Below are 141352 nucleotides of genomic sequence, written 5' to 3' on the forward strand. Positions count from 1 at the left end.
GCTTCAACTCATACCTCATGGATTTGCCTGTACAGGGTTAACAAACCGCCATCCCCCTTCCTGCAGAATCAGGAAAATCTGAATTATGTGGGAGCAGATGGATGAGGATTTTTTACTTATTTCTTACTCCAGTTTCGTTCATGTGTCCCCCTTAGCTATCAAAAACAAGACACAACGCAAGCTACTTCAGCAGTTCAAAACAGAATGGTTATCCCCAGGGATCTTCCAAGCATGGATAACTACCAGTCCCACACTACTCATCATTCCCTTCCTCTCCCTCTCACAGCCGTGCGGTTTGCAGCTCACCAAATCCTCCCTATTTACCAAGGCAACAAGTCCAGGACCAACACCTTGTACAAAGCTGCCGGATATTTCAGGTTGGAAGGGACATCACAGACTGGCCTCCTGGTCAAGGCTGCTCAGCACCATGTACAGTGGAGTTTCAAGTATCTCCAAGGATGGTGATTCCTCAGCTTCTCTGGACTCCTGCCCAGGGCCTGCATCACTCTCATGGGGATATTTGGGGTGGGGAAAGTTGTTCAATTTTGCTGAAATTGAATACATTTCAAGAGTTTAATATTATTAAAATTAGATTTATTCATCTCAACAATAACTAGGCCATGGTTAGGAGTGACAGATTTTCTCTCTGCCACTGCTAGTTGCAAGTCATAAACAGCTTTCAAGAGCAGGAGCGGATGCCAAGAGAAAGACAAGTGGGTGGTACAGAAAGCTGGAAGAAAAGAAAATAGCTTCTCCTGGATAATTTGCCCCTGGATCTTAAACGCTTCTCAGTGGTCTCATATGAGTCAGGGAGCTGTCAAGTGAAGCTGTAGGCAATTTAGAAGACAGCATGGAGAGTGCTGGATATCTTACCTGAGGGCAGCCCCTGTTCTCTATCCAAAGATTAGAATACATGAGCATTCAATATCTGACCCTATAAAGTGACAGCAGCATAGTGAGGTGAGCCCCTTTACAGCTTGTTCCTTGAACAACGCAGATCAGCCAAATATTACAGATTTTTCAAGCCTGTTTGGGAAACAAATCCTTAAAAATTTGGGGTTGTTTAGTTTTGTTTTCAACAGTGAGCTTGGAACAATTGTTTGACATCACAAATGTCCAGAGCTCTTAGCAAAAGGGCCTTTTCTAATCAAGGAAATGATGCTGGGATATTCCATTTTTCTAAGATTTTCTTTCTAAAGCTTAATTCAATACTTAAAATCAAGAATATGGTTGACTTGCTATTGGAAGTTCCAGTTCTGGAAAGTGAAACTACCTGATAGGATCTATTTGAATGTTTTGATTTAAAAGTGGGAGTTAGAGAACGCACTGAGAATTTCCTGGAGCATGGGAAAGAGGCTTCTTTTAGCCTTTCTATAACCTGGTGGTGACTCTTATTGTTGGTTGGTTGGGTTTTTTTTCCCCACTTGATTTAAGATAACACCAGTTCTTGTCTTGCCTTTTTGTTTCCATGTTCTGTGCCTGCCCTGATCTCCTGGGGATGTCTAACCCTTCCTGAAATCGAAGGGGAAGCATGCCCCTGCCTCTGCAAACACCTCAGAGAGCTTGCCCTTGAGTATTGACTTGGGCTTATGATCCTGCAGTAAATCAGTGGGATGTTTCTGCTGGGCAGTGCATCCCACGTTGCACCTGCCTGAGCCTCTGCCCAGCAAAACCAAAGGGAATTCAGAGCTCAATGAAGGAGAAAATACACTGCATTCCCTGATTCGAGGAGTTTCTTCTCTCACAGTGTTTCTTCTGTGATCTGTTCTTGTGATACAGTTATCATTGTGCTTAAATCCAAAGGGAATCTGCAGATTTGCATCGCCTTATCTGAAAGCAGGGAGGTCAAAAGAACACAGATGGAACAAAACTCCTTCCGCATTTCTTTTCAACCTACCTCAGAGACGGTGAGAACCCTCAAGTGTTTCTCTTGGGTAGAATCAGCCCTTTCAGAACCAGATGGTATCAAGATGGATTGATGTGAAGGCTATTCAGTGTCCCCAGCTATTGGCATGATTGCAGCCTATCTCAAACACTCCCTGTGAAGGCCACATGCTGATCCCCTTCCTCATGCTGGGCAATCCCCTGCTCTCCAGCTAGTCATAATCATGCTGGAGAAAGCTGGATTCAAAGAGGGCAGTGCAGATGGCAGATCCTCATGCACAGCATGCAGGGGCAGGCTCAGGTCCAAAGACCTGGCAGAACTGGGCCAGCAGCCATTAGAAACCTGCAAACCCATATTGATGAGATAGGTAAGGACTCTATTGAAGTTCTCTTAAAACAAATGGAGACCATTCTGGGTTCTCTTTTGACCTGCCTTTCTAAAACCCTACTGTCCTGTGCTATTAGAAACAATGTCTGCAAGCAGTGAAATTCAATTGAAAACGTTTCAGGGGAAAAGATCAACAGTATGAACAACGCTTTGGTTTGCTGAAAATCACAGAATCCCAGACTGGTTTGGGTTGGAAGGGGCCTTAAAGCTCAACCAGTTCCAAGCCCTTGCCATGGGCAGGGACACCTTCCACTAGAGCAGGCTGCTCAAAGCCTTGTACAACCTGGCCTTCAGCTTTGCCACCCTGTGCAGGCAGCATGAAGGTGATAGTGCACCTCCTAGCAACTGCTTGCTTGGTCTGCATAATTGATAGCTGGCAAATCTAATGGTCTGAGAGGTAAACTGTCAGCAGCTTGACAGCCTTACCCAGGAGTGCTGCATGTCGTGCAGGCCAAGGGCATGAGCATATCCAAAAGAGGCACCTGGCACCCTGAAGCCCAAGGCACGAAAGTCACCGCGCAGTCAGCCCTGTCTGACGTTCATGTGCAGTTTGGGATGGCGGTATGTTATGTATACTGCAGGTGCAACGTTTGTCTTCCTGAGGGTGTTCGACTGCCACAGCTTCTGTGTGTGTGCATGAGGAACAGTCAGATTCAGCAGCTGGCACCTTTGGGATGGGGCCTTAGTCAGCTTAAATGAGTCATTCATCCAACCATTTATCTGAGCTTATTGTCCATGATGAATGTCCTGCCTTCCTTCTGTCCCATCTTAGGGGTCATGCTGGTGAGATACCAGCATCCCCTGATGTCACTTGGTAGGTGGCAGGATAGGGATGCCCAGCACCCTTTAGCGTCAGGAGACAAGAACACCTCCTGAGTCATGGGAGGAGCAATCCGTGCGTGTGTCCCATAATTGTCTGCCACTGGGTAGGTTAAAGGCAGACATTCTCCATGACTAACATGGGAAGAATGTGGCTCGTGTACCGGGTGGCAAGGGTGTGTGTGTGTGTGTGACATGGCAATCTGCGGTGTAGAATCATGGCTAATCAACTGCATGCTTCGAGACACCTGGGAGAAGGATTAAAACCTGATTTCGGGATGGGTAGTGGGGTTGGTTTTGAAGCAGGAGGTGCTGGGAGCCATTCCTGAAATGACAGCAGTCAGCAAATCCATCACAGGAAAAAGAGAAGCCCCACGGCATTCAGAGCAATGCTGGCATTGAAATTGCAGCCAGCCAATGGCTGTGTTGTTTTCATGTTGAGTCATGCTAACAAATACATCAGGTGGATAAGGAATGAGCATCCTGCAGAGCGTGGGGGCCTCGTGCTGCTGACAGAACACAAAAGCTCGTGCAGGACGGTGACAGCAATTCTGCGAGGTTTGGAAAAGCAGATGATACTTGGCTAGAACAAGGTCTGGAGCTGGGGATGTCAGCTCAGCCATACGTAAAGCAAAAAGAACACTGACATCTCATGTAATTTAAACCCTTATTTAGGCAGCAAATTCCTCACCCTGGGCTATGCAAGCTTGATTCCTTTCCAACAGTACCTGTGACTCCAGTTAGGCTGTTTATCAGCATATATACTACTCAGCATATAGGGCTAGGATCCAGGCTTAAAACAACAAGAGCTTCAGGGCTGTGGGTTTTGGTCTGGGGAACTGTTTGGTTTGTGCAACTCATACAACATCTGGCAGTAATTCATCAGTACTTTGGTATGGTGGCTCTAAGCATTATGTTCTTGACTACAACTGCATCACTGCATAGCTATCTTCCTAATCATGGTAGCATTCATGAGATCAGCTAGAAACAGCCTTTGGTCTCTTCCTAATGGGTCATCCTGCTGATTCTGCTTTATGTCATGGAGCATTTCCTGCTCCATCTGTGGCTCAGTTAGTCCTCAGTTTGCATGGATGCCATGGATTCCTGCTCACTAGGTCTCTACAAAAACTCATCTTGTCAGTTTTGGACCATTCTTTTGATCTGTGAAGACTCCTCTGATTTTGATCCCACCTGCTCAAGTCCTTGCAAGCTCAGTGCCACCCACAGCTCTGTAAGTATACTCCCTTCACCCTCTCTGTCATTACTGGGCTGTTTCTGTCCTATCCCTCTAGTCAGTTGCCCATCAAAGAGCAAAATGAGTTTGGTGAAGCCATGCTGGTGGGTTTGTTGAACACTCAGTTATCTTCCAAAACTTTAAATCCTTACTTATGCCAGGGTCTTTCCAGGGACCAAAGCTAAGCCTAATGGGTCCTTCATTTTGGGGTCTAAATAGCTCAGTGCTGCTCACCTCCAGGCGCTTAGGGACTTGCTTGTCCTCCACTGGTCCAGTATTGCTCAGATGCTCTGCTGCCCATTCCCCCAGACACTGCTGGCCTGAGCTCACCTGCCTCCTCCCAGCAGCCATCCTACAGGACCTGATTCTAGAGGAAGGCCTCTATTCTGTCCTGCTTTCCTACCTCCTTTGTGCTTTCATTTGAAAACACCTGGCTTTCAGGTGGAGAACCACATGAATCAGCTCCATTGACAGAGCAGGTCTGTCTGCTCATGTAACTGGGAAAAGAACCCTCTGGAATCATTCTGGGCATCCCATCCTAATGGGAATTGAACCAAAGCTTCCCAGAAGATGCTGTGATAACCAGGCAGCCAGGTGTCGCTTGCCAGGGAGGTTCCTCAGAGAGGCTCAAAGTCTGCTGGGAGTGGATGAGGCAATGAAACCATGCTAATTGTTGGTGCAGGGCTTGCAATGTGAGAGACAGACTTTCTCAAGGGACCAGTGCAAAGATGCTCATTTACGCAAGATGCTGTGTTCTGTGCGAGAGCTGAAACAGAGCCCTTACTGTTTCATAAACCAATGACCTGATCATTGGCACAGCTCTGGCTTTATACTGCAGCTCTGTTCTCTGCAGATCTCCTCTGAGAGTTTGGGGCTCAGGGAAAGCTTGACTCTGCAGTTGATTTCCTTCCTAACAAGTAGGAGTTTACACGTGAAGATGCAGAGATAGGAAACAAATGACTTAGCACAAATAAACAACACAGAGACCTGTCTGACCTCTCCTAACATCTGGGGAAATGAGGAGAACGTAGAGCCCAGGTTTTGTCTCCCTGAACAATTTCAGGTTCTGAAGCAAGACTGTTTATGTGAATGATAGGTAGAGGCTGAGCTCTTAGGTTTTATAGCAAAAACATACCCAAACCAAAACCCCCACATAGCAGAAGTTCTAAGAAATATATAAGTCTGGGCAGAATTGCATTGGCTGCTACAGTAACCGCAGAGCCACTCTGAGTTAAAAAGCTCTATGCATAAGTTAACTGATGATGAGGAGATTGGCCTTAATATTTACCACAATTTCTGGCACTAAAATCAACAAGTAATGCTGCTTTTGAAAGGCACATGTTTAGGAATGAGACTCCCTCCCTGGGAAGCCCATAGCTCACTATAAATTCGCAAGCTGACTTACTGGCATCTGAAATCCCTATCTGCCACGCAGAGGCATCACTTAAAGACACCTGAAGGGTAAGAGGTCTACGTGAGAGGCGATGTTAGAGGAGGTGGCTGTCCTGCTGTTGATAACCAAGGCACTGCGTGAAGCGCTGGACAATACGCTGCATGTCCCTTTCTGGCATGCTGGCTGATCTTCCCTCTCCTCTTGCTTGGCTCTTGAGGTGCTTAAAATCATTTGATGCCTAAAATCAACTTGATGCTTGCTTCTGGATGGAACCACAGAAACAGGGTGAGAGCTTAGCCACCCAGCTCACAAGTCACAGATTCTGACACTCCCCCTCCAAATTCACAAGGGAGCGATTTGTAGATATTTTTACCAAAGGCTTGCCAGAAGAGGCCTCAAAGAAAACACTAGTTGTGACACAGGTCCACTGTATCCCATGCTTCTTGTCTGGGAAGTTTAGGAGAAGTCACCACCGTGACCCTGCTTGGAGTAAAGGAAGGACTAGATTTCTTCCTTCCTTTCCATCCCTTTGCCTCCAGGGATATCTGAATACATATGGAAACTGGAAACCACTCCAGGCTCTACTGGAGAACATCTTCTCCAGCAAGAAGTTCCTCTCGTTTCTCTCCAGGATGAGCCGTCCCACCACGTGCTGACAAGACAGAATGGTGCACCAGTGGTTGGGATCTCCTGTGGGAGGGAGAGCTCTGGGTTTCAGACCTAACACCAACCCAAACGAAGCCCTGATCCAGGTAGAAGGATGAGTCACTTCTGCTCACCCTTCTGACTGTATTTGTCTGTAGGATGTGACACTCGTAACTTGGCAACCCAGCACCAGTGACATCACTTAATCTTCTTGCAACAAGTTTGGCAGCCATGTAAAATGCCTTGCAGGAGCAAGAGCTCACAGCATAGACACTGGCTTCCTAAGACAAAACTCATGTGACTGTGTGCTCTGCTGTTCCGCTCGTCATCCCCTCCGCAGGGATTTTATTAGCATGAGGGCTAAATTCAAGCACATTTGATGGAGGTTAACTGTCTCAAAAGTACAGAGTTCCTATGAGTGCCACAAAAACCGATGGCCAGACGGAGCAGAGACATCCAAGCTAGTGACCCCACTGAGAGACTAATGGATACTCAGCGTTATTACTGTACATCAGCAAGTCAACAGAGGAAAGAGCCACCAGAAATCAGACTTAAGTCCCACTGCTCATGAAATTGCTAAGTCCTACTTGTTATTGCTTGTCTTCATAAATACGTTGCCTGTCTTCTGCCTCTGGCATCTGTTGCAAGTGTTACTGAAGGCGTCCTCTCAGAAGGAAAACAATTATTTTAATAGCTCCTTTAAATAAAGATACAGGCACTCCAGTTAATGAGCTGCCTATCTGAGCCCTTGCCTGTTAAGGGCCCAGTGCAGCAGGTCTGAAAACGTAGTCCCAGGGAGCGTGACTGCTTCTCAGTGCCAAGCCCCCTGCTCCCTAACACCTTGTAAGTGAGAGCTGGAAAAGGCACTGCTGTCACATGGAGGGTTGGTAGGGATTGCAGTTGCTGCCTGAAGACTGAAGGCAAATTCTGTGGTATTCTCTTGAGCAACATCTCCTGGCTCCTTCTAGCCCTCATCATGAAACAGAGTGTATTTGTTCAGTCTGCAGTGTAGATGGTGTGTTTTGGAAAAAAAAAAGGTGAAAATAGATTAATCCATTTTTTAACAACCATCTGAAAATGCCGAGACGTTAAAGCCTTTAAAATATAGCTGCCTGTGGGCTGATTCTTTGCACAAATGAAGCCAAAAGGCATTGCTCAGCAGTATCTGCACCTGCTCCATCGTTAGGGGTTCAAGCAATTCCATATCATAGAAACATAGAAAAGTTTGGGTTGGAAGGGAACTTTAGATCACCCAGCTCCAACCCCTGCCACAAGCAGGGACCCCTTCCACTAGAGCAGCTTGCTCCAAGCCCCTGGGTCCAACCTGCCCTTGAACACTGCCAGGGATGGGGCAGCCACAGCTTCTCTGGGCACCCTGTGCCAGCGCCTCAGCACCCTCACAGGGAAGAGCTTCTTCCCTCCTTAAACATTACAGTTAAAGCCTTTAAGAGCTGCAGAACCTCCTTCCAGCAGAGAACAGTTTGGTTTTGTTCTTTCCTCTTTGAACAATTCCTGCAGGGAAGAGGACCTTGAGACCTCCAGAACTGGCAAGCAGATGACACGACCCTACCCCTGCATTGCTCACACGGCCACCTGCTTGTCCTGGTGCCACTCTGCTGTCCAGGAACCTGTTTCACTGCCTACTTGAGGGGACAGGGCGCAAGGTGTTCAGCCGGATTCCTGGCCACTTCCCACGTTAGGTACCGAGCTGCCTGCCAGCCAGTGAGCACCGGCAGACCTCCATCAATCACTTCTTGACCACGTTTAAATGCACTGAGCTTGGGATTGGCTCGAAGATAAGATCTAGTCCCTGCCTGGGTTTTGCAAGATGTGTTCTCTGTGGCCTACGCTGGCTGTCAATAATTTCACCATTGTTTTCTTAATCATTTACTGACTGCACCCCGTTTTTAGCTTCCTCGTGTTAACGCATTGCCTAACACTGGTGTCAAGCTGACTCTGTTTTTTCTCTCAAATAGAAACCAGTCCTGTACCTTTATTCCGTCTTTTGGGACTTTCTCAAAACACCCAGATGTGCCAAAAGTTGATTCAGAGCTCAGTCAGCTCCCTGTAACTGTCATTTAGGTAATGCTGGCAAAAAATAAGGGTACGGGGCTAAAGGAGTGGTAACTCCCTTTCTCCCCCCTGCAGCTCACATTACAGGTGAGGTGCACATTACAGTACCACAGGTCCTACTCTGGATTAGATGATGGGACATTCATTGCATCCCTCCAAGCTCCACTTCCTCAGCTGCACCAGTTATCTTGGTGCTGCAGACTGAAAAATAGAGAGCATTTGCTGACAATAGGAAGTGCTGGATGAGCAGGACATCTGTTATTTTCTTTCTGGAGATGCTCCTGCCTCCTCTCTGAAACTGAGATAACCCAGTGCTGCCTGCAACATAGATGATGCCTCAGATGGCTTTTGGTGCTTTTCAGCTTTGTAACTTCTTTAATGAGCCTGGACCAGTTTGAAAGAACCTGCTGTAAAAAGCAGAAGAGTATGTTCTCCATTGAGATAACAGCTTGTGGAGCTATTACCATAATAATATTGCCTTGCAAAGAGTAATTGTTTCAATGGTGAATTGTTTTCAGCTCTGTGCTGGTTTCATCCCAGCAGGATTAGGCCCAGCAGGGCTTTTGCTGCATTGGCTGCTGTTATCGCAGTGCACAAGCACTTTTCAGTAGACATGGAAGCTTTTAATCACCTAAGTGAGCACTTTCTCCACTCCAGCAGTCAGCAGAGAGCCAATGCCCTAATGCAGCCAGTCCCATTCCCGCAATGGTAATTTGCTAACTCTATTTCTCAGGCAAACAGGAGAGAAATGCATGATCCGCAGCAGAATAGCCAGTGCAAATGTTAAAGCAGCAGTGCCCTGGGCAGCCTGGAAACTCTCTGCACTCCCTTATGTGCATCACATCCTCCTTCCCCCAGAACCTGCACAAGTTCAACCTTTTCTTCTAGGTGAACCCAAATAACTTCCATTAACTTGCCATGCATAAGTTGCTATTACAAGCTGTTTAATTTCCATTAGAGGGCCAACAAACAGTCTTGGTATTGAAAATACACGTGCATCGTATTCTGGCCAGCATCAGGCAGCATCAGGGTGAGTAGCCAGCACTGCAGGCATACGTTGCTCTTTCCTTTGGTTTCTTTAGGTTTTCCTCCCCATCCTTTCAATTACACACCCCAATTATATTTTGGATTCATTGACATTGCAGTCACTCCTGTGTGGGCACAGCCAAGCTCCTTTCAAATGAGCTAATTTGGCTACAGATAGCACTGCAGGCAGCACAGCACGGGGCTCAGTGCAGCAGAAGCTGGGTAAATACTTCAGTGGCTTTACCTACACTGGCTGTGGTGGGCAGCTGCAGCTCTCAGGCTATCAGTGAACTATGGTCAAGCCAGCTGAGGCACACAGGTGATGCCCAACCAGGATTTCAGTGCAGAATGCTCTGTCTCGGGGAAAGGTGGGGCACGCAGTACACCGGGGACATGGGCTGAGACAGACCTAGTGTGCAGACCTAATATGTTCCTCCCTGAAGAGATGGAGTTGGGGGTGTTGGTTGATGAGAAGCTCGCCACGACCCATCAGTGTGTGCTTGAGCCCAGAAACCACCCTTGTCCTGGGCTGCGCCCTTACAGTGTGAGCAGCAGGTCAAGGGAGGGGATTCTTCCCCTCTGCTGCGCTCTGGGGAGACCCCCCCCTGCAGTCCTGATCGAGCTCTGGGGCAGCAGCAGAGGAGGGACATGGAGCTGTTGGAGTGAGTGCAGAGGAGGCCATAGGGATGCTGCGAGGGCTGGAGCAGCTCTGCTCTGGAGCCAGGCTGAGAGAGCTGGGCTGGGTCAGCCTGGAGAAGAGAAGGCTCCTGAAGGGGAGACCTGAGAGCAGCTCCAGTGCCTGAAGGGGCTGCAGGAAACCTGGAGAGGGGCTTGGGACAAGGGATGTAGGGACAGGCCAAGGGGAATGGCTTTAACCTGTCCGAGGGGAGACTGAGATGAGCTCTTAGGCAGAAGCTCTTCCCAGGCACTGGCACAGGGTGCCCAGAGAAGCTGTGGCTGCCCCATCCCTGGCAGTGTTCAAGGGCAGGTTGGACACAGGGGCTTGGAGCCAGCTGCTCCAGTGGAAGGGGTACCTGCCCGTGGCAGGGGCTGGAACTGGAGGAGCTTTAAGGTCCCTTCAACCCAAACCATTCCGTGATTCTGTGATCATCCACTTTGCAGAGCACTCACATGATTGCTTCAGGTGGGGGAAAAGGGAGCCCCGTTGTACGAGAGTACAGTGCCTGCCACAGCAAAAAAAAAAAAGAGCCACTGAAGGTGACTGATGAGGCTTTCATGCGGTTTGGAAACGCACTGGAGCCGTGCCAGCTGCGGAGAGGCGATCCCAAGGAACTCCAGGGACGGGAATGCCGCAGAGAGCACCTGGCTCCCGTCACCGGGAGGACGAAGGGACGCCTGCCCCGAGCGGGGCAGTGAGGCCACGGCGGGGCCCCTTGGTCCTTTCGGGGTTGCTGTGCCGTGAGGGATGGGATGAGATGGACCCCCCCCCCCCCCCCTTTCAGTCTCGGCCCCCGCTCCTTGCCGGGACGGAGCCAGCGCCGGGACCGGGCGGGGCGGTGGCTGTGACGCCCCGGGGCGGGAGTTGGTGGCGGCGCCCGGCCCCGCCTCGCCGTGCCGAGGGGCGGGAGCTCGGGCCGAGCTGCAACGGAGCGGTGCGGGGCAGCGGAGCGGGCGGTGTGCGCCGGGGGCTGCAGCGGCAGTGCCCGCCCGCGGGAGGAGGAGGAAGGGGGGGAAGAAGAAGAGGAAGGGCGCGGGGCTCGCCTGACCGAGTCCCTTCGTGCCTGCCCGCAGCCGCCGCGGTCCGCCCGTCGCCGGCCTCCCGCGGGGGCCCATGAGTGCCGGGCGGGCTGCACCCCGCGCCCGCCGGTCGGTGAGATGGGGGGGAGCCTGGGCTGCCACCGCGCCATCCCCCGCGACCCGGCCGACCTGTGCCACAGCCGCAAGTTCAGCGCGGCGTGCAACTTCAGCAACATCCTGGTGAACCAGGAGCGGCTCAACATCAACACGGCCACCGAGGAGGAGCTCATGACCCTGCCCGGCGTCACCCGCGTGGTGGCCCAGAACATCGTGGAGTACCGGGAGTACATCGGCGGCTTCAAGAAAGTGGAGGACCTGGCGCTGGTGAGCGGGGTCGGGGCTGCCAAGCTGGAGCAGGTGAAGTTTGAGATCTGCGTGAGCAGCAAGGGCAGCTCTGTGCAGCACTCGCCCAGCTCCCTGCGCAAGGACCTGCCTGCTGAGCATCACCTCTCCGCCACCAAGATCAACATCAACACGGCCACCCCGGCGCAGCTCATGAGCATCCGCGGCATCACCGAGAAGATTGCCAACAGCATCGTGGACTACCGCAAAGAGCACGGCCCCTTCAAAAGCATCGAGGACCTGGTGAGGATGGACTGCATCAATTCCTCCTTCCTGGACAAAATCAGGCATCAGATTTTTGCGGAGCGTTCCCGGCCCCCTTCGACGAACACCAATGGTGGCCTCAACTTCACCGCCAAGCCTCACCCCAGCCCCACCTCTCTGAGCCTCCAGAGCGAGGACTTGGACTTCCCTCCTGGGGGTCCGACCCAGATCATATCCACTCGCCCCTCTGTGGAGATGTTTGGGGGGGTGAGGGACGGCAGACCCGTCCTGAGGGTGGCTACCTGGAACCTGCAAAGTTGCTCCGTCGAGAAAGCCAACAACCCAGGAGTGCGGGAGGTGGTGTGCATGACGCTGCTGGAGAACAGGTAAGAGGCAGCACCCGACCTGTAGGTGCAGGATTAGAGGTTAATCCCTTTGGGGTTTGGGCACTTTAGAATCCTGTTGTCATCCTAGTGGGACTGCTCCTTCCCAGGATTGCCAAACGTTTCCCGTTTCTTGCATCGAACCCTGGTTGAGTCTAATGCTGGAATGACCCTTCATAAAGCCTTTACACTCCTTGAAAGGTGGTGGTGCACCTCCTGAGGAGGTTGGTGTGTACACGCATTTGTGTGGGGAAGACTGAGCTGTTACGGTCAGCCACATTGGGCCTGTTAATGGGATTGTTTCTCCGTTAAGAGCCGTTTGAACAAGTAGTAGAGGACTGTGTTTCCTGCCAGAAGCTGGGGAGGAACAGCAGAGGAAGGGCTGCGTTGTGTGTACCCTGTTTCGTATGGTGTTTCCCCGAGCATCTTACTGCTGCCGTGGGAGGCGGGCTGCAGCGCTACATCCGCCTCTGCCGGAGCTGCCAAGCTGAGACCTGCCGGTGCCTTTTCTCCAGAATGTCTCGTCTGGGAGGTGACCTCCTTAACGTCAGCATTAGGGCTGTAGTCCGTTCCTCCTCAAATCAAAAAGGGCTTTGGAGCACTGTCAGGACGGTCTGGGCTGTGTAACAAGCGTGGAATGCCATGGCTCATCCCGCAAGGGTGACACGGCTTATTAATGTGTGGTCATGGGGCATCTGCTGAGCTGCAGGGACCACTCATCCCTGGGATGTGAGACACGGGGTTGTGCTGGCCCTGTGCCTGATTTAATTGAGCTGGGGGGCACGGGGCGAGGTCTGTTTGTGGTGTGTTGAGTGGGATGGTACTGCTGGTGTTAGTGGCTGAGAGCTGTAATTTATGTCTTTATTTACTTGCTTTGGTAAGGTAATGGGGCAGCAGTGCTGGGGGTGTCTCTCTTGCTAAACTTTCTGCTTGAAACACAAATGTAAGGATGCAATAAGGGTTTTGAAACAACTCCTGCCCTTTCCTTTCCGTGTGTGAAATCTGTCCCAGCTGATCGGCATTTAGTATTGGGAAACTGAACTTTTCTCTCTGGCTGTTGTTCAAGCTTCCAGCTGGAAGTGAATGGGAGCAGGGGAGTCTTGGGCTTCTGCAAAAGGGATATTGTGGGGAGGGGAAGTGCTGTTGAGCTCTGGTAGTGCTGAGGGCTCTGTCTTTTTCTAGTCATATGCTGAATGGCTCTTGTTGGTGTGGTTGCAGGGGTCAGGCATGTGAGAAAGACAGTGATGGTATGTATACATATGCATGTAAATATATATATAGTGGGTTTTTTAAGGACCTCATCCAGTAAGGTGCTGTCACTTTGGCATCTTAGCTCTGCTCTTAAATGCATGGTACTTTGTTTCCATCCAGCTTAGCAAACATGTACTTGGTTGCATGGGGTGGTGTGAAAGATCTCTCTTTCACATCACCTTAGAGTTTTAAAGGAGCCTGGTACGAGCACGGGGTTTTGTTCTGTTTTAGTACATGTAGATGTGCCGTCCATCACCCAGGGAGAATGTGATGCAATTGTTGTCTGTACTTAATCCTGTTTGTGACAACTTGAGGCGCTGGAGCGATCTGCATCCACATTGTGCTCGCCCGCAGAACCTTGCTGGGAAAATAGATGTGGGAACAGCAAAAAATCAACACAGTGCAGGAAAAAAGTGTAAGTTGGGGAAAGTCCTACTCGGCACCCTGGGGAGGAATTTCCTCTTGCTTGTGCTGGCATTGCTGAGGTCAGTGGAGCTTTGCAGCTGTAAAACAGCCTCAGCTGAGGTCAGAACCTGCCTTGGTTCTGTGTGTGAAACCCATGGTCTCCCCCCAGCTATGGCCGTGTACCATGGGAACTGATGAAATGCCTTGCAAACTAATCTTTGCCCAGGTAAATGACCTTCAGTCGATAATCAGCTGGAGACGTTAACCTTTTGTTTCCGCAAGCCAGAACACGCTGCTGCACCGGGCTCCCCCCCCCCCCCGCTTCTGCCTGGCCAGACTCGTGTGGTGTGATTTGAAGGCGCATTGTGTGGTCAGTGGATGTCCCACGTGGGGTTGCTGAAGTCTCCATCTAGGACCCAAGCTGTTTCCAGGTGGTTCTAAAGGGTATTTGGTCCAGCAGAAAGCAGGCGCTCTCATGAGCTATGCTGATGGGCACCTGCTTGCTGATGCACTTGGTGCGCAGATGCCTTCATGTACACAAGCATGCTCCTGCATTCAGGTCTTTATAGTCTGGGGTGGTCACAAGAGCTGGACTAGTACCTTGTTGCAGTACTATTATTGGAGGACTTTCCTCACCTTGTGAAGTCTGGGAATAAAGCACAGCAAGAGAAGACTCCATTGAAACCGCATAAAGAGCAGAAAAGAATCTTAACTGGCGATCTCGGGGACGTTGTGCTGGTTGAAAGGCTGGTTTGGGTGTGCTTTGTTGTCTGGTGGGTTTTTTCTCATGACCAGTTTACAGCAAATACCTTTGAGACCCCTTGAGCTTGTTCTTTCAGGAATTGACAATGGGCAAGATTACTGCCTATTCACACATGAAATCAGAAGATGAAAGTCCTCCTGTCTTGCAGCCCTGCATAGCCTCTGCACTGAGGGACCAGTTGTGCAGGAAGCAAAGAGGGCCGTGCCTTCTTTCAAAACAAAAATCAAGAAGATGTGATCGTATAATCTGCTGAAGTGGGGAAGGAAAAATTCAACCCAAAACATTCACTCTTGAGCCCAGAAGTGCTACACTGCTGAAGAGCAGCAAAGGGGACATGTACCAAATCAGCAGCATGGCCACTACTGCTCAGCTAGTTTGAAACTCATCGCTGCAGTACAGAAATAATAAATCACAGCAAGGTCCTCACCCTCTTTCTCATATTACAAGCTTCTATGTTTATCACAGTGTCTGGAGTGGAGGTGTTTTCATTCGGAGGACTGGAGGGTAATTTTAGCAGAGATTAACATGATGAATGTGGAGGCGAGCGTGGTGTGTAATTGAAGTACCAAATGTGGGGTGAATTTGCCCAAACCTGCAATGTTTCTTGCAGGTGTGGCTTGGCAAATCTGGGAGTTGCTGACCGGGGATCAAAGCTGGTCTGGGTGTGCAGGTCACCCCTTCTGCTGACCTGCGTGCCCTCCCCGTTCTTGGTGGAGGGAGAGACCAACAGCTTCTCAGCAAAATAAGGGTCAGCGTAGCATGGTTGAAGGAGAGAGCAAGTTCAGGTTGAAGTGTTTTAATGGGGAGGAAAAGTAGCCCCAGTGGAGATGTTGCCTCTAGTCAAGGATCAATGGAGAGCGTGCTAAAGGTGCACCCTCTAGTTTGATTGCTTGCTAGCAGCCGAGGGCAGTGATCACTTGTGCACCTTTCCCAGCATGGTTTGCAGTGGGGCTTTTCCAGCTGTTTTTTTGTTGTGCCTTATAATACTGAGCAGTAACTTTGTGAAGACCTCTTAATAATAATTGCCTTGTTCTTGTAAGCACACTTGCAGTTGAGTAAATGACATCGATCGAGGGTCTGAAAGGCAGAATGTGTATTCTCTCAGTGCCTTTTGTAGGGATGGGAGACTGGATGAAATGATCTAGCAGCCTGTCCAGTTGTGTCTTGAAAAGTTCCAGTGTTGGGGGCTTTCCTGCATCCCTGGGAAGGTTGTTCCAGTGATTGACTGGGGTTTTGTTTTTCTCCTTGGCTTAGTTTCTTGCTTGGACAGCAAGCCTCCATGCCAGCCCTTTAGGAGCATGCCAGCGCCTCTTCCTCCTCTAGCTTTGTAACTGGTTAGCTGTTTTCACTTTGGTTACATAGGAGTTTGCAGGTAAGAAGTTAACCTCAGCTAACTCAGATACCCAAACTGGTGCTCCTGTAGGGAAGGGGATGTAAACCTCAGCCCAGAATAGCCTCCTGGGAGGCAGTGGGTGGGCAGGCAGTCCCTGGGGAACCCTCACTGTGCCCCATGGTCGGAAGCTCTTTCTCCTTGTCCTACCTACCGCAGGTAGGTGTCCCAGGGGAGCGGTCACCCTAAGCACATCCTCTCAACACCTAAACCCAAAGCACACTCCTGAACCACGCTCTTTCTATTCAGACATGAGGAAAAAGCCGTCTTGTCCCTGCATTAGATGCCAAAGGGAAGAGAACCACTTTCCCCTTGCTCCCTTACATTAAATAATGGGTTGGTGGGGTTGTTTTTCTCTTCAGTCTCTTAGTCAGGACCGAGAGGTGGGGTCATTCCATGGAACAATTATATACTAATGGGGCTTGATGCTTTGTTTGAGAAGGTGTGTTGTGTGGTACCCTGCCTGCTGGCTTGTAGCTGCGCTTCCTCCCCAAAACCAGACATCGTAATAGTGTATCCTAGTAGTAGTAGTGATGGTTGTACTTGTAACCTTCAGAGGCTCAGCACCAGCTTGTACTTGTTATTTCAGCTCTGTCACTGCAGCTCTGGGTGGCCTGGCAAAGCCCTGAGGTGTGTCTGGTTTATGTCTCTTTCTTTAGACAGCCGCTTAGTTTTTCTCCATTGAGTTAGTACTAGGCTGGAGCCTTGCCAAGAATAATTCCCCTGCAAGAAAAGATCAGGAAAGAGGGCCTGGCTGGAGTAACCTGACCGTGCTAATAAGTCTTAAATGGCAAAAGAACAAATACACCCTTTTCTCCTGATGTAATAGGGAGGAAATCCTGCAACTTCAGGGAAAACTTGAGAAAAAAGGAATTGGTAGATGGTATCTTCTATGTGCTCTCCACAGAGGGGTTTTTATGAGCAATAGAGATACAGATGTATGAGAAGCCACTGTTAATTTGTACTTTCTGATACCTGTAAGGGCAAAAATAACGGGGTGATGAAGAGCTGTTGTGTTTGCGGGTTTTGGTGTTGGCTTTTGTGATTGTTTTTTTCTGTGCGCTTGTTTTTTTGGCTGCACCTATATGAGGATAACAATATTTTCCTTGCTGTAGACTAGTGGGAAACTGAAGCTGCCTTCTGCATGCCATCTGGGAGGGGCAAGCAGCAAGATATTCTGAGGTCAGACCCAGAGTTACACCGTTTTCCAGTGAAATGAAACTCCACTTATTTAGTCCTGTTCAGGATTTGGCACGTTCCTTTGTCTCTGTTGAACCACATGAAGGCTGCGGAGCTCAGTGCTGAAATGCATGGCCATGTCCTGTGGGGGCAAGGGCTCCTCTGAGGTACTGCTCCCACCTTGGGTAGGGATCCCAGCCCCATTTAGGACTGCTGCTGAGGGATGTCAAGGATTTAAATTCAGTGAGTTAAATTCCATTTCCAAACTTCTCCTTTCTATGGATGTAGCACTGAGACTTTCTACATGGGCATCGCCTGCTCCTCCGGTAGGAAAGAGGTGGGTCCCTTGCTTAACTCTTTTGCAGAAGGGATCAAAAGCAGTGGGTGGACTTGCAGCAAGATCATGAAGGCTGTACCCCATCCCCGTGTCCAGCCTGCCGGAGGAGGAGTCTGGAGCCGTGCATTGCACAGGAGCTCACAGGGACGGATGCACTGAGCTGCCTGGTCCTGCTTGGTCTCCGTCGATCACTCTGGAGCTGGTGGGTTCGCTGCAGCTCCCACAGCTCGGACATGGCACAGGGATGTAGGACAGGCTTTTCTCTTTTAAAAGGCCATCTGGGCATCTTGTTGACTTTGAACAGCTGCCTTGTTGTCCTCCTCGAACATCTGAGAGGCTGTATCCAGCAAGCCATTTCTATCTGCTTTAAAGTTGAGAATGTGGCTGGAAAAATGCTGTAGTTAAAGGCCAGTTTATCCACATAAAATAAACCTTATTTTAAAGCTATACTTGTATCCTGCCACTGTTACTTGTGCCATAAAGCCTGACTAAAATGGAACACACCAGTGGGGAAAGCATTTGTTCCTGTATTATGTTTTTACTTGATGTATCTGGCAGCACTTAGTGGCTGCATAGTTTCAGTCCATGCCTGCTGGGTTATTCTGGACATTTATGATCATGTCACTGGATCCATGTTGCAGATGGCAGGTATTCTGGTAAACCAGGGCTGCGAGTTTACTTGATCCTGCAGGGTTTGCTGTATTGTGTGTGTCAGGGATTAAATGGGTTCATTGAGAAGAGAAGGCTTTAGGGAGACCTCAGAGCAGCTCCAGTGCCTCAAGGGGCTGCAGGAAGCCTGGAGAGGGGCTTTGGACAAGGGCCTGTAGGGACAGGCCAAGGGGAATGGCTTTAACCTGCCCAAGGGGAGACTGAGATGAGCTCTTAGGCAGAAGCTCTTCCCTGTGAGGGTGCTGAGCCGCTGGCACAGGGTGCCCAGAGAAGCTGTGGCTGCCCCATCCCTGGCAGTGCTCAAGGGCAGGTTGGACACAGGGGCTTGGAGCAAGCTGCTCCAGTGGAAGGGGTCCCTGCCCGTGGCAGGGGTTGGAGCTGGATGAGCTTTAAGGTCCCTTCCAACCCAAACTTATCCGTGGTTTATGGTAATAAATTGGAGGCTTAGTGAGTGATGCTACGCTGCCTGCTCCTGGATCCTGGGCACAGGCCACAGAACTATAACCTCATCCTGCTAGACTTCAAAAAGCTTGTGCCACATGGCTGCAGAAGGCAGAGCAGTGTTTATGCACAGAAACCTTTAATCTGGGATTCTGCGCTTTGAAGGCTCGTGGTACAGCTGCAGGGAGGCTGTGTTTCTAGCTTTGGCTTTAAAACGAGCACTAGGATGGTTTTTAAAGGCAAAAGATGCTGCTGCTGTTCTTACCAGGAGAACAGACCAAGGGGCTGTGAGCAGAGGAATTCAGTACTCCCAAGTGTTTGAGAAGGTGTGTGCAGAAGCTTGGTCAGTCCGTAACTAGAGGAGAGCAATGCCTCTGCAGGCAGGTGCTGGTCTGGCCCGCTGTGAACACAGCTCTGCAGCCGTGCTAAACAGAGGCATTAGGGAGAATCTGGTTTTGCAGATTGGGCTGGGCCCTTCTGGATGGAGTTGGGCTTCAGCATTTCCTCCAGCTGCGTCGTCAGGAGGGCCCTGCTGCTTCAGGCTGTCATTAGCAGTTCTCTGGGAGTCTTGCCCAAATAATGATTTCGAGGCTTGGCCAGATGAGCACAGAAAAGTTGATGGGACGCAAATTACAGTGTGCCTGTAACTTGTTGTGAAGTGGCTTTGTTCTGCATGGCGGTGCAGGTGTAAGCTGACAGATGGAGGCACCGTGTCCTGACTGAAATAATTACAGTAGGCTGCACTAATTTCTCAACACTATTGTATGGTGCGGTGATGGAGACAAGAACCGTGGGACATTATTAATAACAGTGCTTTAAAAATAGGAACCCTATTGCTGCTGCTTTTCCAGATTTTTTTATTTATTACTTGATTATATTCGGAGCTTTGCTTTGTTTGAATAATATCTGATTTATTGCCATAAAAGTGCAAAGGCTTTGCTAAGTGGAGGGTGAGACCTATTAATGACATCCTTTCCCGTGTTAGAAGTGTGGATGTGCTCTCCACAAGGCTTCAGTCTGGTCCCTCCCTTGTCTCTGGTTCATGACAAGTTCTGAAATGCCCTATAAGGTGCTGACAGTAGGGTGGGTATCATATCAACAGCAGATAAATAGCAAAGGGAATAAGTAGCACCATCGAGGAGGATCAGTGCTGCTGACCTCCTTTTCCATCCCTGCTTGGGGAGGGTGTGCATGCAGGAGCATCGCATCGGTGCCAAGCTCTTATTTTCAGTGCCTATGGTAAAATTATGAGAGGCCAGTGAGTAGGAGATGCTCTTACCCTACTCGTGCACAACACGTGTGCATGTTCCAGAAGCTGAAGTGTGCATAGAAATATAATTAGAATAATCCCTATGGAAAAGATACATTTGGGATTATACTGTCACGTATGCTAAGGATGGCCGGGAATGCTGTGTTTGCAGCGGAATGGATGCAGCCAGCTTGTGCAGAGCGGGTTGGAGCCCCTCTGCTATCTGAAAAGGAGCCACATGGCTATGCAGCCTGTCCCATCTCTGTGTCTGTCACAGAGCAGGGGGAGCACACAGTAATGTCATCCTGCCCTTTGTGGGGAGCATCCCACAGGGCAAAGCTGTTCCTATGGCTCGTGCCGTAGGCTTACAGTTGCAGAGGAGGAACTAGAAAATGTCCTTTTCCTTCTCCATGGCTATTTTCTGCCCTGGTTTTAGAGGCGTTTCAGGTAACGAGAATTCAGCCACAACAGCTGTCCGAGGCATTCAGAGCTGAACTGGGGTTTAATGGGTCACTGAACTGCTCAACAAGGCTTTTCCTGTGTGTTTTGATGGCAGCCTTCCTGCCCTAAATCCCTCGTCCTGCAAAAGCACCCTGCCCTTTGCTTAACAAGGGGGATGCAAAGCACAAACCTCTCCCGGCTACAGCATAAAGAGGCTGTCGCTGTCAGACTTGCCCTTCTGCCTTCAGCAAGCTGGAGGCTTGCTCCAGCCTTGCTCAGGGTCATTTCCAGTCAGTGCCCTCCCTCCCTCACCCAGGCTCGGCTGGTGTGAAGGTTAGCCAGCTCTCTCCCAGACTGGAAGCAGTGTGCTGCTGGGTGTGCACTGGATGTTAACTTAGAAACCTCGTGCCTGGCTTCTTTATTTGAGCAAGTAGGACTAAGGGTAGCTCCAGCTCAGTGCCCCTGAATTGCAGGGTGCTGTGGCAGAAGCAGCTCTCGTTTGGGATTGGAAAATGAGCTGTAGGATAGGCAGGTCCGTTGCTTTTCTGCCCGCAAGGTCAGTTCCATAGGTTTGCTGTCAAGCCTGCTTGTAGCATTTAAAATTACCACCTTGCTCCTCTCCTTTTGTCTTCCTAAGCAGATGGAAGCATGGAAAAGTATCCTTCGTGATGGGGATTCACAGTCTAAGTGGGGAAGGACCCCTATTGATTTAAACCAGTCTGCATTTTAAACAAGGCAGCAGCTTTCCTTAAGCTATCATAGACAGATGATGGGGTCCCACGTGCAGACCACCTTAGGGAGGTCATGGACTTGTTCCCCTCTCGTGGCGTGCGGGGCTGGTGGTGGTGAGGCACATACCAGCATCACAGTGCATGGGAGAGGAAGTATACTGTGTCTGCAGGAGATCCCCAGCATGTCTGAAACATCAGAGCCACTGCTGAATTAAGTGTTAAAATTGGTGCTATTGGCAGGAAACTGCTGCAGTGGTACCTGACTGCCGTTTGCAACCATTCTACTGGCCAGCCCAAGTGTACCCATGACTTTGTCAATGCAATTTTTGGCTATCTATCTGTCTGTATCTCCCTGCTAGTCCTTTGTACAGCTCCTTCCCTTATCTCTCTCTGTGTTTATGCTCCCCTTTCATAATCAATGGAGACGGCACTACCAGCACTGCTGCCTGCTGTCCTCTGTGCTGGCCGCCCACCCGGGCAGATGGCACTGAGCAATGAACGGCATGTGGCCTGGGCGAGGGCGAAGGGGTTGGTTTCCAGCATCCTCAGAGGGGTCTCTTGCTAAATATTACCCTTTGGTTACCAAAAACCCCACCGGGATTTCTTGTTTCAATTGTGTCTGAGTTCTCTGGTGTAAAAAGGGAGCCATGGCTTAAAGGACAGGATGAGGGTTCAGGGACTGAGCAGTCCTCCGTCAGCAGCTCCTGGGTTTAACAGGTATTTGCTCAGTTTCCATGCAGAGCTGTTGGCAGTGAGATCTGTGGATGTGTTGCCGGTAGCTGAAGGCTGTGCTGCACAAGCAAAAGCCACCCCTAGGCATGCGGTGTTTCCCGTTCCAGTTTTAAACTGGGACCATTTGGACTTGTCTGTGGTTGGACTTGCTTCTCCATCCGCTCAGTACAGCAGTGCTTTTGAGGAGCTGGGTGCAGCGATGAGGGTGACCCTCTCTATTGCCCAGCTGTGCACTCGGATTTGGCAGAAAGGAAGTGGAAGTAAGGAGCTGGGCAGATTCCTGTACATCGATTGTCCACAGGTTGAGAGGAAAATGCCTCATAAACCTGCCTCTGTCATTGACTTGACCTCTGAAGCTTGCTCTTGTGACTTGAACACGATCCCCTTCCTTGTCCTCTTTCTGCTCCTACTGAAACTAAACCCTTTCCACTGGCATCCCTTGGCTTTTAAACTGTCTTCCACACCTTCAGTTATTGCAAGTGCTTCTTGACTAAGCCTTTGCTTTCACACCATGAGCGTTGAACGGGATCATCTCCTACCTACAAGGCTGAGGACTTCAGTTCCCTTGGATCATCCGTGATACTTTCCCCCAGATCATTCTAACGCTCTCTTCTTGTTCCAAGGTGTGCTGCAGTATTTCCTTCTCCTCCACTGAAGCCTCTTGCCAGGCAGTTTGAAAACCAGTACCGTTTAAGATGGCTTGAGTTTCAGGCAAAACCTGCTTAAAACCTGCAGCCTTGCCTTTTGTCAGGGGAGTTACAAATCCTTGTAAATAGAGGAGGCTCCTGTACCATTGCTTTAGAGGAAAAAAGCGATTCTGGTTTTGATTTCTGCTGCTCAGAGGTCCTTAAAGCTCTGCAGGAAAACACCTTGTTAACTTCCCGGTGTGCTGGACGTGGGATTATCTTTGACTTGCTAGAGCAGTTGTTTAAAAGCAGTTTGTATGTATGTTAGGAGCTTGGCAGCACAAGTGCTCAACATTCTCGTTGCTATCTTCAGTTGAGCCTATCTGATTATGCTGCACGGTTGGATGCTGCACCCACAGTTTACGATTCCTCTTCCATATGCATCTTGTCTTCCTAAAGATAGTGTCTAGAGATGTCAGCTCTGTGGGGAGAGACTGATGAATTTATGTGAGAAGAATCTTTTGGTCTAGCAGCTCTTCAACACCGTGTGTCGTTCAGCATTTCTCTCAAAAATAGAAAGTACTCGAGGAATATCAGCCTTGTTACGGCGGCGGTGCTTGTCTTTAGGGTCTGGGAACAGCTTGATTTGCTAAACCCTGGTATTTGTAGGAGAAGAACCGAGTTGTCCATGCAAGACTTGCCGTGCCCCAGCTTTTCAAGTACTTTTTGGTACGTTTTGGGGGATTGTTTGGCGTCTACAGCCAGATCAGCACCTAGTGTGGGTCCTCTCGTAGTACATAAGGGTATTTTAGCTAGCAATGTAAGTATGATCATCTGAAAACTCCAGTTCTTCTGGAGCAGAGATTTGCCCGATGACCATACTGTCATTCCTGTCTCCATCCCTGGCAGTGCTCAAGGCCAGGTTGGACAGGGCTTGGAGCAACCTGCTCTAGTGGAAGGTGTCCCTGCCTGTGGCAGAGGATTGGAACTGCATCATCTTAAGTTCCCTTCCAGCCCAAACCACCCATAAACTGTGTGTTTATCTGCTGCAGGGCAATTTCATGCTATCAGGGAGGAAGGTCATACAGCAGCTTAAATCTACCATCCAGAGCACAGAGATTGTTGCTTCCATTTTTATTATTCCTAGTGCTTGATTCAAGTTTCAGGTCCCAGGTGTGCTCCTCAAACTGGGATGCTCCTGGAAATGCTGCCAAATCCAGAAGTTTGTTCCCATTGAGTTGGTGGTTAAATTTTGGACAGTTTGCTTATTCCTAGTTTCCACCTCCTGGGTGCTGCATCCAGTCACACACTTGTACACGTTTCCCTGGTTTTGCATCCTGTTTTCCATACTGACATTTTGGTTTATGGGTGCAATGAATGGCAAGCTTGATATTTTAGTACTGTATATTTAGTACTTGATATTTTAGTACTGCCTATAGGTATTAAATCGTTGGTTTGGTTATTTTTATAGATTGCTCCTCTGACACAACTTCAGGAGCAAGTCAAGCTAACAAAACCTGCGTGAGACACACCTCTTCCAATAATCTGAAATGCTCTCATGGAGCCATGATTACTTGATCCTTGGAATAACCCAGAAATGGTATGAGGTCAGTGCTGTGAAAGGGTTATAATTTCTGCTCCTTGGACTTCTTAGGCCTCTAAGTGCACAAGCGCTATTGAGAAGAATCACTGGAGCCCTCTGTGCTTTGTGTCCAATATAGAACCCAATAAAGTAGTCACTGGGGCTCAGCATGCAATGCTTTTGCTCTTGCTCCCTGGGGGTGCCCACATTGACACCAGTTTTGTGGGGCTGTCACCTTTTCAAGCTGCAGAAGACCAGTGGTAGAGCAGTGCAGTGGCTAGCAGGGCATCGGAGTGAAGCGATGGGGAATATCCTTGTGAGCATCCACATGAGCCTGTTTCATGCCCTGCACGTAGTTCATTAGGAGCTGCTTTATCGGCCTTGGAGCTTGTTACAGGCACATGAATCATGTCAAAGCTGTACGAGGCATAACTTTGCACCGGTGTGTGCAGCACATCAAAAGCCATCTCCTCCTGTCATCCCTTTCTAACATATGACTGCACTTCAGCTCTAACGTTTGGAGAGCTCTGGGTCTGGACAAGCAGGCTTCTCATTCCCACCGAAGACTGGCATTTCTAAGACTGTTTTGTGCTGAAGCTTCTGACCTAAATATGGTTAAGGAGCTGGACTACACAATCGGCATCCAGTGCCAGCAAGAAGAAAAAACATAAAAGCTAAGCTCGAGCCACCATTCCCAGCTTTGCCAGGGCCAGTCTGTGTGCAGGGCTCTGCAGTCCTCTTGCATCCTTATGCTTTAAAGGCCATTCTCAGGTCCAGACGTCCCCGAGCCTGGCACGCAGGGGTACTCTGTGACTGGGAAGCTTTCAAAACTCCTTCCTGCGTGTCATTGTGCCGTTGGAAGCTGGGATTGCTTCCAGCTCACTGAAGACACTCTGACATTGTTCCCTCCTAACCCCCTCCTCCCTGCAGAGCATGGTTATTCGGGAGGCTCGCATGTTCCTTTGTTGCCTTTCCATGGGGGAACACAAGCGGCGGTTCATGGGAATAAGGTAACCCCGAATTAGCGATGAGCCAAGGCGGGGGGCGGCTGTATGGGGTGATGGTGGTCCGAGTGCTCAGCTCTGTGGCTAGCTCTACGGCTGCTATGACTAGCTGGGTTGGCTTATGGTGGGGCTTCATTTATCTGCCTGGTGGCCTGCCATCAAGAAGCACAGATACTCAGCATGGTGGGGCTCTGGGGTTGCAGCAGGAGGAAATGCCTCCCTCTCGACCCTGCTTGCAGTCTCTCAGGGGTGCTTTGGTACTGGTTTGCAGTTTCTTTTTGTGTGCAGGTAGCCAGGGGAAATAAAAGCAGGTTAATGGGACAGGGAGGAGGGTGCTTTCTACTGAACCAGCCTTTTTTCTTTCCAAACCCAGGCACAAGGAGAGAGAGAGAACGAGGTAATGAATAGATGTATTCAAATGTCTTTACGAGGACATCTTTCAGTGCAGGGATTTGACCTTGGAGGTCTGGATTGCATCATTCATAAGGTGATAGCCTTGAGGTCAGCCTGCCTGACACATGAAGGTGCTGCTCCAGAAGACTTTGCACACCTCTCAAGGTGCTTGGAGGCCTGAAGAGAAAGAGCAAATAAAGGAAGAAAAGGCAATTTATTCCAGCTAAGCTGTTTCACCTCTTCCTGGGTGTAGCAGGTCAGGAGCCTGGTTGAATTGAGATCTTCTGATGCACCTGGCTGTGCTGCTGTTAGCTCTGCTGGTATTACTAGCAGTGGATGTTAGGATGCTGAAGGAGTTGGTCTGAGGAAGAGGAAGCTGGGGTAGAATGAAAGCTGTGGTCCAAGGTGTGCTGGAGGAGCTCATGCATAGTTTGATGGCTTGGTTTTTCTTCAGGGTGGCTCCTTCTAATTGTGAGAGCCTGTGTGCAGCTTTACCCATGAGCATTTGATCAATGGCACACAGATGGCACCAGCCATTGATCCATAAATTGGTGGTGGGTAGATGTAGGAGACCGCTCGCAGGTTCAGGCCCTAATGTTCAAGTCTTGCCTGTTCTGAACGTTCAAAAATGGTGAGGATAGTCTCTAAAAAATAGCAGGATTAATTCAGGGCTGCACTATCACACAGATGCAAACTGTTGTGGTCCATAACCTCACACCTTTTGCATTCATCCCACAGAGCTGTGCCCTGTGGATAAGGCTGCGTGCCCTGGAGAATGGAAAGCTCAGCTGGGAGGTGGGTAGGATGCTTCAGAGCAAGGTCACACGATGGTACCCATGGCCCACTGCTGTCTGCTAGGAGCTGTGGGGCATGTTCTGGTATGACTTGGAGGGCACGGCAGTTGGAGGAGCGTTGCTGCACGTCCTCCAGCTAACCCACATCCCTTTCACCTCTCACATCCTGTAAGCACGGTGGGTGTTTCCCTTCTTCAAAGAGCGTTTTAGAGCATTATTGTGTTTAGGGATGGGGGTGGGCGACAGAGGAAGGCAAAAGCTCAGCACCCTTGCTCTGTTGGAGTAGCAAATCAGGTGGTTTGCCTGCCACGTGAGAGCTTTCTTCAGCACAGAGCGGGGGGGTGCAATGTTTTGTGGCCATGTTGACTGATCCATAATGTTCCTCCTGGGGGGGGGGGGGGTAATCCCAGCGAAGTATTGGCTCACCTCGTGGTGTTACCAAACTTCCTTTGCATACTTTGTGCCTGCACACACGTGCATCACCCCTGCTTACTCGTCAGAAGAGGTTGTCTCCCCGCTGCTGGCTTCTTCCTATGTGTCAGTGCAACGTGCATTTGTTTGGGTGCTTTCTGGCTGAGCACAACTGCCACTGCTATTACTGTGCATGTACACGGATAATGGCTTCTTAGAGGGCTGGGAGAGAGCTGAGCTGTCATTTGTCTTTCATAAAGCAGCAACTGGTATCTGAAAACTGGGTTTCTTTGCATAGGCAGAAATGATGCCGTTGACTGCTAACGGCCTGCATGTGGTATGGGAAGAGAGGACCCTGCCATCCAGAGTCTGCCTTTGCAGAGAAGGGAGGAGCATCTCAGTTGAGGAGCTGCTGCAGGGATTGCTCAGCCTCGTTTTTCTGTCCATCCTGACTATTAAATAGTGCTCCAGCCCTGACAGTGAAGTTTTTGCCTGTGCTATTTGTGCTTTCCTCTGAAGAGGAGAAGGAAACTTTGAAATTCTCCTTTCTGCTCCTTTCTTATACCCTGCTTTTTGGGGAAAGCTGCCCTTAGCGTTTTCTTGTGTGGCTGTGTCATGAGGTGTTACGAATGCTGTCATCGCCTTCCTGTGCTCTCCTAGAAAGAGGAAGGCATGACTGCTGCCTCTTCTTGTTTGTAGCCTTTCCTCCCCATGTGTACTGCTTTCCTCATCCTCCGGTGTCCCTACACTGTCACGTGCACATGTGGCAGTGTCCCAAGAGGGGCCACCCCAACTTGCCCTCATTGCCTTGCTGAGTATCCTATGGGCTCAGTAATGGGCTGGCTGTGCCCTGCAGTGTCTGCCCAGTGACCTACCGTCCCCTTCCACTCCATTAGGACTCGCTTTTCCTTCCTTGAGCTCCTTCCCCTGAGGATCGTGCCGCTTCGCAGGGACCTTATTGAGAGCAAGATGCCAAATTGTAATCTTGAGCTCAGCTTTTTTCTTCAGGGAAGTGCTGGTGAATGCTGCTATACCCGCTTTGTTTTCATCATCTGTGACATGGCTCATCTCTTCCCGAGTGCTGCGTTGGGGGGGGGGGCATGATTTTCTTTATTATCTTAGATGTATATGCCATAGTAATTATTTGAATAACATTAGATTGCTTAAACTAGTGACAGATTGTTGAGCACCCAAAGGGCCATAGGCAGGTCTGTTGTAGGTGAAGGCTGCTGCCATGTTCTGGAAGCCACTGGGAGAGCAGTGAGCCTGATGGAAGGACAGGTCCCTTCTGAAATGCTGCTCCATGGGCTCCGTCAGAAGGTGTGGAGGCTTCCCTTCTGGCTGGGGCATCCTGGGCACCCGGACTGCGAACCAAAATCAGTCCCACTGGAGAAATTAATGTGGTGCCATGTCTGGAAGCTTCAGAACCCTTATGTGTGCTGCACAGCTCTGCTTGGCTGAGGTGGATGTCGCTGTTTCAGAAGGGAGAATGGGCTTGGAGGCAAAGGAGTTTGGTCATGGAGGAATAAGCAAGAAAAGATATGAAATCACCTTTTTGATGTGTGCAGGCTGTGAAGTTATGCTACATTTATGCCCTATTAGAAGTCCAATGAACTACATTAACCTTTCCTACACTGCTAGCACTTGCATAACGTCAGCAGCTTTTTTTCCCCTCTTAAGCTGTGTGGTGGGTGCTGCTTTCCCTTTTTCTCTATAAACCAAAAAAGGCATTCTGTTTTTGCCTCGCCAAGGGAGATAAGACAACTTCCTCTTATTAAATCCTGTGGCAATGCAATCCCAACCACACGGAGCTGACTTCAAGCACGCGGAGACATCTGCCTTTGGCAATTTTTGTCTTTATTGGTGAGACAGAGCCCGTGTTCCTCCTCTGCAGACGTGAATCCCAGTAACCCCTAAGCTGTCTGCCTGGATCCCTGCCTGCACAGGGTTACTTCCGTGCAGGGAGTTCATGCTGCATCCACTCACAGGCAAAAGCACCTTCAATCTTTGCCCTACCCACGCTGCGTAGCACAAATAAGGAGATGGCAAGAGCCACGTGTGGGACCAAATCTCCTTTTCGTGGCTCGCTGAAAGGCTTTACAAGGATATTTTTAGGGCTTTTTCTTTAATCCCCAGCAAACTCACAGCCTCTTAAAAACAAGGATTTGGGTGGTTACTCTTAAGTTCACCTCTGTCCTCTCTAAAGGAAAACCTTTGGTGCCAGCTGATGCGGCAGAATCGTGTTTATTGTCCCCTGTTAGACAGCTGGTGAAGCAGATGTGACAAACTCTCCTTGCTTTAGACCTTCAACTTTGCTGTAGAGCTTAGCAGATACTAGCAGGCTGGTTAAAGAAAATCTCTCTATGGCTGATTTTTGTTGGAACCGGATGATGTTAAGGTCCTTTCCAACCCTAACTGTTCTGTGATTTACAGCTCTACAATTTATGTAATGGTCATTTGTGTAACTTTCTATAGTAACTGGTGATGTACCTGTGTGCTGGCTGTCCCTTGGCAGTTTTCAGCCATCTGTGTTTAATGAGAGCTGTTTAATGACATGAATGTCCCTTCCCATCCTCCCAGCCTGGAGATTCCTCAGGTGCTCTGCATTTGGTTTGAATCTTTATTTGACTGTTGTGATTATTACTTCAAATAGCGTATGGCCTTTTAAGACCAAGCTGTAAGCTGCAGCGTTTTGGTGCTGGGGGACTTATTTGACAAGCTTTGAGGAAGAGACAGCCTGAAACTCCTGCTGCTTGATGGAGTCCTGCTGAGAAGAAAACCACGATGCTTCCCGTTTCTGTCCCGTGCTTCTGGACTACCACTGGCTGTATCCACTGAGTTTCTCCTGCCTCTACTGTCAGAATGAATCCTCCAGAAACCAGCGCTTGCAAACTGCAATCAAAATGATAGCTAGGAACTGTTGAAGGCCAGGCTGGATGTGGTTCTGGGCAACCTGACCTAGTTGAAGATGTCCCTGCTCATTGCAGGGGAGTTGCACTAGGTGAACTTTGAAGGTTCCTTCTAACCTGAACTATTCTGTGTTTCTATGATTCTGTTTGGACAAATCAGAAAAAGAAGAAAAAGATGGTGTGTGCTCCAAAAATGAGAGCGATGATCCAAATAGAAAAGAGTAAATGATGAAGTAATGAATAATGCCTGAATGCTTTCCTTAAATCTGAAGTAGGAGCCCTTGACACTATATAATTAGCACATATATAATGCTTTCATGCACTGCAAAATGTCTAAATGAGGCATTAAGGAGTGAGGTGGTCTAAGAGGTGACGGCTGGACTTGATAATCTTAAAGGTCTTTTCCAATCTGGTTGATTCTGATGAAGAGGAGAAGGCTGTGGCCCAGGACTGTAGTCATCACGGTCACCTCTGGCACCTGCTCAGCACTGCTGCCCTTCAGGGGAGATGGAGCTCTGCCATGTGGTCCTCCCAGGAGGGCAGATGTAGTCCCCATGGTTGTGGTGCCGGTAGTGCTGTTGTGTTTCAGTGTGATGCTGCTCTGCCTGCCTTGGTGCAATATTCCTTATCAAACCGGAGCTCTCCGAGGCTGGCACTACTTTGTTTGTTTTGGTGGTGGTTTCTTTATTGCTCTGACAAATGTTGGTTGTATTTGTCATAAGGAAGGGGGAAAGCCGTGACTGATGGCTGCATCGAAAGGAGCGCGGCCAGCAGGTCAAGGGAGGGGATCCTGCCCCTCTGCTGTGCAAGGGGGAGACCCCCCTGCAGCCCTGATCCAGCTCTGGGGCAGCAGCACAGGAGGGACGTGGAGCTGTTGGAGTGAGTGCAGAGGAGGCCATGGAGATGCTGCGAGGGCTGGAGCAGCTCTGCTCTGGAGCCAGGCTGAGAGAGCTGGGCTGGGGCAGCCTGGAGAAGAGAAGGCTCCTGAAGGGGAGACCTGAGAGCAGCTCCAGTGCCTGAAGGGGCTGCAGGAAACCTGGAGAGGGGCTTGGGCCAAGGGATGCAGGGACACGCCAAGGGGAATGGCTTTAACCGGCCAGAGGGGAAAAGAACAGTACCTGTTTTTGCTAGTGACACAAGCTGCTGTGTATGTACCCTTGTGACACTCTTGATTTGAAGCTTGTTATTCCACATAGACGTAGTCCACAGTTCATAACTTCCACTGATATTTTCCACGATCTTCATATTTCTCCTCTTTTATAGAAGAAATAAATGAGTTTTAAGGACGTTCCTTACTGATGAGGTTTGTTCTGATCTCAGTCACAAGCTACTAGAACAAAAAGACTGCTGTGATAAATGAATATAAAATAGCCCAATTGTGCTATTTTCTAAGCACATATTAGAAAAAGGGAAAAACCTTCGGCTGTGCTGTGTGCTTCAAGGGATTTTTTTAACGTAGCACATTAATACCCCTGTGCCCGAGAATGCCAGACTGGGTTAGGAGCCCAGAGAGGCTCAAATAAAGGATTAGTCACCCTCCTCCTCCCCTGTTCCAGAGGTGGGACTGACATGACTGTGGTTGCATGGTGGGTGAGATCTCCTCTGCAGTATCTTTTGGTCGAATGTTTCACAACAATGAGTACTCCTTCTTGGGGAGCAGCTTTAATCCTGACAGCAGCTCCCAGCCCAGGAAGCTTGGGAGCCACTGAATGAGGCGCTTACATGGAGCATGGTGGCATCCCGTTATGTGAGGTGAGAGCAGGGGGAGGAAAGCAGGGAGGCTGCTTGCTGCCTTGTCCTCTGAAGAATCCATCACAAGCTATTCTTGGGATGGGAGAAAGGAAACATTGCCTGACCCATGTGTCTAGCCAGATAAACCTACTCCTATGTCAACAAAGACTGTTGGGGTAGCATGTATTCACTACACAGGGTAATTACCCTTTATGATGGTTGTTATGCTGTATAACAGTCCGTAATTTGAGGGAGTGGCTGCAGTAGAAGTTGACAGCACTGCAGTCCGTAAGGTCCTGGGGAAACTTGGCTAGGTCAACAGAAGCTTTATGGGGTTCAAAAGGAAGTGCATAGCCTAGCACTGCGGGTAAAATAACCCCTTGCTTTAGTACAAGTGGGCAACTGGCTCGTTTGGAATCATCAGAGCAGGCGTTAGAGGAAGCTGCCTCACTCAGAAGTTAGTGCGGCACTGGAAGAGGTGATCTCGAGGCCATGGAGTCTGAAGTGTTTTGGAGGTTTTCAAGACTCAGCTGGGTGAAGCCACAGCTAGCATCATGGTAGACCTATGCTGAGGGGGTTGTTGCATCAGGTGGCCTCCTTTGAGCAACGTTTCCGTGCCTGTGGTTCTGCAGCATCCCTGCAGACACCCGGGGTTCGGTTTGGTTTGGTTGGTGGGGGTTCTTGTCTTCATCACGCAGTCTCCAGGAGTATTCTGGGATGCACTAGAACAAGTGAATGGTAACGGCCCGTGGAAACGGGCTGCAGTCTGCTCTGCTCTCTGTTTGTTGCGTATGTTCCTTTTGATCGGTCTGTCCCTTCTGCTTGGTGTGTCTGTGCTGGAAGGCTCGCAGCGCACTGAGCAGAGGCTGGTGTGAGGACAGCAGTGCGCTGGGATGGTGCCCACTCAGCCGGTTTTTCCGACTTTGAGAGCTGAGGAAGGGATTACCTTCTCTCCCAGATTAGAGTTGCAGCTATGTGATGCATCCCTGGAGGTTTAAATCAAAACCTCTCTCTGTTACTCTGATACTCAGAGCAAAGGCTGTATGAGGTTGTGTCTTTCGGCTAACCGGAGGCTTAAGCTTCATGTAGCCCCCGTCACACTTCAAAGATATTAATAAAGTAAAAAACAACTGGAGTGATAGAAAGACCATCTGGCCTGCTATTTGGGTTAACGTTCTATAAATGGCACTCCAAATGCCCCATAGGCTAAATTCCCTGTTCTAAAGCAGTATCATGTGGTGCTATAGATGAAGGATACCAGTCTTCCAGTGCCTAAGGAGGGCCTATGAGAAATCTGGAGAGGGGCTTGGGACAAGGGCGTGCAGGGACAGGCCAAGGGGAATGGCTTTAACCTGCCCGAGGGGAGACTGAGCTGAGCTCTTAGGCAGAAGCTCTTCCCTGTGAGGGTGCTGAGGCGCTGGCACAGGGTGCCCAGAGAAGCTGTGGCTGCCCCATCCCTGGCAGTGTTCAAGGGCAGGTTGGACACAGGGGCTTGGAGCAAGCTGCTCTAGTGGAAGGGGTCCCTGCCTGTGGCAGGGGTTGGAGCTGGAGGAGCTTTAAGGTCCCTTCAACCCAAACCAGGCTGGGATTTCATGACACTTCTGTAATTAGCTCTTGGAAAGGAGGCTTCTAACTTTTTACCCTTACATGACACATGTTTTTCTTATCTGATCTGTGCTCTCTGTGGGCTCTTGCAGATGTGACAATGGGCAGATTGTTATTTTCTAACTACAGCATTCTTTGTGTTTCTGGTGACCTGAGAATGCAGCATCAGCATAAACAAAATTCTTTATGGCTTGACATTAACTCCCCTTGTGAGCAGCTTTACCTGGTTGTTTTCAGTGCCGTTCCTGACACTTGGGTGTGTGCAAGACAGAGGAGTGCCATCTGCCCTGAAATATCAAACTCTTTTTTTTCAGCCTTTGCTCTCTCTGGCTCACTTCTTTCCCCAGTTTTCCATTTCTTTACATCACGTTTTGGAATGTGCAGTTGAGCTCAGTTTTAGGAGGATGGGTGCACGTTCGTGTCCCTTTGAAGCTTGGGTACCAAATAGTTCTGGGTTTTGTAATCTTCAAGTGTGCTAGCCAAGAGCCGGTTTTGAGGAGGTCTCATCTCCTGCTCCTTTCCTTCTCCACACGGTACAGATGTACAAAGAGAACGGCCCAGTTGTTGGCAGCGGGTCCTGACACTGTTTGTAAGACAACGTAAGCTGCTCATGAAAGAGCCATACAGTGCCCTTGACCAAAGCACTGCGCTTCATTTCTGCACTGCTCCTTTCCCCTCATCACAGTGCCTCTCCTCAGGGATTTCATTGATGGCTCTCTGAGCACCTCTTGTCTATGTTCTCCTATTTTAATCCCAGGTGTTCGGCCTCTCCCCCCCGTTAGAACCATTCTGCTTTGGCATGAAGTCTTCTGCAGAAGGTGCTGATATGAAACACACAATTGCTGTTGGCGCTCTGCCAGCCTCTTCAAAGTAGGAGCCAGCTTTTGAGGTTAAATCTCATTGTTAAGAGCGTACTATAAAAGGCTTTGAAATTCTGTGTACAGATGCAGCCAGGAAGCTGCAGTACTCGTTGTGAGCTGCCAGGCTGGTTCTGCCACCAAACCGTAGCGTTGCTCTTGGGCCTGTATTTAACAAAATGAGCTGGCTTCACTGTAAGGCTTTTAACTGGGCAAACCCATTCCTCTGAGAGGAGGATGTGCATGTAGGACAGGGTAATATTGCATTCAGTTTCTGGGAGTGAATAAGGGGATATGAGGGCATTTCACGTAAGAGCTTGATGGCATAGGGTTCACATACTGGACAGAGAAGGGGGACCAAACTGTTTCACATCACGTTTTATTGCTTTCCAAGTTCAAATCTGTTTTGCATGGACACAGAGGTAAATTCTCCAAGTAGAGTCCCCATGAATCGCTTTGCCTCCCAAGGTCCTATAACTTTGGGGTAGCTGCGTTCTTCATGGCAGAACGATAGCGTGGTGGTGCAGCCTTTCCCAACATGCCCATCTGACCTAAGGAAGGACTGCTCAGTTTTTCCACTGCTGCAGTAGGGCTGGGTAGGATTGGAGGAGATGCTGTTTCTGGAACTAAGAAGCTCCACTCCAGCAGGGAATGATTCAGAAAATCTGGAAAAAGAGCCAAATACCAGAGACCACTGGCACTGTACCGCAATGCCTGTGTTTGGAAGCTCTGTCACCTTTTGGGTTTTAGGAGCTTCTACAGTTTCTGGTTTCCGCCTCGGTCTCCTCCCTCGTTGGACAGATTTGAATAATGCAGTGCCAGTTAAATAACTTGCCCATGTCCAGTTTTAATGAGTCAGAAGAAATCAATGTTGCTGCAGACACAGCACTCTCTGTGGGCCTCCCTCTCCCTGCAGAGTTACAAGGAAACAGGCGTCCTCTGAAGAGTTAAAAAATGAATAAAAACTAATCCAAAGGCTGTGAATGTTACACAGAGCATTTCCCCTCATTTCAGAGCCACTGGACACAAGGTGAGCTGGTCCGAAGGGAGATGTTACGAGTAAGGAAGAAATATAGTAAAAAATGCAATATGGAAGAAGGAAAATAGATTTTGCCATGTTATAAATTAAACTAAAAGCCAGCTGCCCCCCTTTTTTAACACAGGCAACTGGTTTTGGTTTGCTGTGTGTCGGGAGTGAGCTGAAACAACTTGTGTGTTTTTTGTGAGTAAATGTAACTGTCATCAGACTGTTCCCCCTGCACTTGCAGCAGTATTCCATTCTGCTGCCTGAATTATTGTGTAGTGAAGTGTTTGGCACCGGAGTAACCAGTGGAGGAGTAAGTGGAAGTAGTGACAGAGAAGCCTCCTGGATTGTCACCCTGAGGTCTGAATGATGGTGGAAGTTAATCTGCATTTTGCCACTGCCTGTACCTAGTCCCCATTAGTAGATATATGCAGGCAAGATTGCTGCTTTCAATGTAATTTAATGGAGGTATTTGATTTGCTGCTGCTTTATTCATTAGCTACTGCTCTGTAATCATAGAATCATAGAATAGTTAGGGTTGGAAGGGACCTTAAGATCATCCTGTTCCAACCCCCCTGCCATGGGCAGGGGCACCTCACACTAAACCATGTCACCCAAGGCTCTGTCCAACCTGGCCTTGAACACGGTCGGGGATGGAGCATTCACAACCTCCCTGGGCAACCCATTCCAGTGCCTCACCACCCTCACAGGAAAGAATTTCCTCCTTAGATCCAATCTAAACTTCCCCTGTTTAAGTTTGAACCCGTTACCCCTTGTCCTGTCACTACAGTCCCTCATGAAGAGTCCCTCCCCAGCATCCCTATAGCCCCCCTTCAGATACTGGAAGGCTGCTATGAGGTCTCCACGCAGCTTCTCTTCTCCAGGCTGAACAGCCCCAACTTTCTCAGCCTGTCTCCATAGAGGAGGTGCTCCAGTCCCTGATCATCCTCGTGGCCTCCTCTGGACTTGTTGCAACAGTTCCATGTCCTTTTTATGTTGAGGACACCAGAACTGCACACAGTACTGCAAGTGAGGTCTCACAAGAGCAGAGCAGAGGGGCAGGATCACCTCCTTCGACCTGCTGGTCACGCTCCTTTGGATGCAGCCCAGGACATTGTTGGCTTTCTGGGCTAATCGTTACGTTACTGGCAGCCTCAGTCCTTCTGTGGTTTCATCTCATGAGTTTGGGAATTTGGGGGTTATTTTCAACTGCCCCGTCTATTTTAAACCCTTCTAAAACCAAAAAAAAATCAACAAATAATGCCTTGGAACAGACTGATCCTTTGAGCCATTTCCCTAATTAACCTTTGCCCCTCAGGAATCGGCTTTGGTTCTGTTCAATCAAGTGCAATGTATCCCAGTCCTTAATAACCAACATCTCCTCTGAGGACCTTGGAAATGTTCCATGACTTCTCTAACTGCTGCCCCTCTTAGCATTGCACCAGCGTGCAGGGACAGCGCTGGAGAAGAATAGGTAGGACTAACAAGAGGACAGCAAGAGAAAAGGCCATAGGAAGGTCTGTAATTTAGCAAAGTGTTTCTAAAAAGTGCATCTAGCTCAGGGCTTATGTTTTCAGTACTCTGCACCGCAGATGGAGATGGGTTAGCAGAACTTTATGAGCATAATGAATAAGACAGTTTATGCGTGCACTCACTGCATGCACCCAAAAGGATGCCTCTTTTGTGACTTCCTCTGATTTAGAAGTTTGAGGGGAATTTTTGGAAAGGGAGACTTTGTACAGGTGGAAACAAGCAGATGATGCCCTGCCTCCTTCCCCTTAGCTGAAAAAAGAATTAGGCTTTGAGACATGATCCTGTATGTGGAGGAGAAAGTAAATAGGATGCTTCCCTGCTGCTCTTAATCCTCTCTATGATGGACCCCCCCCAGAATTAGCATCAGTGCCCTGCTGAGCATCAGTGCCTCACCACTCAGGAGACACCTTTTCTGTGTAGATGGACAAGAAAAAGATGATGTTTCCTTAGCGTCACGGAGTGTCTGGGAGTTTTGAGCAGTTCCCCTCTTAATTTCACTGTGCATGACCTGCCTGTATGCACAGCAGCATGGATTTCATCCCTTTGGAAAGAGCTTGGAATGAGTGTTCCCAAGGAGGAGGTCAAGAAGGCTTCCAGGTCTCAAATATAACATGGGGACTCTCACGCTTTCTGTTGCCACTTGTGGGTTGGGTCATTTTGTGAGCATGTCTTCCTTCCTTCCAGAGTGCTAGGAAGAAGTTCTTGCAACCTCCCTTTTTGGTTTTGCACTGTGCATTGGGAACACACAGTGTCCAGGGTTTATGCATCATCGTTCCTTCCCTGCAGTGGTATACCTGTGCTGAAACCACAGCATCATGTGGACGTAAATCAGCCCCTCAATGCTAAGTTTATAGGTCCTGCAAAGTGATGGCTTTGCTGCAGGTGTAGGAAAGAGAACAGCAAGGAGAGAGCTGCGTGTTGGAGAGGAGTGAAAGAGCATCCCTGGACCCAGGGAACCGCTCAAATGGGAAAAGAAAGGAGTGAACTGTTTCAGTTGCCTCCTGCCTGTTAGGTTGGGTGATGCTGTTATCCCCCCCAAGCTCAGTAGTAACCATCAATAATGCATGTTTTCCCCCTTTTAGTTCCATTACAATTTCCTTTCTCCCCATGACAAATACTCCAGTCACTCACACAATGTAATAGTATCCACGGATGCAAACACTGGGGGAACAGTGTTTGTATACCAATTTGCTTGATGGATTTCAGCTTCTCTGCTCCTTCCATTTACTCCTGGTTCCCTTTCAGCTACAGTGCCTTGATCTGCTTTTGGGTTTCAAACCATTCTGCAGGCAAATCAATGATGACTAGACAGCAAAGAACACATCCGGACTGCAAAAATTAGCTCTAAATAGATTTACATATATGTATCTATGTATGTATCGTTTCTATCAAGATTATGTTCATCAAACTATATATAAAATTTATAATAGCTATTTAACATATAATATGAATATATAATGTCTTTAAATACACATGATATGATAATATAGATATAAATAAGGTAAATAGATATCTAATTTTTTCTCTAAAGGAAATCCATCTCCCTGTTTTTATTCTGCTTTCTAGTTACTGTAGATGTATTTTCTCCTGCGACTCTCCCAGATCATTTTATGGTGTCATTAGCTGGCAGCCAGTCCCAAAGCTGGGACTTTAGATGGCATGGTATTCCTACCCAGGCCCATCAGTTTACTTCATAAGCAATCTGATGTCTTCCAGCAGCTGTTAAGATGTGGCAGCAGACAGGGTTTTTCCCTTTCCTTTAAGGGGTGATTGAGAAGATGCAAATGCTTTTAGTGGAAAAGGAGAAACCGGTTTTATTTCCTTGCCAGACTTCGTAGGGGCTGATGGAGGAAGTTTATGGGGCTGAAAGTCATTAAACATGTTTTTATTCCTTCTTCTGTCTCCTTTTGGTTTTACTGGGGTTTGAGTAAACAGGGTCCGGGGGGAAGGACACCTTTTAAAGTGGGATATGCCAGCAGAAATGAGCTGTTTTTTCCCAGTCCATGCATTGATGAACGACTTTAAATGTTGCTCCTTCACTGTAAAGGCTGCACAAACCCTGCGACGGTCACTTCCCCATCCTTATTGTTAACTCACCAACCACCAAAGGAAGAACAGGGCTGGGATGTGAATGGTGAGGAAACAGAGCATGCTGTTTGGGAGGAGAGCTGGGGACTGAGGTCAGGGATGGGGAGAGCAGGCAGCTGATGGGGAGGGCTCCCTCCCAGGTACCAAGGGTGGTCAGCACGGCTCAGCTGCGTTTTGTTTTCCAGCTCTCATGTTTCATACCCATCTCTTAGAGCAGAACTGATTCAGGAGTGAGGCCAGTTTATGCAGATACACAAATACCATTTTAGAACTCAAATTCAATGACCCAGGGGGTTTTGTACTGTTCTTTTTGTTAACTAACCCAAACGTAAGTCTGTCATCAAGCACTTCTGTTGTGTGCATCCGTGCTCTTCTCTTTGGGTATGTAAGTCATCTGTAAAATGTTCACCATGGACCACAACATCGTTATGATATCTCATCTCAAGAGCAAAGGGAAAAGTTTATGGACTGAAAGGGAAGGAGGAGGGGAATGATTTAATGATGCTCAGAACAGCAGTTTGGGGTTGAGTGGTTTTTATACAGGCTATTTATGATCGTGTCTGTGAGCCGAGCTGGAGCATGATTCGGCACAGCTGTCTGCTGAATAAGGAGCCAGAAAGCTAAGAGAAGTCAAATGGCATTTCTTGATGTTGTTAACTTCAGTCAGGCTCGTGCGCTGACTCACAGAAAGCATGAGGGTTTTGGAAAAACCTCAGGCCCCAGGCAAAGATGTATGAGCTTGCAAAGCAAATTGAGGCCAGCCCTCAGTTCACATTGCTGCTGGGTGACAAACCTGGGCTGGAGATGATGTGCTGCACCGATCCATGGGAGACGGGCGGTGCTGGCTGCCCGAGGAGCTCTGCTCTTCGTGTGCCAGGATGTATAAGTGAAGTGGCAGCAAATGTGGCTGTTCTGGCGTGCCTGGAGGCTCCCTGTGCCCCAGCTCTCTGCAGGCTAAGGAGGCACAGAGAGCCAAGATGCAGGCAGTGGGCCTGCCAGCTTCCAGCTGGGATCTTGTGCGCTGCTTTTGCAGCCCCCCTGCATCCTGGTGCCTAGCAGCTTCTGTAGGATGCCATCATGATGCTTCAGTGCTTCACTGGTGCTGATCACTGAACTTATTGCTTCACATTTTCCTCACTTGTCATCCCCTTTTTCTCAGAATTCCCATTCTGCGCTGAATGGGAGCCTCAGCTCCTCTCTGGGGTCAGCTCAGCAGAGGCAGGTCACTGAAGTCTGGAGACCTTCTCCTTTAGTGCTGACAGCCAAGTGACCTATGTCCCCAATGGTTGCAATTCTAATGCTGTGCAGGGGTGGTCCAGAAGCTGGCTGTAATTCTGGTTCTCCTCTACCCCTATGCTGGGGCACCCTTCAAAGGGGTTTTGGAGGAAGCAGCTTCTCTTCCTCAAGTGCATTCTGCATGAATGGTTCTTGCATCTGACTTGCATGGTAGTTTGTGTCTATGCCATCTGGCTTGCTGCAGAGCCACAGCTGCATTGGATTGCAGGCAGAGGACCCTGAGTTGTTTCTTAGGAAGTCCCTGACATCCCCGTTTCAAGAGCAGATGGGGTTTTATGGGCAGTGTGAACTCGAGCTGGGAAGTGAAGCTCAATGCAAATCAAACTGTGGCTCACGGCGAATAGGAATGCACCAACCAGCAAGGGACCTATTGGCAAGTTTGTAGTGCAAAAGGCTGCTAAAAAGGCTCACATTATTCCTGGGTATGTGGGATTAGAGAGAGGAACCCAAGGCTATGTGTTTTTAAGTAAGAAGACCTTGAGGGAAGGATTGCGATGCTGCCCCAAGGAACAGAAATGTGCTTTAGCTATAGGCATTTGCTTAGCACTGTGACTAGTCTTCTGGAAACCAAAAGGAATTCCCTCAGAGGAGAATGCTGTGGGTCACCCCTGGCCAAGGAAGGAGGGAGTCGTGTTTCCTTGACAGCACATCACGGTTGTGTATTTGTACAGCTGGAGGAGAGTCCCTCACCCTGAGCCCTGCATGTTTTCAGGTCTTTTGAGTGTGCCGGAGGTGCCAGGTTATTAAATGCAATAGCTTTGGTTAAATAGATCATGCAAGTAATGGAGGCGGGGAGTATTTTTAACAGAGCTTCAGATACAGCAAGGCCATCTTTATCGAGCTGGTGTAGTTACTTGCGTTGCAGGTTTCTCAACACTATGCTTTAAGGCTGGTGCAGTGGAGCAGGTGCTCCAGGATCCAAAAGGTTTCTTCAGGAAATAAGGTTTTTCTATGACTTCATTCACGAGGTACTGTTTGCATGGCACAGATGAAGAAGAAAGAAATGACACCGGGGCACATAAACAGGGTACTGAAGTGTGCTATCATAGACAGCAAGGTCTTGAGCTTCAGCACTGGCTTTTGGTGGCTCTCCTTGCATTTCTGCTTTAGTAGGGATCCTCCTTCCCTCTCAGTTACTGATTGTATTCCTGTGTGTTTGAAATGGTGGGTGAGCACACAAGCTGCAAGCAGCAGACGTAGTTGTGAGTTGCTTTCAGAGTTTGTAGGATTGCTGATGGAGTGCATAAATGAGTGGCCTGATGTCTTTGCAAAGCATAAAGCCCCCAAAGCAGCAGCCTTGAAAGAAGCTGCATTTCTAAGCCAACACTGCATAAAGTAGCAGATACTAACACTGATTGGAATTGCTGGAAGAAATAGCAGTAAATAACTAGCTGTCGAGCAGTTTTCCAGGTATTGGTCTGTAATGCAATGGGCAGAGAGCATCTGTGATGCTGCTTCAAGGAAAGAAGTATCTTGGAGCAGGGTCTATGAAAGCTGATATTTGCATTTACTGATTGCTTTTGACCCAGAAAAAATACTTGAAAGAGTGAAGCACTGGGCAGACACTGATCTCTGTGCACTGATAACTGTAGAGGGAAGGCTTTTTTTCACCAAGAGTTAAACCAGTGTTGTTGCAAATCACATAGCAGCACTGAATTCGGATTTGCTTCTGGCCTTGCATATGCAGTATCTCTGCAGGATGTAAACGTTTTCTGTGGGTTTTTCACCTCTAAACAAGAGTACAGCATCCCTGTAAACACAGCGAGATAAGGTAAGAAGATTCCTGCCCCCTGTTTTATTGCTTGCTTCTGTGTAACTTGGTATTCTTTGTTTTAAATAGAAACGTGCCGGTTGAAGGAGTTCTTGTGGGGCTTTACTAGTGTAAATGGGAAGGAGGGTAGGTTTGTGCTGTAAGAAGATGATCTCCAATGAGAACAGTACCTGCATTTGCAGCAGGCTCTCTCTTTCTTCTGCAGTGTCAGATAATCCACAATTAATGTCCTAGAAATAAATCAGTCAACTGGGAGAAGCAGCCTTGGTTGATAAATTCTGCCTTTTCATGACCAAGTGATCAAAAAGTTTCTGGTTTCAAAAGGAGAAAGACAAAAGCAGTTTGTATAACAAACCCCTTGCTGTATAGCTTGCAGGAGGGAATGGCAAAATGTGGGGTTTTTCGATGCACCTTCCAGTTCAGCTGAATGCTTGTGTGCAGCACAAATGGGAACAGAAAATCGTGTGCCCCCTGCTTGGGCTTTAATGGAATACCTTTCTCCTGATTATCCTGTTGTTTTCTGAACTATCTCCACCCTCTCTGTCTTAGTCATAATAGCCTCTACAGGCTGGAAATGTATGGAGCTATTTTATAATTCATTGGCTTTTTATGATGGTCTGAAGGCACCTGAAAACTAGAAGTACATTAAAGTAAAAGCACATTTGTGTTTAGGGCTTAGGCTGTGAATACCTGTAGTGGAAAGCATTGTAACAGGGTAGAAGGACACGATTAAAGCTCTGTTTTGCCAGCTGCTGTCACAGGATGGATTTACATGATTAATGTGTAAGATGTCAGTGGACGCTCAAGAATTATGCAGCATTGCTCTGAGGTTTTGAAAGAGGGATAAAACTTCTTGTAGTACGTGGCCAATTATATCCTTTGGCAGACTTGGTGGGTGGCATGTACTGCCCCGGGGAACTGAAGTTCCTCTCTCATTTCATTAACCATATAGTCAATCTAAAGCTTGAAGTAGGCACCGAAGCTGTGAAGAGCTAAAACTTAGGTGGGCTGAACATCAACTGTGTCATCTTAAAGTAGATGCCTGGCTCCATAGGTGGATGTGTTGCTGTTCCCTTCTACTCCCTGGCTAAGGTAACTGCTGTGAGTGCCCAGGGATGGGGAGGTGTGATGTGGCCTCACCAGTGCTGCGCAGAGGGGCAAGATCGCCTCCTTGAACCTGTTGTGGGACCCAGAGAAACCTGTTGGTACTGAAGAACAAAGCTGACTAAACCCAGTAGAAATGTTGAGAGTCTTCCCTTGTGTTTATCATTCAGAAGATCCTTAATTGTTCATTTAAGGCATTGAAAATGTAATGATTAATGCACTTCCTCTGTAAGGTGAATTCAGGCATGCTTTTAAGTTGGAAACCAGAAAATCTTGTTTGCTGCTTCTACAGGCTGCTTTGTGAAGTGGGAGGATAAAAAGAGAGCTTCAGTTCTGCTGTTACTTGTGTTTCTGTAATGCTTGCAATGGAGTGATTCATTCTTTTCTTTCTCTGTTTTTTGTTACAGTATCAAGCTTTTGGCTGTACAGGAGCTGGTTGATAGAGAAGCTCTGGAAAAGGTATTTTAAAACGTATCTAATTGTCCTAATACATTTAAACTCTTAAGCCCCTGTTTTAGCTGGGCTTCCAGCTTTAAGGAAAATCATGCGGCATAAAATAGGACGTCTACCGTCTACCTAGCTGTGTAGTATGTGAGGTCAGAGGGATGTTGTTTTAGCCAAGTTGATGGCGTGCTTTTGGTGTTTTCTGATCCTGCAGTGGGCTTGGGGTGAGCAGTGCCCCCAGCCTGCTCATATTAGCTTTCCTGAAATCAGTTCCTGCTAACAGCTAAGTAGATGATTTGAACCAACAAAGATGAATGCCTGAAGCAGAGTGAGTGGTTGAGGAGTCCCCTTTGAACATCCAGCTCAGAAGAATGGCAGGAGGTGCCTTGGCAAGAATATGGTTTAATTTAGTGATAAACAGATCAAAGCAGCCAACTATTCCACATTGGTCCTAGCAGCAACAGCTGAGTATATGGTGTTTATTATTAGCTTCAGCTCTCCCCCTGTCTGTCTTGTGCAGGGATAGGCCTGCCTTTAAGCCTAGCCTTCCAGGGAGCTGAGGGATGTGCCATCCATCACTGTCCCAGGGATGGTGAGGTTTGTAAACAGCCTATGCATGGCTGAGGAGGGGGAGACAGAGGGGAGGAACTGTGTGGAGCTGATGGCTTCCTGCCTCCAAGCGATGTGGTCCTGTTCAGGGGGTGCATCCCCCTGGTCCAGCGCCATTAGCTTAACCAAGGTGTCTCAGCAGCCTGAGATCCCACCTGCAGAGATACAGCAAAACCAGCAGCTGCAAAAGGCTGGAGGGTTTGTAAATGAAGCCCGGTGTTGCAAACCAGATCTTTTCCTTCTGCGTGAAGAACCTATGCGGTCTATGATTTTCCTGGCTTGGAGAGTAGGACTGCACTTCCAGAAGTGCTGGGACTGGTGGGTTCCCTTCACTTTCTGCACCTTCATCTAGCAGACCAAGCAACCAGCTGTGAGGCAGCATGGAAATGTAAGAGACTTGGTGGGGTTCAAAGAAAACCCCTGGACTCAGAGCCCTGCTGGGAAAACTGCTGCTTTTGTGGCAGGTAGTGAGCTGGCGCTGGCACAGGGAGCCTCTGTGAGTGACATGGCAAGGAAGGAAGGAAACCTTCTCCTGCCTTGTGCACATCCTGCCTGTGTGAAGGAGAAGGTCCTGCAGCACTGGGGTAAGGCTGCATCTGCTAGGAGCTCTAGAAATACTGCGTATGATGAAATGCAGCAGCCGTGGGTGCTTCAGCCTTGGCTGGGTTGGTGTTTCACAGAGACCCCATGTACAACCCTGTTAGTTCAAGAGGGGCATCTCTTCACTGGCTTTCGTGAGCTCTGATTTTGACCCAGAGGGGTGGATTTTGTTGAAAGGCAGTGACAGATGATGACCAGGCAGGTGATGCTGTAGGTCTTGCATGCAAAGGCATGCTTCTCAACCACTCGTTGTGCAAAACAGGTTAATATTCACACATTGTCACTGCTCACTGCTCACAGCAGTCCGTGTCTCTGGCACCTCACACTCTGTCCAATTCTCACCTCTCTGTGGGGCCCAGCGCCTCCTAACACATACTTGGGAAGGGTGAGTGCCCTTAGCCTAGTGGGAATGGCTGATTGAGGCATTGCCTGGGGCTCTGCAGGAAGGTCTTCCGAAAAGCTCAGCCTCAGGAAAGGGATCTTTCTAAACTGAGCTCTCTGAATATTTGATATCTGCTTTCATACAATGCCAGGCTTAAAGAATGTAAAAGGCCAGATTAGCCCTCTGGAAAATACCAGGGTGGCATTATGTAAGTTCAGATAAATTTGCTGTCTTTAGGTTTTAAATACAGGAGGGGGTTAGGGGAAGCAGACAAGAACAAAATCCCGTGTCCTGCCTGCTTGCAGAGTCAGGTTTTGAGGGCACACGCTGAGCTTTGCATTTGTAAATCATTATTTCCCTGCATTGTATTGCAGGGAAATAAACGGAATGTTATTAAATAGTAATATTTTAATATTAACTGCCGGATTGATTCTTCCTGGGGAAGAGGCGGAGCTCTGGGAGAGCTCCCCAGGAACTCTCACCCCAGGGTGTTTTCCAGTATTTTACTCGGTCTACGTGCTATTTCTAGGTTTGGGAAGTCCTTACTTGCAGATGAAGAATTCTCCTTGGCAAGTGTTGATTGCACCTGTTTTGGGAAGGGGAACAAACTAATTCTCCAGAGGAGCATGCTGTCTATATAGCTTAAAAAGAAATCTGTGCAAGCAACAGACTGCACCGCCTCACCAGACATTTCCCATTGTTGGCTGTTCTGATGGTTAACTCTCTAGTCCTTTTCCATAGGCAACAGGTATGCCAAAATGTTTGTTGGCATTGGTGCTTGATGCCAGTAGGATGTGCAGGAGGAGCCACCCAGTTAAGATGAATATAAAAATACTCTTTTCATTCTGTCAAGTGTTCCCCCTGCGCCTTTCAGGTGTTTCAGGGCTCTTGAACTCATTTCTCCTTCAGAAGTAGGTTATTGAACAATTTTAAGTAATCTGTGCAACAGCCTTATCTTTAGTAACCCCCTGACAGCTTTCTGTTTTGAGAAGGTTTTTTTGGGGTAAAAGCAACAGTAACCCATGATTTTCCTATTTGTGTGTTAATAAGCAGGTGCATCTGCTGTTACTGTTGATGAGGAAGGACTGTCCACTTGATTCCACCAACAGCAGTTTGGTCGCTTCTCATCTGGGAAGTGCAAATCGTGTAACCCTCATCTGTGGTTTGTGCAAGTGTGGAATTCAACTGCAAAGTGATGATTATTCTGCTTGAAGTTGAAAGTGATGGATCTAGACTGGCATGAGAGATACAATGGGTAGACTGAAGGGTGGTAGGAGCTGGGATGAGAATTGTGGTTTTGTTCAGGGTGATGTTCTTGAAGTAGGTGATGACTTGCAGCCTGAAAAAATAGGGTAAGTAAGATAGGCTTCACTATCAAGGTTTGTTTGTGCCAGTGGTGCCAAATTTGTGCACTGTACGCTATGTCCAAGAGGTCAGTGAAAAGCAAGTGAGAAGAACAAAGTAATTATCAGTAGGCTTACGTTGTCTGTATGGGGATTGTCACCCTCAGATTTGGAGTCACAAATAAAAAGGGGTTGAAAGTCTTTCACCTGGTGTTTGGAAGTAGAGTTCCTGTAGCTGCGAAGCACGGGGTACATCCCCTAGGCAGCAGCAGAGGTAGTGATTAACCTCTAGCTGTCTTAGTGCAGGAAGGGATCTCCCGTCTGTGGGCCAAACATTATGTGGTCACCCATTGGGCTTATGAACATGAAGAGCTGAAATGATAGAATGGGAGACCTCTGGTCAGCTTTCTCCTCCACATAGATTCCCCCCTCATTTGAAAAGGTATTTCTGTCTCTTCAAAGAGGATATCCTTGCCCTGTTGAATGAAATGGAAAACTTAGCGCTGTAAGCAAGCAGTTCCTATGATCTGTGCTCATTGCTTTACTTTTCCCACCTCCCTCAGCAGTACTAATGGCTGGAGTTGTCTCCTGTGATGTGGAATCTGTTTCCTGGGTTTTCTCACCCATAGGAAAGACAGATGTCTGTATTTGAGAGATGCGCACTAGAGGCAACCCCTTCCCATCAGGCAGAACTTTCATGTTATGCCTGAGGAATCAGTGAACCCCAACTGCAGTAGATACTGAGCAGGTGATATTGTTTTAGTACAAGAAAATCACTGCCTGTCACTGATCAGAAGCAGCTTCTGTCTGAGGGGAAATGCAGTGACTAATGTTGCCTACTTTTACAGGGTAAGACCCAGGAGATGAGGACAAAAGGGAATACTTGATCCTATCTAGTGGCATCGCTCTAATAGTGCCACTTCAGCTACAGTCAAAATCACGTCTGTGAAACGCTGAGCTGCCCTGTGCATGCTTTGCTGTAGCTGCCTTCTTTCCACACAGCACACAGAGAATTTTAACTCGGAATTTGCTTTTGTTTTCTTGATCTGTTTCCTCCAGATATTATCTGAACATAAAAAGTGTGACGTCAATCGAGGTTCCAGAATTTCCAGTATGAAATGCATCTGCTGCAGGTTTTTATTTATCTTTGGTCTGCTTTTGAGTAGGTCGAGCCAGATCAGTGTTTAATCGTGATTAAGCCCATTGTAATCTCTGTTCTGTCTAAAATCCCTCTCGGAGCAGAGCGGGATGTTTATTTGTGACAGGTTATCCCTTTTTGGTGTTTGGAAGAGGCTGTGCTCTCCATTTCAGGGGTAAGCATAGGCACGTCGCTTCTTGCTCGTGTGGGTATAAATATATTTGTGTGGATATAAATATGTTTGTGCGTGCACTTGCTAGGGCAGTTGGACGTGAGCTGTACCGTGCCTTGACATGGAGCAGCTGGTCACCGCAGGGCATTTGTCTGGCCCGTCACCATTTCCTTGGTGAAAGCACCAAGTGGCTGGTCACAAGTCAATGCTGCCCTTGCAGGCAAATGTTATTCCTTGTATATAAGCAGGCATTGGCATGGGAGCTACCATCAGTGTCTCCTGAAGGAAGAATAGGGAAGGGATAGGACAAGGGGTAACGGGTTAAAACTGAAACAGGGGAAGTTTAGATTGGATATAAGGAGGAAATTCTTTCCTGTTAGGGTGGTGAGGCACAGGGCCAGGTTGGACAGAGCCTTGGGTGACAGGGTTTAGTGTGAGCTGTCCCTGCCCATGGCAGGGGGGCTTGAACTAGATGGGCTTTAGGGTCCTTTCCAACCCTAACCATTCAATGAATCTAAGATGGCAGAGGACAAAGCGAGTTCATAGAACAGGACCAGTTTTGGATAGTCAGCAGTTTTGGGCAAGGGTGTTTTGTAGTTTGGTTGATTTTTAACTTTTTAGTGGATTAACACAGCTGTGAGAGTGTTTTAATTTCAGCCCAAATAATTTTTGGTAGCTTATATGGATTAAGTGATACATATGTTCTCTCTGGGGAACCAGAATCCATTGCATCTGTTAGAGCAGAGCCTTGGTCAGGGTTGGAGGACAGTCCCGTAGGCTCTGTGGAGAGTGTGCTAGTGAATGGAGGCAAAAACCATCTATTACTTATGCTAACCTATAAATAAAGAATGTGCTATTCGAGAAAGGAATCAGTGTCAGATTGGGCTCTTTAAATTTACATTTAGAGATGTGAAAAAGAGTATAAAAAGTGTATGAGGTGTTTTTATAAAAGGTGAAATAACATGTCCTAGTGCCAGAAACTGAGGAGATTCTCCTAATAATAAGCATCCACCCCCAGAAATGAATGGAATGGGATGTGAGACAGATTTAAGTGACTCTGCAGAAGGTGGCACAGTGTTCTGTATGGTGGCATAATCAATGCCTGAAGGAAGAATAAATATTTGAGGCTGGCAGTGGTTGTGAGTCATATTATATATTTTTCTCTTCCTTGTTTTTGTGTTCTTACCATGGGAAAGAATGTTTGCTCTGAGCAGAGATGAAAATCAGCTGGGGAAAACGGTAACAGAGGGAAAGAAACGAATGGAAGTAGAATGGCCAGTGAATAACTATTTCTGTTGGAAGTCTCTGTCAAGGTGGCCAAACTGTGGCCTTGTAGTAATGAGGGCTGTGCCTTTTCCTTGTGTCACGCCAGTTCTTAACATCCTGCTTTTATTCCTTCTCATCCTGCACATCGGGACAGTCCTTTAAGTCTTTACCACCAGGTATATGCCAGAAGGGCACAAGCTTTTAAGTAAAATACCCAACTCACTTGCTTACAGCTCTGGAAATAAGTGCATTTCTATCCTGGGAATGGAGAGAGACCCTGTTATGTTATGTGCTTAAGCAGCTTTCCTCGATTAGTAACAGCCAAAACTGTGGGTTCCCTGTTCCCTCTCTGTTCTTCTTTTGTATTAGTACGCTTTCTTTCACCTCCTCTTTCCTCCGAGCAAAGGCAATGTGCATGTAAGGAGACTGAGATCATGGCAAATCAATGTAGCTCCCTGGGTGGCTGGTTTTTTATTGTTTGGGGTATGTTTAATGGTGCACCAGAAACTATTTCTCAGCGCTTTCAGGTCTCACGTTTCGTAGGATGGTTTTCTGTTTGCTTTCCATATTAAAGGCTAGGCTCTGATAAACTGATTTTCCCTGTGTGTAGTTACTGGGTGAGGAAGGCTGTGCTCGCGGTGGTTTGGTTTTACACCCTGCCGCAGAAATCGATTCCTGAGTTTCAGGTTTCATGAGGAAGGAATCACCCCAGGGAATAAACAAAAATGAAGTGAAAAATCAGAGGGGTTCCCAGCAAGCCACTGATTGCAGCGGTTGCTGCATTGTCCTACTCATCTCAGTGATACCTTCCCTAAGCACGCACACGTATTCCCAGAGAGGGGTATTTCTGCTGGCAGAATTATAAATCCCGGCCTGGTGTGGGCTGGAATGGACCTTAAAGCTCCTCCAGCTCCAACCCCTGCCACGTGCAGGGACCCCTTCCACTGGAGCAGCTTGCTCCAAGCCCCTGTGTCCAACCTGCCCTTGAGCACTGCCAGGGATGGGGCAGCCACAGCTTCTCTGGGCACCCTGTGCCAGCGCCTCAGCACCCTCACAGGGAAGGACATTTTCTTTCCAACACAGGAGCAAGTAAATGGTTGAGTCCCAGGGTGGCTCTGGTTTCGGCGCAGCTAGCCGGTTGAGCAGACTGGTTTATGAATGTGACAAAAGCGTTTGAGCTCAACTGCTCGTTTCTCATAAAAGCAGCTTCATGAAAAAGATGGCCCCATAGTCATGAGGGCTGCTTCTTCTCCTTCTCTACAGCACACCAGGTCCCTTAGCGTGCCATTATTGCTGTTAATGATTGTACTGCTTACTTATGCAGAAGAAAACATCCTCTTGAAAAGGCTTCAAGAATACATTGCACAGACTGTGGTCATCCTCTTAAGCCTGAATTCCTGTATCATGTTTAAAAAAACCCTCAAGAGTAGGAAAAGAAGTAGTCAGGAAATGTCTTCTGCAGTATTATTCTGTCTCATGAAGTCCAGGAAAAAGCTCAGCCTGTGGCTAGAAACATGAGAAATTAAAACCCCACAAAACTTCCCCTATATGGAGGATAGCAAATACAGATGATCTCTTCCATAGGGAAAGGGCAGTACAGATTTCCACCAAGCATCTGTGAAGGCAGCTTCCCATTAAATGGCAAACTGGCTGAAAGATGTTACATATCCTGTTTAGACAATAGGTACTTGAGCATCCCGTAATTCCTCAGTAGTGGCTCCAGCACTTAAGTGCTGGAGAACGAGGAGGGTTATTGTGCTGCCTCTTCCAGTTGTTGTTCTGCTGCTTTGCACCAAAGGTTTCAATGTCTTCCTCTTGAAGATCTATAAAAAGACGTTGTTTATAGAAATAATCACTTTATTTAGGATGGAGGTGGGAGAACATGATCTGCATTGCTGTCCCGGGAACACCGTGATTGCAGGCAAGCAAAGAACTGGTTTTGTGGGCTACAATCTGGCTTTTTCTCATCATATATTCAAGGATCAAGTAATTTCCTCTTAGCTGTTACAAAGAATTAAGCAGTTGGGTGTCTGTGCTGAGCTGTAATTCATCTGGGAGGGCAGTGTAGGAACTCGCTGCTAAACTTTTCCAACATAAGTACTTAAAAAGGAAAGCAAATAACTTGGAAGCGCAGAATTACGCTCCTGCCACCCCCCAGCTGACCCTGTAAAGCCTGGCTTAGAGCCCCTCCTCTGAATTGCTTCAGCCAGGTTTGTGCATGTGTCCTGGGTTCAGCAGTAGCAGTCATTTTTCTCCTTCTTGGTAGCTGGTGCAGTGCTGTGTTTTGACTTTCAGCTTGGGAACAGAGCTGATAGCGATGTTTTGGTTTGGCCAAGGACTTTGTGAGCCTCATGCTCTGCCAGGGAGGAGGGGAAGCCGGGAGGAAGCAGAGACAGGACCTGACCCAAACTGACCAAAGAGGTATTCCATACCACAGCACGTCATGCCCAGGATGTAACTGGGAGTTAGCCGGAAGGGCTGGGGGACTGCAGGGTTGGAGGAGGTATCGGTCGGAGCTTGGTCGGGCTTGGGGGGCGAGTTATCGGTCAGTGGGTGGTGAGGTGTTGTATTCTGTTCCCTTGTTATTTCCTTTATCATTATTATCATTGGTGGCAGCAGTAGTGATTTGTGTTATACCTTAGTTACTAAACTGTTCTTATCTCAACCCGTGGGAGTTGCATTCTTTTCGATTCTCCTCTCCATCCCTCCGAGAGCAGGGGGAGGGCAAGAAAGGGGGGGGAAGTGAGCGAACGAATTACCTGACTGGGTTTAAACCACGACAGCATGAAAACAAATCATTACACACTTTTGATAACTGAGATAATGCTAAGCTTATCAGCAGAATTGTTTCCCGCATGTTCATGAAGTACAATGGGTGAGGAACACAGCAATGGCAGGAGAGAGGCATGTGCCTTGCTGGAGTCACATCCATGGGCTGGTTCGGAACACAGCCAAGCTCATGGAGGGGCTGATACCCGACGTGGGAAATGATGCCTTCAGTTTGAAAACCTTTCCAGTCCTGCCAAGCATCATTTGGCTGCTACATAACCCCAGGGGTGCCTGAATGGCAGAGACCCTGATGCTTTGCTTTCATGCTCTTAAGTGAGCAGTGGTGCCTCTCTGCAGAGCCAGAATTACCCCCATTTGATGCACGCAGAGTGGACTCGTACAATTTAGTTTCTAGTCTTTGTATAGTTGGGCTTGAAAAATGAGCCCTCCTCATCCGACCTCCTCTGAGCAGCTCAGTCCCGGAGGTTTCCTTTTTAAAGCATTGAGCTTAGAAGTGGTCTCTGCAGCAAAGCCATGAATTTGGGTCACTGTGTGGCTGCCAGGCAGCGGGGCTGCAGTATGGTAAATATTTGCTCTCCGGTCCATAACATGGTGCCTGGAGCAGTGATTTAGGAGCTGAGTGAGCACCTGATCCTCAGAGGAAGAAAACCCTGTGAGTCTGAATTACGGGGATGCTCTTTAAGGAGCAGAAGCAGCACATTTTCCAGGAAAAAATGGGCCCTGAAAAAAGCTGTAGGTGCCTGCAGATGCACCAGGACTTGAGACCCCGATGTCCATGCCTGTCCTCCCAGCAAATGAGCTTTGTATGTCCATAGCATGTAAAGGCACATAGAGGTGATGACAGTGCCTGTAGATCATAGAATCAGCTTGGCTGGAAAAGACCTTTAAGGTCACCAAGTCCAACCATTGTCCCAGCAGTGCCAAGGCCACCACTAACCCATGGCACTGAGGCTTCATCTCCACGCTGTGTGAACACTTGCAGGGACGGTGACTGCAGCCCTGCCCTGGGCAGCCTGTTCCAGTGCCTGAGTGCCCTTTGGGGAAGGAATTGTTCCTAATAGCCAGTCTAACCCTCCCCATAAAATATATATATATATATATATATATATGTATATTTAGTTCTTCAGCTCTAACTTCATTGTAGAATTATGTACAAGAGGGAGGAGTAGGAAACCTTTTCCAACATAAGTGTATAGTAATGGCTGAGACTGAACCCGATTCCCTGGAAGGGGGCTGTTCTTTGGAAACACTCGCAGTTATCTGTGTGTCCAACCCCCATCTGCCTGCGAAGGTTTATTTGCCTTTGTGTAATATCTATACTTGAAGAGCACAAGAAATAAATATCATGCAATCTTTATGAAGTCTTCCTAGAAGGGACTAGTTGAATGGGCATGTGAAAAATGTTGTATCTTAACATAGGGCCACCCACCCTGGTTTTCCCTTATGTTATTGATAGGGTTCCTCTGAATGGGGTTTGTGAGTGCATCCCCCACACTACCGGATGCATCTATTTCTTGTGGGGGGGGGTTTTGGCTACTTCTGCAAACAGGAAAGGGATATACACCTAAGGGAAAGGCAAACAAGTGTTGAAGGCCTGGGACAGCCCTGTCATCAGTGGGAAACGGGATCCAGTGCTGGGTTTCTGTTTCATGCTTTAGCCATAATAACGCTTCCTTCCCTGCTGTTACGTTTGGTTATAGAAGAATCCAGATGTAACCAAGGGCCTGATGCTCCTCCATGTCCCCTCACTGAGTTGTTCCTGCCTGTGGGAAGCGGATGCTCTGTTGGTCAGCTGTAGAAGCATGCTGGGCATCCCAGGGCCATGGTTTTCAGCTTATAGAATACCCAGTGATGAAGCAGAGAAAGCATATTTGTATTAAAAGATGGGTTAAAAAAGAGCAGTGCCAGATGGTCTTATGTCAATTTTGCTCTGCCTTCATCAGAAAGAAATTAATCATGTTTCAGGATGGGTGTTACATTGGCGGGCTTCTCCTCAAGCACCACTGCACAATATACAAGGTATATATCATAGAGCTTTTGTGTTTACCTTTTCCTAAAGCATCAAGTCCGGCACTAGGAGATGTTCTGGAGCTCAGAGAAGCCTTTAACTTGGTGTTTCCTATCCCTGCAGATCGGAAACACCTGCAGTCCATAAATTGTCCATCAAAAGTGACAGGAAAGTGAGCCCAGACTTACATTCCTCATGCTCAGGTACAGATTTTTACTTCAAGATACATCCAGGATCTGCAATTTGAAAAAGGTAGTGAATTCTGACCTCATAGGTTAACATTGCCTTGGTCGGGGTCTCCTTTTCAGCTATTTCCAGCTCTCACACTCAAACCCCAAGGCTCTTTCACCATGACGGTGTCAAATCTTTACTAATATGACGCCTGAACATAGCTGCAATGGTGAGGAATTGAAGGAAGTTCCATCTCCGCCTCCCGTATCCACTAAAGCTGCTCCCTCTAGTGTCAAAGGTAAAGGACCTGTGTAGATGTGACACCTGGAAGTGGAATATTCATTCTCTTGTGCTCTTTCTCCTTGGTTAAGAGGAACCAAAATCACCTTTGCCTTGATGAAGTGAGTTGCTGTTTACCTTTACGTTTGGCCTGAAAGCTGTTGTGGTAATTAACCAAAAGAGGCAGTTAGCTGCTTTGAGTGCACCGAGATGTACCGTGCATAACAGGCTCACCTCGACAGCTCTGCATCACTGTTCCTTCTCTTCTCACCCTCCTTACAGCCTCTGCTCTGACACCAGGTCTGCAATGAGAGCATCCTCCAAGGAGGAATCACTGGCTAATTAGAAATGTGCAATTGGTTAAGCCCCAAGACGCTGTTTTCCTGTGGCACATTTAGTTTCCCTCAAGGTTTAGGAGTAGCACACCCTCTTTCGAGCGAAAGATGCTCACCTCAAGGGAGATCGCTGCCTCAGAGTGGTCCTCAGTGCTGGTGGTGCAAGGAGGACCACTTGATGAGCAGAGGTGTTCCACACGGAACGGTGTCATCATCTGGAGAAGATGACCCTGCAGTGCCTGCTCCGGGCTGGCTGCACAAATAGCACCCTCAAAAGAAGCCAAAGATTAACCGGGGCATCCTGAACAAGAGGAGGGGAGATCAGCTTGTGGGCTGCTGCAGTGGGTCCTAGTGGGGAGCTACTGCACTGGAGGGGATTTAACTTAATGTACAAATCGGATGCTCTTGCTGGCAGTGCTTGGAGTGTCTTAGGGAGGCAGGTAGGTGTGTTAGGGGGGCAGGTAGGTGTGTTAGGGGGGCAGGTAAGTGTGTTAGGGGGGCAGGTAGGTGTGTTAGGGGGGCAGGGAGGTGTGTTAGGGGGGCAGGGAGGTGTGTTAGGGGGGCAGGTAGGTGTGTTAGGGGGGCAGGTAAGTGTGTTAGGGGGGCAGGTAGGTGTGTTAGGGGGGCAGGTAGGTGTGTTAGGGGGGCAGGTAGGTGTGTTAGGGGGGCAGGTAGGTGTGTTAGGGGGGCAGGGAGGTGTGTTAGGGGGGCAGGGAGGTGTGTTAGGGAGGCAGGGGGGTGTGTTAGGGGGGCAGGTAGGTGTGTTAGGGGGGCAGGGAGGTGTGTTAGGGGGGCAGGTAGGTGTGTTAGGGGGGCAGGGAGGTGTGTTAGGGGGGCAGGTAGGTGTGTTAGGGGGGCAGGGAGGTGTGTTAGGGGGGCAGGTAGGTGTGTTAGGGGGGCAGGTAGGTGTGTTAGGGGGGCAGGTAGGTGTGTTAGGGGGGCAGGGAGGTGTGTTAGGGGGGCAGGTAGGTGTGTTAGGGGGGCAGGGAGGTGTGTTAGGGGGGCAGGTAGGTGTGTTAGGGGGGCAGGTAGGTGTGTTAGGGGGGCAGGGAGGTGTGTTAGGGAGGCAGGGGGGTGTGTTAGGGAGGCAGGAAGGTGTGTTAGGGAGGCAGGTAGGTGTGTTAGGGGGGCAGGTAGGTGTGTTAGGGAGGCAGGGAGGTGTGTTAGGGGGGCAGGGAGGTGTGTTAGGGGGGCAGGTAGGTGTGTTAGGGGGGCAGGGAGGTGTGTTAGGGGGGCAGGGAGGTGTGTTAGGGGGGCAGGTAGGTGTGTTAGGGGGACAGGGAGGTGTGTTAGGGAGGCAGGGAGGTGTGTTAGGGGGGCAGGGAGGTGTGTTAGGGGGGCAGGGAGGTGTGTTAGGGGGGCAGGTAAGTGTGTTAGGGGGGCAGGTAGGTGTGTTAGGGGGGCAGGGAGGTGTGTTAGGGGGGCAGGTAGGTGTGTTAGGGGGGCAGGGAGGTGTGTTAGGGGGGCAGGGAGGTGTGTTAGGGGGGCAGGTAGGTGTGTTAGGGGGGCAGGTAAGTGTGTTAGGGGGGCAGGTAGGTGTGTTAGGGGGGCAGGAAGGTGTGTTAGGGAGGCAGGTAGGTGTGTTAGGGAGGCAGGGAGGTGTGTTAGGGAGGCAGGGGGGTGTGTTAGGGAGGCAGGAAGGTGTGTTAGGGAGGCAGGGGGGTGTGTTAGGGAGGCAGGGGGGTGTGTTAGGGGGGCAGGAAGGTGTGTTAGGGAGGCAGGGGGGTGTGTTAGGGAGGCAGGGGGGTGTGTTAGGGAGGCAGGGAGGTGTGTTAGGGAGGCAGGGAGGTGTGTTAGGGAGGCAGGGGGGTGTGTTAGGGAGGCAGGGAGGTGTGTTAGGGGGGCAGGTAGGTGTGTTAGGGAGGCAGGTAGGTGTGTTAGGGAGGCAGGGAGGTGTGTTAGGGGGGCAGGTAGGTGTGTTAGGGGGGCAGGTAGGTGTGTTAGGGGGGCAGGGAGGTGTGTTAGGGAGGCAGGAAGGTGTGTTAGGGAGGCAGGGAGGTGTGTTAGGGAGGCAGGGAGGTGTGTTAGGGGGGCAGGTAGGTGTGTTAGGGAGGCAGGAAGGTGTGTTAGGGAGGCAGGGAGGTGTGTTAGGGAGGCAGGGAGGTGTGTTAGGGAGGCAGGGAGGTGTGTTAGGGAGGCAGGGAGGTGTGTTAGGGGGGCAGGTAGGTGTGTTAGGGGGGCAGGTAGGTGTGTTAGGGAGGCAGGGAGGTGTGTTAGGGGGGCAGGGAGGTGTGTTAGGGGGGCAGGTAGGTGTGTTAGGGGGGCAGGTAGGTGTGTTAGGGGGGCAGGGAGGTGTGTTAGGGGGGCAGGGAGGTGTGTTAGGGGGGCAGGTAGGTGTGTTAGGGGGGCAGGTAAGTGTGTTAGGGGGGCAGGTAGGTGTGTTAGGGGGGCAGGGAGGTGTGTTAGGGGGGCAGGTAGGTGTGTTAGGGGGGCAGGTAAGTGTGTTAGGGGGGCAGGTAGGTGTGTTAGGGGGGCAGGGAGGTGTGTTAGGGGGGCAGGTAGGTGTGTTAGGGGGGCAGGGAGGTGTGTTAGGGGGGCAGGGAGGTGTGTTAGGGGGGCAGGTAGGTGTGTTAGGGGGGCAGGTAAGTGTGTTAGGGGGGCAGGTAGGTGTGTTAGGGGGGCAGGAAGGTGTGTTAGGGAGGCAGGTAGGTGTGTTAGGGAGGCAGGGAGGTGTGTTAGGGAGGCAGGGGGGTGTGTTAGGGAGGCAGGAAGGTGTGTTAGGGAGGCAGGGGGGTGTGTTAGGGAGGCAGGGGGGTGTGTTAGGGGGGCAGGAAGGTGTGTTAGGGAGGCAGGGGGGTGTGTTAGGGAGGCAGGGGGGTGTGTTAGGGAGGCAGGGAGGTGTGTTAGGGAGGCAGGGAGGTGTGTTAGGGAGGCAGGTAGGTGTGTTAGGGAGGCAGGGGGGTGTGTTAGGGAGGCAGGGGGGTGTGTTAGGGAGGCAGGAAGGTGTGTTAGGGAGGCAGGGGGGTGTGTTAGGGAGGCAGGGGGGTGTGTTAGGGGGGCAGGAAGGTGTGTTAGGGAGGCAGGGGGGTGTGTTAGGGAGGCAGGGGGGTGTGTTAGGGAGGCAGGGAGGTGTGTTAGGGAGGCAGGTAGGTGTGTTAGGGAGGCAGGGGGGTGTGTTAGGGAGGCAGGGAGGTGTGTTAGGGGGGCAGGTAGGTGTGTTAGGGAGGCAGGTAGGTGTGTTAGGGAGGCAGGGAGGTGTGTTAGGGAGGCAGGGAGGTGTGTTAGGGGGGCAGGTAGGTGTGTTAGGGGGGCAGGTAGGTGTGTTAGGGGGGCAGGGAGGTGTGTTAGGGAGGCAGGAAGGTGTGTTAGGGAGGCAGGGAGGTGTGTTAGGGAGGCAGGGAGGTGTGTTAGGGGGGCAGGTAGGTGTGTTAGGGAGGCAGGAAGGTGTGTTAGGGAGGCAGGGAGGTGTGTTAGGGAGGCAGGGAGGTGTGTTAGGGAGGCAGGGAGGTGTGTTAGGGGGGCAGGGAGGTGTGTTAGGGAGGCAGGAAGGTGTGTTAGGGAGGCAGGGAGGTGTGTTAGGGAGGCAGGGAGGTGTGTTAGGGGGGCAGGTAGGTGTGTTAGGGAGGCAGGAAGGTGTGTTAGGGAGGCAGGGAGGTGTGTTAGGGAGGCAGGGAGGTGTGTTAGGGAGGCAGGGAGGTGTGTTAGGGAGGCAGGGAGGTGTGTTAGGGGGGCAGGTAGGTGTGTTAGGGAGGCAGGGAGGTGTGTTAGGGAGGCAGGAAGGTGTGTTAGGGGGGCAGGGAGGTGTGTAGGGAGTGTGCAGCTCCCTTAGGGTATCCAGCCCAGAAGATGTTGCTCTCCCTGCTCCCAGATTAGTCCAAGGCTCTTTGTTTTCTGCTCCTCAGTCCCTCCTCACATGCATGTCTCCCCAGTTTCTTCCAACTGCCCCTCCATTCTTCCAGTGTAAGTCATTAGCTCATTCCTTACCCACCTCTGCTTCTGGAGGGGCTCAGAGCAACAGGCATTGGCTCTTTACCAGGGTGGACAAAGAGCAATTACGTCTTTGGATCCTCCGTCCTTAGGAAGAATGGCGTGTTGCTGATGAGCAAAGGCAACAGGACTTGTCCTGGTTCCTTGTTGGCACCTGGCACACCAAATGGGGGCAGTGGGCAAGTACATGGCACAAGGGGGTTGACTGCTCAAGAGCACAGCGTGGTCTTTGCTAGGGGCATGCCTGGAGCCTGGTGCTGCCGTGTTCCTGCTCCCTGGAAGCACTGCTTATCCCACACAACCCAGCACCCAGCTGCAAGGGCGACCCTGGCAGCATAGGTGTGATGCAGGGCATGCTTGTGACCAAACCCTGGTGCTGTTGGTATTATGGCGTGTGTGTGAGGTTTGACTCTGTATGTGTAGGGTTGAAAGAAGCAGGTGACTTAATCGTTAACAATTTGCAGCCAGAAAGGCTCTAGAAAAAGCCAAAACTGGAACTTTTTTCCTTAGGAGGATTTTTTTTGGGGAAAATAATGTTGTTCTGATTCTGATTTTGATTTTCCTTTCCCACCAGAAGAACTGCTCCTCGAAAGGGCTGGAGTTGCTCTAACTTAGCTGTTCAAAGGAGGAAAGGCATTTCTTTCCTTCCCAGTGTGGGCTAGGAGCTTGTCTGTGTGTTTTTGCTGCCTGGGGGAAAGCAGAATATTGCCTGACGCTGGGTTTGGTGGGCAGATGATCTGAGAAACGCCCTTCTCACTTCAGCAAACAGCCGTGACCTGAGCACGCGCTCTGTCACAGCTTCGACATCCACGTGCCCTCTGGAGAATGGGCACAGACCAAAGCAAGGTGCTGCAGGCCAAGGACAGGCTGGGGGCTTTTGTCTGAACAAACTGCATCATCTTCTTGGTCAGCTTTTTGTTTGAGCAAAGTTAAATCCAGGCCTTAAAAAAACAAATCACTGTGGAGGAAACAGAATGTTCAGACTGGTGACGGGTGCTGTAGGGTTTATTCAGCCCCGACGTATACCTTGTGCTGGTTGGACTTTGGAGGCAGCTGCAACCCAGGGATAAGTAAACTCTTTCCTTGAGTTACAGTTGAATTTCTAATGTCAGCTTTTCCTGCCTGATGGCATACAATGGGCAATGACACCGTATGTTCTTCACAAGGGTGATAGGACAAGAGGAAATGGCTTGAAGCTGAAACAGGTCAGATTTAGCTTGGATATTAGCAAGAACATGAGGGTGCTGAGGTGCTGGCACAGGGTGCCCAGAGAAGCTGTGGCTGCCCCATCCCTGGCAGTGCTCAAGGCCAGGTTGGACATAGGGGCTTGGAACAAGCTGCTCTAGTGGAAGGGGTCCCTGCCTGTGGCAGGGGTTGGAGCTGGATGGGCTTTAAGGTCCCTTCAACACAACGCATTCAATGTTAATGTGGCATCTTGAATGAGAAGCCCCAGCCAATCTCTGCATTTCAGAAGACTCTTTTAAAAGGTGTGCCAGGCATTTTTGCTCTGGGTGTGTGACCAAAATGACCTTCAGCCTTCTGAGGCAAGAAGGGGTTGCTGGGTTGCATGTACCTCAGAAGTCAACACTTACAGCTTTAGCCTCTGGGATGCTGCAATTGCAGACGAGGCAGTGGGTGAGAGAGCAGGGGTTTAATTTCAGTTTTGAATCAAAAGATGAAGATGAGAACACCTGTCCCACTGTTCTGCTGATGCCCACGTAGGAAACCCATCTGTGCAGTTTATCACCGTAGCTCTTTGAACTGTGTTTGGCTTTACCACTGCAAAGAGTCACTGTGGACAGGAGGTTACTGTTTGCCTTGAAAATCCTTCTCCGTTAAATAGGAGGGACATTCTGGATATTACTTCAGTCTTCAATCAAAAGGACCTGGGGGCTTTCCGTGGTGTCCACAGTTACAGCATCCCTGACCTGCTGGGCATTAGGACACAGCTCCCATAGCTCCAGCCACGTGTTTGGACACGCAAAGGTGTCCAAGTGCTGTGGCTGTGCGGCAGCATGCAGGAAACTGAGCGCTCCCGGGAGGTCAGCCGCATCTGTGTACGAGCTCATTCCTTCATGCTCAGGGAGTCTCAGCGCGCCATCCCTGCTGTAAAATACCCAAAATGCCGGCTATTGAGCTTGGCCAACACCCTTCCTCTCTTGTAGTGCTGGAGTGGAGCCAGCCACGCTACGGGGGCTTCCTGCCCCGGGGAGAGCTCGGCACCCATGCGTGAAGCCCCTTGAGGGTGGGATACGGTCCAGGCAGCATCTCCGGAGGTGGCACAGAGGAAACCTCTTTCCAGCCAAGCAAGCAGCTTTGGAGAGGAATGAGAAAGGGTCTGAGGGAAAACCGTTCCATTTGCACCACTTGCACTGAGCTGTTGTCATTGCTATTTATTTCCAAGTCATGCCCATGGGGGTGGGTCATCCTGCGCTGTGTCCCACAGCCTTCAGGGAGGGCCGGGAGCACAGCCTGTCCATGTCTTACCGTGCCTTGTTTTGCAGGTTTGTTTCCAAGCCCTACAAAGCTGATCTCTTTCATTTTTTCCCTTTTCCCTTTCCTCTCTCCAGTTTTGTGCGGAGCTGAACCAGCCGACGCTGCCAAACATCCGCAAGTGGAAGGGCCCTAGAGGATGTTGGAAGGGTGTTGTTTCCGAAAAGCCCTCAGGCCAGCTACACAAGGTACTTTAATCCCCAAGCCTGAACTTCACCTTTGCTCCTTTTTCCCCTCTAACCAAGGACATATTTTGGATGTTTAAGGCAAAACATTGTGCAAATCTGTTTTGGCAAGGTTTGCACCTCTTGTGTTTTAAGCTGGCTGTTCCTAGAGCTTTCGATTCACTGTGTGGAGGAATTGCTCTCCTCAGCCTGTGGCACACGTACAAGGAGGAAGGTGTGTGCTGGGGGGAGGTATGGTGGGTGAAAACGGTGCAGAAACAGAGAAGAAAGGCTACACATTTGGACAAGGAAAGAGTCCCTGGTTTTGCCCCTGGCAGTCTGCACTGTGCTTCTCCCTGCAGCACCTTCTGCTGTGGGAATATACCTATGTGCTGCAGTGAGGTACTCATTTATAAGGTGGAGATAGCTGCACCTGCTACCCGTGACAGTGTTCAAGGTATGGCTACACCGGGTGCACCACTAACAGTGCCCAAAAGCAGCCTTTCCCAGGGGAAAATCTCTCTCCCTTTAAGGGTGCTAATGAGTTTTCAGAGCAAGGTCCTCCTGTTGCTGCGGAATGGGTTCATTCTCATGATGCAGTTATTGCAGTGTGGATGTTGTTGGGGGTGGAAGCAGGCACCAAGACTTGTCACATAACTCAGCAGTGCATGGGGTTGTCTTCATCTGTTCTGAGCACTGAGCACTAAATACGTAGCCACAGTTGTATCCCAGAGTCACGCTGCTTTGAATTCACGTTTCCTTAGTTTGGCTTTTCCGAGTCGGGTTGTGCCACTGCTCGCTGTTTTCGGGCTGATGTTGGGGGGGGGGGGGGGGGGGGTGCAGTTCCTTTCATTGCCCTTCGGAGGAAAACCCAGAAATGGGGGGGGGAAATCCCAAACAAAACCCTATCCCAAACCCACCACCTGAGCAGTGCAAGTATTACCACTAGGAAGGCTTGGAGGGTCTGAATGTGTCCAAGGTTCACCACAACTCACACTTAATTCTGATGCAGAGTGCAGATTCCCTTCAACACATCCTTATTCGTGGCTGGAGTTTTCCTTTGGGATCTTGTTAGGCCCGGTTATTAAAGCACTGGATTTAAAATTGTGCACAGTTGTCAAAGCTGTTCCCTCTGCTCTTCCCTTTTTCCAAGAACTGTTAGTAATTGTCTCACGGTTTCCATGTGAAATCCAGAGCCTTTGGTCCGTTCTTTCTTGAGCTCTGTTTCCAAAGATACCAATGAAAGCTCTGACCATGGGCTGCGTGAGTAAACCCCATCACCTACCTTGTTTTACTGGTAGGGATGTAAGAACGAGCTACGTGAGAAGCCTGTGGCCAAGCTAAGAATAGAAATGTTCCCCACTGGCTCTTCCTTTTGGCTGCTCTAACAGAGATCCAGGCTGTGCTGGAGGTGGGGCTTGTTGCACTCAGAGACAGCCTCTTCTGCCCCTGGGGTCAGTGAGTGAGACCCTGGGGTTGGAACACTGCGTACGCGGGAGCAGTGCACTGAAGGAACAGTGCAACCCGAGTGCAAGGCTGGTACCGGGACACTTCATAGGGTTTGCTTCCACCTGCCTTCAGCCACGGACTGACTTTGACCACCGTGTTCATGTGAAATTGGGAGCCAGGAAACAGCAAAGAGCAATTGTCAGCAGCTTTATTCTCCCCCATCTTTTCCTATAGCAGTTTTCAGACCTTAGACTTGGGACTGGTGGAATGCAGAGCAGATAACACTTGGTTATTGCAGCTGAAAAGGAAAAGAGTCCTCTTTGTGCTGGATTTAACTGTGATTACCTGGGGGAAGTGGCTTTGAATGATACCGAGGAAGATGGTGTCTGGGTGATGGGAGGAGAGGCTGACAGACTTTGCTTTAGCTACTGCTGCTCTGTAACCAGGGTGGGATGCCAGCTTCACATCCTGAAGTCACCAAAACCAAAACCCCGTGCAGGATGGTAGAAAGAGCTGAAAGGGTTGGAGAGCTGGAAAAGAAAGAGAGCAGATTGAGAGAGCTGAGAGGTCTAGACCAGATCACACACCAAGAGACTGAAGGAGCCTGCATGCTTTCAGTTTGTGGGTGGCAGAAGCCTGTGAGATGGCACATGGCATGGGGAGAAGGAACAACTGCATGCAGCATCATCTTCCAAAGCCCCAGCAGCCACCCAGTGAGACCATGAGGTACTGAGCTCAGGCTTAGACAAACAGGTTGGTTTTGCCTTCTTACTGCTCGCTTTTTTCATTCTCTTTTCTGTTTGTAATTCCAGGGAGTTGAATATTCTGGCTTCCTCTGGGACACCACAGCTGGCATCGAACTGAAAGATGCCTCATCTCAGGAGAGTCCACAGACGAACGGCAATGGCAAGCACTCGTACCCTCACCCTTATCTCGCCCATTTCAAGGTAACTGCTGTTGTGTCAAGGGACCCTCGTTCAGCACTGGTTAAAACATTTGGGAAGGGTGGAAAGAGACACAGTGTTCTAAGGGATAAAAACCTGTGTGAGGCTCTAACTCATCACTTCAGCACTGTCTCATGGCTTGGTTATAGAACGGTGGAGTGGGGTAAGAGTAGGCAGGATGGAGATGGATGTAGATATCTAGATGTATAGATACGGAAGTACAGAAAGCACAGTGCTCCTGAGAGACTCAGGCTTATGTTGCTGGCATACTGCAGAGTTTCCATTTTAAAGCTGTTTCAGTAGGCTGAGCCCATCTAAAAGAACATCGTGCATTTGGGAGGTTGTTCCCGTACATCTGCTCTGGCTTTGAGCTGAAAAAGGGTACATTTAAGTTAAGTATTAGGCAGAAGCTCTTCCCTGAGAGGGTGCTGAGGCGCTGGCACAGGGTGCCCAGAGAAGCTGTGGCTGCCCCATCCCTGGCAGTGTTCAAGGCCAGGTTGGACACAGGGGCTTGGAGCAAGCTGCTCCAGTGGAAGAGGTCCCTGCCCATGGCAGGGGTTGGAGCTGAAGGAGCTTTAAGGTCCCTTCAGCCCAAGCAGTTTGTGATTCCATGATTCTATATGCTCGAGTGAACATCCAAGCAGAGAGAGCCCATCTCCACACAGGCTGTGATGGAGGGGTCCGCTTTGGGGAAGTTGACATTTCTGGTAAGGCTTTGAGAGAAGCATTAGTAAAATAATTCTTAGTAAATAAATTATTAATAATAATATTAATTAACAATGTTAATAGGTCAATATTAGGAGTAACTATTACTCATGCCAGGTCAGTCCCTGAAGGTAAGCAGAAGACTGCATGGAGCCAACAGCTCCTTTCAAGGTACATTAAGTTTCTTGGTCAGTCTCTGTGGCAGACCAGGGCTAATCACGAGTAGTAATTAGCCCATGTAATGACCACAGCATTATTTGTAGCTTATTAACAACTGGGTTTGCATCAACTCATTTCCATCAGCAGCTGGCTTCCTTCTGCAGCCGTGGGGGAGAGAAGCTGCTTGCCCGTGCTCATGCAAACCAGTTTCTGCAGAGCTGGGAGGGGGTCACGTTAGCGCAAGCAAAGCTGCAAACCGCGTCCCCCTCGTCCTCCTAGGGCCAAGACAAACCAAACCCCACCACACACACCGCCAAGCGAGTCCTCCTCGCCAAGAGCACTGCGAACAGGCGTGTGGCTCGGCTTTGTGACCTCTCGTGCCCTGTGTGCGCGGCACTGATTTCTCCTCCTCCCTCCCCAGGTTGGGATGAACGACCTGACCCTGGTTAACCTTCACCTGGCCTTGCCGGCGGGCGAGAACACCGGGAAGAGCCACGACAGCCACAAACTGGCGGCCTTTGCACAGACTCTGCAGGAGACACTGAAAGGTGAGGCTGGGCTCCCCCCATCAAAGGGGATTTCGGTCCATAAGGTGAAGCCTGCATGAGCACGAGCCTCACAGACACCCCTGGCAGTGTTCAGGGCCAGCAACATGCTCTGGGGTGAGGTGTCCCTGCTCATGGCAGGAGGTGGAACTGGATGAGCTTAAGGTCCCTTCCAACCCCAAACTGGGATGCTGTGATCCTCATCAGCCTCAGCGTTGTCTTTACCGGTACCTGTGCTTGAATGGCGCACAGTGTGGCAAATGTGCTTCTCTCTTCCTCGTTGTCCTAAAGTCTTTCCTCATTAACACTAAGAGCACAGGGGATTCTACTTTGATGCTTTGAGAGCATCTTTTCAAATGCAATTCCTTCTGATTTTATGCTAGTTTAAGAGCAGGTTCAGCCAAAAAAACCACAAAAGATCCCAGGGTTAAGACCCTATTTTAAGGGGGCCTTCTGGAAATGGCACACCTGATGTCAGAAGAAAGCTTAATGGCTCTTTTCCCCCAAAGAAATAGGTTCTATACATTCACTTCTTGGATAACTGGAAGCCTTTTGGAAATCTCAATGCTAATGTAAAAAAAGAGACCAAATCCTGCTTTGGTGCCTGCTTTTTTGGTCTGATGTGCAGTGTGATGTTGTTGATGGTAAATAATCAGCTGCTCTGGTTTTACAGCAGGATGGGGGACACCAGAGTTTAGAGCTGAACCTGAGCAACACTGGAGGCAGCTGCCTCCTTTTCTTTACCTCACTTCTGAGAATTTGCTTCTTCCTTGGAAGCTGGCAAACGGAATTCAGTTTCCTCCGAGGCAGAGCAGCACCTTTTGGGTTCTGCATGCTGCTGATCTTGTTGTAGGAACAGAAAAACCTAGCCCTTGGGTTACTGCTTGACAAAGGTGCAAGAGGGTTACCAGGTTCTGTGCATGACGGTTTCCAGCTTGGACCAGTTTAGCGAGGTTGGTCGCTTGGAAGCATGAACATCTGTCGTGTACAACACAAGAGGTGTTTGTCGTTTACGTGTGTGCTACTTTTGTTCCTTTTGAGCTGCACGAAGTCAGAGCTGGTTTTAGGTGCTACTGCTTTAAGTATTTGCCTACGTACCTTGAAATTGGAAAGGATGAAGGTAGACAAAGGGATCATTTGTGTAATCCCCAGAGGCTGACCTGAGGCACAGATAAATGTGTAGCTCTTCTGAAGTGAACCCGGTTGCATTTCCACTGTGTCTAAACTGAGGCTGTCAGCGTTAGGGCTTCCTTTTAGTTGATGTGCTCACTTCCCTGTGGTAGGACAGTACTTGTTCTTGCTTAGTCTTTCACAAATGAGACTCTGATTCCTCCAAACCCATGCAGTGCAGGTCTTGTTTCCTAAACAAATGGTAGTGCACACTTGTTACTTTGAAGTACTGAGTTACCCTGCCAAAATGAATGCCATGCTTCAGATTACCATCATCCTTCAGCTTCTTCCAAATCAACCCATAAAATATGGGTAATAAGAACTGATTTATCTGTGGGCACGGCAGTGAGTTTGCTAACAGATGCCTACTCTGTTCTCTTTCATTCTTACAAAGAGGCACAGGAGCCTCTTTGTACATTACTCCTGTAATGTAGAACACTAATGATCCCATATTTCTCCCATCAGACCAGAGAGTCCTGGCTCCTTTTTCCACCTAGTTCTTTCCCTTCATCAGTGCTGGAGAGATGTGGTGGCTGTTGGTTGCTCATAGCTAACTCTTTGCAGCATCAGTTTGTCTTCAGTGCGCATAGCACACAGATGCTATTCCCGATGTGCAGCTAGTGCTGGAAGCAAGGGACCAGGGTGTTCTCCCATCCAGCTTGGCCATATGTGATGTGTTACCCACACATCGGGCACTAGGGTTTCTTATAACCTTTGAGAGGCTGTAGGGAGCCCCTTAGAAGCCAATGTACAATCACATCTGGAAAAGTGTGCCACCGTGTCCCCCCACATGGATGCTCTGGGTCCTGGTGGGACAGCACAGCCTGTGGGAGGGGCCTTGGCAGCAAAGTAATACTTAATCCTGGTGTCATTTCCAGTATGATTTGTGGCTCGCAAAGGGCAGAGAAACCACGAATGGTTTCGCTCTCTGTTCGTTGCGTCTTAGCAGGCAGCAGCATGGTTTGAAGTGTTTGGGTTTGGAAGTCAGACGCTGTCGATCTCGCTGCTCTCATCCCTCACACACAGCGCGGAGCGGAGCGGAGCAGGTTTTGTTGTTGAACTTGCGCTCCCTCTCCTGGCTACTTGTACAGCAACAGCCCCAGGCGAGGAGGCTTGTCCCGGCGCCAGGAATGGCAGAGCAAGGCAGGAGCAAACAGGCGGTGAGGGAGCCTTTAGACAGCATTCCTGCCACGAGTTCAGTCAGATCAGCTTTGCTGCTCAGCGTTTGCATTTTCCCTCCTCCCATTTACCCACCCGCGCTCCCTCTCGTACCGAAGCAATGGATGTCCATTCCTCCCATTCACCCCTGGTTTTCCTGTTTCCCAGGAGAAAAAGACGTGATCATCCTGGGAGATTTTAACCAGGCCCCAGACACAAGCGACCACGACATACTGAGGAAGGAGAAGTTCCATCACCTGGTCCCTTCCAGCACCTTCACCAACATCAGCACAAAGAACCCACAGGGATCCAAGTCGCTGGATAACATCTGGATCAGCCGGAGCTTGAAGAAGCTTTTCACAGGTACAGCTGCTTCTTAGGGAGGTCGTGGAACCTTTAGCGAGTGACACGAGCCAGCGGGCAATACCTTTGTCTCTGTGGTTCTGTTCCATGCAGGCCATTGGGCTGTCGTGCGCGAAGGTCTCACAAACCCGTGGATCCCTGATAACTGGTCCTGGGGTGGGGTGGCCTCGGACCACTGCCCCGTGCTCGCTGAGTTCTACCTGGAAAAGGACTGGAGCAGGAAGGAGGTGACGCGGAACGGGAACGGGGTGACGGTGGAACGCAGCGACTCCCACGCGAAGCACGAACGATGACGTGAACTTGAGGGTGCCTTCTGCTCGCCGGGGAGCAGGCGGAGGCTGCCTCCCCTTCGCCTTCCTTCCCTCTCTCCTCCCCGTGCCTGGGGAGCTTCAGCACTTGATTTCAGTGGCCGTGGCCTTGAGCCCCTCCTGGACAGTTGTGGGGTGCCCCATGGCAGCGCTTTGTGGGGTCACAGAGGACATTTCCCATGCCTGGAGACTGGAATGAGGATTGTACAGGAAATAAAGTGTACTTTTAATACTGTGCAGGGTCTCTGCTGCAGCGCAGCCCAGCAGGGCTTCGTGGGGAGGTGAGGGGGGAAAACGTCTCTGTTCCTTGTCCTCTGGTCCTGCAGCTGGCATCAGGGAGGAGATGTAACCCTGGGTCTTAGCCCAGGAGCCGGTGTTCTGAGCAGGGCTCTGCACCGGGGACAAAGAGCTGGTACATCAGTGGGAGGGTCTATAGACAGGCTCACATTCATGTAGTCACTGCAGAGGCTGATGTGTGTGTTGTACCAACCTTTGCCCAGCGATTGGTTTAGGGGTGTTCAGTTTCTGCCTCTGGATCATCAGTCTCCTGAGCTTCATTGCTGTGTAAGTCCAGGCACCACAACAGGCAGCCTGAATACAGTGTATGGTCACTGTGCACATGGCAGGGATGGGGTCTGCTTCTAAGGAGCTTTGTTGCTGCGCATGCCCTGGGTGGGCAGGACTGCAGTCAGCAAGCTGCCGCGGGATGGAGCATCACGTTTGCCACCTTCATAAAAGTTTTCAGTAGCAGCAATCAATAAGCAGTGACTGAGAAGGGAAAAGCATAAGGAAAAACAATTCAGCACCTGCAAAAGAAATAGGTTGAGTGTGAGACGTGCTGAGCTGCCCACTAGCCCAGTGCCTTCCGCTCCTGGCTGCAGGTGGCCACACATGATGCTGCTGAGCAGAAAGGAAAGCTCTGGGGCACAGCTCACTGGACCACAAAGGGAAAACTACTGCTGGCAGCACTGCCATACCGAAGGAGATGGGATTGAGAGGCTTAGAGCAAACCAGTACCATATTCTTGCAGCGTTTCCTTGACTTTCTAACCTGCTGTCTCATTTCAGGTAGCAAGAGCTGAATAAACTCAGGTGCAAACACACACAGCTGCAGATTTCAAGCAGCTTTTCTGACTGTAACAGAACTAAGCCTGGATGAAGGTGGAATGGTCTGGGTGTGACTGAGACTGAGGGAGGCAGCATTGACATTTCAAGGGGTTAAGTGAATGACTCAGAGGTACCAGACCAAATTACTTGCTCAGCATTCCCTGTTGAAAATGGGAGGTGCAGGCGTTTGTCCCTGCTCATTGAGCCAGCCGGTGAGCTTAGCTCCAGCTTTCATTCTGGCTCCTTGCCTCTGCTTTGTCCTTTTCCCTTACATATGAATGTTTGAAGGCTGAAATGACTTCACAGCTCTAGAAACAAAACTCGTAAGGGCCAGGTCAGATTTAACCTGCTGCAGGTGTAAGCGCAGGGTGATGGTCTGCAAAGCAGCAGCACTCACTGCTGCGGGAGGAGCCTTTGCTGTGGCTGATGGGCTGCCCATTAGCATGGGCTGATGGGGGTGGAATGAGCAGAGCCACCTTCATAACCCATGTGGGAGCTGCAGGGAGGATTAAATGGGGCTGGTCTGTAGCCCAGAGCCAGCCCAGGCTGCTGGGAGAAATGGGGAGCTCTGGAAAGGTGATTGTTTGGTGCCTAAGAAGATGCCTTGGAGTAAGATGGATCCTTTGTGGCCAGAGGGAGGAGGACAGAGGAGTTTGGTACCTATATGGAGGTCTGCCTTGCGTGGAGCATCAGTACGAGGTATGTACCCGGTTACTTCATGTTGGGAATCAGTGTCTTGATAGTTTCACTGGGTTCAAAAAGCTCGCTTTGCCTTGTGTGTGTGACATCCTTGGAGGGTGATGAGGTGGTTGTGAGGACTCTGGAGTTCCCAAGAGCGTTGGTCATGTTACGGTGGTTCAGAAGCTGAAGTGGTGGGAGCAAACCTGAACAGCAATAGCTATTCCAAGGTGCTTACAGCAGCAGCTAGGCCAGCCCAGTGTTCAGTAGCTGCATTGCCCTGGCAGCACCAGGCAGGTGGCCCAGAAGCAGTGAATTGCTCCTGCAGGTTTTCAAGCTGAGTTGTGGCCTTTCTGAGCCTGCTGCAATGAAACCTTAAAGCAGTGCCCTGCTCACCGAGGCTGAGGGGGACACATCTGGGGCTGGGCCTCTCCTCTTGGCTCCCACAGTGCAGCCTGTTAAAGCATTCCCAGCCAGATTTACTCGTCTTCCCTCTCTGCTCCAACCTGTTTGCTTCAGGGCAAAGCCTCTGCTTTATCCTGTGGGCTTTTTAGGAGGATTTATTTGGCAAGGGTCCATTTGGTCTCCTGGCTTTGCAGTGTGGCAGCACCAAGCAGTGCTGCAGGCCAGCTGGAAGTAAAGGGGTTTTGATACAGGAGGAACCACGAGAGATGCTCAACACCTCTGAGGAGCAGACACAGCTAAATAACTGTGCTGGGACTGAGCTCCCAAGAACCAGGTCGTGGCAGCCGCAGGTTGAATGGATCTTGGTGTAGCAGTGGGGGAAGCTTGATCACACGTGGTAACCAGCACTCTAGAGCCCTTGTGGGAATTGGTGCTCAGCATCCCTAGCAAAGGGTCAGCCCAGGGGATTCCAAGGTTGTCCTAGACGTTTAAATGGCTTCTTTTCAGAATGAGTTAAGGTTTGGTTATAAAATGGGTTTCTTAAAGGAGGATGTGGGCCATGGGCAGGATCTGCTGTTCCCTGGAGGACTCACTCCAGGTTGGAAGGTCAAGCACTTCACAAGCTTTTCCTTGCCTGTAGGAAGCAAGACCAAGCCACGCAGGCAGTTCCCAGCCTTTGACTTCCCAGGTTCCATACTTCCATACACAAGTTCTAGATGGGAGAAGCTCTCAGGAGTTTAGGAACTTCTGTTCATTTAGTTCTCCCCCATGTGAGGAGCTGCACTGGCAGTGAAGCAGGGTTTCCATGGGAGACAGAGCCTGCAGCAGCTGATTTCAGATAGGGGGGTAAAAACAAAGACTTTGAAGAAAAAGCTCACGCTATAACCTAATGAGAAAAGGATCTGCTTGAACATGCATGTGTCCTTAGGTTATATATGGTCCTTTATACGTGTGGCCTCTCCTAAGAGGCACCTGATTGCAGAGTTGCAGTTTTACCTTTGTACCTGGAGGTAGAAAAGCTCCTGCCTCTAATCAGAGCAGCTGAAAGGACTTGCATACACACAGGTTAAGTGTGTGCTTAGGAAATACGTGGCTGGGTGACCTGTTGATGACTTATCCTTCTGGCCATCTCGTAACCCTGTGTGATGGGATGCTCCCAGCCTGAGGGGTGTCCAAAGATGTTCCTTCAGCAGCAATGTGAAAGCACAGGCCTTGCTGAAGAAGAAAACACGGCATGTGCACACACCTGAACTGCTCAACCTTCGTGTGCTGCAAGGAGCACCAGCACCTGCAGGACTCTCACCAGCTTTTAGGAAGCACCCTTCAAGGAAGCTCTTCCTCCTCCACACCATCCCCTCAGAGCTCCTTCATCCCTTGGCATGCTGCTAGTCAAGAGCAGTGGTTGCTTTATGTCCCCTTTCTCTTACTGCTTGAGGTTGCCAGCCTGCTTCCATGAAGATCACTCGCAGTATGTGCCTGGCTGGGCACCTCGGCACTCATGTATACACTCATCTGGGGGAACCTTTGCCTGATGCTTTCAGCTGTAGGACTCTTCATGGCCCTGGTCATTTGGTGGTCATGCTGCTCTTCCCCTTTGCTGTGAGGTTTCCTCACCTGCTTTAAAGGGACCTTTCCCCCTGTCCTCACGCACCCAGGTGCTCCCTTGGGTCAGGAAGGTGCTGGGGGGAAGCACTTGTGCTAGGTTTCCTTCCTGCCTTCTGCCCTATGCCTGGAGGGATGCGTGGAGGCACGTGTGGAGACCCAAAGGGTGGCAGTACTGGTCAGCTGATACGTACCTTGCTTTTCCCTGCCTGTCACCTCTGGGATGGAGAGAGTAGGATGTCTGCCTGTAGCACCATGCTTTGCTTTATGCTTAGAAATAAGCCTGTCCCAGCAGGCTGGGGATCCACTGTTGCTCCTTCCTGTCTGCAGGAGGAAAGCAGCGATGTAATGGGCAGGGCTGTAGGCTGGGAAGGTGTGAGCAGAGGTACACTTAACCGTGTCCTTCACTTCAGAACAGAAGGAAGGAGATCTCTTTTGCTCTTGGGACAGCCAAGAACCCATGAAGGAGCCTCAAAGAGTCATGGGGTGGTGGAGGAGATGTGTGAGAGACTGCAAACATGCAGGGGGATAGCAGGAGCATGCCAATGGACAGCCAGGAACTGTGCTGGGGCTCCCAGAAGTGATGCACATTTAGGACATAGCTGCAGCATGGAGGGCCCTAAGAAGAAGGGTAGAGAAATGTCTGAGCAAGGATGCTGGGAATAACATTATTATTATGGGATGTTCAAGTAGCCATAGATCCAGTGCTGTAAAAAGGGAGTAACGCGCTCACCCAACACACGGTAACACTTCAATACTCTCACCCCAGCCATTCTTTCATTTATCTTTATTTATAAGTTGTATAAAATGTATTTTAAAATTGGCCTGATGAAACAGGGAGGCTTTTCCAATGCTGACCAGGTTTCTGTACAGGAATAACGCCAAAGTAGGGAAACGTGGACGCACAGCAAAGCAACTGCACCAAGCTGCTAGGAGAGGCTGTCAGTGTGTCATTGATACCATCACAGTGTAGGGACATGAGCTCATGTGCACTGTTGTCCACGTGCTTTGTTACATAGCTTCAGTACCATGACTGAGTAACCAGCCCCTTCCCAGGGGAAGAAGAAACTTCAGGAGAACTTACAGAAGCTACACTGCAAAACCTGGAATGCTTTTACAAAGGGGGAAGGACAAATCTGATGCCAAAAGGAGCTGACGGCTACATCTGTTGCTATGGTATCACTTTGATACTGAGCAATTCCAGGCTCCAGCCTTGCACAAGGTAAATCTAACCCTAGAATAACAAAGAAAAGAAGTTTAATGGCACCTATGGCTTTGAAGGAATGTGATGCAGGTTTTTGAGTAGAGCAAAAAGGCCTGTCGTAGTCTTCAGGGCTACAGAGTGGCAAGAGAGTCAGCTGGCTGTTAGAGGGAGGACTGTAGGCATGGCCTGTGGCACAGAAGGGTGACTAGCACAGCCTCCTGGTTTGAAGGACACATGATGTACATAAACTTAGATTGTAATATATTACTACCAGGGAAGAGGGAAAAGCACCTTGCTTATGTAGAAGTCTCTGGAGGAAGGCAGGGATTGTTTCTGTAAGAAAGAGTTCCAAATGGTCCCTTTCACAAAGGACTGTCACTTTGGCACACCCCTGGGTCAGCATAGTCAGCCAGGTTCTTCCATGGGGTAGCTCAAATGATCTCCGCTCGATTTACTCTAAAGGCATCTTTTGACTGCACCCTTTGACTTGACCTCAGCCATGTGCAGCTTTCTTGCTGCTCCTGGCAAAGGAGCCAAAACCTGGAGCCCATGGGTGCATGCCTGCAGATGGTTCTATAGCACTGCAACCCCACGTCTGCTCAGCACAGCTCTGTAAAGGGAAGTCACCAGTGCTCCAGCTGCACAGCCTGGAGGGGGGAAGGAGAAAAGAAGGGCTTTTATTTCATATGGAGGCTGAAGTCTTCCAGCTCCTGAACAATACTGACAATACAAAATTAAGGCTACTGTGAGCAGTTCTTGGTCCCTGCCTTGAAAACAACCAAATTTAGTAAATTTATGCTTGTTGAGTGTGTTTTCTTTTCTGAAGCAGCCAGGCAGCTGCTGCAACAGCACCTGCAACGCTACCAGAGAGGCAGCTGCTTTTATGGGGTCATTCAAGAGCCTTCAGACCTCTTAGCCAACTGAGAGCTTCTACTCGTGTTTCCCTATGGATCAGCAAACACGTTCTCAAGGCTTTGCTGTCATGGCTGGTAATGACCTGAGTGTAAAATAAGGTTAAAGGCTTACTCCATCCTGTTTCATTAAAGAACAGGATAAATGGGAAGGGAGGGACTCTGTGCAGATGTGGTGGGGAGGAAACTTGCTTTCATCTCCTTGCCTTATACACTGCCAGGCCTGTTACCAGTGTGCCAAAGCTGAAGGGGAAGAAATGGCAGACACCTTGTCCAAGCTCCTGCCCAGTCTCTCCTACCACAGCTGCTTCCCAGGAGTTCAGAGGAGCCCTGGTAAAATGCTGTCTACTAAAACAAAGGCCTTTGCCAGAATGCTTATAGGTGCAAAACTCTATTTCCCTTGGTAATACCATACTACTTTGGAATCAGACAATGTAGTTTATGTAACAAGTCCTCCTGCATCATCTGAGCTATTTATCATGGGTCTGGCCATGCCTTACAGTAAGGTGCTTTCTCTTCTTGGTTCTGGATATAGCACCAGCAGTTAAAACAGAGGTAAGGTTGCTTCAGAGTAGTGCTGGAACACAGGAATAGGGCACTTGTGAGTCTTCCTTTCCCCCATTCACATCTTGGTTCTTCAAGGAGCCTGACAAGCTGAAGGTTGCTGTAATATGGAAGTACTGCTCAAAAAGCTGATGTCACCATCTGTAGCTCAGGTGACCCAGGTGGGTGTTGTCTGAGGTGCTGAATCTTGCCTGTGTTCCTGAATTTATGTAAAACACGTAAGACATGAAACCACAGTTCTGCCTGATCCTTCTCCCACAACACTGCCATGTTGAACATCCCAGACAGGCGGTGCTTGCCCTCAAAGGAGGGAGAATCATTCAGGAATTCAGCTTCTTGAAACATGTATTATACAGAGAAAGATGTGGAACAGTGTAAATCTTTGAGGTGATGAAGGGGAATAACTGCTACCTCCTTACAGTCATACGCATCCCTGGCAGTGTTCAAGGCCAGGCTGGACACAGGGGCTTGGAGCAAGCTGCTCCAGTGGAAGGTGTCCTTGCCCGTGGCAGGGGTTGGAGCTGGAGGAGCCTTAAGGTCCCTTCCAACCCAATCCAGTCTGGGATTAAACCAGCACAGGTTCTTCTTTTTAAATGCTAAGTCTCCCATTTAAAAACAAACAAATCTTTTCGAGCATTACAAAGCTTTGATCCTGTGGCACAAAGACCTGCTTCTGTGCACTGTCTTTTTAAACTCTTGTTTTCATTGCAATGGTGACCAAATCGTAAAGAGTTCTGCACTGAGGGTGGCAAAGCACTGGAACTGAGTTCTGATCTGCAGAAGTTATGTTGCTATGAACCATGAAAACTAGGACCAAAGACGGGGCAAATACAAGAGAACTAAGGGGGAATTTCTCCTTTTTCTCCTTTCCTCCACCTCTAAACCTGGGTGGGAAAAGGCAGTGTCAAGCACTATACCAAGCATATAAAACAGAGCAGAAGATTGGACAGATCACTGCAAAAGAATTTCTAAGCCAAATGTAAAAAAATGCACAAAAGCCTTAAAAAATGATCAGGATACAATCACAATGCAAGAGGAACATTAATGGGCTTTTCCCCAATTCCACATATTCTGGCTACCCTTCCCATGCCACCTCTCGTAACTCCGCTTTTACAAGCTCTTGGAAGTCCAGTTCTGCATCCTCACAGAGTATGTGAACGGTGGGCTAATGCTGTTAGTTTATGAGATCCTGGAGCTCCTCATCAGTCAGCTTATTGACTTGCATGATCTTTTCCAAGTGCTCCATGTACCGGGCATGGTCTTGCAGAAAGTGTGGTACCCTCATGTTCTCAATCACGGCTAATCCTTTCAGGCGGTCCACATCTTCATATGAGATCTGCAAGGAAGGACATGGTTTAACTTCACACTGTAGGCCTGTTGCTTCTCTGCTGTGACTCTAAATTCTCTCTTGTATGTGAGAAAATATTTTGGAGCAGGGGATTTAAAAGCTTGTGAGACTCTTTTGAAAACATGAGTGGGGTTGGAAGTAGATGAGCTCTAAGGTCCTTTCCAACCCAAACCACTCTGTGATTCTCTGAGTAACTGTGTGCATCAGTGGAAGATGCAAAAAAACCCATATCATTTTAGCAAATGCCACACTACCGGATTCTGCTTTTGACCCAATCGGTGAACACACTTGTAGCAACCTGGATGAGAATCATCTACAGCAGCTGCAGGAATTGAGAGGGAAACAATGGAGCACATATGAGTCTTTGAGTCTCTTCTCAAAGAGGTGGAAAGGTTGACAAGAGAAGGGCAGAAACACTGTGCCAAAGACTGAGGGACTAGAAAGGGAGTGAAGGGCAGCATGCTATAGGAAGCAGGGAGGCTCCCGCTTTAGGAAGGGCATGGTGGCAGCTGGCCTGAACTCTGAGTTTTCATTTTCACTAGCAAATGTGCTTATGCGAAGCTAAATTAAAAGGCACCTCTAGTAACTTACTATAGTATGGGCAACCCTTAAGCACGCCAGTTTGTGTTTTTTCCCATTTTATAGCAGGGCAAAGACTGGGTTTGCCACTTTACCACTGGAGACCAGAGCCTTCTGGGTGACACTCCCAAATGTTTTCCAGCTACTACAGGACATACTACTTTTTCCTAATGAAAGCTGAGATTTTTCTCCATAGTCTTATAATTCTACAAGCTAAGGCTTCAAGTCGAGCGCACAGTCGCTCAAGGTGCTGTGAGTGAAGGTCCAGGAAGGATGAACGCTTTAGCTGTGCAACAGCTACACAAGCTGCCCGCAAGCACAGGACTGGGCTCCTTGGGCAGCTACCCAGTGTGATGAAATCTATGTGGCTGCTGCTTTGTCTAAAGCTGTGTTCTGGGCACCCTGCAGACAGAAGCGGATGTACTGGCAAAACCCCCAAGCCTGGCTGTGCTTGCTAACTGGCACATCCTATTTCCTCACAGCAGGTTTGTGCGAGGTGGCTTCAGAGTGGAGCCTTCCAACCTTTTCACCCTGTGTTTTTTCTAAGGAGCTGAGCACTGTGCAGCCAGGGTTCCCTGGGAACAATCTGGCCTCTTAGCAGGTGATGGTTTCTAAAGATTAAAGTGAGCATGAATGATCTACAAATGTATAAGGGGCGTGGAAGGCCTCTCTGGAAAGATAGGATGGTGTAATCCAGAATACTGAGCCTGATTCATGGAGGTGGGCAGAGATAGCTGCATATCTCACTGATGATAACAGGAACAAAGTCTGCAAGGAGAGTGAATTTGCAGCTGAGTGCACACCTGTGCTTTCCTAGTTACAGGATACATCCTGATTAAAAAGCCAAACCTACACCCATGCCAAGGTTTCCACCAGTCACTGGGATACTGCTGTTCGAAGATGGTGGCACTACACCTGATTAGGAGTAGATACAGAAGAGCTGTATGAAGTCATATCATCTCTCGGTCTGGAGACACAGCAGTAAATGAGACTAAATACTGACCTTCCTTCCCGTCCCAACTTGAAATTCTACCTCTTTTCCTTCCAAAGGAAACAAAACGGGCACTTTCCACCTTTATGTTCAAGGTTTCTGTTACTGCTGCAAACAAGAAACAAGTATCTGACCTGAGGTATGGTTTGAATGGGATGTATTTCCAGGCCTTGCAATTGCTGAAAGAAGCTGACGTCCTGAGGACATCAAAACCATGTTTTTATCCTACTGCTCCTGCTAAAAAGTATATTTTCTCAGGCTTCAAGCTTTTTCCTTAGCCACTTTCGGGTATGCTGGACAGCTTGCATGTGTTCTGTTTCCACACACTGCTCTCTACTGCACTGTAAGTAATGTCAGAAGCATCAGGAAGGCATGGCTGCCTCCATCAGCCAGATCTTTAGCACTCGAATGAAAACAGAAGACACACAGACTTCAGCCTGGCTCTGTCTTAAATACATTCACTGAGCAAGCAGTGATTTGATTTTACTACTGTGTTAACTACCTGCTAAAGCACAGAAGCTATTTGTTGTCAGCGCTCTAGTTGACTGCTGTAGTTTCCTATTATGTTTATATCTTTATTGTATTTGCAATGAAAATATGCCCAAGGTAGTCATGCTGAGAAAGATGAGCTCGTTTGTTACGATACAACGCTGAGAATCTTCCAAAGGCAATGAAAATATTCCCAGTCAATGCTGGGCTTCCCTATATTTAAATCCCCTGCTCTTTCGTCTAACCTGGAAGACACGCCAGCCCTGCTTAACACTCCCTTTGGAACAACCTCATCCTCCCATTCCACCCTTAACAAACAAATAAATCACCCTTTAGAACAGTGATAAACTCGGAATAACCACAGCCTAGATATCAGTGCAAGTTCCGTATTTCTCTATGCCCGCAGAACTTGTTTTACTTGTATGGAGGTATTGAAGCAGGACCAGTAAGTGTCAGTAAGATGAATGCACTGCAGCATCTCTCCTATGAGGAAAGGCTGAGATAGCTGGGACTGGTCAGCCTGGAGAAGGCTCAGGCAGATTCTACCGGGACGTATGAACACCTGATGGGAGGGAATGACAAGGAATTTGGGCTCTTCTCAGCAGTGCCCACTGGCAGGGCAAGAGGAAATGGGTTAAAATGCACAGAATTCCATCTGAACACAAAACACTTTTTTATGGTGAGGGTGGTAAAACACTGACAGGCTGCCCAGAGAGGTTGTAGAGTCTCTATCAGCTGAGATATTCAAAGCCCAAGTGGACATGGTCCTGGGCAACCTTCCCTAGCTGACCCTGCTTAAGCACGGGGGTCAGACTAGCTCATCTTGAGAGGTCCCTGCAGACCTCTGTGGTTCTGCGATGCTGGGAGCAGGCATTGCTCTTACACAGATTTCCAGTTGGACTGCAAAAGATGAATGCAGCAAAAGCATTTAGAGTGGTCTTCTAGATCCCTCTTTAGATTTTAGAAGTTGTAAAGTCAAGCACTTATAAATTATCATACTGCTAGAATTAAATTGCTTGTAGACCTCTAATGTGAATGCCTTGCCATGCGGATTATAGTGGAATCTGTAATCGTATGACTAATGACTTAGCATGTTTTTTGAAGTGGCTTGACAATCCTGCAGACTCCCTGAAGAGAGAAAGGCATAAAGCAGTGCAGGAGCACTGCCTGCTAAGCTCAGGAGTTTAGCAGGCAGAAGCTGTGTGGAGTTAAGCAGTCTTAAAGCAAAAGGAAGTTGCACAGACTTATTTTATAGTGCAATTTTCTTTTCAGAGCTTCTTAACTTGGTTCAGTTACCTAAATAGCTCTGCTCACCAATATGGGTATTTCTGACACCAAAGGCAAAACATGTGGACCAAAACCCTCAATCATAATATGCCGCTTCCCTTTATCGCCCACTGGTAGCCAAGTAGGCAGAAATGTTGGAGTACCAGCTCTAAATGCAAGCGTAACAACACCAGTTTGAATCCTGGTTTATGTGAGTATGAGCCCTGCTTTATGAACTGCGGAAACTTAGCAATCCAGGGATTTGGTTCAGGAAGCGTGACAAAGTTTCTGCACTACTTAGTGTGATTTTGAGAGCAAACAAGCAATGGCAGTTAGAATGGCACAAAATCTGTCCTGTGAATGTAAAAATGACGTATTTTGGGAGAAGAATCAAAACCAACTGATTTTTAAAAATCATTGCAGGTGCCATCAGTGAGAGAAATTTTAAATGGAAAACTCCTTGTTGTGGATGGCGATATGTTAGCATCAAATGGTTCATTTTGCTTTCAATCAGGACCACCACCTTATCTAGCACTAGCTGCCCAAGGCAATCCATTGTACTGCAAGTCAAATACCAGCCTGTAAAGGGAGGAAAGTCTGAGAAATATGACCATAAACTCTTAAATCTGATAAGTGAGGAATGAGGAAAAGCTGGTACAAATTTGTTTGGACCTCAAGTATTTGTAACTTGCACTGTGTAATACAAGGTGCTGTACAGAACAGAGACTAAAGAAAAGCAGAGCACAATGACTCACAGCTCTTTAAAGGCAGCTGTGCTGAAATGATACAGCTGTACCCTGTGGTAAGAATGAGTCCACTCACCTTTCCAAGGGCTGTCAGAAGGTAGAAATCAATGGACTCCCTATATCGCAGGATTCGGAGGATGCCATCCAAGTATACCTGATCCTTATTGAAACAGCCTAAAAGGAAGCAGGAGACACAGTACTCTGTCAGGGTTTGTTCAAGGCATATTCCCAGGAGCCATCATGAGCAGAACAACTGTATTTTAAAAAAACTAGATGTTTATACCCCAGGCTTTGAAAACCTGCCCCAAAACAAAGTAAAGGATAAACCCACTAGCCAGAGCAAGAAATCAAACACAGAAGATGGTGCCTATGAATACCCATAGCACCATTACATCTCTCATAATAAACATGAAAGGAGGTCAAACTGTATGAACTCCTTCAGTGTTTTGCAGTTATATTCCCACTTCCAATAACAAAAACCATCCATTACTACATTCGGTCTGAAAGCCTCACGGAGGTGCATTTTCAACCTTGTTTTCAACAGCAGAAATCCTGCTCCCTTGTTTCAGGAAGTCCAGAATCCCATGGCTCTGTTTTGGCAAGGTTGTAGTGCGTGACATGAGGAAAACATCCCTGAGGTACAACAGTAGAGAAGACAAAGAGGGAACCCACCTGGTTGTGATGTGTCTGTCCACCCTCTCTTGGCTCGTACGCAGTAATCCCACCTAGTATTGGGGTCCTTGACAAATTTCCCCAAGTCCTGGAAAAGCTGACTGAAGGACATCTGGCTAGCCTGGTACACGGTGTAGTACAGCAGGGCAGCTCTCCAAAGGAGGGGGTCTTTGCGGAACAGGACGCTGTGGATGCTTGCTAGCCCCTCTTCTGTAGGGTTGATTGGTTTTAGCCCGTGTTTTCTACGTCCGTTCCAGTTGCACCAAGGCTGGCTGTTGTTGTTAAAACCCCGAAAGTAATGAGTTCCTGAAAAGAAAAGAATATGGGACTTACAACAGTAGCATCTAATGATTTTATATACAGACATATATATATATATATATATATATATATATATATATATATATATATATATATAAAAAATATGGAAGGAGATGCCCATTTCACGACTCTAAACTGGTAGGACCAGGCACTTGTCTACAACGGAGAATTCTGTCTGATGTAGACACATGGTGCAATTATTCACCTGCTGACTGCAAATGGGACTCCCACAAATACCAAAGGAAAACAAATGTCAGCAGGGACTTGAGTTCCCAAATCCATGGAAAGGCATTTTCAAAGGCATCTTACTTGCTGAATGCCTCTAGCATAGGCTAGGCATTGTAATGGACAGAAGGAAGGAGAATCAAAGTGAAGGGGCAGAAATGTGGCCTCTTGAAGGTGATTTAAAATCCTTGGAAGAGGCTATGTCCTCTATGTCCAGTGCAAGTTATGTGAGTCTTCAGTTGAAATTCAGGCACTAGCCAAGTTTATCCAGTTTTGATGTACTTAATTAGAACAAGTCACTGAAAACTTTATAGAAACCTTCCACAGGGTTGGGCCAAGCTTGTGTAATGCAAAATCAAGGCAATCTTACACCATTTTAGGGGGCACTGGGTAAATTCTTCACACCTAAAGCATGCCTACTTTTGCAAGCAGTGCAGCATAATGGAAGCAGATTTGTCCAGTGAAGTGGCTGGTGCTGAGGTTGAAGAGTCGCATCTTTTTGTTTCCCTTTGGTTTTTTTAACTCCAGACTAGCTCTAAATTGAACTCATGAGCAAAATGACCCCGAGCAGTGACAACACAGAAGGTATGCCCTGGAGCAGAGCCTCTCAGCTAGCATCATCTGGAAGATTACACTTTGCCTGCTCCAAGATTCCTTTGGCATGTGAACCTCAGTGCAGTAAGTGGGAAAGCTGGCACGCTCACTTCAAAAGCCCACTCCTGATCTAATCTAAAATGCAGACGTGCGTGAACCCTAGGAATCCTTTTAGTGCATGGTGCAGTGATAAATAGGCTTCTCCTTCCCTTGAACCTGCAGCATAGATTTTTAGATAGGAATGTTCCTTCTGTATATGTACAGTGCCTGGCCATCATTGCAAAAGGAGTCAGAAGGCATGCAAGTACTCCCCTTTGCATGGAGAACTGATATCATGCTCATACCAATTTCATGTCTCAGCATCCCTTCCAGCCAGTGCTCCCGCGCAGTGGAGATATTGATAGTGAGAGTGGGGCGGCCATTCACCACTGTCATTGAGGCTCGAGACAGCAGGTCCTCCGTGAGATGGACCACAATCTAAAGATGAGAGAGTTCAGGTAGCAAAGAGCTCTCTTCGCACTCCCAGTCCTGCTTTTTCCTTTGACCCTCCCATTACTGCATTACTCTTTGGTCCCTTGACCTTCACAGCTCTTCTTTGCTACCAGGAATCGAGTCTGAGAGACACTTCTGACTCCACTGAGCTATCTGTGCTGCTGACAAAACCTCAGGTCTCAGCATGTGCACTGAGATACGCACCCGATTTTTTGGAACTGTCTCTAAATATCTTGGTATTACTGAGTAATGAAAAATATTAGACAAGCACACATAATTAAACTAGGTGTCTATATACTTGACTCTCTTAGATCTTGTTAGTTGCAGTTCTAAAGCCATATAAATAAAAGGGGAAGCACTGTGTACTTGATTTCCTGCTACATGATGCAGAACTGAAATATTAAAAAACTGGTATTGGGGTTTTTTACACCAGGAAAACAAATACATATACCATACATGTATTTGGTATATATATTTGGTGTATATATAAATAGTGTGCATATATTTATATACCATTTAGTTCTTACTTTGTGATTACCAATGGAAAACTGGTAATCAAAACAAAAGCTGCCAGAGAAGGAAATTAATGCAAATTGATGTATTTTGTCATTTTTGAGTTTAAAAAGACTTTTTAAACAAATGAATGGGAAGAAGAAGGAAAACTCTTTGCTGAAGACTAAGCATCTTTCCCTCTTCATGTAATGCCTAAGGAAACAGTACAGCTCAGAGGAGTACACGGGAAAGTACCTATAAGAGAGAGAATTTTTTAATATCAGTTAACAAAAAAGGACCCAGGGATCAATGGTATTAACATTACACTTCGCTGTTTTCAAGCCCCGTCACTCGGCTTCAAGTTCAACAGCAAACAGTCAGTCCCATCAATCCTGTATTTAGGATGCAGGAAGGATTTAGATTTAACGCACAGGTACCACTTCAACACCTCTCCGACTTGAGAGAGTATTTTCAGAACGTTTTAGACCATGCTAAGGGTGATGTATTAACCCTGCTTTTGCAGAAAAAGTAAAGCATTTCCTGGAGATGGATGTGGGATGTCTGATGAGGATGTAGGGTCCTCCTTCCATGAAGACAATCCAAGACAAAATGAATGCAAAGGGAGATAAAAGCATAGCGAAGACCTAAAATGTGATTTTTTTTTTTCTGCTTGCTCTAAACTATAGTCTTATAACCTCAGTCTTAGAAACAGCTAAGTCTGGTAGCAGCGTCCAGTTGGAGTCTCCCCAAGAAGTGTCACGAGTTTAACAGTTCCTCCTAATAATATTATGTTTACGAATGAAACCTAGTTTCTAGGAAACTGATTGTTGTCTCTGGAGCTCCCGTTCCAGACTCCTGTTGCTCACTGCCAGTGATCTCATCCAAGTCTTGGTCTGTGTCAGCTGCTGCTTTCATTTGGAGTAATTCTCTCTTTATATATCCAGTTTCATCTGACTTTTCCAAGCAATTCTGCATAACTCAGTCAAACTGGACTTTTGACATTCTGAATGGTGGAAATCAGTGTTTTTTGCATAGGGCTCTAAAAATTAGGTGATTACAGTCAGGCACTCAAACCAACTGAACAAGCCAACCTCTTTCAGACATTTTTATTCACTTATGTCACTTTCCTTTGTGTTGCTTCTTATAAATCAGCCTCCTGGACTGCTGCTTATTTTTCTTGGCCTTTTCTTAACTCTTCCTTTTGGTGCAAACAGCTTGATACAAGAGAGCAGGTGGCAGAGCTGACGAATAAATGGAAATGTGCTGGTCTCCAAGGAGCTGAAAAAGGGGAAGGAAGGGTGTCGTTCTGGGGTACTCCCCAAAGAGGTGAATTTGAGAACAAGCACAGATGAATCAGGAAACAGGCTCAGAGATGGCTGAAGCGTTCACGAGGAATCTGCATCATTTCAATTGTTCAACAATCAGACTGGGCACAGCCATGAGAAAAACAGGATGTAAGGAATATTCTTTTCATTATGGAGGAAAGGCCTCCCAGATGGTCTCTGGGGCCCATCCATGTGTCATTTCTAAGAGCGACATATATGTTTCTTTCCTGATCCAATGGGTGACTTACCTCACCAAGACAGCCTTCTTTCACCATGTATTTCCTGACGTGATTCCAGATGCGACTTTTGGTCAGCAAGCTGCCTCCAGTGGCCTGCTCAAACTTCTCATAGCTGCCATACTTCTGCAGTGTCCGCTCCATAATGTTAATGGACTACAAAATACAAAAGCATACCAAATATGAATGCGGTAAGACCCCCATGTAGGACTGTGTAGTCTTTCTCTCCCTCTCTCTTTTTAATCTATACTGAGCCGCATCAAAAGGAGCGTGACCAGCAGGTAGAAGGAAGTGATCCTGCCCCTCTGCTCTGCTCTTGTGAGACCTCACCTGGAGCATTGTGTGCAGTTCTGGTGTCCTCAACATCAAAAGGACATGGAACTGTTGCAACAAGTCCAGAGGAGGCCACGAGGATGATCAGGGACTGGAGCACCTCCTCTATGGAGACAGGCTGAGAAAGTTGGGGCTGTTCAGCCTGGAGAAGAGAAGGCTGCGTGGAGACCTCAGAGCAGCTTCCAGTGTCTGAAGGAGGGTATAGGGATGCTGGGGAGGGACTCTTCATCAGGGGCTGTAGTGATAGGACAAGGGGTAATGGGTTCAAACTTAAACAGGGTTAGATACAAGAAGTTCTTTACTGTGAGAGTGGTGAGGTACTGGCACAGGCTGCCCAAAAAAGTGGTAAATGCCCCATCCCTGGCAGTGTTCAAGGCCAGGTTGGACGGGGCTTGGAGCAACCTGCTCTAGTAGAAGGTGTCCCTGCTAGGAGCTGGAACTGCATGAGCTTAACAGTCCCTTCCAACACAAACCAAGCTGAGATTCTATGATTTAAACCTTTAATTTAAATCACAGTATTTCTTTATAACCACCCAACATGAATGAGGCATGTTTAATTAGACAGGTAATGTGGTATCAATAGTCCTTCTGCTGCTGGAAGACCCTTGTGGGTGGAGAGCAGAGAATGATGCCTATGATGTGATCAGAACTCTGCTTATTGAAGATATTACTGGTAGGGTATGAAATGCTTGTGCCCAGTAATCTACTTCCCAACATGTCATTTCACACCTTTGAAAGAAGATGAGGAAAGCAACTTCTTGCCCAGCAAAAGCCCAGCTACAGGGAATGGCTTTTTCCACAGATATGATAGCAGAAGCTCCCAAGAATCTCATAGAGAAAAAAAATTATTACTGGCATTACCTTAAAAAATTAATGTTCTTGCTAAGAAAACACCAGTAATGATGAAGGTGGAAACTCTGCAGATGGAATCTTTTTGTTGTACACTTAACCCCATGCATGAAGCTGATACCAAGCTGCTTGCTTCCAGCTATGTAATTCTGACATTGTCAGATTTCTTGTCCATGAAAATAGGATTCATTTTGTATCCCTCACAGCTGCTAACAATGCTATTGTTTTTTTCAAGTTGAAACTAAGCAACCCTGAGTAATTGCTACTGAAAGCCATACATGCTAGCTAGGTGTAAAGTCCTGTGGCTCTTTGATGAGAGAAATATCATTTACCTGAATGCCAAAGAAATACTGCACGTAATGCTTAGTATTTCTTTGTCTGCCTCTAATACTTATTATTAATATTGAAGGGCCTCCTGGTCAGATCTGAATTTCTTTTTCAAGGATGAAGAAAGCAGCATAATTTACTCCCTTAGAACAGATTAAGGTGTGTTTGTGGGGGTTTAGCTTTAAGAAGGCTTTCATCTGGGGAGGTGAAGCAATTTGGAAGCGAAGGATCTACCATCTACTGTCTCACTGCTGTGACCTGGAGCTAGCGTGAATAAGGAATGGATGTTATGAAAAAAGGCACCACGGAGGAACACATTATCTTTTCGAGTTATCTTTATCAGATCAGACATCAGGATGTCTGAAGAGAGTTACTGTAAATAGAGGAAAGCTGGGCCACCACCTGAGCCACTGCAAATGGTTTGACAACACTGCAATGGTGACACAGGGCAGCACAGCTCCATGGTGGGGGTTAAGCAGCCCCATTTAGCATTGAAACAGGTAACTCCCAAGAGAATCAACAGGCACCTCACAGACCTCTGGCTCAATTGTTTGCAGAGAAAATAAATCCTCCTGCTTCTGAAGACAAGAGGCAATGGGACTGCAGCTGGGAAGGCTGCAGAGCCCTTCTGTGACTTCAAAACAAGCCACGTTTGTAAAGATGGATGTATTAAAAGTAGAAGACAGATACACTCTCATCTGTTGCAAACTGGGCAGCTCTGGCATCATTTTGCTGACCCACTGCTGCAGGTATTTGACAGAGATTGTGCTGATAGTTTTGCTGTTACTCCCATTAACTTATTGCTCAGAAATATGAGTAAAGACCAATATGCATCTGTTCTGGTGACCTATGAGGTAAATGGGATTTTGGTTCCCGTTAGGCCTTGTACAAATGTAATGTAGGTATAGCAGGGCCTAAAAGATTATAGTAAGAGATGAGAGGTCTTTCTATGGCAGTAAATATTTTTTTCTTGTGTCAAATCTTAACATCACTTGTTATTTACAAATGACCTCAGATAAATGAAGGAAGGTTAGTGTGCAAGCATGAAGTGAAGGAACACATAAATCCCTCATGCAAGTCCTAGTGTTTCTGGAGATTAATGACAATTGCTTCTAGCAAAATGTAGGATCGAGGGCTAGTTGTAAAGAACAAATCAGAGCAAAATCTAGCTCTTGTTTAACAGCTTGTCTATTTCCCCAAAGGGTTCCCTTTTAATTATATATGAATTTATTGCAAAATCATTTTTACCTTCTATAAACACTGGCTGTTTCATCAGTTCTGCAGTGTCTGTGAATACTGAGGCATTTTCCTGCCTTACACAAAATCACTGGGTAAGGAAGCTACCCCAAAATTCCTGCCCCCTGTTTATGCCTGAGCAATTCATGATAACAGTTCTTCAGTTTCCTTTGTGATGTGCCAGATCCTTCTATGACCCACTAGTTTGGTGTATCTGGTTTCCCTGAGCAAAACACACTGTGTGTGTGATAAGTCTGTGTTCAAATGTATGGCTGTACAGAATGGCATGCCCCTCAACAGTTTTCAGTAATGTACTTTAAAACCCAGTGGAACCTGTGGGTAGAAAGGTCTGGCTTTAAATTCTCTGGAAGTTATTCACTGGAGGAACTGAGGCAGGGATGGAGGTTATTTTCAATAGGCACCACGATTTGGTCCTTTCCTTTTTAAGGATGTTAAGGCAACTTTCAGAAAGTATCCAGCACTCAGGCTATGTCTTTCTACTAGTAAATCAAACAAGGTCACAATACTGGCTCAGGTGCTGCAAGGGGCCCATCCATTGAGCTGAATGGTTGGTAAGCCCCCAGGCACAGTGTTGCCTTAGGTGAAGCAGTACTTCTCTCTCAATCAATATTTGGCCATAGTGAAAGGATCATGTGGCTGTTGGGTTCCAGACATTACATTTTGATGCCCATCCTGCCCCTCAGCAAAGCAAACATCAAGTGCAGCTCCATTTCATATCGAACAGTGAATAAAATCTCTTCCAATAACGTGATGATAAAGCCCTTGTATGGAGAACAGGCAGGTGAGGCTCCCAGGCTGAAGGAAGCCAGTAAAGCTAGCACAAGATAAAAGGCTTGAAGAATAGCAAAGATATTTTACATACTTTCTGAAGAGAGCAGGACAAACCTAGAGAGCTGATCAAAGCCACGTATGGGTGGATGAGAGCAGAGCTGATGAAGGAGAGGACTGACAAAACCATCTGAGAGCAAAAGGGCAGTTTCTTCTCAACAAGAAAGCTCATAAAAATACGGGTGCTTGAGAACAGCTTGTAAACTTTATTAACCAGCTCTCTGTTTTCATGCTGTTTATAAAGACGTTACTATTATGAGATGCAGTGTTGCGTAGGTTTATTTGGTGATGTTATCTCAGAGGACTCCTACCTTGGATGCAGGTGTTTTCTAAAGCTATCTCATCACAACAAACAGTGAGAAAACAAGCACTGCAAATGTGCATTAAACTTCCTGCTTGGAGGTGTGTAACAGCAAACTCCCTGGAGCCAAGACCTATGTGGGCCAAGGGGGGCAGCATGAGTTTTGGAGTCAGAAGGCCCTCTTGAACTGTTCCTGAGCTGTTTAAGGCCTTTCTTAAAATGCTGTGAGACACCTGAATCAACAGCACAATATGAACAGCAGTTCTTCAGAGTTATGTTCCACTGAAGAGGCACAGACACAGCAGCCTCTCCCACCTTAACCCAGTGCACTGTTTGCAACCGCAGGAGGAAGGGTGAGATACTGAAGGATGCTTCCTTTCCCCTGTGTGCCATGCTGTGCCACCTTACATCCTGGCAGTACCTCCGAATAGATGGTACAAGTTTGAACCTATGCATATTGAGAAAGTCATTAAACTTAAGCTTCCTCATTGCTGAACATCCATTCTCTTGGTTAGGAAAGTACTAATAAGGGTGCTCACGACTATCACCTTCTCCTTTGACTGTTTCAAGCTAAGCAGAAGTCCCAGTAATTCCTTCCAAGTGGGCAAGTGCTCTGGAAGCCCTGAAACAAGAGGGAGAACCACCACACACAGGACACAGATATATGGGACAGGCCCTGTCCCTAGTGATGCTGGAAAAGGTCTGGGATATTTTTGGACCCCAAGCACTGAATACAACAGCAAGCCCTTCATGTTTCTGAGATGAAATGACTCAAAGTCGGTTGTTGCAAGAACTTGCTGGGAAAGGGGAAATCTTGCCTATTCCAACATCCAACTGTGAGCTTGTTTTCCAGCCTTTGGGGAGCAGAATACTGAAAGTGCCACAGTTCATAAGGCCAAACTGTGAATTCTTCAGCACTAGGTTAAAAAAATGGACAAAAAAGACTATGTGGCTGGGCAGATTACTGGTTAGGAGGAGTAATTCTTGTTCTTTTCACTATTGTCTAAAAGGTCTGGTTTAATCCCTCTTATAGCTACCAAAGAGTACCAAAAGAAGCAGCAGCCTCAAGACAAATTCCCTTGCCCAGCCCCTACGCTGTCAGCTCGTCCTATGTTCAGAAGCAGCTCTGCTACAAAAGGGTTGCAGCCTCTGTTAAGATCTGTGGGACAGACAAGGCTTGCAGGCACCATCCCTTTCCTCCCTGCAGAGCTTATTTGCTAGAGGAGAAAGCTTCCTAGGTGTGTCTGTAGGTAACACAAAGAGGTACCAGATGGAACTTGTCTGTCTAATCGACAGCCCTAAAATGGTGGCTGCCCTCCCTTTTGGGTCAAGTGCAAATAATGGAGAGAGGTAAGAGCAGAGTATTTTAGACCAGTGTATTCAGTACACTGTAGTGTTTTGAGTTGTATTCAGTGTTTAAAATGTCTTTTCTGTGCTTGTTCTTGGTGTGATAAGGAGCATGTTTAAGTAATGTAGAGCTGGTAGAAATGTTTTTAATTAAAAGCTTTCCAAGTACTTTCCAAGGAATTAAATATTAATACTTACTTGGTTTTTGTATGAGACTGTGTTCTGAAATAAACCTATACTCCTACTATAGTATCACCAGAAGTGATTGATCTACAGTCTCTTGTAGCAGAGGAGAGATGTTTGTGTAGTACTCTGAGGATTTATGCTACTTGGATGGCCTGATGTGCTTTGTGTTAGATATAAACATACCTTAGCTGCAGATCTTAGTTTAGGGAGGAATTTGTTACTAGTGGAGAATGAGGGGGTTTGCAGTTGAGTGCTTTTCACAGCCAGTGACATGCTCTTGAATCTTCAACATGCCAAAGTTGTGACGTTACCTGGATGTTGCAGAGGATTACTCGGTGTTGAAAGCCATGTTGTTCAGCCTTCCAGCCACACCTAACTATTCTTCCAACATCTGATAAATTTGCTAATTGCAGACTACTTGTATTGATGACTTAAAAGGTGAGTAATACAAACACTGGCAATAAGACACAACTGAAACACTGATTAACTGGAAGCTATTATATTTTGATGAGTACAAGGGGGAAGGATGTACAACTCTTCCACAGGGGGATTAATCAACAAAATGATGCTTTTTTTTCCTTTCTAAATAGCTATGTATATAAAAATATATCTCCTGCCTTCATGTAGAATTCAATGAGGTGTTAACACCCAGGTTACTTGAAGCTGCAGTTCCCCTGCTGATTCTGGTTAAATCAAATTGCAACTGTTAAGTCATCTACTCGGCAAACACTAGGACAATTACTTCTAGCTAAGTATTGCCACCTCTCCCATCTGTGGAAAAAATAACAAACACTTCAAGTGTTTCTTAACACAATTAAGTGTTAAGAAAGCTTAACAGTGAAGCACAGGCAGTCTGAGCCAGAAGCAGCTAACAAGAAAACATTCATAGCACTTAGAGCACGCAGTTGCTGCACTGACCTTGAAAGGCAGCAGTAAGAGAATTAATTTCGCTACTATTAGATATGTCAGTCAATGTGAAAAGCTGCAAGTCTGCGTGCTATTTTTTATTCTCAAGTGCTCTTCCCGAAAGGCACATCTTGTGTGACTCAAGAGCGAGCCTCATGATGAAGAAAACAGAGTGGAGAGAAACAAAGAAACAGAACAAAGTGGAAGAGATACATTTAAAACGCTGTTTTCAAATGGACTGATTAAAAGTGTGAGAAGTCAATAAATGTGCTGGGCTGTGCCCATGGTTTTAAACCACTGAGCTGACCAGAAGCCTGGGGGTAGGGTGAGTGCTTACAAACCTGTGTGCTCCCCACTGCAGCACTGCTGTGTTAATGGTTTCCAAATCCATAGCATTCTTTGCCTTAAAAAACATAATCCAAATAAATGGGGCAGGGTGTGATTCATCTTCCAGACACGTTGCAATAATTCTGTACTAACCAATTCCACAGATGTGCACAAAGGGCAAGAAGAAAACACAGTCTATTTTAATGTCCTAGCAGGCTACCATAGCTGGGGATAAAAGTATTTTTGATGTTATTAAAAATCCTCTAAAGCTCTGAAATGGCACCTTTTGAGCTCATTTCACTGAAGTATCCTAACCTCCCACCCCCCCAATAAAATCAATGAGTTGTCAGTAAAATCTGGGTTTACAGAGATAATAGTCATAGAAGAGCAAGTGTTAAGTTGCTGTAAGCACCCTTCATAGGTTCTTGTAAAATGGGAATCATTCTGTTCATGGAAACCAAAGCTTCCTAAAATATGTATGCAACAAATGAAAGCCAGCAGTGCTTCAATAAACCCCCAAACTGAACTTGTCCTTGTTGCAGGGAAAAGGGTGGCTGCACACAGTTCTGGTTTTACTGCAGACCCTACTCATGACACTGTAAGTACTTTTTCACAGCCACTTCCTATAAGATACCAACAGGTATCTTCTGACAAATAAAACCTGCATGGCAAAAGGAAAAGCATAGAATCATAGAGTGGTTGGGGTTGGAAGGGATCATCCTAAGGAAATGCAAGTGCTCATGCAGTATTTGCTGATTAAAATGGTGAGGAATGCTGCTTTTTCTAGGTAGAAAACTTGCTAGGAGATGAGAATTTCTCGAGTGAGATGGAGCTAAAACAGAGAGTGCCACCTGCTGGGCTTGGGGCTGCGTTAAAGTCGCTTTTTTGGTCGTTTCTATGAAGTGCAAGACACTCGCTCAGTATTTTCAGGAGATAAATGCCTTTCTTGAGAAGAACTTCTGAAACTTAAACTGAATCTTCTGAAACAATTTACGTCCTCTGTTTTAAGTCTCAGAATTATCGTATCTCCTTGAGTATTAAATCCTTCACTGCGTTTTATAGCTGTTATAAAGCCTTTATTTTCCCATGCTTTGTATTTAAAGGGAAAAAGAGTAACAGAATAATACTGAGGAATCACTCATTAACAGAATATCCATTATTTGGGGGGGGGGGGGGTATTAAAAGAAGGGTAAATTAATGATAGGCCTATTCCATGAAATCATTTTGCGTGAAATAACTTTTAAGGCTCTGCTACCTCATACTAAATGGGATAATTTGTATTAATCAGTTTGCTATATTAGTTATTGCTACTTCGCTGTTGTATATGATTACTGTTGCTAATACTGCTAGCTAAATCAAAGGCAGACCTGTAAAAGGAGTAGTCTTGTTTGGTGTCAGTGTGATTTAGTGGGTTGTTTAGAAATATGGAAGCTGATTTGAAGTACAGAACAGGCTGTCCTCACAAAGAAAACCCAGCTACTGAGGGAAAACACAGACCAAGCCTTACAATACAAGGGGTAGTAACACCTACACGTGTTCTTGGATGTTGGAAAGTCGGACACTTCACAAGCCAAGGGCCAGTTGTTAGAATCCATGGTACTTTAATTTATGTATCTTTTTCACCATGTGTTTTGGGGAGGGGTTAAGTGAAATATTCATATCACAAAGAAGTGAAACTCATGGACCAGCAGGATCTCCTCCCAAGTAATCACTAGAAACATGACATTCTCTAGAAAGATTGTCAGACTTGAGTAAGATCTTTATAAACCATTTAAAAATGGCAAAACCAGGAAGAGGACTGCTTCTGTTGTTACACAGATAAGCACTGGGTTTTGTCACTTAGGTCAAAGTTGAAAGCAAGGTCTTGTTCTTGGTTTTGGGGGGTTTGTAACTCAAAGACAGGTAGGAAGCCAAGGTAGTAACACAGAACAGGAATGTCTGCAGCTATGTTACCAATGTGGCTGCATAGTACTGAGGTGGGGGGAGAGAGTTCTGTTTAAATTTAACCCCTCTCTGGAATGGAACTTGTCTGCTGCTTGACTGAGCCTCATGTATATGCAAATATCCTTTCCAAGTTGATTAAAACAAGCAACATCAACATCTGCTTATCCGATAACCATGACCTCAAATAACTGCTAACCCCTCCCAATCCCTGTGGCACCAAGAGGACTGGCAGGATTTCTACACTGCCTTTTTTCCTCTGTTTACTAAAGCCTATTTAGGTACTGTATTTTTCCTGTATTACACTCTGCTTCATTGCCCGAAAAGCTTTCTTGCCTTAAATCATGTTTCATGTAAACCCATTTAAAAGGAACTGTGCCTCTACCCTAGAGCATCCTGTAAATATGAGGAAGAGGTTCCTTTTTTAATCAAAAATATTTTCTTTCAGTATTATTATATATATATTGCTATATATTATATAGTATATATATATTACTAATATACTACTATACTATTAATATAGTATATATTACTATATATTATATATACTACTGTTGTATTCTTTGATGCATTTTTCAAACAGTAGGGGAGGATGTTAAGGAGAAATAACTTGCTACAAACAAAGCCAAATACCACCTTAATAGGTGCAGGAAAAACTCATCAGTGGAAGAGGAAGAAATAAAGTAACTATACCTGCTTAAGGAATCTGTCGGACGCATGGCTGTGCTTAGCTAGCATGTTTGGCAGAGCAGGGTTTTCATATTCAAATTGAGGATTGTATGTAAAATCTGAGTTGAAGAATTTAATCTTCTCTTTCTCCACGTTGGAAGGCTTGATTGCAGTCAGTAAACAGAGCTTTCGGCCAGAGCCATCACCTTCTTTAGCATGGCTTTTTGAGGACTGGGATTGCTTTGGCTTTGTTAGGTTCAAATGCCTCTTAGTTCTACTTTTGGGTCGAGATGGCAGCCCTATGCTGCTCCCTGCAACTGAAACGCTGCTGGTGAACTTCACGCTGGTAGACACTGGGCTGGTGACGATGAGGGAGGGCTGTCTGTTTGTGCAGTACCAGCCGGGGCTGAGCAAGGGTAGCGGGACCTTGATTTTGTGGTGCTCGTTGCTTCGGGAGGTGGGGGAACACTTTGTAGTCTTCCTGTGTTTCTTGTGGTGAACAGATGACTGCTTCTGAGCGTGGTGCTTTTTCTCCTCTTTGCTCTGCAGAAGGACATTGTAGCTACTCGTTCCAGTTGTGAAAATGTCCTTGAGGATCCCTGAAGGTGGGTGCTGGAGGCTGCTTTCACTATTAACGTTCAGCTGATATTCTTCTGGTCTCAGGAGCGATTTCTTAGAAAGCTCTGTTTTACGCCAGTGAAGTTTTTCTGCATTGAAGAGGGGGAAAAAAGAATAAAACTAAGGACAAATTTAATTGTTCCATGCAGCAATATTAGTTTTAGGGACTGGAAACCGCAACATAAATGAAACACAAGACTTGTTTTAACTGCAACCGCATCAAGTCAATCTTAACTTCCTGACATACGGGAGAATTGTGTCCTTTCGGATTTGTAAGATCCAGCTAAACAAGTATTTTATGCTTGGATCTCCACGTACGAGTGCTCTATTTGGAGCTAAGAACAAACTTGTTTAAAACAAGGCTCTGTGTAGGACACTATGAGTATTTATTCTTCCATTAACCAATTTTCAGTCAAAATCTGCTTGATCTTTACCATGCAAGGAAGACTTTCCATATGGATAAAGAGTAGCTTTAAAAATAGGAAACTGTAGAGGAGTATGTGAGCAGTGTTTACAGTGAAGTCCCACAGGGATCTGTGCTGTGATATAAGCAGTCTGGAGTGGGCTTAGCTGCAAAGTCTCATTCACAGAATTTACTCTCAGAAAGGATGAGCACACAGGAATGGGCCAGCCACTGTGAATGATTTACACCACCATACAAACAGCAGGGTAAGTTTAAAAGACTTCAGTTTCATGTATACCTTCTTAATACAGACAATAAGGCATATTTAAAGAGGAGAGAGATCAGCTAGTTACAAACACAGCCCTCAGAATCCCTAAGACAATGCTGTTGTTTCATCTATTTGGTGTTGTTCTGAAATAACAGCTGACTTTAAAAAAGCACTTGAGAAGAAACACTGCAAACCAAACTGAGTACAAGAAGAGAATAAGGTTCCTTTAATGAATGAATCCTCTTTTCTTGCTCTGACCCCTGGCATAGCCTTCAGGGGAGACAGGTCCCTGGTGCAGGGCAACTGCATGGAAAAGTCATTGAGGATTAAAACTGTGCTTGACATTTGTGCTGCTTTGTTAGACACAAGTGACCTCTCTTCACTGCTTCTAACCATCCCTTCTCTCTTCAATTGGCTCACCCTAGAACATTAGGTGAGCTGAAAGTAAGGGCACAAACAGGTCCTGCCACAGAGAAATGCTTGACTTGTGCACCTGAAATGAACAGATCACCAGAACAGGAGATATGGCCAGAGTTTGATTACAGCCCGCAAAAGGGATTTGAGCTGCAGCCCACAGTTATACATAGATGAGCTGTAATTACTTTACATACAGTAATTATACTCTGACTGGAACATTAGCAAAAGATCATTTAATGCCTCCAAGGGGAAAAAGAACACCTCAATAGCAATTTAATTTCAGCTTTATTTTCCCAGTAAAATTAGGCTTTGCTCCCAACAGAAGCACCATGACAACATATTTCATACTCTCTAAGTTCTGCATTCATGTCCATCTGTGTTCCCCAGTTCTCGTGAAGATGCTGCCCTGAAAAGCAAAGAGACAGAGGTCCTGTTTGCCAGACATGCGATGGGGAATCTGCAGCCTGGGTGTTTCCTCCACTGGGAAGAGAGAGATAGAAGCATTAGATTATTCTCTTTCACTAAAGCATGCACATCTTGTGCAAGGTCAGTTTTGTTTCACGGTAAGCTTGCGAGTTCTCTTTCTATTCTTGGTGTAGTCCTTGGCATTCCTGTTCAACTTCTGTCAGATCATACTCATCACATATGTGACCACCTGCCTACATGGCTTATCCTGCTTTACCATGAGCTGTCATGGTAAGAAACCACAGTTCCCATCACAGTATCAAAACAACTACCCTAAAACGAGATAACAGAATAGGATGGCTGCTCTCACAAGGATTTGAGATGGACTTCAGACCTCTCCCAGTTATTATCGTAGGAGAACCCTTACTTTTAAGAAGGGCAAATGAAAAGCAAGGTTTCCAGAACGGCTGAGTACAGAAATGTTAAATTTCTGAGCATGTGACTGCTTCTGTAGATAAAACTGAAGCAAGAAATTACAGCTACTTCTTAAATCAGGCAAGATAATAATGTAACGCTAGCAGTGGTAGTGCTTCACCTTCTGTACTAATCAATTAAATTACTACTGCACTGGGAATAATTTGAATTAATACCACACTTGTATCTAGGAAGTGATAAATAGAAAACAGAATTCAAAGAAACAACTCAAAATTACCTTAACATCCTCAAACTCTTGTGTTGATCCAGTACCAAAATCTCCTGATAGTAAGCTTTCAGAGGTAAGAAGTATAGTTGGCTGGTAATAAATGCAGTTATAGCGAGATAATTTCTTGTGACTGAGTATCACAAGTCAGTGATGTTAATTCTCCTGCCAGTGTCATCAGTGGTGGTCAAGAGCTGAACACGCGCTGGCAGGTTTCATGTGCACATGGCTGATATCAAAAATAGTTGTCCCCAATTCTGTAGTTACTTTGTATGTACAATCTCACAGCAAAGTGTTTTTTCAGCTGCCAAACTAAGCGTGTCCTTAATTTCCTCCTGACTAAAGCAGGATACAGTTTGATGCATATTTGTGCTAGAAACCCAGACTCAGTGCTAATCCATTGGATTTGAGAGATTATATTAAATAACACTGCACTTCTCACATAAGTCACTTAACTCAGTTTTTTTGATTGGTCCTGTGCACATCATTATTTTACAAAATAAACTAGAAAATAATGCTTGAGACAATGTCAAAATCATGTTACAAATCAGTAAACCTGAAAGTTCTTTCTCCAGTACACTAATCTGTAATAGTGATCATTTTTAACAGTCAGACATGTCAACCAAACTAAAACCACACTCTCTTCCAGGAAACTCAACTATATCCAAGAGTTTTCAAGGATCAATGCCTGGTTATTGAAACAGGAGTCTAGTGTTCTGAATATAAGCCCCATTCATTGCACAGCCCGTGTTCTGAAAATGTGCTTCTGTGTTTCAAAATGTACTGAGGTATTGTACTGCTGCTATAAAGCAGCCTGTTGGAGAAAGGATTATCAACTCCCATTAATTACACAGATTGGCTAGCAGTGATTTCCATCTTGTAAAATCTGGATGCCACAGAACAGATTACTTGTAAAAGGGACGAAAATGAACATCATTGTACTATTGCATAACACTGTCCTGCACATCATGCTACAGATCATGTAGCTTTTATCTTTGGTATCTCATCCACAAATCTGAACTTCCTGACTTTACACAGTTCAGATTTTGCAGCAGCAAAGCATCAAAGGGCAAATGCCCAAGCCTCTGGTTACCTTTGAGAACCTCCCTCAAATCATGTCATGTACGTACACAGATTGTCTTCATTGCCCTTGCTTCCAAACACTCAAAATTCTTCAACAGTTAAAAACACGCACTATAAAACAGGCATAGTCTCTCCCCAAAAGACTTCCCATTATGTTTACTTCCATTTAATGATATTTTGTTCCTCTCTGCAACAACACAACAATAAAAACATAGATCCTAGAGACAGGTGAATTGCTAAATGAAACGTGGAAAGTGATGATGTGAGGAAGCGAGGAGGGGCAGAAGAGCTGCCTCTCCCCTTTTTGGCATTTTTAGAGTACTAAAGGACAGAAAACCCTCCTGTTCAATAGAAACTTTGTCTGTCTTGGGCAGAGTTCTCTTCAGATCCACTGTGTTTGGACTATGTTACCCCATAAGGTAAGTTCATTTATATACGTGCAGCTATTCCAGCGTGACAGCTGTGTTTGAGAAGACTGCTAACAGAGGATATGTGGGAACCACAGATCTCATTATGATTCTGCACTAATGAAATCCTCTCCATGTCTAAGTTGCACCCCAGTCACATTAACTTTGAATCTTGTAACCATAGACACTGCCTAATCTTGTCAGAGATTAAGAGAAGTGTTGGATTTTATGTTCTATTTGGGACCTACGTTATATTATTTGTCTCCATCCTTTGGAAACTGATGAACTGAGCATATCTTATCATGTTAATAATACTGTGGTAAAATCACAATGTAAGATGTTTTTCCAGACTTTGAGAGTGTTGTAGAAAAATCTTCCTCTGCACTACTGGGTAGCTTCTTAAATACCTGTCCCGAAGGTGGAATGAGGTTCATCATAGATATCTGTGGGTACAGATCGCTCTCTGTCCCGCTAACCTTGCTCTAAAAGAAGTAGAGAGCTCCTGTGGTTTTCAAGTAGTTGTCACTCAGGTTACATATGCAAAACGGCCAAATCCTTACCAAACTGGAGGTATGATTCTTAAGGTGCTTAGCAAAGATGTTCTCGGAGCAGTTCCCGCTATCCCAGGAATGCCATGGTCTGAGCCACTGCTTTTGGTTTTTAGCTCACCATTATCATTACACTTGAATTTCTTGTCCAAATTAGAAACTGCTTCCAATAGGTTCACTTTTCAGACTGACAGAACTGTAAATAATGTATGAGAGCTGTCTGCAAGTAATGACACCGAAGTCTGAGACGGAGAGCAGAAAATGCATGGATGTGACAAGATCCCTTCTCTGACACACTGCAACTGAGCAATTACATTACAGAGAAATATTTGTCAATATTCAGCTAATATAAATAGATTAACAACTACCTGTGGTTTATGAGCTCCAGACTGTGTGGTTTGTGGGTGCAGAGGGCTGTAGAAAAGACTATTCTGCAAGAAACAGGCAACAGAGTGTGTTGTATATGAATCTGTAACGTTCCACTGCCTCTCAGCCATCACAGGCTTATGGTTGCGGCATAACAGAATCTGGTAGTGTATTTCCTCACCTGTATAAACACCTTTAAGATTTATAAACACCTTTAAGATTTATAAACACCTTTAAGATTTACAGACACTCAAGCTTTGACCAGGCAGTGTCAGGCAACTTGATCTGACAGCACTGGAACATCTCATCTCTCCATAATGACTGAAAATGTTTTAGCTGTAGAATTAGTCAGTAAGCCCCTGTACATAGACTGGTGCTGAACTGTTTTCTACTTTCACAGCATGTTAGTTAACTAGAGATGCAGGATGTTGGGAACTGGACATTTAACCTGAGTCTTACTCCCACCCACTCAAATACCATAGAATCCCAGACTGGTTTGGGTCAGAAGGGACCTTAAAGATCATCGAGTGTCCAACCCCTGCCACAGGCAGGGACCCCTTCCACTAGAGCAGCTTGCTCCAAGCCCCTGCGTCCAATCTGGCCTTGAACACTGCCAGGGATGGGGCAGCCACAGCTTCTCTGGGCACCCTGTGCCAGCGCCTCAGCACCCTCCCAGGGAACAGCTTCTGCCTAAGAGCTCATCTCAGTCTCCACTCTGGCAGGTTAAAGCCATTCCCCTTGGCCTGTCCCTGCATCCCTTGTCCCAAGCCCTTCTCCAGGTTTCCTGCAGCCCCTTCAGGCACTGGAGCTGCTCTCAGGTCTCCCCTTCAGGAGCCTTCTCTTCTCCAGGATGACCCAGCCCAGCTCTCTCAGCCTGGCTCCAGAGCAGAGCTGCTCCAGCCCTCGCAGCATCTCCGTGGCCTCCTCTGGCCTCGCTCCAACAGCTCCACATCCCTCCTGTGCTGCTGCCCCAGAGCTGGATCAGGACTGCAGGGGGGTATCCCCAGAGCACAGCAGAGGGGCAGGATCCCCTCCCTGAGCTGCTGCTCACACTCTGGGGGTGCATCCCAGCACATGGGGGGTTCTGGGCTCAAATGCTCACTGCAGGGTGGGATTCCCATCAACCAACACCCCCAAGACCCACTCAGGGCTGCTCTCAGTGCAGTCTACTCAGCCTGTAGTTGTGCTTGGAAATGATGTCAAACCTAAACACGGAAAAGATCAGAGTGAAAACACTCTCTGCAGCAGCAGCTGTACTGAAGGTTTTCCTATGTACCATGTATGCAGAATCACTGAATCGTTAGGGTTGGAAGGGACCTTCGGAGATCACTTAGTCCAACCCCCCCCGCAAGGCAGGGCCACCTGGTGCAGGTCACCTATAACATAACACAAGTTTTTCTATACATATACCGTTAGGATCTGTTAACCTGTCTGACAGTTGGTGAGGAGAGGGGTGTGAGAGCCACCTGACACAACCCGGCACGCCTTCATCAGCATCCTCATTCGCATCGCCTCCCCCTCGCCCCGCCGGTCCGCGCTCATCTGCGGGGCTCCCGCTCCGCCGTCCTCCCTCGGGGCAGGCAGGTTCCCTCCGCCCCTGAACCCCTCGGCGCCTCCTCGGGTGAGTCTTGTTCCGGGAGGGGCCGGTTACCTGCACGCTGCCCCGCGGCCTCGCCCCTCTCCCCGGTGCGCCGGTCCCGCCCGGCTGAGGCCCCCCGGGGACGGTACTCACCGGTGACACGGATGGACTCCAGCATGGTGCTCGTCCGGGCAGCGCCGCCGCTCTGCCCCGCTGCCTTCCCCCTGCGCGGCGGGCTCCCGCCTCCTGCGCGGGGAGGAGCGGGGAGCCCTGAGGAGAGGCGGGGAAGGAGCCAGCGAGCCGCGCCGGACGAGCCTCACCGAAGGCGGCTCGGCCCCGCCGCTACACGGGAGACTGAGCCCCGCTGGGCCCGGCAGCCCGGCCCGACCCGACGCGGCCAGGCCGGCAGGAGCCGCGGGCGCGGAGCTGAGACCCTGCCCAGCCCGCAGACTACAAGTCCCGGCATCCCTTGCGCCAGCCAATCGGGGCTTGCGCAGGGCGGCGCCCGAGCTGCATCCTGGGAGTTGTAGTGCGGGAGACGGGAGGTATCTGTGGGGGGACAGCGGCTCCAAGCTGCACTCAGCCCACCGCCAGAAGAGCCCCACTGCCACCGGGACGGCTTGGCCTGACGGGTCGCGACAAGCACGGGTTCACCCCTGATATTATCCTTGGAGTCCAGCAGGTACAACTGGTACCGACTTCAGTGACTGCGCCGCAACGCATCGGTAAATACTGACTGTCATCATTGTGATTGATAATTGGTCTGATTGGTAATTATCTGTTGAGGCTAAGGCTGGCAGACAAAGGGCTGCATGGGATAAGGGCGCTCAGCAGGGCTTGTGCCTGTTGTCACTTGTTAAGGAGAACAGAGGGATTGCACCAGAGCAACAGTTTGGGGCAATAACCAGTTTTAGTAAAGAAGAAGGTTATCAAACACTGGTAAGTAGTAAGCAGAATTTAAAGCAGAAGATAGGCTTTACACTGTGGCCGTCTGTTGCTCTACTTGTTTTGCAATCTGTTGCTTTGCTTGTGAAACCTTTCCTTGAAATGTAATGTGCGCATCTTGAAGTGCCTGTTGCACATCAAATAGGAACGAGTTATTCTATCTTAGCAGTTACAGTTCTGTAACCAGTTAATGTAGGCATGGTGTAGGAAGATTCTGTACTCTTCCTGCAGGCTTAAGGACATTGCTGAAGTCATACTACACAAGAATGTGTTTTAGTCTGTTCATGCATTTACTTCTCTGAATGGTCAACACTTAGCAGAGAAAGCAACTTAACTGAAAGTGACCTAACAGCACAACAGTGCTCAATATACATTATGTGAATGTAGTGATCTGCCAGGGTGATGAGAGCCAGGGAGTTGTGTGCTGCTTTGGTTGAATGGTGTAAAAGCCTGTCACCTTCCCTCCCATCAATAAATTCATACTTGCAGTGGACTGTACACATACATTCCATAACACTGTTCTGTAAGGTATAAGATCTGGCCGTGTTATCGTGTAGCAGAGATGGGAATTCCACAGATAATAGCTCAGATACTTCTGAGAACTCCTTTCTGTGTCCTACCTGGAAAATTTACTTTACTTCATGAGTCTTTCCTATCAGAAGTGAGTGGATGTTCATCAGAGAGCTCTGTCTGCTTTCACGCCACTCTTCAAAGGCAATGACTGAGAAAAAAGAGTTTAAAGTACACCTTTTCACATTATTACTGCCTCACAAAGGCACTCTTAAGACTGAGGTGTGTTATGAAAAAACTGAGGTGTCATTTTTCTGTCTGCTAATGAAGACCTAGAGCTGAAACACGCTTCTACCACCTAGCTGACAAATTTGATGTCCCTTTTAACTGGAGTTCTTTGAGGAAGAGAGAAGAGATATGCTCTGTCAACATGTCTCAGTTTAACCTGAAATACCCTCTAAAGTACTTTGCTAACAGTGTAGAATCTGAACCAGGCTTGTCTCCAAATCTCCAACTGCAGGAGCTGAATAAACACTTTTAAATTTAGAGAGACAAAGTTATCACTGCTGGGTTGGAGTTTGCTTGTGATATGTGCCAATTACACACACAAACCCCAACGAACCAAAATAGTTCAAGCACTGCAAATAATCAGCACAGCAGATGCAGGAATGAAAGATTGCTACTAATGCATAAAGCCCATGTACCATTTTCCCACAACTTCCCCCTGGTTTTGCTGTACAGAGCCTAAATTCTCCTCTTGGAGATGATAACTTTATACATGCTTGGAAGCCATAGCAATGAAATTGGGAACTCCAGCTTTTGATGTGTATTTTATACATCTCTTCCTCCTCCTTGCTCTCTCCAGTGGGTGCCTTCTCTCCATGTTTCTTATATCCTACCTACTTCTCCCTGGTGTCCATGAGACCTTTTTCACTGAGTGCTCGTGCTCAGATTCCATCACCACTGAATCTGCTGCCTCTGCTTTCTATTTTCTTTTCCCAGTAGCATTTTTCCTTCGCAGAATGACCTGAAGGTTTTGTTAGGTCATGCTGCCTCCTGGCTCTACCAGGAGGATGCCAAAGGCAGCAGCAGAAGGCACAGAGGAGGGATGCTAAAAGGCCACCTGCCCCTGTTTGCTGCTTTGGCTCTCAGCAAGGTTTGTCACGTTTGTTGATTAAAAGCATAAGGTGGAAAACTCAGGCAAGAAAAACATTACAAAGTATCTCAATATGACAAGAATTCTATGTATGTACTTAACGTACATCTAGGAGTTTTGACCTCAAAAGCATCTTAGCTTGCAAGTCTGTTGGACGGACAGTGGGAAAAAGATGAGTTACTCTGTCATTCCTGGTGGCCATCAGTGCAGCTGGCACAGATCCATTGCAGCAAGCTGAGGGGACATGGGGACAAATGGTAAGGTTTAGGTGAGCCACACTGTGGAATGCAGCTTAAACAACACAGTTCCATAATACAAATAGATCTATATCTTTGTATCGTTTCCATTGCTAGGAGACAGAGTAAACCTGGCATGCATCTTGTACTTCAGCTTCAACATAATGTTACTTCCAGAGATAACTGCAGATTTACCTGGTTATGCCTTTCATATTCGCCCAGTCAAAAATACTGCAATGTCATGCATGCAGAAGAGTGTCTTTATAGCAATACAGGAATATTATTAGGAATCTTCTGATAAGGCATTGGAAGCTTTTATATCCCTGTGGATTTTCTTCTCTGTGTGTAGGTAGCCAAGACCTTTCAAGATCTCCTTTAGCATGGTAGCAATCTGGTAGCTCATTAAATGGGCCAGTATGCAGAAGATCCAAAGCTGACCCTCCACCCAAGTATTCCATTATTATCCATGGTTTTGTGCCCTTTAAATATGATCCATAGTATTTAATTACATAACAACTATCACACTGACTTAAAACTGTTATGTCTTGCTGTATATCTTCTATTTCATCTTCTGCCTCCTCAAGGTCTATGATTTTTATAGCTACCACCTGCTGTGTCCGATTATCAATAAGCTCTGCAACATGTACAGTCTGGAAGAGCAGTGATACATCTCTACATCTGTCACAAGCTAACACTGCACAGTTCAAGCAAACACACATATAAATATATATGCATATATGTGCATTTGGGTTTTAAATGCACGTATACATGTATAGAGAGACACTTATTTTAACATCGGTTTTATTTCATTCCTCCCCCATATTCACATCAACATCTTTCTTCTGCTTCTCTGTACTGACAAGAAGGAAAGATGAGAGTCCTTACCTAACTCTATGTAATTTGGCAGAGCTTCAGGGCCATCAGTGTGGCAAGGTTAGCCTCCCCTTCCTGACTTCATGGCTCCTAGCTGGCTGAGTATCCTCTGACTGAACAATTTCATTGACCAAGTGACTCCAACTGACCATCCTTCCAGCCATGTTCTTTCTAGAAACTCCTGAGATGTCTAACACTGCTGTCTGATCTACGTTTCTAGTACACAGCAAAGGCAGCACATGCTTGTGGGTGCTGCTTGCTCATAGTCTTACTCAATGGGACTGCTATTTTAAGATGCCTTGAAGAGCACAACTTGATACAGCTCCAGTAGTCAGATTTATCCACTAAATTTGTTCCTGCTTTATGCTAAGGAGGCTCAATACCATAAATCCAGCCCAACAAGGGGAAACAAACAGCAGACAAGCCTTGCAGTAAAGTTCAGAGAAGTGAAAGCAATGTAAGAGCCTCAGGATATGAAGCTATGAATATAGTTGACTGTTGTCCATTGATATACAGGGAAAAAAATCAGAGATATCTATTGTACACTGACAAATGCACTTACACCTAGTAAGAAAAAAAAGACTCTGCTTTTCTATGTCAGAGAGCTGGGTTGTATAAATACATCAGTCATGGTAAAGCATGTGCCTCCTTATGGACTGATGGACCCATATAACCCTCTTGACCTCTCCTCCTCTAACCAATGCCTTGTCTCTGTAGGGGTCCTTCTGAGAAAGGCAGGCTGTTGCCTTGGGCAGGGGCAGGCAGGACTGGCAGGCAGCCCGAGCGGAGGAGGCTGCCTGCCCAACTGCAAACCCCTGCAGGCAAGTCACGGATACCTTGCTGTGGCAACACAATGCCAAGTCAGGCAGCACGGGGCTAGTGACAATCTGTCCCCAAAGAATGAGATTTTTACAAATGCTCATACTTTATCTTTGGGCCTTTTGAAGTCTGTCAACTCCTCTGTGGTGCTGGGATAATATTGGTTGAAAAGCAAATGTTTTCATATTCATGCAAGAACATACATGTTCTCAATAATATATCACTTGATTTTTGGCTGATCAGGTGGGGACTTCATTTTTTTCTTAACCTGAGAAAAGTGCAGTGTTCCTTCCACTATTGCCATTCATTTCCTTATCGCTTCCTCTTCCACCCTGTCTACCTGATCCCCTATTTTTTGCTGGTCCAGGCTCTACAGCAGATGTAGAAAATGAAGTAGGGATATCCCAGAAACACAAAACACCATGCAGTGTTTTGTGCAGTAGTAGGTATGACTGCATGGTGCTTTGGAGAGAGAGGCCTCACCGGTATGCCAGGGCCCGGCAGAGCACCAGTGCTGGGAGCAGGATGACTTACCACAGTTGACCTCAATGGCAAAGTCCCACCAGGGAAAGAGCGATGATGTACTTCTTCATCAAAGCATTTCATTTCACGGGATATCCAGATTCTCCCACTTAGGACAGGACCTGCAGAGCAGATGGGTTTGCCAGGCCTGGAGAAGGTGATCTTCTGGTAAGTCCTGTTCTGAAGGAGAAGCACTGGACTTGATGAGGAGCAGAACCCAAGTTGTAAGCCCACTTTCTTTTTCCAGTTTCCAAGTACAAGCCTGGCACTGCTACCTAGCTTTATCTTGCAGGTTCCTGCAAAGTCTGTGGGGTTAGACAGGACTATAAACCAGCTGGGGCTTTCTTACCTTTCAAGTGGTACCAGTGACAAATCCAGCTGACAGAAATAGTGTTCAAGCTTGGGAGAAGCATGATCCAAGACAGAGTTCCTTTCAGACTTCATTCTCCTCCATCTCATGTCAGATTTTTTGGGATTCCCTGGGTACCACTTTATCAGGGTGTTACTAGAGTCCCAGAGATGGAGCTCCAGAATCTCTGAGTGAGGGGCAGTGCAGGGCACACACCATCTTAAACTAACCTCTTGGCTTATTTCCGTTCCCTTTACCTTCTTTCATGCTTTATTGTAAGGTGAGAGAACCCTCCATCATATCACACCAGACGTTCAGTGAGGCTGTATTTGTACTATGGACTGCTTCTACAGACTGTTGTTTTATTCCATTGGATGTTTCTGTCCCTCATTACCAAGCAGCCATGATCTTATTTTCATATTCCATTAGTTAATCTATTTTCCACGTCATAATAGAGTTTTAAGCAAAAGCAGACTGAAATATTACAGATTACTCATCTGTTAACAGAGCCTCAATGTAATTATATATGTAGTCTCTAGTGAAATGTATACTGGCAGTGTCCCTCATGGGTATGTGTATGGGAAATATCATCCCTGATACATTTTAATTGTGTTTGTTCCAATCTCAGTATTATTTCTCCCTCTAAAAACAACTGCTTTTTACTTCACGTACATTTTTTCCCCAGCTATTGAAAAAAAGAGATTTCCAAAGCAATTCCCTAAGAAGCCCCAAATCCTGTCTAACGAGCACCCTCTAGTGTAAGCATGCTACTGTTGCAGAAAAGATTTCATGTTCCTGGATGGATTTTTGTTCAGAGGTATAACATGGAAAGTAAAGAAAAAAATGTCATGAACTCATGTAAAACCCATTTCATGCACTCAGCCCTTTCCGTTCCAAAGCATACAGGCTATGTATGCTGGAGCACCTACTTTAGTTTTAAAAACTTTAAGGTAATATTGTAGGTAACATTCTCATGCATGATTTATGATTTATTTTACCTGTGTTCTGTAGTTTCATTTAATCATTTAAAATATGAGAAGAAGATGGCAAGAATGAGGTCAGCACTGCTTGAAGCTTACAGCATAACGAGTCTTCCAGGAACTGCAAGTTCTAAAGGAACTAGAGCTGGTAAGAACACTTTTTTTGGTGAAAAATGTATTTTTTAACAATCTCCTCATTTTTCCATCGTCCAGAAAATGATTTCAAGGATCTAAAATGTGCTACAATTTGGCTGGTGAAATTGCTGATGTGATGATCTGATGAATCCATGTGCATTACGCCGCAGAGTTGCCAGTCTCAGGTACTGTAAATTAACATCATGGTCTAAATGAACATAATGGCATTGAAGTTCGCTCAGGCCCTTTGCTCCGGTGCAGAATTATTCTGTCAGCAAATGGTACAGCTGCACCATATGGATAAGAAAGAACAGGGGGTATTTTGTAACTGAAACATAAAAGAAGGAAGTCTCATTCCCCATCTCTTGTGTAAATCAGTCAGGAGAGGGCCTGAGAAACTTTCTGTGATTTAGCGACACAAATGCAATATTATACTAGGAAAACTATGAACTCAGTAAATCTTTTCAGCGTGCATGACAGGCAAATGTTTCTTAACTCCCACAGCCTTGTAAAAATGCAGAGTTCAACCACCCAGAAACTGAGTCCACTTGACAGCTACCTCTTGTTAATGAAATATGAATTTTGTCTCGTTCCTTGCTTCTGTATTTTTCTATTTTAACATATTTTCTCTTCTTTTGTTATCCTCCCTTATTTATTTTTCTTTCTTTCTCCTCATTGTGTGCTTTGATTTCAGATTCCCTCAGTTATATGAGGGAGCTCTGACAACAGTTGACACTAATGCATCCATGTCATCATACAGCAATTTAGTGTAAAATATAAATGACAGTGTGCTTTTCCAACCTTTAATATAAATGCCTTACATTGAGCCAGCATTTTCTTGAGAACCTCCCTTATTTAACAAATGAAAAGCAAGGGAACAAATAAAATTCACACTATTTGAAACTCAGTCTGTACTTTCTGAAAATACAGCATATTTCCCCCTAGCAAATGTCCAGTTTAAAGGATTTCCGCCCCAACTACACTTACCAAGGTAATGTAATAAATGAAGCCTTTTGGTGCAGTAAAGCACAGTCCCAGCTGAAAGTCAAGCTTGTAGTGGCTGCGTTCTTTAAGTCTGGTTGAGCTGCTCATCTGTTTTTCTAGTGGGGCTCTTAGAAGAGAGATGTGCTCTCAGCAATGCTAGTTTAAATCCACATCACACGTTGGATTACTTAGGAAACCTGTCTTATTCCTGACCTAAATATATTCCTTTACTGGATAATGTCAGCCTATGTTGCCTCTGTGATTATCATAGGAGCACACAAAAGCAATTTAATCAGCTTTGGTTTGGCACAGAGATCCTAAATGCTGTCCATCAAAATTGTTCCTGATTACGTAGTATTTGCAATAGGAAATACAGATTAATCCAAACTGCTGTGTTTTGCCATAAGATAGACCAGCCCTTCTATCTATCTACCTATGGTCTACCAACCTTCCAGACGTGGGTGAAATGGCCTTTTTGCAGGCCAAGTCTCTGGCATGCTGGGATATTCAGCACAATCCAAGGGCACAGTTTGGTCTTCATGTTAGAATCAATGAGGAAAGGATGGATATTATGTTCTTACCACTCTTCTTTAATGCAGGGTTCCCTTATACAGGGGTCCTGGTGCAGGGCTTGTGAAGAAGGGAGTTTCGTAACAGCCCAGCTTCATCTTAGGCATCAAGACACAGAGTCAGACCTGCATCATACATCCTCCAGGATTCACTGGAGGCAAAAAGATGGTGGGATATGGGAAAGGGATGTCTGTGCTGGTGGCACAGCCTCAGGAAGCTCTGTTTGCCTGTTCCCCAGGGTTAAAGCCTTTGTCTGAAGTCACTAGGAAGAATTAATGCTAATGAAACTATAAACCAGAAATAATGATGCACGACATTGTGTCCTAGGCTATACATTTGCTTCTCCTTTCTATGGCATCTTATGCAATCATAGTACCAGTGTTGACATAAGTATCAGAATCATGACAGCAAGTGATTAGCAGAAGAGTGTATTTTCTGAGTGTATTACTGAGATTTTGCTGTCAATCAAAGGAAGCATCTTGTTCATCTTCCCTTTGGAATCAGAAGAATGAACTCCATTTCTCATTAGAAAGAACGCTTTCGGAAATATTACCTGAGGATTCCAGAATGGATCTATACAGTGGAATACACCAAAATCAGCATTTTCACCTACAGTGTTTTGCATTTGTGATTGTATTGGTATTGTAAGGAAGCCAGAGCTACAAAACCTTTGGCTAGTCCTTTCCTTGTTAGTTAAAATTGCTCCATTCTCATTACAGTGCTAATGCAAACTTCTGAAAATGAAAATACACCCCTGAAAACAGTGAATATGCTTTAAAAACTGCTGAAGGAAAACCTGGGGAAGCAAAAATGTTTTTCTTGCCATGTTAAAAGCCAAATGACTGCATTCTGTGCCCATGCTCTCAATTTCCATGAAAACTGCAAGCAAGCAAAACCCATTCCCCAAGTACTCTGTATTGTGTTATTTCTTGTTCTGGAAGGGATTACTTTTCATTAGCTTACCCCTGGCAAAAAGCAATCTTAAACCACATCACATGGGGTTAAGGAGACAGTGAAGGGGGCAATTTATAATGTTTGAATGCAAAAGGCTGGCATAACATCTAGTGCTGTTCTGCAGGCAGAGCCAGCTCATTGTTCTGCTGATTTCAACACGGCATTCCTTTCTTTCCCTCTCTTTTTCCTTAGGCCTTCCCATTGTGAAACATTAGCTGATTTTTAAAATATTTTTTAAAATTTATTTATTTTATTGCGTAAGTTGCAAATACTTTTAATGAAGAAAAAGACCCCTGACTGGAAATTCCATTGCTACAGGCTGTACCCCCACCATTATGCAGACAATGAATGGTGTAGCAATTTTACAGCACCATTCCTGAAAAGGCCTGGCTTTCTTTGGTCCTTTGGGGCAGTAAGGATAACCCTGTTGGTTGGCACCGCTCCTGCGCAACGGTGGGGTCAACCTGGCAGTGATGCCCTACTTGTAACGGAGGTAAGAGCCTCCGGTTTCTGTTTATGAAAAGCTGTTGTGACAGGATGAGGGGTAATAAACTAAAAGTGGGAGATTCAGGCTGGACATGAGGAAGAAATCCTTTACCATGAGGGTGAAAGCACTCAGGCTCAGGTTGCCCAGGGAGGTGGTGGATGCCCCATCCCTGGAGACACTGAAGGCCAGGCTGGATGTGGTTCTGGACAACCTGCTCTAGATGAAGATGTCCCTGCTCGCTGCAGAGCGGTTGCACGGGATGACTTTTGAAGGTGGCTTCCAACCGAACCCAAACCATTCCATGATTCCATGAACCCGCCGCTTGTGCCCAGCTGAGGCGGCGAGCAGGCCGCTGTGGCGGGCCGCGCTCCCTGCGCGCAGCGCACAGGACCGCCAGCAGGGGTCAGGCCAGAGCCCGCCAGGGGCTCGGGAGCCCCGCTCCCGCTGCCGGCCCTCCCTCACCCGGCACGGAGCCGGCGGGACGAGCAGGGCAGGCTGCCGTCTGATTGGCTGGCGCTCCTGCCAATCAACCTGACTGACGGGAGCGCCTGCGCGCGCCACCGCCTCACGCGTGCGCAGTTGTGGCGGGCGCTGAAATTCAAACGCGGGGAGCGGTTGGGGTGGAGATTTGGTGCTTGCGGGCGGCCCGGAGGAGCGCGGCGGAGGCGGCAGCGATGGATCCCTTCACCGAGGTGAGAGCGGGTCCTGAGGCGGGAGAGGTTCTCCCAGCCCCGGCTCCTGGGTGAGGTCTGTCAGCGCCCCTCACCCCCGCTGCCGGGGGGTGGTGGGCTTGTGAGGCTCGCTCCCTGCAGCCCCCTCGTATTGCTGCTGCTTGTGGGCCGTCAGGGCTCTTCCAGGTTATTCATGCAAGGGTTTGCGAGGGACAGGCCCTTTTCTGAGCGGATCCTTGACCGCGTTTCCTGGCGCTTTAGTGTTTGCTTGTCATGTGTCTCTGGCAGATAAGACGCTCGGCTGAAACTAGGAGCCCTGGAAGCTAACGGGAGTGATATTGACTCGCATTGTGCCTGCCACATCTGAAGGCTGAGCGTGAGGTTTGCCCAAAGCAGGAGCTTAATCTGATTTAAAATGCGTCCTTTTAGACAGAATTGCCACTGGTCAGGTTCATTGGCAGGCACAGTTCCTCTTTTGTTTGAAAAAGGAAACGAAGTTGTCATTAGGGTGGATTTGTGTGTGTGTGCATTTGGGTTTTACAGGGGCAAAGTTGTAACAGAATGAGTGCAATTGGCCAGTTTCAGTCTGTGTAAAGGTTGGAGGTTTCTTAGAGATGCTGTGCTGTACCCTGAGTTGATATGTCACACGTCTGTGGCACCTTGCAGAGCTGTCCTGTGACTGCTTTGAGTAATGATGGCTTTCAATAAGCAGCCTGCCTAAGCAAAAACCCAAACTGCTCTTGAAAGTAACCCCAAATGGAGTAGCTTGGGGAAATACTCTCCCCTCCCCTTGAAAACAACCTGTATATGAAGCTTTAAATAAACTGAGTGTCCAAAAAAGGTGACTGCACAGATACGGTTTAAGGTATTGATCTGAACATATTAACTAAATACATTATACCAAGGCAGATCTACCCTACCCTCACGTAAAGTCTTGCCGAGTATAAACATCTAAAACCTCCTTCCTTAATTGGTAGTGGGTGACATGATCTGACTTGTTTTAAATAAACTTCAAGTCCGGCTGACTCAATCAAATTCAAAGTGGTTTGGCGTGCTGGGAAGTATTCCAACCTCAGCACACCCTTCTTGTAGGTAACTGACTTGGAAAAGCAATGGCCAACTGTGAGGCCACTCCTTTGAGTAAACTTCATTCAAACGTTGGCTAGCATTGCAGAGTGCCTAGAATGTTGCCTTATCAAGAGTGTTGGATATGCCGCGGAGGGCATTCCACTGCTGTGTAAAAATCTAACCAATATTAGTGTATTGTAAGTGCTGGTCATGTAAAGCAGTGTAATTCAAGCCTTAAGTGGCCAAAGCATGCTATTAATTCAGTGTTTGCTCATCACTTTACAGCAACAAATTTTGCCCTGGTCTCACTGAATTTAAGCTCAAATAAATCTTGCTTTAAGACTCAGTTGAATGCTTTAAAATCAGACAGTTCTGAAATAATGTTTCTTTTGATTCGGCTTACAAGCAAAAACTAATACTCTTCTGAATTTAACCAGATTATTAATACAGAGTGCACAGAGGAGGTGGTGCAGTGGATTCTTTTTTAGAATCATAATGTACATACTATTTGTGGCTTTCAGTTTATAGCTGATTGTATAATTCACCTTTCTTGCAGAAAAGGCTTTGTTACTCCAGAATGTTAGAGAGATAGTCTAGGTTATTTTGTACTTGGAAGTACTTACTAACATTCATAGAGCAGAGTGTGGTTTCCTAGCATGGAGGATGGCCAAAGAGAAATAAGTGATGCAGTTGCTCAGAGGAAAATTTTCATATGTGAAGTTTGAAGTTAACTGTTACTTCAATGTCGTGGCTAAACTTGCTCCCTTTGCTGCATTCTGCTTGTAAAGCAAGGTAGAACAAATTCTGGTAATCACATGGGGGCCTGAGTATCTTTTCTAAAGGTGCAAAATATATTCTTTGAAACATACATTTTTAATACCAAGATTGTCCATCAGCATTTGAAGTGGGAAAACTTCATCTGATTTTTAGAAGCTGTTTTTGCCATATAAAACATGATCCTCTAACTTCCACTTGGTAGTTCTCAGGCTTGTAGATGTAAAGAAATAGATATGTCCTCCTCTGATGACAGCCAGAGTTTCAGAACACTTGAAGAAGGTACTTGTAGCAAATACCCTGTTGATGAACCTGAAAAGTAGGTCTTGAGTTCTGGTGACTGGCTTACTCATCATGTGTAATAGCAGAGTTTGAATTATGGCGGTTGCATGGAAAACTTGAGATACCAAAAGCCAATAGGAGCTGGAGTTCAACAACAGAGGCGTGCATTCTTGGGAAGTGACATCCTATTTGTAGCAACTGAAACCCCATTTTACTGAACTAACAAAACAGAAAGGAATGTGTGACTGTATTTGAATAGAATTGTATGAATAGTGTTGTGGAGTATATACTGAGTTTTGTGCAAGAAGAACAGTTAGTGTATATAGCCTGTAAGATTTTATTCCAGTGGGGGTTACCTGCGCTTTGTAGGTCTTATCTTTTTGAGGGTGAAACAAGGAAAGGGGACTTGTGGACAAACTAGTATGAAAATTAAATTCAAGGCACTCTTGGCATTTCATGCCTGCCTCCAGCCCCCTTCTCCTTTCCCCCCCCCCCCCCTTTCTTTTTTTCCTCTCTCCAAAATCATCCTCCTCTATGGAAGGTCACAAAGAGCTGTTGAGATTGACATCCATTTGTCCTGTGTTGCCCTACAATGGAACATTGTTGAAGACTTCAGCCTTAGACAGTTAAAAATGTGAAATGTGGATTTAATTGCTGTGCAACAGGACAGATAATGGCTGGCACAGTTCTCAAAATAATTTACGTGCTACCAAAAAAGTGCAGTTTATATTCTTCCCTTCAAAAAGACCATTAATTCACTCACACAATTTCTTGTCTCAAAAGACCTTAAAACCTAGATCAAAGGAGTAATTAATTATCCTTCAGATGTGATCAAACAGAGTGAAAATGATTCGTGAATGCAGAATTTAAAACAGACACCATCCTCCCCACCCACCCACTCCAAAACAAACAAAGGCAAAAAAAAAACCCAGCACAATCTATTTTGAACTTGGTGCTACAAGGAATCAGTTTCTACTAGTGTGGTATGTTTACTAAACCAGCTGTTTTGTATGGAATGTGATCATAGTGTTCAAATATCAAATGGGTAGGGAATGAAAGAGAATGTTGTTGGGTAGCTTAGTTGGTATCACTTTATATGTTCTTCTGTCTACAGACATATTATGATAAATAGCCTGTTTATTAAGAAAGCTAGTTTTAACTTTTAATGTTTCTATTAAAATTTATGATTGAGGAAGAGAAATTTACCTCTTGATGTAGAAGGTATTAATAGCAACATTTTTATTTTCTTTTTTTTACAGCCACAATTCTAATTTAATGACTTTTTTATGACCACTTGGCAACCACTTGAATGTTGTTTATTTCGTTACAGGATTAGCGTAACGGGTGACTTGACCATATACTTTGGCAATGTGTCAAAATAACCCACTAGCAAGACTTGACAGTTCAAGATTGCCTTCTTCAGGCTCTCTTTATTTAGTTTTGACATTGCTCTTGTCACTTTAGCCTGGTTTCTTTTGAAAGCCAAACTGATGTGAGACACTAGTTGATTTTACGGCTGGAGCTTTGAAACCTACTAGCTGGCTTCACCTCTTGCTAAATGGGTGTCTCAAACTTCTCTGCTTCTTCAATCTTCATGGAAGTTTGTTGCTAGGTAAAAAGACCCAAACCCTTGGCTCTGTGAAGAAAATGCTGCAGCTTGTTGTCTGTCTGGTAGGCCAGACTTCAGATAACTTGCAAACCTGTACTGATCGGCCAGATAGCAAGAAGGTAGCTTGGAATGTGCTGCAGTGTGAGCTACCTTTTATCTAGCGGGTACTTGCTGAAAACAAGGAGAAGCTCTGGGTATTGCAGTGGTGAAGTTGAAGTATGAAGATCTGGGGTTATCACAGCGATCAAAAGGAGGCAGACAGAAAAAAACATGTAGCTGGCAGTGTAGAAAACCTGTTTGTTCATTCTGCTTGCAGGTGGGGATAGCCAGACAGAAAACCAGACTTTGAATGTTTCGATCACGTTGTGCCACAGTAGATCAGTTAGCAAGATCCAAGAGCAGCATTTGTCTTAATGTAGCCTTAACTATAAATTTCTGGTCTTGTGGATCTTGGTACATGCTATATAAAATTCAATCCTTTTTAATTTGGGCTATTACTAGTTAGCACACCTATTGCATTGTACAGTAGTAACACATGATTTATTGACTACTCAGAAACTCCTTGAAAGAACCCGTGCCAGGCGAGAGAACCTGCAGAAGAAAATGGCTGAGCGGCCCAAGATGGGAGCGAGACCCACAGTGCAGACCAAGAGGGTCAGAGAGCCTTTGTTAGAAACTGGGAACCAGGTGCCTCTTCCTGCAGAAGAAGGTATTATGCAACAAAGATTGTCTTTTGCTACAAGTCCATCTCTTTTTATACGGGCAAGTGAAACCCCTTAGTGTTTATCTTCCATTGTGATGGATGAAGTTACCTGACCACTAGGATTGATTATGGCTAATGTTTAGCTTTACTTGAGAGCAGATGCTTTAAGTAATTAGAAAGCTATTTAAAAATAATTGTATATTGCCAAAGATAATGCTTTGTGCTTGATAGTTCTGGGAAGGGCAGGTTTCTTAGAGGCATATCAGTTACTCCTAAGCCATAACTTTATTTGTGTTACAATTCTGTATTGTCTGAAAAAATATTGAGGATTCTTTGAATACTAATATGTTTGAATACTCTGACCTGTACAGTGAAACCTGGTACAAAGCCCTCACCGTCAAAGAGGCTCTGCCCTGACAATGTGGAGTCTCAGTCTTCCAGTTCAGAGAACATACAGCCAGTTCCTTCAAGTTCCACAAGCCAGCATTCTCCTGAGATGACTTCGGAGTTGCACATCACTGCTTCTAACAGAGCTTCATTGCTTCAGCCTCTTGAGAAAGGAAAAACAAACACCGAATCGGAAACTCCTGCAGCTCTTTCAGTGAAAACACGTATGCAGAGGTTGGCAGAACAGCGGCGCCGCTGGGATAGCGAGGGTATGCTTCATTTACTAAGCAGCCCTGGTGGTGTTCAGTGTTTGCATTGATGACTCTGGCCAGGTTGGACAGAGTCTTGGGTGACATGGTCTAGTGTGAGGCGCCCATGGCAGGGGTGTTGGATCTAGACGACTTTAAGGTCCTTTCCAACCCTAACTATTCTGTGGTTCTATGATTGTTTGCTAGCAGAAGATAGTTTTGTGTGTATGAATACTAATGTTTTCATAAAGAATTCTTGTGCAGCACTGGGGAAAGGCCTAAAATAATGAAACCTGACTGGAGCTTAATTTTTTACTTTAATTTCCCCCACCCTAGTGTGATGCCTTGCTCATCACAACAGTGGCATAAACCTAGTAAACTCCTTGGCTACAAATTTATTTGCTTTGTAATAAGCTTTAACTTGATTAGTCTCAGTAAGAATATTTAACTGTTGATAAACTCAATATTTAGCAAAATGTAAAAGATGCAACTATATTTCATTATGTTAGCAAAATAAATGTGTTTTCTTTTTTTCCAGATCCCTCTGAATATGTTCCTGTGTCTCCCCTCCAGTCAAAGGATCTGCCTGTTTCTCCACCTAAGCAAGCATCTAATGCCCTGGCAAGTGATACCCCTATTGGGAGAAGAGGCCGGTTAGCTAACCTTGCTGCTACAATTGGTTCCTGGGAAGATGACCTAAGTCATCCATCTGCAAAGCAAAACAATGCACAAGAACAGCCTGGCACTACTTGTTTATCCAAATTGTCCACTACAAGTGGAGCATCTGCTAGAATCAATAGTAGCAGTGTAAAGCAGGAAGCTGCATCCTGTTCTCAGAGGCTTGTTGAGGCTTCTATTAATAAACCAGCAAACTCAAAGATAGAGGTGAGTGTCTGATTTAGCTGCTGATTAAAAATCTATTTGACTATCGGGGGGGGGGGTGACACGAATATCAACTCGTAGCTGTTTAATCTGCAGTTAAAGATTTGGTGCGAGCAATCTGAGTCAATTTACAACTTTTGCTTTATTGCAATCCCACATGCCTGTTTTTAATAGCAGACCTGAAACAGCTTAGAATCCCTTTTATTGAGACTTGGGTGAACATAATATTTCTAAGTCTTGTAAAAGTTGATGTCAAAGTAGTTGGTGGCTGTTCTTGACTTTCAGAAGGGAGCTTTCTGCAGAGATACTGGGTTTCGCTTGGTAACTTCATATGGTTGATTGACTTAAATGTTATTGCTGTATGAAAATTGAATTAGAATGCTGAAATTAGTAGTGCCAGATACCTATTGTTGAACTTAGCCATTTATGAAATAACAGTATCTGCAATGCGCAGTCTTGTTTAGGGACATGTGGGAAGATACCTAAAGTAGCTGGGAAAAGCACCTGGAATCAAATGCTGAAAGAGTTTGAAATACTGGATAGGAAAAATCTACAGAGAGCTTCTAACACTTGTTCTCAGCTCTGTTGTTGATGGAATAGGTGTGTTATGTTATAGTATGCTGTGCAGAACGCTTTCATTTTCCTCTTGAAAGAATGAGAATGTACAGTCTGATTTTAATGTTATTCCTTTTTCCCCCTTGTTAAGGATCCAAACAATTTAACACGATTCTCAAGAGTCACTGTTCCCTGTTCTAAAGAATCTGCAGTACAACAACCGCTAACAGAGAATCCCTGCAGCCCTCAGAAAACTGAAAAGCATACACAAATAGCAAAATCAACTTTGCCTCAACCAGTTCAGTCCAAAGAAGAGCCAGTCAAAGGAACACATGTGCAACCTGAACCTAAGGGTAAACCCACAACACCAGGTAAGGTGTTCTATCAGTTTCAATAAATGTTTATTTAAATTAGGCTTGTGTGTCCTCACTTGAAAACTACATAGTAATTAGGAATTTATGGTAAGGTATCAGGTAATGTCTATTTCCTTTTGTAACTTGACTGAAGTCCTGAAGAGTTCTGTGATAATTATCATAAATCATACAGTTTCCATATTTTGCAAGGATATTTTCTTGGACAAACTTTTAGTAACTCTTGAGAGCAAAACTTTTCTCTATGTAAAAATGTATCCTGCTAACATCAGTTAATTGAGACTATTTAAAGCTTCTTGCAAGTTGTTGGAGTCTGTGTCTGTGTTTCCAAACAATACAAGGTAAAAAGTGTGCATATGTTAGAAGAAATCAAAGCTAAATGTCACACAGATGCTCCAGCTTTGCAGTCTTTACAGTGGTAGCACTGATGTCGAAACAAGTGATGAACCCTGATTTTAAATTCAACTGCTTGTTGGATCAGAAGCTTGGACTAACAGCTTGAACTTCTTGAAGGTGGCCAGTAGAGCACGTGTGTGCTTCTAGATACGCTGTCAATAAAAGACAAAGTGAGGTGGATGCAAAACAGTGTATCTACCTTATGTACTAGAATGCTCATTTACAGGAAGGGTGCAAGTGAGGCTGGCTGTACAGGAAGTGTTGAAAAAGCAAACCAATCTAAGTAACTGGTGGATCACATGGACTTTAGCAAGCAGATGACATCTATTTGCTCTGATTTGCTGCTTTATTACCTTCAGTGTTCTGTTACTGTGGTGATTTGCGCTTCAGGTTTAGTTCATGTTAAAGAGCTGTAAAGGAGACAGATTAATTGCTTCATTGAGAAGCTTTAGCAAGATGCAGTGATTTCTGTGATTTTGAGAGTCTCTTTCAAGGCAAAACAATTATTCTTGTAGGGGGATCAGGAATTAAACCCTTCCTGGAACGCTTTGGAGAGCGTTGTCAAGAGCGCAGTGCACAGAGTCCTGCTACGAATACTCCAGGGTGCAGAACACCCATTGTTACCCCAAATACTAGGACAATCCAGGAAAGGCTTCTTAAACAAAATGAAAATTCCTCTACTGCCAGTTTAGCACTGCAGCTTAAGCAGGTAATGACTTTGCTACATTCATAGTTTGCTTATGAGCTTGGGGAAGATACTGTTCTGCACCTGCCCGAGGAACTTGAAGTGTTTTGACATCTTAAAGCTGTTAACTTTTTCCCCTGTTGCCCTTTATTTGCTTAGGAACGTGAAAGAGAACTTGCATGTCTTCGTGGCCGGTTTGATAGGGGCAATCTGTGGAGTGCCAAGGAAAACGGAAGTCCGAAGAGAAAACTTCCAGAAGCTAAAATGGTAACGTGCGACTGCCGTGTATCAAAAGATGATAGAGATGATAGTCTTTTGTTAAAGCAAATGAACTGCTTTAACATGTTCTGAACACAGGACAGATGTGCAACTGTAAATAAAAGATAAAGCCAGTGCTCAGGCTGTGCAAGCCTGCTTGTCAAGTGGTTGGTTGTATGATTATTAACAAATTTGTAGAGATATTTTTCCTCCTGCAGAATCATGAAAGGAGAGAAGTGATATTGCTTTGAGCCAATTGGCTTATCTGTGGCTTTTCTGAGTGTGGGGTTTAGTATTCTATAACTTTAAAAGCAAAAGAAAGCTCCTCGCACAGTGTTTAGTACCTCACCTAAATTTATTCCATAAATAAATAGGAGCCTTCTTGAGATTGGATCAGCAGCCTTTTTTTTCCTAGCAGGTGTTGAAATGTGTTTCTTTCTGGCATTTTAGTCCCTTCAACCATTACCACCTAAATGTACTATGTTGGGTTTTTTTTTGCCAGGAAAGCCAATCTCGGGGTAGTCCAAAACGTTCTCCTTGTTCCAATGACACCGCTTTTGCATCAGCAGAAGACACACCAGCAAGAGATAGGCCAGCAAAGTCTCCCAGCGTGGAGTCTTCAGGTAAGAATTGTCGCTGTTTGCTTGTGGCTAATGCTGGACTGAAGCACTGCCCCTGATGTTCATGAGCAGATAAAGAGGCTGGTAGCACTAAATATAACTGCACCTCTTATATGGTTACTGACCTGCCTAAATCTTTTTGTCTTATAATAATATTCTACCTTCTTATGCCACTTGAAAGATGGGCAGGAAAAACTGCCTTTCAGTTTTTTACCTAATTTTCATACTTTCATGTATGTTAAGTGTAAGGAGAGTGAATGAAAATCATCAATTATAGATTTAATCTATACTGTACCTCAGTATCCAAATTTCCACAATAATCGAATGGGAGGGAACTCTTCTCTTGTCAGTAGACCTTTATGCTATCATTTCTTATTGTACAGAACATGAAAAGAATTCAGGGAGGCTTGTGACATCCTTTCTGGTGCTTCCCCAGTGGAAAAGCTTCCAGTTCTCTGAAAAAAGTCAACTTAGTTACTACTTCTTTTAGACACTATGGGCAAGCAGCCTATCAAATGTGCTTCTAGAAAACCAGGATGAGAATCCTGCTTTTGGCTTGGATTTGGCTGTGGTGGTTTTTGTGTGGTGGGTTTTTTTTGCTTGTTTGTTTTTTTAAATGACCCTCTCTACTCCAAGTGTACTCTACTATGGTTTCAGCATTGCTTTCTGTGTTATCAACTTTCTGATTATAAGATAAAGTTGCACGGGTTTTGGAGGGTATGTATTCTAATGATTTTTTTATTTAACAGCAACCTAACTTAATCTAGTGGGCTTGTTGTCAGCTGTATTATCCAACTGCCCAAAAAATCCAAACCTAAAATAAAATTCAAAGGCTAGACATAATCTTCAGTGACATCTTCTTTATAACTATTTAGATGCTCCTAAATGTGAAGAGACTCAGAAACCCAGTCCTCTGAAGATGGATGAGCCAAAAAGCCCTGTAAAAGCAATGTCTGTCTCAAAACTTGATCAGTGTGCTGAGAAACTGAAAGGTTTGTATTGAGTAGATGTATATTAATGCACTTAACTGTGTGTTGCCACTTGTCCAGCACAGTGTCAATATCCTGCAAGTCTGGACAATGAGTTCACCATACATCTGCTGACATGTGTGTTTTGTAATGAAGTTTATATAAAATGAATCAGGAGTCTTCTTTCATCATAATCCTTCTCTTTTGACATTAAAGTCTTCAAGATATATTAAAAAGCTGATATTAAAAAGTTATTGGGAAAAGACTGCTCTACTGTGGGGCTTGCAGTTAAGTTTCATAGCTGTTTGAGCTAAAATCTTGAAACTTGCTTCACAGATGCATCTCTCTATTCTCTTTCTGTGTCAATTATGCAGTATATGTGATAATAGTGTACTAAAATAAGGATGGAAGTATGCTTTAGGGTTCTATATGCCTGACTGTAAGTCTTTTTTTAATCAAGCTTACTTGAAATGCAGAAATAGTTGTCTTATCTGTTAACATCTTTCTGCTCATTTAATTAAAATGAAGAGATTAGTCCTGATGCTACTAATATGTTCTAAATATCACTTTTTAGATGAAGTATATGAAATTGAAATGAGTGTGGATGATGAGATGAATAGCTCGAAAGTGATAAATGAGATTTTTGAAGTTCTTGAAGAAGATGGTCCAGACATAGAAAAGTTGAAGAAAGAAATGAGTATGAGCCTGGAAGGTGAAAGTGATGAGGATGAGCAGGAAGAGTCACTTAATATTTCGTCGATGTCTCTGTTAACCCCTTTAGTGGAATCTGTTGGTCCAGAGGTGAGAGTTCCTAAGAAATGGGTAAAGGCTTGCTTATCACAGAGAGGTAGAACTTGCTTGTATCAACAGTATTTTGTTGTATTGTGATACGTGGGCAAATAAAGAAGTTACAAGAGACGTTTTGCTTAAGAAAGCGTAATAAAGTTATCTTCTTCTGAAAATAGCTGAGCATGTTGGAAGCTCTGCTAAACAAGTGGTTTAACTTCTGCTAAATCAAGTTCAAGTATGTATCTACTACTTGTGCTGGACTTCCAGTGGTATACATGCATTCAATGAACTGGTCACTGAAAATCTGAGAAGAAACTGTTGCTGTACTAGTTAGGAAACTAACTAGTTTGCTCCATGTCCTAGAAAATACTTGTAAAATGTGTGTTAAGTTTGGAGGCTGCTTAATACTATTTACTGTTTATGTGCAAGACCTATTAAATGTGAGAGAAAGTAGATAATGGTTATTGTGCCAGATATCTTTATAACCTTTTCTTCTCCCCAGGCCTTTGTTTCTCCTTCTAAGTCAACTGGTGAAGGCAGCAGTATCAGTGATATAAGTCTGAAGTCTGACAAGTTCCAAAGGACTAAAGTCCCCAGGGCAGAATCTGGAGACAGCATTGGCTCTATATCAGACGATCGCAACCTTCCCTATAGGTAATAAATGTAAAACCCCACCCCTAATTCTGTAAGTGGGCAAATTTAAGACACTGGATTTTATTTTTTTTTTTTTTCTCTTCTAATGAAGCACACTGCTTAAACTACAAAAAAAACCTTTTCTTCCAAAATTTCAGCCTTTATCAAAAGTAGTCCCCATGTAGTCTATGTATGATGCTTAAACTTAAAATGAGGAAATGGGTTTTAAAGTGGTTTAAGCAAGTTGGAAAACATTAGTAAGTGATATATACATAGGTATGTATATTGAAAAAAACAGAAAACATTGTTACAGCTGTGAAAGGTTTAATGGGTTTTCCTCTTTTGAAAGCATTGATGCATACAGATCTCAAAGATTTAAAGAAACAGATCGTCCTTCAATAAAGCAAATCATTGTTCGCAAAGAAGATGTTGCTTCCAAGCTAGAAATGAAACATAATGGGCCATCTGATCAAGTCAATATCAAAAAGAAAATGCAGGTATGCAATGTACTACTTAAAATCCTTTCTCTAATTTACTATTTCCTTGCTTCATTTCCCTTGAGAATGTCCAGGACTTAAACACACTACTTGGAACTGCAAAATTAGGCTTTTTAGCGTAAATATCCAGTGGTAGGGAATGATACTGCATAAGCTGCACAGCTTAATGCATCTCCTGAAATGCTCAAGCTATAGAGGAAGTGTAGGGAAAGCAAGCTGTCATTTTGAGAAGGGAATGGGGAACCTTTATCTTATTACTGCCTTTGAATTAGGCAGGATTCATAACTACATAATTACAGTAGGCAATATTCTGATATTTAGTGGTGCGTCTTTCTTGTACAACACTGAATTTCTGGTCAACTGCTGCTTCCCCTGGTGAAGGGCAGAGTAGCCTGGATATGGAGCATACAAATGTTGAAGTCAGTCACTCCCATTATTTAAATGATTTCTGAGGCCCAAAAAAAAAATGGTGCTGCAACATTCTTTTGCAGAAGTAACTGTAAACTGCAAGATCTTTGTAGTTCACTAGCTAAGTAGTCTAATTTCTCTGAATCAGTAGCCCTCAAAATGCTAATCTCAAGACATTTCCATGTGTGAATCTAAATCTTTCTCTTCTTACTAATTATTTTAAATACTAATTTACTCTAGGAGCTCAATAATGAGATCAACATGCAGCAGACAGTGATTTATCAAGCCAGTCAAGCTCTGAACTGTTGTTTTGATGAGGAGCATGGAAAAGGGTCACAAGAAGAAGCAGAAGCAGAGAGACTTCTTCTCTTAGCAAGTAGGTTTTTAGACCCAAGTTTAATTCTTTGTCATGAACACTTTGGGAAGAAGCGGGAACAAGACTGGCAATGAATTTATTATGCTACCTTGTAGCTGCTTATTTACAGTTCTTCACCTGGAAAACAGGTGAAGTTTTGTCTCACTTGTATAGGCAAGAGGATGTTTTTGGTATCTTTCTTGCCTTTAATATTCCTACTATTCTTGCAACAGAAATGTTAATGATCTTCATTTTACATGCTTATGGGGGAAGAAAAGAATGTTCAGTACTACTTTTTCCTCTGTTACAACTATAATTAATTTCTCTATGCAGCTGAGAAGAGAACTGCTTTATTGGAAGAACTGAATAGACTGAAGAGTGAGGGACCTCATAGTAAAAGAAATAAAGCTGCTTCTATATCCACTCAATATGCTCCATCCAGGGGATCTGTTTCCATTTCAGAAATGCGTCTACCTCTGAAAGCAGACTTTGTATGTGGTACAGTTCAAAAGCCAGGTAAAACCAGCAACTGAAAACTTTACCCCTTTCCTCCCCCTTCCCCATCCTTCCTTCACATATTTCTGGTTCATACCCCTGGGTTGTTTTTTTTGTCTTCTGCATTGGTGTTTCTCATAGATCAGGGAGCAATGAAAATCTAGCAATTACTTTTAATTGATCTGCTTTTTGGTTAGGTTTTCAGTATTTTCCATGATGGTTTTAGTTTCATCCTGTTCTGGCTTGTGAAGTTCAAGAAACTTATCAAGACCTTTCCAGCCAATCTTAAAGATCTTTATGGTCCTGTGTACCCTGTTGGAGAAGAAGTACAGTTTTGTATCTTGGGTTGTATTCTGTCTTGCTGCCTTGGAATTTTATTGATGGGTGCAAGTGTAGTGCCTAAATATCATTACATAAATTCTGACAGACTCATTAAGCCTCTAATTTTTTTCAGTCTTTCTGTTAACATCCCACAGTACTTCATTTACAAAGGCTTGTCTTCCATTATTGTGTCATATTTAAGTCATTAAAGTTGACTTTAAAGTTAAATTTTTTTAACTTTAAAGTTAAAATGTGAATTTATGTCTTGTTTTGTTCCAGAAGAATTTCTGGCAATATCTCTCTGTAGGTCTAGACTTACCCTGGAATATAGTAAGCTTCTGTTATGTGGCTGTTTAAAGAATCTGCAAGCCCACAATAACCAGTGTTATTTTATATAATGCTACCAAATATGATTGTAGCTGGACAGATTCCTACTTTTTGCCTCGGTAAGGCTTGAGGACAAAAGACATAGGACAAAATTGTGTTTCATACTGGTTAGAAAACTTTTAGTTATTATGTAGCCTTTCTTGTTTCCTTGATTAACTGTCCAATGAAATATGAAGTGGTTCTTTTTACATCTTCAAATAAAACCACAGCCAAGAATATGAAAGTAAATTATCTGACCTAATTTACCACCCCTTTTCCACTCCCAACATGTTCCACCTTCTTGTTACATGAGTTGCTTCGTCTCAGTTACAGAAAAGCATCTCTGGTTACAATAGTATAAGTTTAGTTCCCATCAGTAATTCTCAAAACCAAATTCTCTGAACAGAGAAGTATGAACTACTTGTCATCAAAACTTTCAAAAAACTTTCAACTTTTTCAAAACTTGGTTCTGCAAGTGCAATGTTCGCTATACATTGTGCACTAGAAGCTCTAATAATCACTTTTACCTTTGCTGTTTTCTTCAGAGAAGAGTACGAGTCATTGCTTACTGGGGTCTTCAACAGTAGTTCTGAAAGCTGGGACTCAAAGTGTTGGGGTGGGGGGGGAATGATTGTTTGTCTAATGTGGTATGATATTTGCTTTTCCCGTTCAGCAGTTTGCTGCACAAACTCTGGATTATCTCCTGCCACTGTTGAGAGGTGTTTTTCCTCCCTTATCTGAAAAGTTAGGGAAAATGGGTTGCTTGAATTACCAGTTCTTTCACAGGAGTGAAAAATGTATGAGAACAGGCAGTAGCAATGCTGACGTATGGTTAAGCTGGCAGGGCTAGAGAATAACAACCAGAGTATAAGGAACTAAAATGAACTGCTGCATCTGCCTGAAAGTTCCTCTCCCCTTTCACATGCTGGGTAGTGTAGGGCTGGCCTGAGGTGCCAGGTAGTTGTGAATCCTGTGGAGGCAGTAGTGGTTACAAGTAAAACCTTGTTTTAAAAGTAAGTTTATAAGCAAATGTTGATTGTAACCAAGTGTTCAAGTAGGGGTGAAACGGAGATGTTTGCAGCGTTTGAGGGGTTGTTTTTTTTTTTGTTTTTTAGATACTTGGACACCTCTGGCTAACAAACCTATCTGATTTCTATTTACAGAAGCAGCAAATTACTACTATGTAATAATACTGAGATCTGGAGCAGAAAACATGGTTGCAACCCCATTAGCGAGTACTGCCAGCTCCCTGACTGGAGATGCTCTTACTTTTACTACGACATTTACTATGTGAGTATAAAGGAACTTTTTTCAAACCAGTTTCAACTCTGATGATGGAGCATGCATAAAATTGTGCAACAGCTTCATATAAGGATGTCATATTTCACCAACAAATTTAGTGACATCTTTGTATTGCTATTTCCCACTTCAAGGAATAGCTGGAATGCACTCCTCTCAAAAGAGCAATCTAGACTTATTCCACCATCCATCAGCTAAGTTATCTGTTATTTTTCTACTTTTGTTCTCTCCAGGGAACACCTGCAATGACAGATGGATGATGTGTGTTTTTCCCTTTTTCAGCAAGTAACATTTTATGTAGCTATTTGGTTTTGGTATCTGGAAAAAAATAGTACGCTTAAAACTTCAACTCTTATATGTTAGTTAAAAGGTGTGAGTTCAAAGAGGTGGTTTTCAGCAAAAGTCCTCTAAAATAAAGGAACAAGCTCCTTTTTGAAAATCCAACCTAACTGGAATTTTCACTGAGAGATATTTATTCAAAACAAACCACCCAATCTTTGTTCATAGAAATGTGTGCCAGCACTGGACTGAAGGGTGCAAACTGAGAAATGGTCAATGCACTGTCTGCTCCTTGTCCTTCCGTCCCCTTCTGATCTTTGAGTTATAGAAAGTATCTTGAAATAGTAATACACTCAAGTCTTAAAAACAGCAGTGCTGCTTGCACTGAAGTGTATTACTGTAGAAGTGAAACAATCAAATTCTCTTGTGTAGAATCTGTTTAATCCCTGTTTTAAGGAGTAGAAAGAGGGAAGAAGTAAAGAGTACCATTTAAAAGGGCCACCTCTTTGCTTCAGTCTCTTCAACTCATTTTTCCCTTCTTCCTTTTAGGCATGATGTGTCAAATGACTTTGAAATAAATATTGAAGTTTACAGTTTGGTATGTATCAGTTCTTGCTAAGATGTGTAAAGGAGAATAATGAGGTGGTGTACTTTCTTAATACCTTCTTGCCTTACAGGTACAGAGAAAAGAAGTTCTGAGCACTGATAAAAGGAAAAAGGCAAATAAGTCTAAGGTAAATGAAACAACATAATCAGCATGTTGTATTTACAACAGCAGGTACACTAGGAAGACTGCAGTGTCCAGGGAGAACTGACTAATGGTCTTAGACAATCTGTTGCTTGCTTTTACTCTTGTTATTTATTGGAACATCTGCAATGACAGATGGGTTATGGAGTCCTGCAGCTACTAGTAGATTGGACCTGCAGCACTTGCTTGAGTCTAAAATATATTGGAGGGAAAGGAGAAGTCTTACTAGTTCAGCAAAACTATATGCTTTGCAAACTTCTATTGGGTATGGTGCCTCTGCTTGTGATTTAGTGCCTGTATTCTCCACTTTACTTAAACACCATCAGTCAATATGCTCTACCTTGCAGTTTGATTTATCTTAAAGGTTCTGTTATCAATTGCAACACATCTGTCTGTCTTCCTAGCCTGAAGTAAAAACACTAGATGTTGGTGTTTTTTTTTTAAGCAAACTTTTATGTCCAAGGAGTTATTAAAACTTTTCAGCTCGGACAGGGTGCATGTTTCAAGTGTTTGTGCTTTATTAAGGCTTTGTGACCCCGAACTAGCCAGTGGCTTTCTGGAGATGGTAGCTTAATAAAACCAAGAAACTTCAGTGTCTTTTAGAACAGCTTCAATGAGTACTTAAACCCTGTCTCTGCAAACAGATAGGAATTTCTCTTAATCTTAACTTTCAGTTGGCACGGTGAAAGCACGCTTCCACCTGTCCCCCAGTAAAACCAGTTTGAAGTCCAGGGTTCCTTTCTCTCCTGTGCTGCAGTTTAGGGGAATCTTTACTTAAAACCTAATGGGTTTGTGTCACTGTAGGTAAGTTGCTGATGTGGAGTTACAGGTTTGCTGATAGCATATTGTATTTGCTTTTTGACAAGATTCTTAAACTTGTATTTCAGTTTCAAGATTAGATGAGCACATAATTCCAGTTCATATTAATATACAGTCTCACATAAACTTTGATATTTTCACTTGGAACTATAGATGATGTACACCAGTAGCACACTGAACAGCTCTGTATTTGTATTGTTAACTCTTACCTTTAATAAGCACCTAAGATTGTTTTCTCAAACACATGCTTCTCATCCCAAGCTAATGCATACTTAAACCTTTCTGCAGTAAATATTTCTTTGATATATATATATAGCATTCCCTCCACTGAAGTGTTACATCTAATCATACACACCAAGACCTGCTCATTACAACAACTAGTATCCATTCAAAACTTACTTAGATAAGCCTTCAGTAGTTTCACTGTCTAACATTTACACTAATGTGATGAACAAATTCAGTAGAAAATGCATTTATCATCTTGTTCTTTTGTAGGTTATTACTCCAAAGAGATTATTAACATCCATTACCTCTGTAAGTATGAATGTAATATTGTAACACGATCTGCTTATGACCTCTTCCAAAGGCCATATTCTCACGCTGAATAAGGCTCTGCCCATAGCAGGCTCTACAGAAACTCTGTAACTGTCCAGCTTTCTGCGAACTTCTTCAGCCATCAGCTCAAGAAATAGGCAACGTTACATTAAATATGTAATGCTGGAAATATGCAGTTACTACGTATTTAGTGGGACTTTCCTTCAAGATGCGTTCTCTTGTTAAGCTACCTCAGATGAGGGTTTTCTAACCTGCTTAGTCTTGTGTAGAAATGTGCAGAAATTACTTCTTCCACTGAGCTTTTATTTCTCTCTTTCTCCTTCTAGAAAAGCACACTTCTTACTCCAGGTAAGTATAAATCTAAATACCTTGTGTAGATTATTCATCTTGGCATTTGCTGTCTAAAGCAGTATATCAATAAGTAATACTTGTAACAGATGATAATTTGGGAGTAATAAATACAGAATTATGCCAGCTTGCCAGCTCAGAGACTGGCGCCGTGTTTATTACCCGAGTTATCATTCTGTTTAATGGAAGATCTCTTCACAAAATCAGACCTAGTACCTTATATCAGATACCTGTAGTTGACATGCTTTTTCCTGAGAAGGTAAACACACATGAATGTTAAGATTTTAAACCAGAGTCTGATGTCAACTAAGTAATACAGAAAAAAACTTGAAAATGCAAACAGATTCTGAGGGATAGCTTGTGTGTAGTATTTTTAACACGTTTATGTATTTCTGAGTCTTGGGGGAGAAAAACAGCATTCCTGAATGTTTTCTGACTATATAGAAATGTGTTATACGCTTGTCTGGCTGCAATAGGAGATACTTGAGCTAGTTTAAGTACAAATTTCACCAATAAGGAGCTCATAAATTAACTCTGGAATGTTTACCATGCTGCTGCAACTACTCGGATTCCTGTGCTTGAGCTATAGTGCTTGTTTCTATTGATATAAGTGCCTGTATTCCTCTGCATACAAATTCTGGAAGACTGCAGGGTGTCCCATGAGAAGAGGTTAAGAGATTTCAAAGTCGCATTTCCACCACAGGGCACAGGCACTTTGTTGTGTGACCTAGAGTGCTCTCTGTTCCCCTGAGACCTCTTGGAATGCTTTGTCTTTTGTGAATATTTCAAAACTGCTTCCTGAAAGAAGGGATGTGCTGAGGAGGAATGGGGTGCAGCAAGCTCCTGCCTGAATGTGCTGCTGGGCTCGCACTGCAAGGGCACTCCTCCTGGAGTGCTAAGCAGTACTAATAAAACATTTGTAAGCCTTGCAGCATCCTGCTTGCGTGGTGTTATGACTTGTGTTGTGTTATGATTTGCGTTGTCAATTCTTTCTCCACAGCCATGGCCAGTCCATGTGGCCCTAATGCCATACGCAGTACAAATTTCACCCTTGTTGGATCCCACAAGCTGTCATTGTCTTCTGTAGGAAATGCCAAATTTGCATTGGACAAGGTAATGGAAATTATTGGCTACTACTCCAAATGTAATTGCATGTTATTGGAATAACAGCTATGAGTCTGGTTCACTGTTTTCAAATGAAATTACCATCCTAGAAACAAAACATAAGTTTATATAAATGTTGTGTATATATAACATTTCTGTCTAGTTGTTCCTGTTCCATTTCATATGACTGAAATGTAACTTTGAGATACAAAAGAAAAATAATATATTATGCCAGGAGTTTTCTTTTCTGTAGCTCCACATAAGGTATAGTTATGCAAAGATAAAGAAGGCATTTAGTTACTGATTTTTCTTTCACTGACAAGAAAAATTGTTGTATGCAGTTGGTATCTCTGTATGTGGTCTTCACATTGTTCCTTGCTCTTAGTCTTGCAGTTACCCCTAAATAAGACATTGTATTTTAATGATAATGAAGTATTTGAAATTGACTGCATTTAATTGACTTAAAAATTGCCATTTGAATATACTCTTAGGAGTAAGAGTTTCCTTTCATATCCTAATTCAATTTGTAGAAGCAAATAATTTTAATTCTTGAGAGCTATTATTGAGTTTTATACTATTAGTTCCATGTCTGAACGGAATATGCTTACTGACGTTTACTATCGGAAATAAAAAACACGTACAATCTTATGTCCATTACAGTCTCTGACCATGTAATATCTTATACCTGAAACCTATTTTAATAGGTGTTTATGCCAGCACTATCTTAAACTAACTTAAATTCCGAAGCTACTACATCTTATGGTGGTACTAAATTACAGCTTTATCCAAACAGCAGCAGAAGAATAAACTTTTTTTTCCTTGGCTAGTTAAGTTTTATTGTGATGACACTAGTATTGCAGTTATAGCTTTTGCTGAGTGATGAGATAAAACAAATTGGTTGCTTGTGCATAAGATTAGAAACATCACAATAATCCCAATTTGCTTTTTACAAGCTTTGCTTTTTGTGGAAAGAAGCAGACTTTATTACTGGAACAGTTTGCAGAGCTTACCAGTTGAATTGCACTTCACTTTTTGACTGCATGAACTTCAGAAGTACCTGCTTTGTTCTTCAGCATAAATGTTGTTCTTAACCAGAACTACATGCAGAATTCTCATTTTGTGTATGGCTTGGTTCTTGGAAACCCTTTATTCTTGGAGTTATGGGAATTGCATTTTATGTTACATTTAGCAACTTGGGTTTAAACTCTTTTGGTTTACTCATTAGGACAGAACACGGGACTGGACTGGACTAGTGAACTAGGACAAGCATAAGGTTCAAATGGAGCTCCAGGGAAATCATCACCTGGTTAACTTTTTTCCAGGTGCACACTGCAGCAGTTATTAATGAATAAGAATTCCCCTTTTATGTCAAATAACTTGATAAAATAATATTAAAAAAGGTGATCATATTTGTAAAGCTTCGGTTTGGACTTGGCCCATGGCTGTACCAAACAGCTTCTTTTTAACTTACTCCATGCATTTCTAATATGGAGCAAACTGCTGCCACAGTGGGTATTTTGAGTTTCATTCCTCCCACTTCTATGCACAGGGTGGAAAGGACAAAAATGTACTCATGTATAACTGTCCTTTTTTTATTAAACCTTAACTCTACACTAATTGCATTGAGCATGTTTCTTTTTTCCCTAGATAAATTTTGAAGGGGTGGAAAAAGAACTGTTGGGCTATATGTTCCAGGACCAGGTTGCTATGATCCTTTAGTTTATAACTTTTAATAGGAAACTGCTTCCTAGTGCATGTTGCTCATATCTGCCTGGCCTGGTTGCAGAATTTAAATGCTTACAGAGATTTACTAACCAACCATGAAATATTAGGAGCCTTTAAGACTTGCAGAATTCTACTCCCTGCCTCTTACAATAATAAGCTTGCTGCTAGAACTCAATGTAATTCAGGCCACCTAGGGTTTTTCTCCCTAGATCACTAGAGGGGGGGTGTTTCTTGTTTCAGAACAAATCCATGTCTCTTAAAGATTGCTAGTCAGGAAATTCCAGGCAACTTCTGACGAGCTGCACAGGACATAAAATGAGCTACTCTGCTGATGCAAGATCGGGGAAGAATAATTGCTGGTCTAAGTGTTGGTTTAACTTGTTGCAACTTTTTCTACTATCTCCACCCCACTTGCCTTTGAAAGGGATATGTTGCTAACTAGGGTGTAATAATTTCTCATTACTTTTAACGGAGGGTGTTTTGAGACCTGCTTTAGTAGTGGTGTTGCAGGCTCTGAATAACTGATCCCATTCCATTTGTTGCACAGCCTTTTTGTTTTACTGTCACCCAGCTCTTCACTGGTGAGCTCCTTAATCTACAAAGTAGATTCATCTGACCTACATTAGAAAGGAATGCAAACCCAATAAACTTCAAGTGGGGAATTGGACAAACTTGAGGTCCTCATTCAGCAATATTTTTACTGTGGTTTAGTAGGACACAACCTAATGTTCCCTGGTGTAGCATTCAGGGCTATAAATTATCTTTGCTGATAAAAATCCAGGACTGGTGCAACTTATTATTGTTATGTGGAAACATTTTCCTGGTTTTGCTTCTCAAATGGTCATGTAAATTCCTACCTGGTGCTCACAATTTTGCTGTGCTATACGGTAGGGCCAAGTACATGAGCAAGCCATGCATGCTGTCTAGTGGAGTAGATCTAATGGGGTTACTCTTGTTCACCTGAACTACTAGAAAACTTAATTCCACTTGATCAACATGTTTGGAGGGATTGAAGAGGTCAATAGGCAGGCTTTATTGCATGTTCCTCTTCAGAACTCTTCAGTATCCAATAACCATTTAACCACCCGCTGGTACCCTGGTTAAGCTGGTCTTCAACACGTTGAGTGCCAGTTGAGAACTGCTCTCATTACTTTTTCCCCTTACAGGTCTCGTACAAATAGTTCTCTGAGTAGGCACTGCTACATCAGTATCTGCCAAAAATGCTCATGGCATCCAAGTACCAATCCTGTTTAAGCCCACTATGACATTTTCCAAATAGCTTAATGTCAAACTGAGACAGAAGCTTGCAGGGTGTGGACTGATGCTGTGTGTTGTTTTAACCATGCTTGGAGTGCTTGTTTTTATAGACAGAAGCATGTTTGTGCATATGTCCTGAGCAAACTAATAAGCCAACAAATCTTGAAAAGCTTCTGAACAAACTTGAAACAGAAAGTGATTATTACTGTCTTGCTGTAGACTGACCACTTCTTTCTGGCTAAAGATCCTAAGAACAAGACTGTGCTAACATCCTGGTGCAGGTGTCTTGCTTCAACTGCTAGGATTGAGAGGTGTCCAAATTAAATGACTAATTGCTTTACTTTTTGCAGGTTCCCTTTTTGTCTCCTTTGGAAGGTCATATATATCTGAAGTTGAAATGCCAAGTGGACTCCTCTGTGGAAGAGAAAGGGTTTCTGGTAAGATACTTACTTCAAGTTGCTTCCATGGAAATTACAAGTCCTGTTAAATGTAGTTACTTCTTTAAGTTCACACATGTATTCGTAGTGGTTGTAAAGCTTAAAACTAGCTCATTTTTTCCCTGCTCCTCTCTGAACCAGACCTCAAACCTTTCCTAGTTTATCTTCTAAACATGCCTGAATTTAAGCTACATTTTCATCATTCTTCTTAAACACTGTTCATTTATTACTATGAACTTCAGTTAACCTTCTCTTGCTATAATCTGTGATGCGAGATCCTAACTTCTCTGCCAGAAGTAAAACCAAATTCTCCCTAGAGAAGTTACACACACACACAGACACCCTGTGTGCACAAGCTTTGGAAGAAACAGTATTTCTGGGGGGAAACATCTTGAGCAGTTCTCTTTGTAAAACTGGAGTTGGGAAGTGCAGCTGATACTTGGGCCTAGTAGATGGAGCTGTTGAGATCGTGTCCAGGAGATGGCAGTAAATGTGCTGTGAAAATACTGCAGCAAAACATTAACACTCTTATTTTGGTGGGTTTAGAATTTCTTTACACTCTTTTCAAGCAGTTCTTTCTGTCTCCTTACTCTTAATTGAAGTTGAACAGATTTCACTAGATGAAAACATTTCATGTGCTTATGGTATTTGCTATCCCATGGTTTTGTGTACTATTTAACAAAGGCCTTGTTTACTATACAATATGTAGAACCTGAACAATGTTGTACATACACATTCAGGTTTTTTCAGAGTAAGGGTTTGGAAACTCCCTACACAATAAAAATGAGGATCTGAATGGTGAAGAGCGAAAAACACAACATATTGATTGGGGGGGTGTGGGGAATTCTGTATGCATTCGAGGGAGATTAGGAATAGAAGTCCTATACTGAGCTTTCCATTTCAGTATTAAAGAAACATAGCTTGAAATTGGCATAAGCCTGCATCCAGTAAAATGATTGCCAACACAGGCATTTAAAAAGCAATTTCCAGTTTCTTTCAAACTGATTGGACTGCTGATTGTCCTGTTGAATAGCTAAACAGTTTGTAATCCTGAATAGTAAGTCAAAGGTGACTTGGGTATTTAAGTGGTTAGGGTTGGAAGGGACCTTAAAGCTCCTCCAGCTCCAACCCCTGCCACGGGCAGGGACCCCTTCCACTAGAGCAGCTTGCTCCAAGCCCCTGTGTCCAACCTGGCCTTGAACACTGCCAGGGATGGGGCAGCCACAGCTTCTCTGGGCACCCTGTGCCAGCGCCTCAGCACCCTCCCAGGGAAGAGCTTCTGCCTAAGAGCTCATCTCAGTCTCCCCTCGGGCAGGTTAAAGCCATTCCCCTTGGCCTGTCCCTACAGGCCCTTATCCAAAGCCCCTCTCCATCTTTTTTTTGTAGGCCCCTTTAGGTACTGGAAAACTTACCATAAAAAATTGTGTTATACTAAGCATGGTTTGTGAACTGTTCATCCTGTATCTGCTATAAGTAACCCTCCATTATCTTAAAGTAACAGAACGAACCATTGTGAACATTAAAATCTGGTGTTTTGAAAGGGCAGCAATAGTTGCATCTTGAGCAAAAGTCTGCAAACTTGAGAATGATAGTGTAAGCGTCTTTTCTATGCTATCTGGAATATACATATGCTATACTAACAGAAGTCTCTCCCAGTGAATATATTTTTTTCCTTCACTTATGTTTCCTCCTGTGAAGGGTTGTACTTGCAGAACTACCTGGTCAAAAAATACTTGAGTACAGTCAAGGTATAATGATACCTCATTGGTTTTAATTGTGTTTTTTTAAGACTATGTTTGAAGATGTGAGTGGATTTGGAGCATGGCATAGGCGCTGGTGTGTGCTGTCTGGAAACTGTATATCTTACTGGACATACCCAGATGATGAGAAACGAAAGGTAATGCTGTTTTCTAAAGCTCAAGTCTCAGGTTCTTTAGTACTCTACACAACTAGCTGGTCCTCTTTAATGGCAGTGTAGGCTTAAAACAAAGAAGTACATTCAAAGTGTGAGATTCAAGCTTATAATGTTTCCTTGGGGCATGGAGGCACCTTCATAAATCTGACCTCAGTCAGGGCAAACTTAGAAACATGCTGCTTTATCTAGTGCCAAAGGGAAAAAGTGGAGGAAGATCCATATTTAATTTCCTCTTTAGTCTTAAGGCTTTCCACTGTGCTTGTAAAATGACTAATTGAAATTAATCAGACTTGTACAGCTTCATAAGCAGACCGTATCTAGTTGCCTTAAGTTGGAGACAAAATGATGACTCTAATGCTTAATATGGTAAAGAACTAGAGTGGGCAATCCTTCTTATTGCAGAAGCATAGCTGTCATTATGGACCATCTTATTTGCAGTCTCTTTTTCACAGCTCTACATTATAGCTGAAACTGGTACTTTTTAAATGGTTCTCATGGAAACCTAAGTTATTGTCTGGCTAATGAGGCAAATCAGAGGCTCATCTGTCATGAGGTGAACCTTGTCTCCTTAGCCTGTTCTTACAGTGTGTGCTGAAATACTTCCAGGTCTTTTCACAAACTGATTTCAAGAGGGCTTTTCTGACTCACTTGAGTAATTTACCACTAAACGCTTGCTTGTTTGTTGGCAGAACACTCTCTTTCCCAAACTCTGTTGCAAACTTTGGTCCTTTTGGGTCTTCTATGCCAATCCAGATGCCTGAGTTTAGTTTCTTCACTGCTAACAGAGGAACACCATATGCTGATAATTGACATTGCCAGATATATCAGTGTGCTTTATTTTTGTGCCAGGAGAGAGGGAAAAATCATTGCCTACTGTAATAGAAGATAGGCAAAAAAAATGAGTTAAGCAAGAAAAAGGTTCCCATTCTACCATTGTCTGCAGGAAAGCAGTTTTGGGTTTTTTTCCAGTTCTCTTGACAGTCTTCTAAACTTGTTTCACTATTACTCTGAGAAAGGGTCAACTGTGTTCTATTGATGTACTATCATCCCCAGCAATATTAAACTATCCTTATTAAATGCCTCCCTCACCCCTACTATATCTGTTCTAGCATGCAGAGATAGCTGTACCTCAGAAATATCAGTAGTGGGCAATGATTGCTTTAAATTGTGAAATATTTTTGTTAACAAATTTCCCATGGCTGTATATGTGTGGAGATATATATATATATATGTATATATGTATATCACCAACCTGTTTTTTAATGCTCCTTGAAACGGAGCTACCCTTTTTGCTGTAACTTGGGTATTCTACTTCTCTATGGAATAATATTGGGAACATGCCCAGTAAATAGCCAGCTTTTCTCCAAGCCAGGAGCAGCTTATGATGTTTCCCTGATGAGGTATTCTGTAAGTGCGAGGAATAGGAGCCAAGGTCTGTAACTAACTTTAGGCATACAGCTGAGCCTCTGTCTATAGTCAGCAGAAAGAGAGAAAGGGCTTGAAACCAGACATCCTCTTTGGAGGGGTCTAGCTTTGATTACAGGGGGAGCTAAAACAGCCAGACTTGGCACTTAAGGTGCCTTCCTTATTGCATGTTTGAAGATGAATGTGTGTGCTTATAGGCTTTGACAAGAATGATGCAAGCATCCCTAAAGTGCTTGTTTTCTGTACGCTTTGACAAGGTTTATTCTATCAATTTGGATTTTATTATGAAATTGTCTTGAATTGGAGAGTTAGAGCTTTTTAAAAGAATAAAGAAAAGAGCAGCTATATCTGTCTAGAGCCTTTGGTAAGGGATGGATTAGCTGTATGGTATGTGGTTGAGCAGGGAATGTTCCATTGTCAATTATCTTGCTTCTTCTATGGCTCTTAAACGCCAAAAAGGGAATCCCTGTTTTTGTATGGAGTCATTGATTTGGGCGTGTCACTTAACATGGCAAAAATTGTTCAAAGCATATATTAGTCAGAATTGCTCTTGACTGCAGAATTCTTGACTGATGAGCTTTACTTTCAGCATCCTTTGGGCTGGATAAACTTGGCTAACTGCACAAATCATCAGATTGAACCTGCCAACAGGGAGTTCTGTGCCCGTCCCAACACTTTTGAACTAATAACTGTCCGACCTCAGAGGGAAGATGACAGAGAGACTCTTGTCAGCCAGTGCAGAGACACCCTCTGTGTTACAAAGTGAGTAGATAGATAAAATGCTATTTAGTGTTCCGTGGATGATCATCTTGACATTTTTTGGAAGAACTAAGTAGAGGCAGAGAAAGGCATACCTAATCCTTTGGGTTCTTTGCCTTTTAGGAACTGGCTGTCTGCTGATACTAAAGAAGAGCGTAATATTTGGATGCAAAAGCTCAACCAAGTCCTTGTTGACCTTCGCATGTGGCAGCCAGATGCCTGCTATAAACCAATTGGAAAGCTTTAAACTCTGGAAGGGAAATGCAAAGAAAATATGTGTACAAAACCTGCATGAAGTTCATAACAAAAAAAAGAAATGGAAATGTGGGAAGTCTTCTGGGTCACTTATGCTTTAAATTTCAGAGTATTTAACATTATACAGGAGTATATTATGCAGTATTTTTGTTTCACTTTTAAGAATTTTAAAGCTTTTTTTACTTCCTAGCTTTTGAGTATGATGGAAGTAATCAGCTGTCTGCTAAATGTGCTGGATAACTCCTCTTTTTTTTGGAAGTCTTTTTTAGCTAAGTACATTCTTTTCTTTAAACAACTACTGCAGGAAATCGCACTCCAGGGGAGGAAGGGGGGCAAGCTAGTGAAAAAACAAGCTTCCTAGGTAACTATGCTCCCTGAAAGAAACAATAGCTCAGAGTTTCCTAACAAGGACGATGCTGAGGAACATTTACTATTGGAGGGTTTGCCAGGTTGTTTTTGTAATGATCAGGCATAGAAGTTATATTCTACAACATGCATTACAGGTATTTCCTGCTTGCACAGTGTCCTTGCAGCCAGAACAAAACACATGCACAATATATTCATACATCTTTTGCTATTTCTCATACCAACTGGTATGGATAAGTGCATGGCATGTATACTATGTGGTTTACAGGTGTGGAATTATGTATGCATTATACTGCACTTTGATAGAGATGAATGGTCTTGATTATTTTTGTTAGGACTGCTATATTAAAAAAAGAGAGAAAAATAATATTAGGGTTGTATATGTCAGTATTTCCTGGGGCTTATGGTTTTTACAAGTTGGAGTTCTCCATTTGAGAACCAGGAGCAGATTGTAAAAGTGCTTTTTCTTAATATAAGACACTACAAAGCTGCTATGTACCAACTAATGCTCTGCTGACGGGAAGTATGGCTCTTCTCCCCCTTCATAGACATGTCCATAAATGCAGCTAACAGCAGCACTTCAGAGCCATCCATAAAATAACAAAACTTCTCAGTTAAAACTTACAATTTTCACAGCTTTTCACTGGGCTTGGTGAAATACCAGCTCATTAATTGCAAATGCAATAGTGGAATACTTATAATTGCTATTGCTGTCATGTATTCACACTTGAAACACTAAATTCTGTTAGCTTATACTGTTTTCATCCTGCCACTTATGTCATTTCTTTTACATCTAGTTTTCTCTTTCTGATGTCTTTAAATATTTCCAACCTATGTATTGAGATTTATTTTATTCATTTAAAATAAAGAAGACACTTTCTCCTTGGTTCATTGTGTCTTCTGTGCATTTGAGATACCAATTGGTAGGCTGAAGAAGAAAAGCTGGGCTGCAAAAAATGTTTAAGAAAGGATTCTCCCATTCAGAATGTGAAACTCAAAATACTACTTGATTGGGGAAAGAAATGTGATGCCTTCGGAGTAGCAATACTACATGGACAGTGGACACAGTCCAAGTTGGAAAGCACCTCAAAACTCATCCAGCTCCAACCCCTGCCACAGGCAGGGACACCTTCCACTGGAGCAGCTTGCTCCAAGCCCCTGTGTCCAACCTGACCTTGAACACTGCCAGGGATGGGGCAGCCACAGCTTCTCTGGGCACCCTGTGCCAGCGCCTCAGCACCCTCACAGGGAAGAGCTTCTGCCTAAGAGCTCATCTCAGTCTCCGCTCGGGCAGGTTAAAGCCATTCCCCTTGGCCTGTCCCTACAGGCCCTTGTACCAAGTCCCTCTCCAGGTTTCTTGTAGGCCCCTTTAGGCACTAGAAAGATGGAGTGGTTGTAAAAGATGATGGCTTAATATGCCCCAAATTCATCTTTATTTGTGCATAGTTACTGCATTGGTAAGCCAAGCTCCTGCAGAGCTTGCCTCCAAGGTCTGTTTGTGTTCCTTTGGCCAGTGGCAAGCCTTTTGTTTTGTTATGTCCCTAAGACACCCTTTGCCAAGCACAGAGCAATTGCACTGGGCAGATCCAAGAGCTTTATTTTGGGTTCCAGGTCATCTTTGAGAAGATGCTGTTCAAGAAAGCTTTTTTTCCCCATTGTTCACAAATTCAAGATGTTCACTAATAAGTCTATAAATGGAAAATGCTTTGCTCTGGGCAATGAAGCTTATTTTAGCTAAGGAAATTTCAGTCTTACTAGCTTGTAAAACTCCTAATTGGTGTTATTAAATCCCAACCTCAAATGAAACACAATAATTTGCAATGAGATTGCTTGAAAATTGGGCTTCTAAACACATACTGTTCCCTTCCCCCTTTTAATTGCTATGCTTCTGTATTTTGGCGTCGAGGCAATTATCTGATATTCTCTAATTGTTGTCTGTGCTGTACTTGGTCTATAGTAAAACCATGTGGATGCACTTGTTCCTTCTACCCACTTGTTTTTAATGGAAGATAGGAAGCCTGAACAGGTAATAAAAGATACTTAGGGGCGTTCTACCTGGCCAGTGTGCAGCAAATGGTGGAGAGACTTTGCATGGAAAGCAGGTAGGTTTCCTTTTCCTTCTAATGCTAACTGGCCTTCCTCAGGCATGCCTCTGTGGAGCTGGAACGGCTTCTTGGGAGAGGGGGTGTTTTGCTAACATTTAAACGCCTTCAATGAATTTTGGGCCTTATTAGGAAGTATCATTCAGTTAAGGAATGTAATCCCTACTGGTTTCCTAAAGCAGGCGACATGAATATTTACTTAAATGTTAGCAGTTGTCCCAAAGGAATTTCTACCTTCAAAGCTGCAGTGTTGACTGTGCTGCCGTTTTGTGTTGTCTGATCCCTTCATCACTGCTAAGGTTGTGAGCAGGGGACAGCTGCCTCTAATTTCATCGTGTTTGCTGATTTTGTTATTGGATAAATCTGTGAAAAACCTGCTTGTGGCTCCCAACCTTCCAGTCTGCATGAAGCCAAGCAGGTAAGGGCTGGCCAGTGTCTTCAGCGATTCCCTGGGTCCTACCTGCAAAAGCTACAGGACTAGGTACATCAGACTTGATAGGAAGAAAAAGAGCAAAGAGTTATTAAAGGTTGAAAAGGCAACCTGTTTTAAAGACACAAAGGGTTGTCAAGTTGCTGTCTTTTTAATGCTGGGGGGGGGGGGGGGTGTGGGGAAGAGAACTTGTGCTCAGCTGGTACTAATGCTGCCAGGCAAACCCAAATTCCAGCACCTTGTTATTCCTGGCACATTTTAATAAGGAAATAGCAGCTAAATAATGTAGTGACACTCAGGGCAATTCCATACAATTTAGAGCAGCATAATGAGTTTGGGGTTTTCCTACCCACCGCTTCCTTCTGGGATCAGATTAACTGTTGGAACAGCACAAATGGAAAGCCTAGGAGTTCTGCAGGGGGTTGGAAAGGAGGCAGGGGTAGAAGTTTGCTATCTATGGCATTAAAATCCCATATGGATTTGCAAGTACAAGTGGTCTAGCTGGCAGGTATCCTTTGACTTTTATTTTTGCATAGCATAGCCTACTTGTGCAGGTGTGAGATACAGACTGAAAAGAGCGCTGCTGTGTTATGTCCACTGCTACTGGCTCTGACAACTTGCCCTCTCCCTTTTTGAGTGTGTGTGTCTTTAATCATCTGGTTCCGTGGCATGCACTGGGAAGCATCACCATAAACCACGTCAGAGCTCCGGCCGTTTGAAGTCAGTGTCCACCTTGATCTTTGAATATAGCTTCTATCTGGTCATTGAATGGATTCTCCTTTCCAAGCACCTGAGGCCATTCCTGCAGTGCCTTCTGCCAGGTGATGCTTGTGCCGAGGGCTGCAGCAATCTGCAAACAGCACACAAACTGTCAACTTCTTGTGCAGTTCTTTCCTGGAGGCATTTAGGAGACCCCGCCCTAAAGACGACTCCCGTGTACAGCAATGCGATGGACCATAACCTCTAATCAAAGAAGATGCCTCATTCCAGCTGCTTGACCAGGAAATCCTTCTGGACAGTCAAAATTAGGTGAGGACTAAATATTTACACCTCCCTGACCAGTTGTTCGGTCGATAGTCCCCAACTGCTTCCTGCTGCCTATGATGTCTGGTCCATAAATGTATATTCAAAGCCCTAGAGTCTGATTTTATTGGGTTTTCTACTCCCAGGCCTTTTGACAGTATTTTAAAGCATCACTTGAATATAAGGTGTAAAACTCTTGCAAGCACAAAGGAATTCATGCTTCTAAATGCCTCTGATACTTCTAGCAAATATTGTCCTGTAAAGAAACCATAGGTGCTGAGGAGAAAGAGGCCCAATTATATCTAGATTAAAACTACCCAGCTCTGATGCTCTAAGTTTGTGCCTCCTGCAGGCTGTCTTTTAGAGCTCTGTTTTGCCCTGGAAGTTATGCACCAAAGAGAAATTGTATGTGTTGTATTGGCAGGGTGAAAACCATCAGGGGATGTAGCAGAAAGGGGAAGAGACAACAGCCTGCTTCTCCTTGAACCAAGTTTTCACACCCTGCTAATGCATTTTTGTTTTAGCTTCTGACCCACAGTTACATTTTGCTTATATGGCAACTTTATTTTCAACCCTAAAACTCACTCTGGCATTGATTGTAATTGTGAGGCTTAAAAGGGCTATCAAAGCCTGCCTTTGTGTTGAGGGTGGAGGTGGTTTATGGAATCAACGCTGTTGTTTGGAGTTTGGGAGCAGGCTGAAGCCTCTGGGGAATTTTAAATGCTTCTTTATAAGTCCTGTGCTTTGAAAGAAACTGTACCGATGGGCTGGGAGACAATGACTGTTCTGTTCAGAGCCCATGTACACCTGTGCGGTGGAAGCTCTTAGGCTCTGGTCACTTGGGATCTCGGTAAGCTCCTGGAGGAACTGGCAGAGAAGAGGGATAGAGGAGGTTGTGCAATAGGGTGTTTTCTCCTGGTCGTGGTTATTCTAGGACACCCTATGGC

At 45.7% G+C, this 141352-nt stretch overlaps 4 protein-coding genes across 6 annotated transcripts in view; 2 read left to right on the forward strand and 2 right to left on the reverse strand.

The window, feature by feature from the left end:
- The first annotated feature begins 11142 nt into the window (after positions 1-11142).
- On the forward strand, positions 11143-67624 carry EEPD1 (endonuclease/exonuclease/phosphatase family domain containing 1). Its single transcript, XM_061442992.1, has 7 exons — positions 11143-12152; positions 42873-42924; positions 60500-60610; positions 62848-62982; positions 64265-64391; positions 66885-67079; positions 67173-67624. The coding sequence occupies exons 1-7, from the start codon at positions 11299-11301 to the stop codon at positions 67370-67372; spliced, it is 1674 nt and encodes a 557-aa protein (XP_061298976.1). The 5' UTR covers positions 11143-11298; the 3' UTR covers positions 67373-67624.
- Positions 67625-74837: 7213 nt separating this feature from the next.
- MATCAP2 (microtubule associated tyrosine carboxypeptidase 2) lies at positions 74838-100067 on the reverse strand. Of its 3 annotated transcripts, none has more exons than XM_061442989.1 (7): positions 99852-100067; positions 92929-93611; positions 83646-83789; positions 81433-81565; positions 79949-80254; positions 79353-79450; positions 74838-75193 (listed from the first exon to the last, which is right to left on the reverse strand). In XM_061442989.1, exons 1-7 carry the CDS (start codon positions 99874-99876, stop codon positions 75032-75034), a joined length of 1551 nt encoding a protein of 516 aa, XP_061298973.1. In that variant the 5' UTR covers positions 99877-100067; the 3' UTR covers positions 74838-75031. The 3 variants fall into 3 exon arrangements, with proteins under 3 accessions (XP_061298973.1, XP_061298975.1, XP_061298974.1); XM_061442991.1 differs by lacking the exon at positions 99852-100067 and adding an exon at positions 90309-90370 and having other exon boundaries at positions 92929-92987; XM_061442990.1 differs by having other exon boundaries at positions 75051-75193; positions 79286-79450.
- Positions 100068-109807: 9740 nt separating this feature from the next.
- On the forward strand, positions 109808-137741 carry ANLN (anillin, actin binding protein). Its single transcript, XM_061442998.1, has 24 exons — positions 109808-109910; positions 114178-114331; positions 114697-114981; positions 115499-115845; positions 116549-116768; positions 117680-117873; positions 118009-118116; positions 118610-118730; positions 119603-119719; positions 120270-120496; positions 120987-121138; positions 121467-121614; positions 122263-122398; positions 122711-122893; positions 124723-124849; positions 125687-125735; positions 125815-125871; positions 127200-127238; positions 127586-127607; positions 128608-128720; positions 132044-132130; positions 133920-134027; positions 136060-136232; positions 136353-137741. The coding sequence occupies exons 1-24, from the start codon at positions 109893-109895 to the stop codon at positions 136474-136476; spliced, it is 3309 nt and encodes a 1102-aa protein (XP_061298982.1). The 5' UTR covers positions 109808-109892; the 3' UTR covers positions 136477-137741.
- Positions 137742-139880: 2139 nt separating this feature from the next.
- Positions 139881-141352, reverse strand: part of LOC133263279 (acyloxyacyl hydrolase-like) — a gene marked incomplete at its 5' end in the record, with an annotated part of 12288 nt that continues 10816 nt past the window's right edge. Inside the window, one exon of the mRNA XM_061442997.1 lies at positions 139881-140232. Coding sequence (XP_061298981.1) covers positions 140104-140232 — 129 coding nt within the window. The remainder of the gene's footprint in view (positions 140233-141352) is intronic.

Source organism: Pezoporus flaviventris, unplaced genomic scaffold (genome assembly GCF_033815535.1).
Source record: "Pezoporus flaviventris isolate CSIRO_AGI_PZ_B2104156 unplaced genomic scaffold, CSIRO_AGI_Pfla_v1 ptg000267l, whole genome shotgun sequence".
Lineage (NCBI taxonomy): Eukaryota > Metazoa > Chordata > Aves > Psittaciformes > Psittacidae > Pezoporus > Pezoporus flaviventris.

What these genes read in the sequence shown, in the direction of transcription:
- EEPD1 (XM_061442992.1), top strand. Translation starts at nt 11,299, where the DNA reads ATGGGGGGGAGCCTGGGCTGCCACCGCGCCATCCCCCGCGACCCGGCC. An exon ending in ATGACGCTGCTGGAGAACAG is followed by an intron (nt 12,153 to 42,872) that starts GTAAGAGGCAGC and finishes TTTTTGTTACAG; the next exon opens with TATCAAGCTTTTGGCTGTAC. An exon ending in CTTATCTCGCCCATTTCAAG is followed by an intron (nt 62,983 to 64,264) that starts GTAACTGCTGTT and finishes CTCCCTCCCCAG; the next exon opens with GTTGGGATGAACGACCTGAC.
- MATCAP2 (XM_061442989.1), bottom strand. Translation starts at nt 99,876, where the DNA reads ATGCTGGAGTCCATCCGTGTCACCG. An exon ending in GGAGTCCATCCGTGTCACCG is followed by an intron (nt 93,612 to 99,851) that starts GTGAGTACCGTC and finishes TCTTCAATGCAG; the next exon opens with AAAAACTTCACTGGCGTAAA. An exon ending in AAGAAGGCTGTCTTGGTGAG is followed by an intron (nt 81,566 to 83,645) that starts GTAAGTCACCCA and finishes TCTCATCTTTAG; the next exon opens with ATTGTGGTCCATCTCACGGA.
- ANLN (XM_061442998.1), top strand. An exon ending in ATATTGAAGTTTACAGTTTG is followed by an intron (nt 125,736 to 125,814) that starts GTATGTATCAGT and finishes CTTGCCTTACAG; the next exon opens with GTACAGAGAAAAGAAGTTCT. An exon ending in TATTAACATCCATTACCTCT is followed by an intron (nt 127,239 to 127,585) that starts GTAAGTATGAAT and finishes TTCTCCTTCTAG; the next exon opens with AAAAGCACACTTCTTACTCC.